Source organism: Prunus mume, linkage group LG7 (genome assembly GCF_029339155.1).
Source record: "Prunus mume cultivar Tortuosa linkage group LG7, ASM2933915v1, whole genome shotgun sequence".
Taxonomy (NCBI): Eukaryota; Viridiplantae; Streptophyta; class Magnoliopsida; order Rosales; family Rosaceae; genus Prunus; species Prunus mume.
Window position 1 is genome coordinate 572,593 of NC_142704.1, and position 102,269 is coordinate 674,861.

Here is a 102,269-nt window from a genome sequence, read left to right on the forward strand (position 1 = left end):
TTGGATTCCACACAAAACACACCAAATGAATCCTCCCACCATATTATGATGTTCCCCTAGTTTTGTACTCAATCCCATATCGATTGGTCCATGAAACTGACAATCTGTGTTCAGACGGTGTCGCTCCGAGATGGAGTGGTTGGTGTATTGCCTAGTTATTGAGATTCGATTTCACTCAAAACCCTCCAAATGACTCCTCCCACCGTATTATGATGTTCCCCAAGTTTTGGACTCAATCCCATATCGATTGGTCCATGAAACGGATAATCTGTGTCGCATAAGTTCGCCTTCCAAATGGAGAGGTTGGTGTATTGCATAGTTTTAGCCATTGGATTTCACACAAACCTACCAAATGACTTCTCACCATATTATGCTATACCAAGTTTTGACTCAATCCTATATCGATTGTCCTCAAATCTGACGATGCAGGTTTTTTACTTAAGTTCTTTAAATGGAGAAGTTGGTATTGCATAGTTTTAGCTATTGATTTCTACGTAACCCACCAAACTACTCTCCCACCATTTTATGATGTTCCTCAAGTTTTGACTCAATCTCATCGATTGGTCCATGAAATCGATAATTCAAGTTCGCAAAGTTCGTCTAAATGGAGTGGTTGGTATACTACCTAGTTCTGAGATCGATTTCACCAAAACCCACCAAATGACTCCTCCCGCCATATTATGATGTTCCCCAAGTTTTGATTCATTCCATACCGATTGGTCCATGAAATGATAATCTTGTTGTGATTATGGAGTTTTAGCTCATTGATTTCACATAAACCCACCAAATGACTCCTCCCCATATAATGTTGTTCCCAAGTTTTGACTCAATCCTATATCGATTGGTCCATGAAATCTGATAATTCAAATTGACGAAGTTTGTCTTGAAATGTTGTGGTTGGTGTATTGCCTAGTTCTTGAGATTCGATTTCACTCAAAACCCACCAAATGACTCCTCCCACCATATTATTATGTTCCCCTAGTTTTGGACTCAATCACATATCGATTGGTCCATGAAATCGGATAATTTTGTTCAGAGACGAACTTCTCTTCAATGAAGAGTTTGTATTGCATAGTTTTAGCCGTTGGATTTCACACAAAACCCATCAAATGACTCCTCCCACTATATTACGATGTTCCCCAAGTTTTGGACACAATCCCATATCGATTGGTCCATTCTGAAATAGAGAGGTTGGTGCGTTGCATAGTTTTGGCTATTTGATTTCACAAAAAACCAACCAAATGACTCCTCCCACTATATTATCATGTTCCCAATGTTTTGGACTCGATCCCATATCGATTGGTCCATGAACCTGACACCAAGGTTCGATTAATTTCATTTCGAGATGGAGTGGTTGGTGTATTGCTAGTCTTAAGTGACATTCAATTTTCACAAACCACCAATGACTCCTCCCACCATATTATGATTCCCAAGTTTGGACCTAATCCATATCGATTGGTCGATGGAATTTGATAATCAAAGTCTGCAATGGTTCATTTAAATGGAGAGGTGGTGTATGTAGTTTTGACCATTGAATTACACAAAACCCACCAAAACGACTCTCTCACCATATTATGAGGTTACCAAGTTTTGATTCAATCCCATCTGGACTGGTCCATGAAACTGGCAATTTGGTTCGCATTTGTTCTTCTAAATGGAGGTGGTGGTGTATTACCCAGTTCCTTAGATTGATTTCGCTAAAACCTACCAAATGACTCTCCCACCGACATGTTGTTTCAAGTTTTGACTCAATCCCATATCCATTGGTCCATGAATCTGACAATCTAAAGTTCATAAGAAGTCGCTCAAAATGGAGAGGATGGTGTATTGCATAGTTTTGACCATTCGATTTCACACAAAACCCACCAAATGATTCCTCCCACCATATTACGCTGTTACCTAAGTTTTGACTCAATCCCATCGATTGGTCCATGAAATCACAATTCAGTTCAGAAGTTGGTCTGAATGGAGTGGTAGGTCTATTGCCTAGTCTTGATATTCACTCACCTAAAACCCACCAAATGACTCTCCCACCATATTATGATGTTCTCAGTTTTGGACTCAATCATTTCATTGGTCCATGAAATCGATAATCTCAGTTCAGACGCATTTAACTTTTTTCTAAATGGAGAGGTTGGTGTGCATAGTTTTAGCCATTGATTTCACACGAAACCCACCAAATGACTCCTCCCACCATATTATGATGTTCCCCAAGTTTTGCACACAATCCCATATTGATTGGTCCATGAAATCGACAATTCAGTTCAGATGAAGTCTGTTCGCTCAGATGGAGAGGTGGTTGTATTGCCTAGTTATTGAGATTCGATTTCACCAAAACCTCCAAATGACTCCTCCCACCATATTATGATGTTCCCAAGTTTTGACTCAACCTACATCGATTGGTCCATGAAATCGGATAATTCAGTTCGCAGTTCGTCTGTCAAATGTAGAGGTTGGTGTATTGCATAGTTTTAGCCATTGATTTCACACAAACCCCCAAATGACTCCTCCCACCATATTATGATGTTCCCAAGTTTTGACTCAATCCCATGTCGATTGGTCCATGAAATCGAACAATGGCAACAGCTTCGCACGAAGTTCGCTTCAAATGGAGTGGTTTGCATTGCCCAGCTCAAAAGTAAACACTGGCAGAATCAACAAGTTGTGAAACAAAGTTTGAGAGGTGTTAGAGCCTGGAATCTACCACTAGTCTTCCTATCCAAGTTATGAATGCATAGAAATTGACCTCAAGCCTCATCAACAATAGATTATCGCACAAGTTTATGGTATATAGGTAAGATGCATGATTCTCCTAAGGCATGTAATTGTGCATGGTATCTACGTTAACACGTGATCTCTAATATGCAACCTAAGCATGATATCTACTTAGACTAAAGCATACAAGAGTCATTAAGCTCCTTGAGAATATGATAATCACACAAGTCCTAGAACACCAATAATTCAGGTTCAACGAAGTTCTGTCTCCGAAATGGAGAGGTTGGTGTTTTGCAAGGGCCAGCTTATTTAGCCATTGGATTTCACAAAGCCCACCAAATGACTCCTCCCACCATATTATGCTGTTACCCAAGTTTTGGACTCAATCCCATATCGATTGGTCCACGAAATCTAACGCATTCAAGTTCGATGAAGTTCGCTCAAATGGAGTGGTGGTGTATTGCCTAGTTCGTGAGATTCGATTTCACTCAAAACCCACCAAATGACTCCTCCCACCATATTATGATGTTCTCCTAGTTTTGGGCTCAATCCTATATCGATTGGTCCATGAAATCGGACAATTCAGGTTCGTATGAAGTTCTGTTCTAACATGGAGTGGTTAGTGTATTGCATAGTTCTTGAGATTAGATTTCACTCAAAACCCACCAAAAGACTCCTCCCACCATATTATGATGTTCCCCAAGTTTTGGACTCAATCCCATATCGATTGGTCCGCGAAATCGAACAATTCAAGTTCAGTACGAAGTTCGTTTTGAAATGGAGTGGTTAATGTGTTGTCTAGTTCTTGAGATTCGATTTCACTCAAAACCCACCAAATGACTCCTCTCGCCATATTATGACGTTCCCCAAGTTTTGGACTCAATCCCATATCGATTGGTCCATGAAATCTTGATAATCTCTGTTCGCAACGAAGTTCATTCTGAAATGGAGAGGTTGGTGTTTTGCATAGTTTTTGCCATTAGATTTCAGACAAAAACCCACCAAATGACTCCTCCCACCATATTATGATGTTCCCAAGTTTTGACTCAATCCCATATCGATTGGTCCATGAAATCGGATAATTCTGGTAGGTGTTCACGGTCTGTTCCTCAAATAGAGTGGTTGGTGTGTTGCCCACTTGAGATTGATTTCACTCAAACCCCCAAATGACTCCTCCCACAATATTATGGTTTCACTCAGCTTTGGACTCAATCCATATTGATTGGTCCATGAAATCTGATAATCGTTCAGATGAAGTTCTGCTCAAATGGAGGGTAGGTGTATGGCCTAGTTCTTGAGATTGATTTCACCCAAAACCCACCAAATGACTCTCCTACCATATTATGATGTTCCCTAAGTTTTGGACTCAATCCCATATCGATTGGTCCATGATATCTGACAATTCAGATGTACGGTTAGTTCTCAAATGGAATGGCGTGTATTACCTACTTTATATTCGATTTCACTCAAAAGCCACCAAATGACTCCCCCACCATATTATGATGTTCCCAAGTTTTGGACTCAATCCCATATCGATTGGTGCATCAATCTGATAATCCTGTTCAGATTTAAGTTCTCAAATGGAGGTTGGTGTATTGCCTAGTTCTGATATTCGATTTCAATCAAAACCCACCAAATGACTCCTCCCACCATATTACGATGTTCCCCAAGTTTTGGACTCAATCCCTATCGATTGGTCCATGATATCAAACAATCAGTTCGCATTTGGTCTTTCGTTTAAATGGAGAGTGGTTGTTTGATAGTTCTTGAGGTTTGATTTCCTCAAAACCCACCAAATGACTCCTCCCACCATATTATGATGTTCCCAAGTTTTGACTCAATACCACATCGATTGGTCCATGAAATGCATAATCAGTTCAGACGAAGTTCGCCTGAAATGGAGTAGTTGGTATTGCTCTAGTTCTTGAGATTCGATTTCACTCAAACCCACCAAATGACTCCTCCGCCATATTATGATGTTCTAGCCAAGTTTGGGCTCAATCTGTGACGATTGGTCCATAACAACGATAATCTGGGGCTCGTACAAAGTTCGCTCCAAAGTGGAGTGGTTGGTGTGTTGCCCATTTCTTGAGATTGATTTCACCAAACCCCCAAATGACTCCTCCCACAATATACAGGTATTCTCGCTTTGACTCAATCCTATATCGATTGGTCCATGAAATCTGACAACCCAGTTCAGAAGTTCTGCTCAAATGGAGTGGTTGGTGTATTGCCTAGTTCTTGAGATTGATTTCACTCAAACCTATCAAATGACTCCTCCCACCATATTATGATGTTCCCAAGTTTTGGACCCAATCCTATTTCAATTGGTACATGAAACTGACAATTCAGTTCAGCATTTAAGCCTCTTCCGAATGAGATGTTAGTGTATTATATAGTTTTAGAAATTGGATTTCACACAAAACCCACCAAATGACTCCTCCCACCATATTATGATGTTCCTAAGTTTTGGACTCAATCCCATATCGATTGGTCCATGAAATCGAACAATTCAGGTTCTTACGAAGTTCGCTCAAATGGAGGTTGGCATTGTATCATGATAGTTCTTGATGGTTTGATTTCACTCAAAACCCACCAGATGACTCATCCCACTATATTATGATGTTCCCCAAGTTTTGACTCAATCTCATCGATTGGTCCATGAATCGACCATCTTGGTTAGACGGTCTGCCCAAATGGAGTGGTTGGTGTATTACCTTGTTCTTGAGATTCGATTTCACCAAAACCCACCAAATGACTCCTCCGCCATATTATGATGTTCCCAAGTTTTGGGCTCAATCCGTATCGATTGGTCCATAACAACGGATAATCAGTTTCGTACAAAGTTCGTTCCAAAGTGGAGTGGTTGGTGTGTTGCCCATTTCTTGAGATTGGATTTCACTCAAACCCCCCCAAATGACTCCTCCCACAATATTAAGGTATTCTCAGCTTTGGACTCAATCCCATATCGATTGGTCCATGAAATCGGACAATTCAGGTTCGTATGAAGTTCGTTCTGAAATGGAGTGGTTGGTGTATTGCCTAGTTCTTGAGATTGGATTTCACTCAAAACCTATCAAATGACTCCTCCCACCATATTATGATGTTCCCAAGTTTTGGACCCAATCCCATTTCAATTGGTACATGAAATCGGACAATTCAGGTTCAGACGAAGCTCGCTCAAATGGAGATGTTGGTGTATTATAGTTTTAGAAATTGGATTTCACACAAAACCCACCAAATGACTCCTCCCACCATATTATGATGTTCCTCTAAGTTTTGGACTCAATCCCATATCGATTGGTCCATGAAATCGAACAATTCAATTTCATAAGTTCGCTCGAAATGGAGGGTTGTTGCATTGCATAGTTCTTGATGTTTGATTTCACTCAAACCCACCGATGACTCCATCCCACTATATTATGATGTTCCCAAGTTTTGACTCAATCCCATATCGATTGGTCCATGAAATCGGACAATTGGTTTCAGACGGGTTCGTTCTGAAATGGAGTGGTTGGTGTATTGCCTTGTTCTTGAGATTCGATTTCACTCAAAACCCACCAAATGACTCCTCCCACCATATTATGATGTTCCCCAAATTTTGGACTCAATCCCATATCTATTGGTCCTTGAAATCAAACAATCAGTTCAGTACAAGTTCGCTTTACATGCAAGGTTGTTGTATTGCATAATTTTGAGGTTTGATTTCCCCAAAACCCACCAAATGACTCCTCCCACCATATTATGTTGTTCCCCAAGTTTTGGACTCAATCCCATATCGATTGGTCCATGAAAATCGGACAATTCAGTTCGCATTTAAGTTCTGCTCAAATGGAGGGTTGGTGTATTGCCTAGTTCTTCAGATTGAATTTCACTTAAAACCCAACAAATGACTCCCACCATATTATGACATTCCCCAAGTTTTGGACTCAATCGATTTCGATTGGCCCATGAAATAGGACAATTCTGGTTCATAAGAAGTTCTGTCTGAAATGGAGAGGTTGGTGTATTGCATAGTTTTAGCCATCGGATTTCACTCAAAACCCACCAAATGACTCCTCCCACCATGTTATGATGTTCCCTAAGTTTTGGACCTGATTCATTGGTCCATGAAATCGGACAATACAGTGTTCAGTTAAGTTCGCTCAAATGGAGAGATTGGTGTATTGTATAGTTCTGCCGTTGATTTCACTCAACCCACCAAATGACTCCCACCATATTACGATGTTCCTCAAGTTTTGGACTCAATCAAATATCAATTGGTCCACTAAATTGACAATTCACATTCGCATTTGACGAAGTTCGCTCAAATGGATTGGTTGGTGTATCGCCTAGTTCTTGAGATTTGATTTCAATCAAAACCCACCAAACGACTCCTCCCACCATATTATGATGTTCCCCAAGTTTTGACTCAATCCCATATCGATTGGTCCATGAAATCTGACATCTGTGTTCGCACGTAAGTTCGCTCGAAATGGAATGGTCAGTGTATTACCTAGTTCTTGATATTCGATTTCGCTCAAAACTCACCAAATGACTCCTCCCACACCATAATATGATGTTCCCCAAGTTTTGGACCAATCACCCATCGATTGGTCCATAAAATCGGATAATACAGGTTCGTATGAAGTTCGTTCTGAAATGGATTGGTTGGCAAATTGCATAGTTTTTGCCATTGGATTTCACACAAAACCCACTAAATGACTCCTCCCACCATATTATGATGTTCTCCAAGTTTTGACTCAATCCCATAATCGATTGGTCCATGAAATCTGATAATTCAACAGTTCTGGGATAAGTTCGCTCAAATAGAGTGGTTGGTGTGTTGCCCAGCCTCGAGATTGATTTCACCAAACCCCTAAATGACTCCTCCCACAATATTATGGTGTTCTCGCTTTGACTCAATCCTCATACGATTGGTCCTGAAATCTGACAACTGTGTTCAAAGCCATATGAAGTCTGCTCAAATGGAGGGGTGTATGGCCTAGTTCTTGAGATTGGATTTCACTCAAAACCCAACAAATGACTCCTCCCACCAGATTATGTTGTTCCCCAAGTTTTTGGACTCAATCCCTTATCGATTGGTCCGTGAAATGGAGACGTTGGTGTGTTGTATAGTTTTAGCCATTGGATTTCACTCAAAACCCACCACATGACTCCTCCCACCATATTATGATGTTCCCCAAGTTTTGGACCCAATCCCATATAGATTGGTCCATCAATCGATAATCTGCTTCATACGAAGTTCGCTCAAACGGAGAGGATATGTGTATTGCATAGTTTTAGCTTCATGATTTCACTCAAAACCCACCAAATGACTCTCCCACCATATTATGATGTTCCCAAGTTTTGCACTCAATCCCATATCGATTGGTCCATGAAATCTGACAATTCATGTTCATACGGTTCGCTCTAAATGGAGTGGTTGTGTATAGCCTAGTTCTTGAGATTCGATTTACTCACCAAACCCACCAATGACTACTCCCACTATATTATGATGTTCCCAAGTTTTGACTCAATCCCATATCGATTGGTCCACTAAAACTACAATCCAGTTCGCATTTAAGTCTGCTCAAATGGAGTGGTTGGTGTATTGTCTTGCCTTGAGATTCGATTTCACTCTATACCCACCAAATGACTCCTCCCACCATATTATGATGTTCCCTAAGTTTTGGACTCAATCCCACATCGATTGGTCCACTAAATCAGACAATTTGGTTCATACGTAGTTCTGCTCCGATTTACTCAAAACCCGCCAAATGACTCTCCCATGATATTATGATGCTCCCCAAGTTTTGACTCATCCCATATCGACGGGTCCATGAAATTGAATACAGTTCATATAAGGGCTCGCTCTAAATGGAGAGGTTGGTGCATTGCATTGTTTTAGCCACTGGATTTCACTCAAAACCCACCAAATGACTCCTCCCACCATATTACGATGTTCCCCAAATTTTTGACTCTATCCCATATCGATCGGCCTATGAAATCGGACAATTTATGTTCGTATTTAAGTTCGCTCAAATGTTGTGGTTTGTATTGTTCGAAGTTCTTGAGATTGGATTTCACTCAAAACCCACCAAATGACTCCTCCCACCATATTATGATGTTCCTCAAGGTTTGGACTCAATCCCATATGGATCGTCCATGAAATCTGACAATTCAGTTCGTAAGAAGTTCGTTCTAAAATGGAGAGGTTGGTGTGTTGCACAGTTTTAGACCTTGTATTTCACCGAAAACCAACCAAATGACTCCTCCCACCATATTATGTTGTGCCCCAAGTTTTGCACTCAATCCCATATCGACTGGTCCATGAAATTGGACAATTCATGTTTGCATGAAGTTCGTTATGAAATGGAGTAGTTGGTGTGTTGCCTAGTTCTTGAGATTGGATTTCACTCAAAACCCACCAAATGACTCCTCCCACCATATTATGATGTTCCCCAAGGTTTGGACTCAATGTCATATCGATCGGTCCATGAAATCGAACAATTCAGGTCCTTAAGAAGTTCGTTCTGACATGGAGTTGTTGGTGTATTGGCTAGTTATTGAGATTCGATTTCACTCAAGAACCACTAAGTGACTCCTCCCATCATATTATGTTGTTCCCCATGTTTTGGACTCAATCCCATATCGATTGGTCCATGAAATCGGACAATTCAGTTCTACGGTTCGCTTCAAATGGAGGTATTGTGGTGTGTTTTAGTTCTTGAGATTCGATTTCCCACAAAACCTACCAAGTGACTCCTCCCACTATATTTTGATGTTCCCAAGTTTTGGACTCAATCCCATATCGATTGGTCCATGAATCGACAATCTGTGTTCGTGCAAAGTTCGCTCCAAATAGAGTGGTTGGTGTATTGTCTAGTTATTGAGATTCGATTTCACTCAAGACCCACGAAATGACTCCTCCCACCATATTATGATGTTTCCCAAGTTTTGGACCCAATCCCATATCGATTGGTCCATGAAATCAGACAATCCAATCGGGTATTTAAGTTCATTCCAAAATGGAGTGGAGGTTGGTATTGCCTAGTTCTCGATTAGTACCGAAATGAAGTGGTTGGTGTGTTGCCTAGTTCTTGAGATTGGATTTCACTCAAGACCCACCAAATGACTCCTCCCACCATACTATGATGTCCCCCAAGTTTTAGACTCAATCCCATTTCGATTGGTCCATGAAATCTGGATAATCTAGTTCATTAAGTTCGCCTTCAAATGGAGGCTGGTGGTATAGTTATTGAGATTTCACCAAAACCCACCAAATGACTCCTCCCACTATATTATGATGTTCCCAAGTTTTGGACTCAATCCCATACCGATTGGTCCATGAAATCGACAATCTTAGTTCGCACGGGTTCGCTCAAATGGCGTGGGTTCAGGTATGCTGCCTAGTTCTGAGATTGGATTTCACTCAAACCCACCAAATGACTCCTCTCACCATATTGTGATGTTCCCCAAGTTTTGGACTCAATCCCATATCAATTGGTCCATGAAATCGAACAATCTAGTTCGCAGAATGGGTTCGTCTCAAATGGAGTGGTTGTATTGCCTAGTTCTTGAGATTGATTTCACCCAAAACCCGCCAAATGACTCCTCCCACCATATTATGATGTTCCCCAAGTTTTGGACTCAATCCCATATCGATTGGTCAACGAATCAATAATTCAGTTCAGACGTAACTCGCTCGAATGAAGTGGTTGGTGTATTGTATAGTTTTGGGCTTTGGATTTCACTCAAAACACCCCAAATGACTCCTCCCACCATATTATGATGTTCCCCAAGTTTTGACTCAATCCCATCGATTGGTCCATGAAATCAACAATACAGCCACATTTAAGTCTGCTCTAAATGGAGTGGTTGGTGTATTGCCTGTTCTTGAGATTCAATTTCACCAAAACCCAACAAATGACTCATCCCACCATATTATGAGGTTGCCCAAGTTTTGGACTCAATCTGACATCGATTGGTCCAAGAAATCGACATTCAGTTCATCCGAAGTTCATTCCGAAATGGAGTGGTTGGTGTATTGCTAGTTATTGGGATTCGATCTCACTCAAGACCTAAGAAATGACTCCTCCCACCAAGTTATGATGTTCCCAAGTTTGGACCCAATCCCATATCGATTGGTCCATGAAATCGGACAATTCAGTTCAGATTTAACGGGTTCGCTCGAAATAGAGTGGTTGGTGTATTGCCGAGTTCTGAGATTCATACCAAATGAAGTGGTTGGTGTATTGCCTAGTTATTCAGATTCGATATCACCAAACCACCCAAATGACTCTGCCCACCATATTATCATATTCTCCAAGTTTTTGACTCAATCCCATATCGATTGGTCCATTAAATCGACAATCTGTGTTCAGACGTAGTCTGCTCCTGAAATGGAGGTTGTTGTATTGCTTAGTTTTAGCCATTGGATTTCACTCAAAACTAGCCAAATGACTCCTCCCGCGATATTATGATATTCCCCAAGGTTTGCACTCAATCCCATGTCAATGGTCCATGAAATCTGATAATTCAGTTCGCACGAAGTTCGCTCAAATTGATTGGTTGGTGTGTTGCCTAGTTCTTGGGATTGTATTTCACTCAAAACCTACCAAATGACTCCTCCCACTATATTATGATGTTCCAAGTTTTGACTCAATCCTATATCGATTGGTCCATGAAATCGACAATCGAGTTCTGACATTTGTCTGCGTTTCAAATGGAGTGGTTGGTGTATTGCCTAGTTATTGAGATTCAATTTCACTCAAGAACCACGAAATGACTCCTCCCACCATATTATGATGTTCCTGTTTGGACCCAATCCTATATCGATTGGTCCATGAAATCGACAATCTGTTCAGGTTCGTAAGTTCGCTCAAATGGAGTGATTGGTGTATTGCCGAAGTTCTTGAGATTCGCATCAAATGAAGTGGTTGGTGTATTGCCCAGTTATTCAGATTCGATATCACCTAAAACCCACCAAATGACTCTCGCCACCATATTATCATATTCCCAAGTTTTTGACTCAATCCTATATCGATTGGTCCACTAAATCACAATTCAAGTTCGTGCACGTAGTTCATTCGAAATGGAGAGGTTGTTGTATTGCTTAGTTTTAGCTATTGATTTTACTCGAAACCCGCCGAATGACTCATCCCGCGATATTATGATATTCCCCAAGGTTTGGACTCAATCCCATGTCAGATTCGGTCCATGAAATCGGATAATTCAGTTCGCATTTAAGTTCGCTCTGAAATGGAGTGGTTGGTGTATGGCATAGTTCTCGGGATTGAATTTCACTCAAAACCCTTGATCAGTTCACAATTGCATATCATTTTGTACCCTTCTAACTTATGATTTGGTTATGTTATTGAGTCAAACGTGTGCTTTTAATCCCTTTTCTGTTTATCATTCAGTTCATTGAGCCTTTGGTAGCAATGGTGCCTTTGGATAAGTAAAGATGCAAAATGGTGCAAAAACGAGCAGACTGGGTTGGCAACTCATTTCGCCTTAACGTCTTTCTCCCAACTTTGATTGGCCCATATAATATGTGCTGAAAGATGAGAGTCTAAACTTCAAGATGGACTACTCAAATATATCAATTGATTAAGTGAACCCCAATCCGTGAGCCTATCAAAATGCACACCATGCTCAGGAATGCAACTGCTAGCCGTTGAGCCATATGCTAACAAGACAGCATGGAAATTCGAGGGCATGGGCAGCCGACATTCCTAGAGGCATGGGCTACACATCAAATCAGCAGTGGGAACCTAATAGGCAGCTGGATGGGAACAATAGGAATGGGTGTGCTTCACCAACCAAATGGGGAGCACGAATTTGCACTCTATAAATTGAGTGATGCACGCTCATTCAAGGGGAGTCACTCCATTCAGCCTAAAATTCACTTCAACCATCCTCTAACACTCCCATCCTTCCCCAAACACTCCATTCAGTCCCAAATCACCAAAACAACTCCAACAAGCCTTCCTTCCATTTCCTACGAATTTCCTCTTTCTCTGCCATCACCACTCACCCAAACTCATCCCAAATCACCTCTTTAGTTGCCATACTCTAGATGTGAGGAAGCTCTGGAGCAAGATTAGGTGTGGAGAAGCACTTGGAGAAGCCTTTGGACACCACAAGTAACTCGAAATGGTTTCTCCACTCTTATTACATTCATTATGTTTTCTTATTTTGTTTAAGTTTCATTTCCATTATGAGTAGCTAAATTCATAACTAGGACTTCATGTAACCTAACATGAATATTCTGGGTTTATAAGTTGAAGTTTTGAGTTTCAAGTCTGATTCATGATTCATGTTCTTATTCATTATGCTTATCATTAATATGCTTGTTTGGATGATTGATCACCATTAGAACTTGTATATTAGCTATCTTGGTTTGAATCAAGAGTAGACACCATGCTTTGATTCGAATTGAACTTTGAATAACAAAAGTATGTATGGACATTCGACAACAGGATTAGATACATGCTTGGTTGTTTAAATTGTTCTTCTATGCTTAATGAGTTCCTAATGCTTAATTTAGGTTAGACAACAAATGATCAAGTTAGGGAATTAGGAACACAAGGTTAGGACCAGACACCATGGCCTAATCATACTTTAGCTAGAATCAATCTTTGAATCCAATTAGACTTGTCACTTGACTCCTTATAACCTAGAATTGAACTATTATGGTGAATCAATGCCCTAGTCTCCCAACTGCTTTCCAGCCCCCAAAACACTCTTTGTTGCATTTGCTCACTTTGCTTTTGTTTGAAATTTCGTTTTACTCATTTGTTCAACAATTACAATCACTTTGCTTTAAATTCTATTTTAGACTTAACCTCCTACTTTCTTGGATTTGGTAATCTAAGTACATAACTAATTTTAACTTCTCACCTTGTGGGTACGAACCTCATACTTGTCTTTATATTACTAATTGGCCCATATAATTATGTAGTTAACATTTTAACAACAAATTTTGGCGCGTTTGGGATTGAATGAAAGTTCTTCCTGTTATGTGCCCAAGGTTACCCTATTCTCTTTAGTAGTACTAATTAACAGTTATTTTCTGTGTCGTTTATGTCAAGAAATCCTTACTTGAACAAGTTAGGTCTTCATTCCAACGCTCGAGATCTTTGAACACAGGACCATCTTTGCAACAAAACCGTGATCTCTGAAATTCAGAATCGTCTAGAAAGAGAGTTGGCAACCGCAAAAGAGCAAGCCATTGCCACATTTGAAGGTCTTGCATCCACACTGACTCCCTGTGTTCTTCACCTTCAAATTCGAATCAAGTTCAGACCAAGAAGAAGAAGAGATGGCTGCCAATGAGTACATGGGAGACCTTGATATCCCAACAATTCCAGCATCCCCTTCAGCATCTTGCTGCCCACTGCAGCTCGAAACTATGAGCTTAAATCTTCTCATCTTAATATGTTGCCTTCCTTTTCTGGTTTACCTAATGAAGATCCATTAACCCATATAAAGGATATTTTTAATGTCTGTAAGCTCTTTTCCTTGACAGGTGTGACGGAAGATCAACTTCGAATGAGAGTGTTTCTTACACTTTGAAAGATAAGGCAAAATATTGGTTGAATTCTTTAGCCTGGTTCACTCACGACTTGGCGAGCCATTCAAAAGAAGTTCTTGGAGAAATACTTCTCCACGCAAAAAACCAGCATGCTTAGGGACAAGATCTTACTATTTGCACAACAAGATGATGAGTCATTTTGTGAAGCATGGAGAGATTCAATGGGCTGCTCAATCAATGTCCTCATCATGGGATTCCATTGAAGCTTCAGATGCGATGTTTTATAAAGGACTAACCCTCTAGCCATAATATTGTCACTAATTTTGCAGGTGGTTCTTATAAGACTAAGACTAAAGAAACATATGAACTCTTAAGGAGATAGCAATGGAGACCCAACACACCGATACAAGAGGTAAACGATTGCAGTGGTCCTAATGATTCTTCCAGCAGCAGATTTCCAAATTGGAACAAAAGCTAGATGTCCTCCTTGCATTGAACTCAAGAAACCCTTCAAAGGAAGTGTGTAGCATCTGTGAAACTCATGATCATCCGACCATTTTTGTCCCTGGGGCTGTATATCCAGAATTTGTGCAAGAGCAAGCTAAGTTGGTGAATTCCTACAACCGCTGGTCCAATAAATGATCCATATTCTCAAAGTTATAATCCAGTTGAGGAATCATCCAAACTTTCATGGAGGAATATGTAATCGCTTAATCCCCTTCACCCAAAGGCCACAAGAATCATCATCTGGAGGATATAGAAGCAAATGGCAATCAACCAATCCAACTTCCAGCAAACTACACAAGCTGCCATCTCCAAGTTGGAAGTCTAATTAGGCCGATAGCCACCAAATAGCTCAAAGAGAACTCGGGAAATGGCCAAGCCAAACCGTGATCAATCCAAAACCAAGAAGCCAAGGCCTGTTCATGTGCTCAGATCAGGTAAGATTGTTGATAACAAAGTTGGTTCTGATCTATCAAATGATGTTGTGGTGTAGAGGATAAAGATGAAGAGGAAACCATAGCTATGGATGGAGAACAACCCAAAACATCCTAACTGCTTCCTACTGGCCAAATCTGATTCTCAAGAACCCAATCCATTTCAATTGCATAAAAGAGATGACAAATTTGTGCCATCGCATTCTTCATCAAGATAGATACGTCCCACCTCCTCCATATATTCCATCGATTCCATTTCCAGCCGCTTGAAGAAGGCAAATCAAGATAAGGCTTTTAAAGAGATTTATGATATTTTGAGTAAAGTTAATATCAATTTGCCCTGCTTGATGTTGTTAAACAGATTCTCCACATGGAAAGTTCATCAAGCACTTGATGACTCACAAGCTCAATTTTGCTCCAAGTGAAGAAGTAAAGCTCAACAAGAATGTGAGTCTTGTGTGGTTGCAAAGGAAGCTTCCACCAAAACTAGAAGATCCTCGCAGCTTTGACATTCCCATTAACATCTGGAGATAAGACTGGAAGAGCCATGTTGGACTTGGGAGCAAGCATCAATGTAATGCCATATCTGGGCTTTATCAGAGCTTGGCTTAGAAGGGTTAAAGAAAACCTCAATTGCCTTGAACTAGCTGATCATTCTATCAAATATCCAAAAGGTATTGTAGAAGATATTTTAGTTCATGTTAATACACTCATTCTTCCGGCTGATTTTGTAGTGATGGATATGGAGGATAACCCATATGGAGACCGCTTTGATCCCATTCTCTCGAGCACCATTCATGGCCACTGCATACAATCAATCAAAGTGAAAGATGGCACCTCTCCATGACTGCTTTGGGTGAAACTGTTGAATTTAAAGTGTTTGATGCTTCTCTCAACCTTCTATCACTCTTGATACTTGTTTTTCAATTGATGTTGTGGATCATGAGGTTGCTTCTAAAATAGTGCAGAAAAGTCTAATGATGCTCTAGAAGCAATTCTAACACAAGAAGAGGAAGATCTCTATGAATCACAGTTCCAAGAAGTGATGGCTGCCTTAGAAGTGTTTCAGCCATACCCACCATCCTTTAGGCCACCACTGAGCCTCTTGGACCATCCTCCACAAAATTGGAGCCATCCATTATTACCTCACCAAAGCTAGAACTTAAACCTCTACCCAATCATCTTAAACATACTTATTTGGGTGCTAATGAAACTCTCCTCGTTATAATTGTTGGTCTCACCTCACATGAAGAGGACAAAACTTAATTGAAGTTCTCAAAGAGCATAAACAGCCCTTGGATGGACCATAGCAGACATCAAAGGAATTAGTCCAAGCATGTGCATGCACCAATTTTAATGGAAGAAGACAAAGCAAACCATCTCGTGATGCACAAAGAAGGCTAAATCCCAACATGAAAGAGGTGGTTAGGGCTGAAGTTTTAAAGCTACTTGATGTGGGAATCATCTACCCAATTTCGATTCTAAGTGGGTGAGTCCTGTAAGTTGTTCCAAAGAAGTCCGGAATCACCGCTAAAGAATGAGAAGAATGAGCTAGTTCCAACACTAACTATCACCGCTGAGAGTTTGCATTGATTACGTGAAGTTGAATACATCCACAAGAAAATATCATTTTCCTTGCCTTTCATTGATCAAATGCTTGACCGCTTATCCGCCATGCTTACCACTGTTTCTCTTGATAGATTTTCAGGTTATAATCAAATTCTCATTGTCCTAAGACTAGGAGAAAACCACGCTCACATGCCCATTCGTACATTTGCTTATAGAAGGATGCCATTTGGTTTGTGCAATGCTCACAACTTTCCAAAGATGCATGATGGCAATCTTTTCTGATATGGTGGAACGATTCATGGAGGTATTTATGGATGATTTTTCAGTTTTGGTTCATCTTTTGATGATTGTCTTCACCACTTGTCTCTAGTGCTTAAAAGATGTCGAAACAAATCTGATTTTGAATTGGGAGAAGTGTCACTTCATGGTAAGACAAGGAATTGTGCTAGGCCATGTTGTTTCAAGTAAGGAATTGAAGTGGACAAAGCCAAGATAAATATCATCTCAAATCTACCACCCTGCCTCCTCAAAAGAGTTAGAAGCTTTCGGCCATGCCGATTCTATAGAAGGTTCATCAAAAATTTCGAGCATTTCAAGACCATTGTGTAATCTCCTTGCTAAGGATGTTTTTGAGTTTGACGAAACTTGCATGGAAGCTTTACGACCTTGAAGAAAGAGCTAACTTCACCCTATTATCATAGCTCCAGATTGGTCTTTACCATTTGAAATAATATGTGATGCCTCGACTTTGCTATTGGCAGCTTCTAGGTCAAAAGAAGAACAAGCTTCCCATGTGATTCATTATGCAGCCTGACCTTGAATGATGCCCAACTCCACCATCGCACAAATGAGAAGGAGTTGCTTGTCAGTGGTTTTTGCTTTAGAAAAATTTCTGCTCTTACCTTGTTGGTTCTAAAGTAATTGTTTATTCTGACCATGCTGCTTTTAGATACTTGCTCACTAAGAAGGACGCCAAACCACGCTTGATCGATGGATTCTCTTGTTGCAAGAGTTCGATTTGAGATTCGAGACAAGAAGGATGTGAAAATGTGGTGGTGACCATTTGAGCAGAATTGTGGTTGAAGAGCAAAGAGAAGCTGTACTACCCTTTGAATGAGATTTTCCTGCATGAACAACTATTTGTTGCCCAAGTCAAAGAGCCATGGTATGCTGATTTTGTTAATTATCTTGCTTGTGGTGTTCTTAGAAATGATCTAACTTATCAGACAAAAGAAGTTCTTTCCATGGTGAAACATTATGTCCGATGAACCTTTCCTATTCAAGCATTGCCCCGATCAACTCATTAGAAGATGTGTTCCAAGAAGAACAAGAAATCATCCTTAGTATAGCCACGAATTGGCTTGTGGAGGCCACTTTGAGCTAAGAAAACAAGACTTAAAATTTTGCAATCGTGTTTCTTTTTGGCCTACTCTATTCAAAGATGCATTTAATTTTTGTGTTATGTGATAGGTGTCAAAGGATGGGAAACATAAGCCGCAGAACGTAAATGCCATTGAAGAAAATACTTTGTGGAACTCTTCATGTATGGGTATTGATTTCATGGGACCATTCCCATCTTCCTTGGATATACCTACATACTTGTTGTTGATTATGTGTCTAAATGGGTAGCTATAGCCACCAAAACCAATGATCATAAGGTGGTGCCAAGTTCCCGAGGGACAATATTTTCACAAGGTTTGGTACTCCAAGGGCTGTCATTAGTGATGGAGGCAGCCACTACTGCAACAAGCCATTTGAAGCACTCATGAAGAAGTACAACATCACCCACCGAGTCACTACACCATATCATCCTCAAACTTCTGGTCCAAGTCGAAATACAACAGAGAAATTAAGCACATCCTAGAGAAGGTGGTGAATAGTACAAGGAAAGATAAATGGGCTGCCAAGCTCAATGATGCGCTATGGGCTTATAGGACGCATATAAGACTCCAATCGAATGAGCCCTTATCGCCTTGTGTTTGGGAAAGCTCTGTCACTTGCCAATGGAGCTTGAACACAATGCTTTTTGGGCCATCAAGAAGTTGAATTTGATCCGACAAGGCCGCCATGTTAGAAAGTTTCAGCTCAATGAATTAGAAGAAATTAGACATGAGTCCTATGAGAATGCAAGGCTTTACAAAGAACGAAACCAAGAGTTACTATGACAGAACATTCAACGGAAAGAGTCCACCAAAGGTATGTCGCTTCTTTTGTTTAACTCACGCTTATGCCTCTTTCCAGAAAATTGAAGTCTAGGTGGCTTGGCCCATTCACCGTGGTCAATGTTTCTCCCTATGGAGTGTGGAGATTCAAAACCCTAAAGATGGCTCGACTTTCAAAGTAAATGGACAACGCGAAGCCATTCTATGAGGGAGGTCATTGGAATTCAAACTGGTCATGTGGTGGATCATCTTCCATTCGTATAATCAAGTTTAATCGCATAATGTCTTGCCAAGACATTAACTAAGGCGCTTCTTGGGAGGCAACCCATGTGTTGAAGAATAAGGTGCTTGTAGCGGTCGACCTAATCGCATCAAGAGGAGTTTTCTAATCCTTGGTCTTAAACTTTTCCCTTATTATTTACATGTTCTCACTCATCTTTGTTATGCTTTAACATTGAGGACAATGTTCAATTCAGGTCTGGGGGAGGTTTTCAATTTTGTTCATTTGTGTTTACAATTTTCACCTGCTTGTCACTATTTTTATTTTTATTTATTTTTATTATTTTGAATTTCATACAATCAATGCTATGGAGCTGCCATTGAGATTTTCTATATCAGAAATTTTACACTTCACAAAGCTTTGCTCTTAGAATTCGTGGCTAAGGTACCATGCTGATTATTGAAGGAGAATAGTGGAGACTACCCTAGTGAGCTATTTCGAGCCTAATTGCATTCTTGAGAGGGTTTAAAGTGTTTTTATTCTCATCTCTACTTATTTTCTTCAATTCACTCTAAATGATCTCATTGTTCCATTTTGATTGAATACTAAGGATGATTCTCTTTGCATATATCAAAGTGTTCTCATTCATGAATGAACTCATTGAAGTGATGCTAGGCTATGTGTGTATAACCATTCTCTGCTTTCTTTTCACCCTACCCATTCGTGTGTTCCATCACCTCTCTTGCAGCCAAACACTTCGCCTTTTTCTTCTATCACCTCATAATTCCCTAACCTTGTATCTCAATCTGAGATATTTAACCTATTATAGCCATACCCTATAGCTTAGAAATATACCAAGGTGTGCCAAGATAAAGTTTGAAGCAAGGAAGTTGCTGCCACATGCCTAAATGTAAGTTGGTGTGAATCTGTGCAATGAAGTTAAAGAAGAAGTAGATCAAGTCAGCAAATAAGAAAGATAAAGAGAAAGTGTTTCGGAGAAAGTGTTTCGATTTGATCTAAATGTGAAATATAAGGTCTATGCCAGATGATGCTATGAAGTTGCAGCCATATCATTCTGAAATGGAGTGGTTGGTGTGTTGCCTAGTTCTTGAGATTGGATTTCACTCAAAACCCACCAAATGACTCCTCCAACCATATTATGATGTTCCCCAAGTTCTGGACTCAATCCCATATCGATTTGTCAATGAAATCGGATAATTCAGGTTCGTACAAGTTCATTCTGAAATGGAGTGGTTGGTGTATTGCATCATTCTTGAGATTGAATTTCACTCAAAACCCAACAAATGACTCCTCCCACCATGTTATCATGTTCCCCAAGTTGTGCATTCAATCCCATATCGATTGGTCCATGAAATCGGATAATTCACGGTTCGCTCGAATCGAGTGGTCGTGTATTGTCTAGTTCTTGAGATTGATTTCACTCAAAACCCACCAAACGACTCCTCCCACCATATTATGATGTTGCCCAAGTTTTGGACTCAATCCCATATCGATTGGTCCACGAAATCGACAATTCAGTTCGTACGTAGTTCGCTTCTTAAATGGAGAGGTACGATTGCAAAGTTTTAGCCATTGATTTCACTCAAAACCCGACAAATGACTCCTCCAAATGATATTATGATGTTCCCAAGGTTTGGACTCAATCCCACATCGATTGGTCCATGTAACTCGGACAATTGAGGTTCGCACGGTTCGCTCAAATGCAGTGATTGGTGTGTTGCCTAGTTCTTGAGATTCGATTTCACTCAAAACCCACCAAATGACTCCTCCCACTATATTATGATGTTCCCAAGTTTTGGACTCAATCCCTTATCGATTGGTCCATGAAATGACAATTCAGTTCGCATTAAGTTCGCTCAAATGACAGGTTGGTGTATAGCATAGTTTTAGCCGTTGGATTTCACTCAAACACCAAATGACTACTCCAACCATATTATGAGGTTCCCCATGTTTTGGACTCAATCCCATATCGATTGGTCCATGAAATCGGACTATCTGGGCTTCGACGTTCGCTCAAATGGGTTGGTTGGTGTATTGTCTGTTTCTTGAGATTCGATTTCACTCAAAACCCACCAAATGACTCCTCCCACCATATTATGATGTTCCCCAAGTTTTGGACCCAATCCCATATCGATTGGCCCATGAAATCGGACAATTCTAAGTTCGAACGAAGTTCGTTCAAAAATGGAGTGGTTGGTGTATTGCCTAGTTCTTGAGATTCTATTTCACTCAAGACCCACCAAATGACTCCTCCCACTATATTATGATGTTCCCCAAGGTTTGCACTCAATCCCACATCGATTGATCCATGAAATCTGACAGCCTGTGTCTGCACGGGTTAGTTTCCAAATGGAGAGGTTGGTGTATTATGTAGTTTTAGCCATCGGATTTCACTCAAGAACCACGAAATGACCCCTCCCACAATATTATGATGTTCCCCAAGTTTTGACTGAATCCCACATCGATTGGTCCACTAAACTGACAATCGGCTGCTAAGTTCGCTCAAATGGAGTGGTTGGTGTGTTGCCTAGTTCTTGGGATTGATTTCACTCAAAACACACCAAATGGCTCCTCCCACCATATTATGGTATTCCCCAAGTTCTGGACTCAATCCTATATCGATTGGTCAATGAAATCGGATAATTCAATTTCGTACGAAGTTCGTTCTGCTCAAATGGAGTGGTTGGTGTATTGCATAGTTTTTGAGATTGGATTTCATTCAAAACCCACCAAATGACTCATCCCACCATATTAATGTTCCCCCAGTTTTGGACTCAATCCCATATCGATTGGTCCATGAAATCCAATTCAGTTCAGACGTAGTTCTTTGAAATGGAGAGGTACAGTATTGCATACTTTTAGCCATTAGATTTCACTCAAAACCCGCCAAATGACTCCTCCCGCGATATTATGATGTTCCCCAAGGTTTGGATTCAATCCCACATTGATTAATCTAAAATCGGATAATTGAGTTCAGAGAAGTTCTGCTCAAATGGAGAGGTTGGTGTATTGACAGTTTTAGCCATCGGATTTCACTCAAAACCCGCCAAATGACTCTTTCCACCATATGATGATGTTCCCCAAGTTTTGGACTCAATCTCATATTGATTGGTCCATGAAATCTGACAATTCAGTTTAGTACGAAATTGTTCAAATGAAGTGGTTGTTGTGTTGCCTAGTTCTTGGGATTGGATTTCACTCAAAACCCACCAAATGGCTCCTCCCACCATATTATGACGTTCCCAAAGTTTTGGACTCAATCTCATATCGATTGGTCCACTAAATCGGACAATTGTGTTCGACGATGTTCGTTCTGAAATGGAGAGGTTGGTGTATTGCATAGCTTTAGCGATTTGATTTCCCTCAAAACCCACCAAATGACTCCTCCCACCATATTATGATGTTCCACAAGTTGTGGACTCAATCCCATATCGATTGGTCCATGAAATCGGACATTTTGCACAGTTTTTCTCAAATGGAATGCCCGTGCATTGCCTAGTTCTTGAGATTCGATTACACTCAAAACCCACAAAATAACTCCTCCCACCGGATTATGATGTTCCCAAGTTTTGGACTCAATCCAATATCAATTGGTCCACAATCGGACAATTCAGTTCGTATACATAGTTTTGGGGTATTGCATTGTTTTGGCAACTGGATTTCACTCAGAACCCACCAAATGACTCCTCCCACTATATTATTATGTCCCCCAAGATTTGGACTCAATCCCATATCGATTGGCCCATTAAATCAGACGATTCAGGTTCTTACGAAGTTCGGTTTGAAATGGAGAGGTTGGTGTATTGCATAGTTTTAGCCATTGGATTTCACACAAAACCCACCAAACGACTCTTCCCACCATTTTATGATGTTCCCTAAGTTTTGGACACAATCCCATATCGATTGGTCCATGAAATCGGACAATTCAGGTTCGTATGAAGTTCGTTCTGAAATGGACAGGCTGGTGCATTGCATAGTTTTAGCCATTGGATTTCACACAAAACCCACCAAACGACTCCTCCCACCATATTATGATGTTCCCCAAGTTTTGGACCCAATCCCATATCGATTGGCCCATGAAATCGGACAATTCAAGTTCGAACGAAGTTCGTTCCAAAATGGAGTGGTTGGTGTGTTGCCTAGTTCTTGAGATTCTATTTCACTCAAGACCCACCAAATGACTCCTCCCACGACATTTTGATGTTCCTCAAGTTTTGGACTCCATCCCATTTCGATTGGTCAATGAAATTGATAATTCAGTTTAAGTTCGCTCTAAAATGTGGTGGTTGTATTATGTAGTTCTTGAGATTCGATTTCACTCAAAACCCACCAAATGACTCCTCCCGCCATATTATGATGTTCCCCAAGTTTTGGACTCAATCCCATATCAATTGGTCCATGAAATCGGACAATTCGTTCAGACGTAGTTCGCTCAAATGGACAAAGTTGGTGTATTGCGTAGTTTTAGCCATCGATTTCACTCAGACCCCGCCAAATGACTCCTCCCACCATATTATGATGTTCCCCAAGTTGTGCACTCAATCCCATATCGATTGGTCCATGAAATCGGACAATTCTGTTTCGACGAGTTCGTTCTAAAGTGGAGAGGTTGGTGTATAGCATAGTTTTAGCTATTGGATTTTACTCAAAACCCACCAAATGACTACTACCACCATATTATGATGTTCCCCAAGTTTTGAACCTAATCCCATTTCGATTTGTCCACGAAATCGGACGATTCAGGTTCGTATGAAGTTCGTTCAGAAATGGAATGGTTAGTGTATTGCCTGGTTCTTGGGATTCGATTTCACTCAAAACCCAACAAATGACTCATCCAACCATATATGATGCTCCCCAAGTTTTGGACTCAATCCCACATCGATTGGTCCAGAAAATCGGACAATTCAGGTTCATGCGAAGTTCGTTTTGAAACGGAGTGGTTGGTGTATTGCCTAGTTCTTGAGATTCGACCAAATGAAGTGGTTGTGTGTTTCTAGTTCTTGAGATTGATTTCACTCAAGACCCACCAAATAACTCCTCCCACCATATTATGATGTTCCCCAAGTTTTGGACTCAATCTCATATCGATTGGTGCATGAAATCAGACAATTCAAGTTCAGACGGTTCGTTCCGCCCAAATGGAGTGGTTGGTGTATTGCCTAGTTCTTGAGATTCGTACCGAAATGAAGTGGTTGGTGTGTTGCCTAGTTCTTGAGATTGGATTTCACCCATGACCTCCCAAATGACTCCTCCCACCATATTATGATGTTCCCTAAGTTTTGGACTCAATCCCATATAGATTGATCCATTAAATCGGACAATTCGGGTTAGTACGAAATTGCGTTCTGAAATGGAGTGGTTGGTGTATCGCCTAGTTCTTGAGATTGGATTTCTCTCAAAACTCGCCAAATGACTCCTCCCACCACATTATGATGTTCCCCAAGTTTTGGAATCAATCCCATATCGATTGGTCAATGAAATCGGATAATTCATGTTCGTACGAAGTTCGTTATGAGATGGAGTGGTTGGTGTATTGCGTAGTTTTAGCAACTGGATTTCACTCAAAACCCCCCAAATGACTCCTCCCACCATATTATGATGTTCCCCAAGGTTTGGGCTCAATCCCATATCGATTGGTGCATAAAATCGGACAATTTAGGTTCGTATGAAGTTCGTTCTGCTCAAATTGAGTGGTTGGTGTATTGTCTGGTTCTTGAGATTAGATTTCACTCAAAACCCAACAAATGACTCCTCCCACCATATTATGTTGTTCCCGAAGTTTTGGAGTCAATCCCATATCGATTGTTCCATGAAATCGGACAATTCAGAATCGTATGAAGTTCGTTCTTAAATGGAGAGGTTCGTGTATTGCATAGTTTTAGCCATTGGATTTCACTCAAAACCCACCAAATGACTCATCCTGCGATATTATGATGTTCCCGAAGGTTTGGACTCAATCCCATATCGATTGGTCCATGAAATCGGACAATACATGTTCGTACGAAGTTCGCTGAAATGTATTGGTTGGTGCATTACCTAGTTCTCAAGTTTGGATTTCAGTCAAAACCCACCAAATGACTCCTCCCACCATATTATGATGTTCCCCATGTTTTGGACTCAATCCCATATCGATTGGTGCATGAAATCGGACAATTCAAGTTCAGACGGTTCGCTCTGAAATGGAGTGCTTGGTATATTACCTAGTTCTCGAGATTGGATTTCACTCAAAACCCACCAAATGACTCCTCCCACCATATTATGATGTTCCCCATGTTTTGGACTCAAACCCATATCGATTGGTCCATGAAATCGGATAATCTGTGTTCAGACAAGTTCGCTCAAATGAAGTGGTTGGTGTATTGCCTAGTTCTTGGGATTAGATTCCACTCAAAACCCACCAAATGACTCCTCGCGCCATATTATGATATTCCCCAAGTTTTAGACTCAATCTCATATCTATTGGTCTAGGAAATCGAACAATTCATGTTCGTTCGAAGTTCGTTTTGAAATGGAGAGGTTGGTGTATTGTATAGTCTTAGCTATTGTATTTCACTCAAAACCCGCCAAATGGCTCCTCCCGCGATATTATGATGTTCCCCAAGGTTTGGACTCAATCCCATATCGATTGGCCCATGAAATCGGAAAATTCATGTTCGAAGTTCGCTCAAATGTATTGGTTGGTGCATTACCTAGTTCTCAAGTTTGGATTTCAGTCAAAACCCACCAAATGACTCCTCCCACCATATTATGATGTTCCCCATGTTTTGGACTCAATCCCATATCGATTGGTACATGAAATCGGATAATTCAAGTTCGCACGAAGTTCGCTCAAATGGAGTGCTTGGTGTATTACCTAGTTCTCTAGATTGATTTCACTCAAAACCCACCAAATGACTCCTCCCACCATATTATGATGTTCCCCATGTTTTGGACTCAAACCCATATCGATTGGTCCATGAAATCGGACAATTCAGGTTCGTATGAAGTTCTGTTCCAAGTGGAGTGGTTGGTGTATTGCCTAGTTCTTGAGATTCGATTTCACTCAAAACCCACCAAATGACTCCTCCCACCATATTATGATGTTCCCCAAGTTTTGGACTCAATCCCATATCGATTGGCCCACTAAATCGAACAATTCAGGTTCATACGGTTCGCTCAAAAGCAGAGGTTGGTGTATTGCATAGTTTTAGCCATTGGATTTCACTCAAAACCCGCCAAATGACTCCTCTCGCGATATTATGATGTTCCCCATGGTTTGGACTCAATCCCATATCGATTGATCCATGAAATCGGACAATTCATGTTCGAAGAAGTTCGCTCTGAAACGGAGAGGTTGGTGCGTTGCATAGTTTTAGCCATTGGATTTCACACAAAACCCACCAAATGACTCCTCCCACCATATTATGATGTTCCCCAAGGTTTGGACTCAATCCCATATAGATTGGTGCATGAAGTCGAACAATTCAGTTCATACGGTTCGCTGAAACCGAGTGGTTGGTGTATTGCCTAGTTCTTGAGATTCGATTTCACTCAAAACCCACCAAATGACTCCTCCCACCATATTATGATGTTCCCCAAGTTTTGGACTCAATCCCATATCGATTGGTCCATGAAATCGGACAATTGGTTCAGCATTTAAGTTCGAAATGAAGTGGTATGTGTATTGCCTAGTTCTTGAGATTGGATTTCACTCAAAACTCACCAAATGACTCCAACCACCATATTATGATGTTTCCCAAGTTTTGAACTTAATCTCATATCGATTGGTCCTTGAAATCGGACAATTCAAGTTCTTACGAAATTCGCTCTGAAATGGAGTAGTTGGTGTATTACCTTGTTCTAAAGATTGGATTTCACTCAAAACCCACCAAATGATTCCTCCCACCATATTATGATGTTCCCCATGTTTTGGACTCAATCCCATATCGATTGGTCCATGAAATCGGACAATTCTGGTTCGTATGAAGTTCGTTTTGAAATGGAGTGGTTGGTGCATTGCAGAGTTTTAGACATTGGATTTCACTCAAAACCACCAAATGACTCCTCCCACCATATTATGATGTTCCCCATGGTTTGGCCTCAATCCCTCATCGATTGCATGAAATCGGACAATTCAAGTTCAGACGAGTTCGTTCTGAAATGGAGTGGTTGGTCTATCACTTAGTTCTCGAGATTGGATTTCACTCAAAACCCACCAAATGACTCCCCCTACCATATTTTGATGTTCCCCAACTTTTGGACTCAATCCCATATCAATTGGTCCATGAAATCGGACAATTCAGTTCGTACAAGTTCTGCTCAAATGTAGTGGTTGGTGTATTACCCAGTTCTTGATTCGATTTCACTCAAAACCCGCCAAATGACTCTTCCCACTATATTATGATGTTCCCCAAGTTTTGGACTCAATCTCATATCGATTGGTGCATGAAATCGGACAATTCAAGTTGGTACAAAGTTCGTTCTAAATGGAGTGGTTGGTGTATCACCTAATTTCTAGATTGATTTCACTCAAAACCCACCAAATGACTCCCCCCACCATATTTTGATGTTCCCCAAGTTTTGGACTCAATCCCATATCGATTGGTCCATGAAATCGGACAATTCAAGTACGTACGAAGTTCGTTCTGAAATGGAGTGGTTGATGTATTGCCTAGTTCTTGAGATTGGATTTTGAATCATGTTTCTCCTATCACAAACATACATATAATTAGGTAACTTGTGCCCATCCATATATATAATTTCTTAAATATTTGTCATTTGTGCGCTTTAAATCGGACGTTTAACGTTTGCAGATGAGGAAAGCTTTTGTGTTTTTTGGTTGTCCATTTAGGCAGGAATATCAATTGTGATATTTGTATTCCATAAATAGGCATCAAATTACTGAAAATGAGCTCTGATGTGCTGTTATTATGGTGAGCCAGTAAGTTCATCTTAATAACTTTTCATATATCATACGTATACTCTTTTTCGCCACATATTCCTTACATATAAACAATGAAATAATCACGAAGCTAATCAAATGGCCAAACGTTGTTCGATTTGGCTGATTTTTTGTGAGGGAGGTATTTGAATAATGACCTAACAAATTCCCAGTTTAGATCATGAGATGACATAGTAAAGTGGGCCCAAATAGGTGGTGTGTGCCACATGAACTTACTAACCAGTTAGCGATTATAAAGGATATAACTATTAGTGCTACTTGTGACACGTTGTCATTTCCAGGTAATACATATCCAGGTAATACATAGTATATATATTCAATGCGAATATTAATTTGATGTCATATGTTCTCGTGAATCCATTAGTACCAGGAATCAAATTAAATACCAAGTGATTAAATTTGTTGTTGGCGAGTCCTCATTTAGTTAGAATTTTGGTTACCTACAACTTTTGCTCCAGATGTGTGATTTAATATGTACATTATACTGTGTTCGTAAGTAACACAAAGCTAAACATAAACAGAAACTCACAATACGTATTCTTGAAAATACATTTGTCCTTTCTCTAGGCATTTCTTTAGACAAAGACCCCGTTCCCTTTTTCCTCTTTACGGATGCTAATTATTTCTCATGTAGTTCAAATCAAACTCGTGTTTGAATTGAAATTGAAATATTACTGATGCAAGTTCTTCCCTTCGTCTGAACCAGACAGGTTCATAAGCCATGCATATATACTGAAGTTTCGTTATTCAATACCAAAAGTTACTCTCCAGATAATAGGAAAGCTGAAACTAATTAATAATCAACATTCGTAATCTTCCAACTATTAATATATATCCAACTCCATATTATATTATATATTCAAGGTCGTTCGTGCATGCATGGAGTCAGATAAGCGAAAATACTTCCTAGTGATTATTTCATGGTTGTCATATGAGAAACACCAAGTTCTATGTTATACACACACACACACATATATATATATATATAATATTCCAACAAAGCAATATCCAATATATGTAATTGAATTTTGAAATAATCTCTCATCACTAATTTTGCATTATTTGCAGCAAAATAAGAGTTCTGCTAGCTATCTAGCTCACCTAGCCCTACTTCACCAAGATAGCACTTGTCCCCGTTCCTGATCCTATATATATAATTTTGGTGTTCTATAGCTAGCTATAGCATCCAAAAAAAAAAAAAAACACATGAAACGACACTTGTGAACAACTTCAATCGTATAATGCCCCCATTTTTAATGGGGTAGTTTTAAGGGTTTTTTAATCATATAAAACAGTTCAGATCTCTTTCTTTGAGTATTCCACAATGGAGAACGGAAAGTTTGCATTATTTCTTAAAAGATTATGACATTATTTTCACCGATTACTAATTAATTTTGTCTTGAATGTTTATATTCTAACATGATATATGAAAGTATTATATCCACGAGTCATGCTCATTTTCGATGTTTACTTTGTTGTTCTCATTCGACTTTATTCTTAGTGGTTTCCCACAGTGAGTTTATTGTTACACACTTTTTTTTTTTTTTGCCAACAAAAATAAAAATATACAAACGAAGATAGTCTTTTTTTTTTTCTCTCTTTTTTCTTTGTGATCAAAGATAGGAAGGGAGGGGGATTTACACATACACACTAGTATCTAGGATTAGGAGTTTCGAACCCGAAAATATTGATTTTAGGCAAAAAAACACTTTTCCATTATGATAGATATGGACCCATCGACCAAAAGAAGATAGTCCTAACTAAGAAGATATGGATCACCCTAAGGCAACATTTATAGCTGGTACCTATTTTCTTATCTTAATTATGTTGATATTTCTGAGACATAGCCACGTAAGGCGAACCAATTATGTTTTCAAACAATGTCTCTGGCCCACACCCCTTTATCAACCACAATCTTTATTTACCAAATATTTTATTTGACTAATAGGTAGTAGCTAACTAATTGAAAGGACCAATCCCTAACAAATCTTCAAATCGTGAATAGTACGTTGTGTTTAATTCTGTTTCTTCATATTTGAGCTAACCCCACTTGTCATCCTCTTTTATGTTTAACAAATAAGATCGCATCCGTGCGGAATAGATGATTATATTGCCAAATTGGATCACCAATCAGGCATAAACCAACATGATCAATAATTAAAGTTCAAACTTTCGCAATATAAACATCTTATATTATCAAATAATTTTTAAAGAGTGCTGTTATTTCTACCCATCTGTCTTATTTTTCCACCCACTTTATTTTCAAAATTTTAAAAACAAATTTATCCCTTTACAAAATGACTTTTAAGAACAAATTTAGAACTCTATCTATTTATTAATATAAGCTTGACACATCATTAAAATTAAATCTAAGGGATTGCCACTTTTACTTGGGGAAAATAAAACAAAGGGAACCTAATGTCCCGCTTCTTTCTTCATAAAGGATGAACAGAACCCACCCAAACTCTGAAACTCAAATATCCATTTTTATTGTCTAGTTTCATGCCATATTGAAATCTAATCTCTTATCTTTTCATTCCGGACTAGAATTTAGAATCTTTAGTTTTTTCTACTTGGCTAATTTGTTTTCAAATCAGACCTAATATACTTCCTTTTTCCAAAAATAATAGAACCTTCAACCATATCTAGGCGTCAGAACTCAAAAGACAAGAAGAAATTCCTTAGTGAGAGAAATAATTGAAAATAAGATAAAATTAATAGTTTATTTGAATATCAGAGAGAGAGAAGCAAAGGAACCATTCATGATCATGGGAATCAAAATACAATGGGTACAATGAGTTCTATTTGTTTGAGGGTTTATATTTTTTTTAAGGAAGCGAGGTTTGGGTCGCGAGGAGGAGGGAGAGACTTAAGCAGGGGTGGGCTAATTGAAGAATTTTTTAATTGTAATGGAAAATATGAAAATACAATTAATGGTTTTTAAAAAATACTAATAATTAGCAAAGAGAATTTACTAAAATTAATAATTAAATGATATTTTAGGAATAATGGTGGGTGGAAAGATAAGTTCGTGTTCTTTCAAATTTACATGGTGGGTGGGAAGATAAGGCGGGTGGAAAAATAGAACAAGAGGGTGGAAATAGCAGCACTCTGATCAGTTCACAATTGCATATCATTTTGTACCATTCTAACTTATGATTTGGTTATGTTATTGAGTCAAACGTGTGCTTTTAATCCATTTTCTGTTTATCATTCAGTTCTTTGAGCCTTAGGTAGCAATGATGCCTTTGGATGAGAAAAGATGCAAAATGGTGCAAAACCGAGTAGACTGGGTTGGCAACTCATTTCGGCCTTAACGTCTTTCTCCCAACTTTGATTGGCCCATATAATATGTGCTTGGAAAGATGAGAGTCTGAACTTCAAGATGGACTACTCAAATGTATCAATTGATTAAGTCAACCCCAATCCGTGAGCCCATCAAAATGCACACCATGCTCGAGAATGCAATCAAGTATTGTTGAGCCATGTCGACAAGACAACATGGAAACTCGAGGCATGGGCAGTGACATTCCAAGAGGCATGGGCAGCTGACATTAGGATGAGGCATGGGCTACACATCAAATCAGCAGCATGGGAACCTAATGGGCAGCTCGGACAAATGGGAACAAGTTAGGAATGGGTGTGCTTCACCACCAAAGGGGGAGCACGAATTTGCACTCTGAATAGAGTGATGCACACTCATTCAAGTGGAGTCACTCCATTCAGTCTAAAATTCACTTCAGCCATCCTCTAACACTCTCATCCTTCCCCAAACACTCCATTCAGTCCCAAATCACCAAAACAGCTCCAACAAGCCTTCCTTCCATTTATGAAACGACCTAATCCAATTCTACTTTGGAATTCGAATGAAACTTTAAAATCAAACTCAGGATGTGGGTCATAAATGACCAAAATGACAAACGCTAACACAAACTACGGGGCCTAACTCGTGGCTGCGCTCGTAACTATAGGCTGCCTACGACCCTTCATCGAGGATCAAGCCACACGTAGTTCTCTCCTCTGTTCTTGACTCGCAATGGTTCGTTATTTTGTAACTCGTTTACTTAACCGTAAAACCTACTCTAGGGCTGACATTTACGGAGCATCCGGGACTCGTTTTACGATACGTCAAATACTATACGATCCTAGAAATTCCTAGATTAACATACTTGGAATTAACTACGATCCAATGGTTCAAACGTGTTGAACCCGGAAATCGCATACTAGGCGAGATCCGTTCGGGTTCAAGCGATATCCGAATTAAGTTCTGCGAATCCGGCCCGCTCGTGAGGACTAGAAGATCATTCTAGGACTAATGCTGTGGTCCCCACCCTATTGCCCACACGCTGCCACACACGCGGCGGCGCGTGGTGCTCAGCGATAACGCCTCGCGAAAAACTCAACAACTCGGCTCAAGACTCCTATCCTAGGTAAAACACCCTATTTGGAACCACTTTTGTTCTTGGACCTACCCCAAAAAGTGGCAGGAAGTGGCTGAAACCGTGATCTCAAAATCGGCGAACCCTAGGTTGAAACTAACCAACCCACGCTAGAAATTCCTCAAATCCTACTCAACCATCAGCTAGATCATGAAAAATAGCTAGAAATTCATACCTCACACGACCAATTGGTGGCCGGAGGAGGAGAATCGCTGGCAATTCTGTCAAAACCGGTGAAACCATGGTTTTTCCGGACGGTTCGAGGTGGCAAAGGCGGAAGATGATCGGCTAGGTCGGCGAGTGACGCCGGTGGTTCTGGTCCAGTCCGATGGGTCGGGGTGGCTGTGGCGGTGGCTGGGAGGAAGGGACCGATCGGATGAAGCAGGGGGAGATCGCGACGTGAGAGAGAGAAGCGAGGTTTTTCAAAAAATCATGATTTCCCAAAATTACCATTTTGCCCTTGAGCGTATTTTGTGCGTATTTTCTTCGTTAAAATTCCTATTCGAGCCTAATACGTGTCTACGGACTCGTTTCGTCGAGCTCTACGCAACGGTGTAAGTGAAACGGTCAAATTCTTTCTCGGTCAAAAAGTCAACATTTTTCTCAATAAAATATTCTAAGGGCATTTTAGTCTTTTTCTCCAATAAATTAATAATTAAATATTAATTTTAGGTTTGGGTTGTTACAATTTACCTATGAATTTCCTCTTTCTCTGCCATCACCACTCACCCAAACTCATCCCAAATCACCTCTTCAGTTGTCATACTCTAGATGTGAGGAAGCTCTTGGAGCAGCATTAGGTGTGGAGAAGCACTTGGAGAAGCCTTAGACACCACAAGTAACTTCATAAATGGGTTTTTCCACTCTTATTACATTCATTATGTTTTCTCATTTCTGTTTAAGTTTCATTTCCATTATGAGTAGCTAAATTCATAACTAGGACTTCGATATAACCTAACATGAATATTCTGGGTTTATAAGTTGAAGTTTTGAGTTTCAAGTTTGATTCATGATTCATGTTCTTATTCATTATGCTTATTAGTTAATATGCTTGTTTGGATGATTGATCACCATTAGAACTTGTATATTAGCTATCTTGTTTTGAATCGAGAGTAGACATCATGCTTTGATTCGAATTGAACTATGAATAAGAAAAGTATGTATGGACATTCGACAACAGGGATTAGATACATGCTTGGTTGTTTAAATTGTTCTTTTATGCTTAATGAGTTCCTAACGCTTAATTTAGGTTAGACAACAAATGATCAAGTTAGGGAATTAGGAACACAAGGTTAGGACCAGACACCATGGCCTAATCATACTTTAGCTAGAATCAATCTTTGAATCCGAATTAGACTTGTCACTTGACTCCTTATAACCTAAAATTGAACTATTATGGTGAATCGAATGCCCTAGTCTCCCAATCTGTTTTTCAGCCCACAAAAACACTCTTTGTTACATTTTCTCACTTTGCTTTTGTTTGAAATTTCATTTTGCCTCATTTATTCAACAATTACAATCACTCTTGCTTTAAATTCTATTTTAGACTTAACCTCCTACTTTCTTGAATTTGGTAATCTAAGTACATAACTAATTTTAACTTCTCAGTCCTCGTGGGTACGACCTCGTACTTGTCTTGCTATATTACTAATTGGCCCGTACATAATTGCGAGTTAACATTTTACAACAAATTTTGGCGCTGTTGGGATTGAATGAAAGTTCTTCCCTGGTTATGTGCCCAAGGTTACCCTATTCTTTTAGTAGTACTAATTAACTCAAGTTATTTTCTGTTTGGTAGTTTATGTCTAGAAATCCCTTACTTGAGCAAGTGAGGTCTTCATTCCAACGTTCGAGATCTTTGAATACAGGACCATCTTTGCAACCAAACCGGGTGATCCACACTGACGTCCCAGGTTCTTCACCTTCAAATACGGAATCAAGTTCAGACCAAGAAGAAGAAGAGATGGCTGCCAATGAGTTCATGGGAGACCTTGATATCCCAACAATTCCAGCATCCCTTTCAAGCATCTTGCTGCCTACTGCAGCTTTCGAAACTATGAGCTTAAATCTTCTCATCTTAATATGTTGCCTTCCTTTTGTGGTTTACCTAATGAAGATCCATTAACCCATATAAAGGATATTTTTAATGCTGTAAGCTCTTTTCCCTTGACAGGTATGACGGAAGATCAACTTCGAATGAGAGTGTTTCCTTACACTTTGAAAGATAAGGCAAAATATTGGTTGAATTCTTTGAAGCCTGGTTCACTCACGACTTGGGGAGCCATTCAAAAGAAGTTCTTGGAGAAATACTTCTCCACGCAAAAAACCGACATGCTTAGGGACAAGATCTTACTATTTGCACAACAAGATGATGAGTCGTTTTGTGAAGCATGGGAGAGATTCAATGGGCTGCTCAATCAATGTCCTCATCATGGGATTCCATTGAAGCTTCAGATGCGTATGTTTTATAAAGGACTAACCCCCTCTAGCCATAATATTGTCACTAATTTTGCAGGTGGTTCTTATAAGACTAAGACTCTGAAGAAACATATGAACTCTTTGAGGAGATAGCAATGGAGACCCAACACACCGATACAAGAGGTAAACGTATTGTTGGTGGTTCTAATGATTCTTCCAGTGTGCAGATTTCCAAATTGGAACAAAAGCTAGATGCCCTCCTTGCATTGAACTCAAGAAACCCTTCAAAGGAAATGTGTAGCATCTGTGAAACTCATGATCATCCTACCATTTCTTGTCCCCTTGGGGCTGCATATCCAGAATTTGTGCAAGAGCAAGCTAAGTTGGTGAATTCCTATAACCGCGGTCCAATAAATTATCCATATTCTCAAAGTTATAATCCAGGTTGGAGGAATCATCCAAACTTTTCATGGAGGAATACACAGAATCAAGTGAATCCTTCACTCCAAAGGCCACAACAATCATCATCATTGGAGGATGTAGTGAAGCAAATGGCAATCAACCAATCCAATTTCCAGTCAACTACACAAGCTGCCATCTCCAAGTTGGAAGTCCAATTAGGCCAGATAGCTCAAATAGCTCAAAGAGAACCTAGAAATGGCCAAGCCAAGCAGTTGATCAATCCAAAACCAAGAAGCCAAGGCCGTTCATGTGCTCGGATCAGGTAAGATTGTTGATAACAAAGTTGGTTCTGATCTATCAAATGATGTTGTGGTTGTAGAAGATGAAGATGAAGAGGAAACCACACTATGGATGGAGAACAACCCAAAGTCCCAATCTGCTCCTAAGGCCAAATCGATTCTCAGAACCCAATCCATTTCAATTGCATAAAAGAGATGACAAATTTGTGCCATCGCATCTTCATCAAGATAGATACATCCCACCTCCTCCATATATTCCACCAATTCCATTTCCAGGCCGTTTGAAGAAGGCAAATCAAGATAAGGCTTTTAAAGAGATTTATGATATTTTGAGTAAAGTTAATATCAATTTGCCCTTGCTTGATGTTGTTAAACAGATTCCTGCATATGGAAAGTTCATCAAGCACTTGATGACTCACAAGCTCAATTTTGCTCCAAGTGAAGAAGTAAAGCTCAACAAGAATGTGAGTATTGTGTTGCAAAGGAAGCTTCCACCAAAACTAGAAGATCCTGGCAGCTTTGACATTCCCATTAACATCGGAGATAAGACGGTTGGAAGAGCCATGTTGGACTTGGGAGCAAGCATCAATGTAATGCCATATTGGTTTATCGGGAGCTTGGCTTAGAAGGGATAAAGAAAACCTCAATTCGTCTTGAACTAGCTGATCATTCTATCAAATATCCAAAAGGTATTGTAGAAGATATTTTAGTTCAAGTTAATACACTCATTCTTCCAGCTGATTTTGTAGTGATGGATATGGAGGATAACCCATATGGAGACCGAGTTGATCCCATTCTCCTCGGGCGACCATTCATAACCACTGCACACAATCATCAAAGTGAAAGATGGCACCCTCTTCATGACTATTTTGGGTGAAACTGTTGAATTTAAAGTGTTTGATGCTCTCTCTCAACCTTCTATCACTCTTGATACTTGTTTTTCAATTGATGTTGTGGGTCATGAGGTTGCTTCTAAAATTGTGCAGAAAAAGTCTAATGATGCTCTAGAAGCGGTCCTAACACAAGAAGAGGAAGATCTCTATGAATCAGAGTTCCAAGAAGTGATGGCTGCCTTAGAAGTGTTTCAGCCATACCCACCATCCTTTAGGCCACCACTCGAGCCTCTTGGACCATCCTCCACAAAATTGGAGCCATCCATTATTACCCTACCAAAGCTAGAACTTAAACCTCTACCCAATCATCTTAAACATACTTATTTGGGTGCTAATGAAACTCTCCCTGTTACAATTGCTGCAGGTCTCACCTCACATGAAGAGGACAGCTTAATTGAAGTTTTGAAAGAGCATAAAACAGCCCTTGGATGGACCATAGCAGACATCAAAGGAATTAGTCTAAGCATGTGCATGCACCGAATTTTAATGGAAGAAGACAGCAAACCATCTCGTGATGCACAAAGAAGGCTAAATCCCAACATGAAAGAGGTGGTTAGGGCTGAAGTTTTAAAGCTACTTGATGTGGGAATCATCTACCCAATTTCAGATTCTAAGTGGGTGAGTCCTGTGCAAATTGTTCCAAAGAAGTCCGGAATCACCATTGTAAAGAATGAGAAGAATAAGCTAGTTCCAACACGAACTATCACCGGTTAGAGAGTTTGCATTGATTACAGGAAGTTGAACACATCCATAAGAAAAGATCATTTTCCCTTGCCTTTCATTGATCAAATGCTTGACCGTTTATCGCCATGCTTACTACTGTTTTCTTGATGGATTTTCAGTTATAATCAAATTCTCATTGCTCAGGAAGACCAGGAGAAAACCACGTTCACATGCCCATTCTGTACATTTGCTTATAGAAGGATGCCATTTGGTTTGTGCAATGCTCTAGCAACATTCCAAAGATGCATAATGGCAATCTTTTCTGATATGGTGGAACGATTCATGGAGGTATTTATGGATGATTTTTCAGTTTTTGGTTCATCTTTTGATGATTGTCTTCACCATTTGTCTCTAGTGCTTAAAAGATGTCAGGAAACAAATCTGATTTTGAATTGGGAGAAGTGTCACTTCATGGTAAGACAAGGAATTGTGCTAGGCCATGTTGTTTCAAGCAAGGGAATTGAAGTGGACAAAGCCAAGATAAATATCATCTCAAATCTACCACCCCTTCCTCTGTTAAAAGAGTTAGAAGCTTTCTGGGCCATGCCGGATTCTATAGAAGATTCATCAAAAAATTTCAAGCATTTCAAGACCATTGTGTAATCTCCTTGCTAAGGATGCTGTTTTTGAGTTTGACGAAACTTGCATGGAAGCTTTTACGACCTTGAAGAAAGAGCTAACTTCAGCCCCTATTATCATAGCTCCAGATTGGTCTTTACCATTTGAAATAATGTGTGATGCCTCTGACTTTGCTATTGGTGCAGTTCTAGGTCAAAAGAAGAACAAGCTTCCCCATGTGATTCATTATGCGAGCCGGACCTTGAATGATGCCTAACTCAATTACTCCACAACAGAGAAGGAATTGCTTGCTGTGGTTTTTGCTTTAGAAAAATTTCGTTCTTACCTTGTTGGTTCTAAAGTAATTGTTTATTCTGACCATGCTGCTCTTAGGTGCTCACTAAGAAGGACGCCAAACCACGCTTGATCGATGGATTCTCTTGCTGCAAGAGTTCGATTTGGAGATTCGAGACAATAAGGGATGTGAAAATGTGGTGGCTGACCATTTGAGCAGAATTGTGGTTGAAAATCAAGGAGAAGCTGTACTACCCTTGAATGAGACTTTCCCAGATGAACAACTATTTGTTGCCCAAGTCAAAGAGCCATGGTATGCTGATTTTGTTAATTATTTTGTTAATTACCTGCAATCAGGTTTCTTTTGGCCTACTCTATTCAATGATGCATTTAATTTTTGTGTTAAGTGTGATAGGTGTCAAAGGATGGGAAACATAAGCCGCAAGAACGAAATGCCATTGAAGAACATACTCTTTGTGGAACTCTTCGATGTATGGGGTATTGATTTCATGGGACCATTCCCATCTTCCTTTAGATATACCTACATACTTGTTGCTGTTGATTATGTGTCTAAATGGGTGGAAGCCATAGCCACCAAAACCAATGATCATAAGGTGGTGCCTGAAGTTCCTGAGGACAATATTTTCACAAGGTTTGGTACTCCAAGGGCTGTCATTAGTGATGGAGGCAGCCACTTCTGCAACAAGCCATTTAAAGCACTCATGAAGAAGTACAACATCACCCACCGAGTCACTACACCATATCATCCTCAAACTTCTGGTCAAGTAGAAATAAGCAACAGAGAAATTAAGCACATCCTAGAGAAGGTGGTGAATAGTACAAGGAAAGATTGGGCTGCCAAGCTCAATGATGCATTATGGGCTTATAGGATCTGCATATAAGACTCCCATCGGAATGAGCCCTTATCGTCTTGTGTTTGCGAAAGCCTATCACTTGCCAATGGAGCTTGAACACAATGCTTTTTAGGCCATCAAGAAGTTGAATTTTGATCTCGACAAGGCCGGCCATGTCAGAAAGTTTCAGCTCAATGAATTGGAAGAAATTAGACATGAGTCCTATGAGAATGCAAGGCTTTACAAAGAACGAACCAAGAGTTACCATGACAGGAACATTCAACAGAAAGAGTTCACCAAAGGTATGTCAGTTCTTTTGTTTAACTCACGTTTGCGTCTCTTTCCAGGAAAATTGAAGTCTAGGTGGCTTGGCCCATGCACCGTGGTCAATGTTTCTCCCTATGGAGCTATGGAGATTCAAAACCCTAAAGATGGCTCGACTTTCAAAGTAAATGGACAACGTTTAAAGCCATTCTATGAGGAAGTGTCAGTTGGAATTCAAACTGGTCATGTGGTGGATCATCTTCTATTCGTACAATCAAGTTCGCTAATCGCATAATGTCTTACCAAGACATTAACTAAGGCGCTTCTTGGGAGGCAACCCATGTGTTGAAGAATAAGGTGCTTGGTAGCGGTCGACCTAATCGCATCAAGAGGGAGTTTCTCTAATCCTTAGTCTTAAACTTTCCCCTTATTATTTACATGTTCTCACTCATCTTTGTTATGCTTTAACATTGAGGACAATGTTCAATTCAGTCCTGGGGGGGAGGTTTTCAATTTTTGTTCATTTGTGTTTACAATTTTCGTCCGCTTGTCACTATTTTTTTTTATTTTTTTGAATTTCATACAATCAATGCTATGGAGCTGCCATTGAGATTTTCATATCAGAAATTTTACACTTCACAAAGCTTTTGCTCTTAGAATTCTGGTGGCTAAGGTACCATGCTCAGATTCTTGAAGGAAAATAGTGGAGACTACACTAGTGAGCTATTTCGAGCCTAATTGCATTCTTGAGAGGGTTTAAAGTGTTTCTATTCCTCATCTCTACTTATTTTCTTCAATTCACTCTAAATGATCTCATTGTTCCATTTTGATTGAATACTAAGGATGATTCTCTTTGCAGATATCAAAGGTGCGTGCTCTCATTCATGAATGAACTCATTGAAGTGATGCTAGGCTATGTGTGTATAACCATTCTCTCAGGCTTTCTTTTCACCCTACCTATTCGTGTGTTCCATCACTCTCTTGCAGCCAAACACTTTAGCCTTTTTCTTCTATCACCCTCATAATTCCCCTAACCTTGTATCTCAATATGAGATATTTAACCTATTATAGCCATACCCTATAGCTTAGAAATATACCAAGGTGTGCCAAGATAAAGTTTGAAGCAAGGAAGTTGCTGCCACATGCCTAAATGTAAATTGATGTCAATCGTGCAATGAAGTTAAAGAAGAAGTAGATCAAGTCAGTAAATAAGAAAGATAAAGAGAAAGTGTTTGGAGAAAGTGTTTGATTTGATCTAAATGTGAAATATAAGGTCTATGCCAGATGATGCTATGAAGTTGCAGCCATATCATTCTAAATCAATGATACCTTGCAGATCAATGAAGAATGCAACCTTGGTATGTTCTTAAGTTAATTGTGTTCTTTCCAACTCTTCCATTTCCCCTAACCTTAGCCATTCATTACAACCTTGTGAAAGACCTAGCTGATCTTTGAGGATGTATTCATAGGTGCTGTATGTATGTGTGTATCTCTATTCTTAGTATTTGATTCCCTTCATGAGATCTAACCAAATATCCTACTTCTATTTCATATACTCACTTATGCTTGTTTGAGAAAATAAAACCATAAGTTCTGAGTGATTGAGTGCTATATGTGAGAATTAGAGTTGAAGCATGTTCTTCCTTCAAGATTTGAGTATGTTTACTTTGAAGCCGTGTGCCTTTGAGCTATAGCTTCCACTTTACACACTTATCGATCATCTATCTTGGCAACTCTCTGGTGTTGGAGGTATGATTAAAGTTTTCTTTCATTTTCATTAGTCGTTTTCAAAGTTAGTTTTCTAACCTTTTGTTTTGTAGAGTCAGTAAAGCGTTTGTGGGTATCGTTTCTATTAAACCCTCAAGAGACACAACTCCTCCTACTAGGGATGCCTAGAGGTTTAAAGGCTTGTTGCATATGCTCAATGCAATCGAGTTGCCCGCAGAAGTGGTTTAGTTAAACTTCTTGTTTTGTTTTTAACTTTGTTTTCTTTTGTTTTGCTCGAGGACTAGCAAAATCTAGGTCTGGGGGTATTTGATCAGTTCACAATTGCATATCATTTTGTACCCTTCTAACTTATGATTTGGTTATGTTATTGAGTCAAACGTGTGCTTTTAATCCATTTTCTGTTTATCATTCAGTTCTTTGAGCCTTAGGTAGCAATGGTGCCTTTGGATGAGAAAAGATGCAAAATGGTGCAAAAACGAGCAGACTGGGTTGGCAACTCATTTCGGCCTCAACGTTTTTCTCCCAACTTTGATTGGCCCATATAATATGTGCTTGGAAAGATGAGAGTCTGAACTTCAAGATGGACTACTCAAATGTATCAATTGATTAAATCAACCCCAATCCGTGAGCCCATCAAAATGCACACCATGCTCAGGAATGCAACCGCTAGTCTGTTGAGCCATGTGTCTTGACAAGACAGATGGAAACTCGAAGGCATGGGCAGCTGACATTCCAAGAGGCATGGGCAGCTGACATTCCTAGAGGCATGGGCTACACATCAAATCAGCAGCATAGGAACCTAATGGGCAGCTCAAACAAATGGGAACAGCTAGGAATGGGTGTGCTTCACCAGCCAAAGCGGGAGCACGAATTTGCACTCTATAAATAGAGTGATGCACACTCATTCAATTGGAGTCACTCCATTCAGCCTAAAATTCACTTCAGCCATCCTCTAACACTCTCATCCTTCCCCAAACACTCCATTCAATCCCAAATCACCAAAACAGCTCCAACAAGCCTTCCTTCCATTTTCCTACGAATTTCCTCTTTCTCTGCCATCACCACTCACCCAAACTCATCACAAATCACCTCTTTAGTTGTCATACTCTAGATGTGAGGAAGCTCTTAGAGCAGCATTAGGTGTGGAGAAGCACTTGGAAAAGCCTTGGACACCACAAGTAACTTCAGAAATGGGTTTTTCCACTCTTATTACATTCATTATGTTTTCTCATTTCTGTTTAAGTTTCATTTCCATTATGAGTAACTAAATTCATAACTAGGACTTCGATGTAACCTAACATGAATATTCTGGGTTTATAAGTTGAAGTTTTGAGTTTCAAGTTTGATTCATGATTCATGTTCTTATTCATTATGCTTATCAGTTAATATGCTTGTTTGGATGATTGATCACCATTAGAACTTGTATATTAGCTATCTTGGTTTGAATCAAGAGTAGACACCATGCTTTGATTCGAATTGAACTATGAATAAGAAAAGTATGTATGGACATTCGACAACAGGGATTAGATACATGCTTGGTTGTTTAAATTGTTCTTCTATGCTTAATGAGTTCCTAATGCTTAATTTAGGTTAGACAACAAATGATCAAGTTAGGGAATTAGGAACACAAGGTTAGGACCAGACACCATGGCCTAATCATACTTTAGCTAGAATCAATCTTTGAATCCGAATTAGACTTGTCACTTGACTCCTTATAACCTAGAATTGAACTGTTATGGTGAATCGAATGCCCTAGTCTCCCAATCTGTTTTCCAGCCCACAAAAACACTCTTTGTTACATTTTCTCACTTTGCTTTTGTTTGAAATTTCGTTTTGCCTCATTTGTTCAACAATTACAATCACTCTTGCTTTAAATTCTATTTTAGACTTAACCTCCTACTTTCTTGAATTTGGTAATCTAAGTACATAACTAATTTTAACTTCTCAGTCCTCGTGGGTACGACCTCGTACTTGTCTTGCTATATTACTAATTGGCCCGTACAATTGCGAGTTAACATTTTTACAACACACTCTTTTCGGAGGCAACATTCAACATATTACAATTCCCATAAGGGTACACTCTACGCACTAAATTCAGTATGTTATAGTCAAACTATAACCCTCTGTTTGGATGAGGGAAAATAACTCGGAATTTAGCTAAAAGTCAGAAATTTAATAGGAGAAATTGACAATTCCCTTGTTTGGCAACTTAACCGCGGAATCTATTAAATGACGCTAGGAAAAAATCATGGAAATTGAGACATCAAATTCCCGAGTTTAATTTCCACCAAAATAGGTGTAATTTCACAATTTCCATAGTGCGGGTTATACCAAATTCATATACGTATTTTATTTGGGTTTAGGCGTGCGGTTATACCAAATTAATATCTATAAAGTATAAACTAATGCAACTAGAAGGGTCTTTTTTCATATTTTTTATAGTAAATAGTGTAGCCGTGCACTCCTCATTCTTTACAAGATGAGCTCATTCATTCCTTGCGCTTAGTTACCTTCATTCATTCCTCCACGGAGAGAGGCTCTATGAAATAAGAGAATACGGAGCAACCTTCGCCTGAGACGGGGCTTCCTTAGAGTGGACAAAGATTGTGATCCTAGCTTTCTGACTGGGCAAGCAACTCCTACCAAATTTGCTCCTAGACTTCTTTCAAGGTTCACGTTCACTAAGGACAGCAGGGACGGAAATTCCTACTAGCGTTCCTCGTTACTTGACTGACCCACAATCCATTAAATAAGTTCAGTTCAACCTGAGATTCCATTTCTATAGAATGGAGAAAGGGGAGAGCGAGGAAGTTGTTGAGTAAGTCAGTTCAATGTTCAAGCGGATTGGCAGTCAAGTAAGGATAAGATCTATCTCAAGTAGGAAAGGAGTGAAAGTCAAGGCCCTGGAATTCAATTCCGTAGGGAAATCAAGATAGGTGGTTTGCTCACCCGTAAAAACGAGGCGCTAAGAAAGAAGAAGTTAAGTCTATGCTAGGAACGAGTTTCGGGCTAAGGGCAATCAAATTCTTGGTGGTAATCATCAACTTTATAATGTTTTAATAACGGCTCACGCTTTTTTAATGATCTTTTTTATGGTTATGCCAGCGATGATAGGTGGATCTGGTAATTGGTCTGTTTCGATTCTAATAGGGCTTTTCAGGGTATGGAGCCATCTTCGTGTCGGTATAGCTTATCGAGTGGAAAAGGCTGATAGGGTCACCACTCCCGTCCTATTTCCAATGCGATGTTCCTAGTGGAGATAAGAAAACAGATAGGTCGACCTACCCCAAAATTTGAAGGTCAGTCTTCAAGCCTTTCTCTCATTCAATTTATATTTTTCTATTTTAGGGTTACTATGGTTTCTGAATGGCTATCAAAATTGGGTATTTCTGAGTAAATTTATGAATGGTTTTTGTGATCTTTGAGGCACTATGACTAGATTTTGGGAAGTTTTAACAAAATACTCTATGCCCATGGAAATTGGTGTGTGATTTGTGTCTATGGTACAACTCTGTAGTTGTTTGCTAGCTTTATCTCTTTGTGTTATTGCCTTATTCAAGTTTTACCCTTCGTTTCCTTACTCTGAAGAAAAAGCCTATGCCGCTGAAATGTTTTTTATATACTCTGTAAGGAAACAAAAAGCTTTATTGATTGTTATATGCTGCTGAAAATCGATTTTGGTCTTCTTTCTTTCTTATTTGACTTTGATTATTTGTTTGGTAGTCTCATGATGATGCTAGAGGTTTTCGATTAAAAGTTATAGAAAATTGGGATAATATAGTAGATTTGTGTGGCAAAGATAGAGCCACTGGAGAGGGTGTTGAAACAGTTGCAGATGCAACTGAGGTTATGACTCCTACTAATGAAGTTCATCGTGTTGATTTGGATGGTGATCCACAAGATTTAGAAGATATTCATGTTATTGATGATATTTCACCAACCTCAACAAATGGTCAAAAGAGAAGAAATCGTGCATCAAATTCTTCTGATATTCTTCCTACAAAGAAAAGAGGTGTTGTCAAAGATGTTATTACTTATTCGATTGCTAGAATGACTTTATCATTTGAAGAGTTTATCCATTCTAATACTAAGAATCATGATCCAGCAGAGGTATATGCTTAAGTACAAGCAGTACCAGGTCTTAGTGAAAATAAACAACTCAAAGCATGTGCTTGGCTGATAGAAAATGACAAACAATTTTAGATGCTGAAGGCACTCCCAATTGAGAAAAACGAAAGTATGTTGTTGATGTTTATTGCATGTGGGGAGTGATTTGGTTTGCTAATATGCTTTGTTTGTTTAAGTTGAGTTATTTAGTTAATAAAACAATATGTTATTTTATATTTCGAGGAATACTTCTATGTCGGTTATCATTTTTTTGTTCTTTCGAAATATTTAATTTCTGTCATTTACAATTTACATGAGCTATCCAAACATTGAAATTTTCAATTTCTGTCATTTACAAAATTCGACATACATAAATCCAAACACTGAAATCTTCAATTGCCAGAAATTGAAATGACGGAAATCTAAATTCCGTCATTTTAGAATTCTATGTAATTTGCAATTCCTTCATCCAAACAGAATAGCACTAAACTTTTTTTTTTCTCCCATAAAACATTTTATAATTTGAAATTAGCAAATGCTTATAACAATGACAATTGTTTGATAATTTGGAGTTCAAACTTAGAACATCTTTCACCGTATATAAGGGAAATATAATTATACAAATTTATAAATAAACCCAATCCTAGACATGTATTTATAAAAAAACCCAAGCACTATTTAAACATAGAAACACACCCAAAATCAACCCCAAAGTCAACTTTTTGGGTGTGTTTATAAATGGATTTTGAGTGTGTATAATGATGGGTTTTGGGTGTGTTTATAAAGTGTTTTGGGTGTTGGATTTTTTTATAATTTCAACCTCCATTTTGGGTGTTTTAGTGAAACTCCCATATAATTATTCAAAAGTTAGTTATTATTAAGAGAAATCATTTTGTCCACCGTTGCCTTTAAATTTGAAATATACCCTTATCAGTTTTAACAATTTAATACTAAGCTCAAAAATAGAAGATAACATCAATTACAATATTATTTATTTGATTATGGGCCAAATAAATATATATTTTGCTCTGTTTACGAATATGGGCCGAACCATATCGATCCAGAAGCTCAAACTCTCAGAAAAGCTTTTGTTTTTTTTTTTTTGGATGAAGAAATCTCAAGAAAGCTTTAGAATCCCCAGATACTCCCAAATTAGACCTGGCGTCAGTGTTCAGCAAATTTGACTCCCCAAAAACCCAGAAGGCTCGGAGACTTTTCGAGCACCAAACAATGGCAATAGCAGACGCTTTAGGCCAAGGTACATAATTTGTAATTGTCTTAATGGTGCATATGTACAAATTTGAGTGTCTGCATTTATTTTTTGCTTGCGTATGTACGCGTTGTGGGTTTTGTGGGGGTTTAGCTGTATCTGGCTCTTTGGTTCATGAGAAAGCAAAACAAGGGGTTTAGGATGAACATTCCCTTATGGGGGTTTTTATATAAAATAAGAAAATTAAGTTACAGGAGGAAAATTTCTGCTTGAGGTGGTGTTATGTGTGAATGAAAGAATATGCTTAATGTTTGTTTATGTGTTCATATTCTAGGAAGTTAGAACTTAAATGAATAAATAAAAAGTTACATGGAAATATATTATTAGAAATGCAAAAGTAAAAGTTTCCCAATCAAATATTCAACTTGCCAGTAGAGTGCAATTGCAGGTGATAAATGACCAAAATTAGTGATGAATCAAAAAGCAGGGTTTGAAAAATCAATGAACAGAAAGAATACTCCAGACCCAAAGAACTTTTTTGGGTTCAAAGTCCAGTCATAACTTTAATCTTATAATTAAATGTTACGAAAATGTGGAATGGCAAGTTAGGGTTGTAGTCTAAAGTCATAGAGTACTATTCTAATCACACCTTATTATTGATGTAGTTACTTTGAACTCAAATCGTATGTCCCACCAGAATTCTTTGAGCCATTGATGGGTTTCTGTTTTGGCTTCCATTTTCTGTGATGGGCTTAGTGTTTCCATTATGATTGAATTATCTGTTTTGGTATCTGTGATTGAATGATCGGTTTTTGCTTCCATTATGCAGTTTATGATTATTTCATACTGAATTTGGTGGTGATTGCTTGATAAGCTTGAAGGACTTGCTTCTCATATACAGTTTATTATCTGTTTTATATACATGGAAGAAGGATAACTTTTCAATGTCAAATTGCTTGCTACTATTTCATAGGACTTTTTATTGTAGATATTTGAGTTTACAAACAAACTGTGCATTCAATTTCTTGAAGGATTGTTCTATATTATTTGCAAATTGCAGTCATCTCATTTTTGTCCTCTCTACAGCTTTTCCTTGTACTGAGTAGTGAATATTAGAGTAGGAGGACAGTGTTGGTTTTGAAAGATAACTGAATGAATGCATGGATTGGAGGGACGCAACCTTTTTGTATATCTAATTTCCGTATGTATAATTTTGTTGTGCAGGGATTTGAAGATTGGGTTCAAATGTAAAGCTCATGATTGCGGAGAAGAACAAGTTTCAAGGAAAGGCATTGTCCTTGTCATACACAAAGACCGCCATTACTGCAATTAAGGAGAAGTTCAGTTCAGAGCAGTTGGAAAGGTTTAAGGGGAGTTGTTTTGGTCCTCTACTACTCCTTCGAAAAAATGACACCACAAAACCTCCTGGTCCTTCCTCTTTCAACCCCTAAATTAAGCATCGGATGCCCAATACTAGATGGCTGCTTGGGTGGCGGCATACCCTGCAACTCCATAACAGAATTGGTGGGGGAGAGCGGTTCTGGAAAGACCCAAGTTTGTCTCCAACTAACAGTAAGAGCTCAGCTCCCACCCTCACATGGCGGACTAGGAGGGTCCTCCCTCTACATACACACAGAATTCAGCTTCCCACTTCGTCGACTGCAGCAACTAGCCAACCATTATCAGGCATCACATGCCAACTTGATAGGGTTGAACCCATTGGAAGACATATATGTTCATGCCGTTCATGATGCACAACAAATGGTCCATGTGCTTCGAGACATAGAAACATTTATGGGCATTGGTCACACCCGGTTACCTGTAAAGCTCATTGTCATTGATTCCATTGCTGCACTGTTCGGGTCACAATATGACAGAACACCCGCTGATTTGAAACGCCGGTCTGAAATGTTTTTCAAGATTTCCGGGAAATTGAAGGCTTTGGCAAATAAGTTTGGGGTGGCAGTGGTTCTGACCAACCAGGTGGTGGATGTCATTGGGCCAGCTGATGGAATAGATGGGGTGAGATTGGGAAACTTGGAGTGCTTGCATACATCAGCCAGACGGGTTAGTCCAGCATTGGGATTGGCTTGGGCACATTGCGTCAATTCAAGGGTGTTCTTGTCAAGGCATGAGGAATCTGTTGGGGTTAACAGTCCTTATGCACGTTCAACAAGTATATCCAGTCAAACACAAAGGAGACTTAATGTTGTTTTTTCCCCACATTTGGCCCCTGCATCAGCTCAATTTGTAATCACAAAAGAAGGCGTAGTTGGAGTATCGACGGTAATTGGCTAATAATTGCATTGCGAGGACTTGTGTTGGGGATAAAATATATGGAAAATAATGAGCTGTTCCAAATCTCCTGCCTTCCCTACACAGAGCACACAACTCAAGAAAATGAATTCCTTCCACCGACTCCATCTAAAGATGGTCGTGATCCCACTTGCAGGCCAAAATCTGGGCAGAAGCGCAAGGCATCAATATCTTCATCCAATATCACTTTTGGTGAATTTGATGATGAAAACCCGAAGGGCAATAAGAAGATCGTGCATAGAGACGTTGAACGACAAAGAAGACAAGAAATGGCCACCCTTTATGCATCTCTTCGATCACAACTCCCCCTCGAATATCTCAAGGTACGGTAGCTAGCTAGTTAATTTTCTCAAATAATATGTGTTAAATTTCGAGATATATATACAACTGTTAATCAGCATTTTGTACTGAATTCGGACATAATCCGACTAATCAATGGTCTTGATACACAATATAGTAACATAACATGTCACCATGACGGTTAGAATCATTGGCAACAGTCTTCGACTTTAGTTAGGGACTTAATTTGCCACTTTTCTTTTCTTGGCTACTTAAATATCCTTACTGCAAGGGGGTTTGTAGCTCAAGTGGTTCACGCACTTTAGATCTTCTGTTTTTGAGTCCCCCTCCTTTATAATATCGCTTGTGTAAAAAGTATCTTGTCTATCAACCATGGCTAAAGTTCTCTTAGAAGAGTACTTATGCTACCAGACAAATACTTATATTGTCAGATTGCAAATTTCGACTACCATTTCAAAGCAAAGCAGTCTGACATGAGAACATTTCTCCATCAATACCTCATATTTGGTGTGTAAATACACAGGTGAGTGATAGGAGAAGCATTGATACGTCTGAGCTCCAACAGAGATTGACAAAAACTTATGATCAGCCAGCTGACTTCAAATAAGGTGCTGGGAGAATTGATATCCTTTGTAAAATTTTGGTGTGATGTGTTTATATCCCTGTAGATATTCGACCTTCCAGGCACTTAATGTGGCTGAGAGTTTTGGTGTGATGTGTTTATATCCCTGTATATATGCAAAATTTGTGTTTTATTAAGATATTTGGGATGCTCTGCTGTTGCCAATTAATTTTGAGATTGGAAACCGTAACTTTCTTGATGGTATCACGTTCTTTCTTTCAGTTCCATGATCAATCATACCATCATGTTCTCTCGTTATATCACAAGTATATTTAAGGTAACTTGCCCCATCCGTATATATAATTTCTTAATTGTTTGCTCATCATTTGTGCGCTTTAAATCGGTTGCTTAACGTTGTGAGATGAGGAAAGCTTTGTGTTTTTTGGTTGTCCAGTTATAATTTGTGAAATTAGATTCGTCATTCAGCTCTTTCTTCCTTATTGTTACATATGCTAAGCATATATGGTATTACAATACAAATAACACTTATAAAAACGAAAAAAGAGCTCAAAGGAATATACTAATCGATCGTTGAGGAAAGAATGAAAACAGTTTTCTGAGTTAAGAAACAGATCTCTAAAAGGAAACCATCAGTTGGGTTAATTTTGTTTAGCAATATTAATTACTGCATATGATGTTCTGATGGAATATATTATTACTCATCACATACTTTTGAGTAATTGTCCATGCATTATGAAAAGACGTGGAAAACTCCGTTGTTGCTTATGCTTACAGATTCAACTTGGTTGCTGGTGGTAAATGACAAAAATTAGTAAGGTTAAACGTCAGTCAAAAATCAGGGTTTGGCAAATGAATAAAGAGAGAGAACACTCCATTGACGCAAAGAACTTTTTTGGAAAGTCCAGTCAAAACTTTAAGTGTTATGATAATTTGGAATGGTAAGAGCATTTCCAAGGAACTGTCAAATAAAAAACATCACATTTGAATTTGACGGCTAGGTGTTAATTTAACATCATGAATAACTTCTTATTCCACCCGAACTGTTAAATAAAATTATTTAACTTAACATCATGAACAACTTCTTATTCCATCTGAACTGTTAAATAAAATTATTATTTTATTAAAGAATAAATAAAAAACAAAGAAAATATGGTAAGAGAAAAGCATATGTAAGCTTGAAAAAGTCACTTTTATACACAGCATGTGGGGTCCATTCATTAAAAAACTCTCGATAATTGAAATAACGTCTTTGTTACTTGTTGTCAAAATTGTCGTTGGTTTAGAAAACGTTATTTACATGTCGGATATAACACTTCGGGTGAATATGAGTTAACCACCTTTTCTAGACTTTTAGCACTCCACCTGGCTTTTGACAGCTTGGGTGGAGATGCTCTAAGTACAAGTTGTAATCTAAAGTTTAATCATAACTTTATGATTATATAAATACTTTGACCTCAAATCGTCTGTCCCGCCAGAATTTGGTTGAGACCATGCCATAGACTGGTGGTTTAATTCAAAAACCACCCTCGTATATAACTAGGAGATTAGGACTTTATAGTTGATATTGGCCTTGAGTTTGACTACGTAATTTGTGAATGGATTTCTGTCCCGTCGTGGATCAACGTCCATAAAGTCACCGTCCATAAAGTCACCAATATGCGCGTGAACGACTGTCCTCAACTTTGCTCTTTAATTTTTATCGTACCTCAGTTCTCATAATATTATTCTTTTGGCCACATCAAGAACTAGTTAGAAACATAGTATGTTGTATCATTATAATATGCCAGGGGACGTCCATAAATTTCTGAACTCTGAACAAATTTGTGTCCATTTATTTATTGATTTATTAGGGAAATTGTGTCAATTTTATTAACTCACTTAATATCCAGTAAATTCGTTTAGGGTCCATTATGATAGATTTTATAATAAAGCTAAATTAGATTAAAAACTATAAATACACTTGGGTAAAATGTATTCGAAATAGAATTGAAATAATGTATCTAATATAAATCATTGGATCATGTGTGCTTCTGACGGGGTATGGGTAAGTGGTACATCTTCTTAAAAAAAATGAAGGAAGAAATTGTTCTCATTAGTTAAGAAAGAAAGAAAAAAGACATTTTTATCTTTCCAAAATATTAAAATGGATTGCATTATGGTTGCCTTGGTGCAATCTCACTTGTAAATTTTCCAGCTTAATAAACAATATGAAGCACTCATATTCATATATACCAAACTTGAAGATGCCAAGTTACATAAAATAAGATAAATGAGACCACCCATATAATGAGATCTGGACTAGAAATAGCCATTAATCACAGGTACAAGGGAAATAAAATAAATATTATTCAACAAAGCAGGTAGACGGTAGCTAGAAGAGCAGATACATGGCAACCAAGATATATCATCCAAACTAAGCCATAAATGGCTTCATAAGTACGATAATTTCACAATAATATGATAACTAATATAAGTAGCTTCACTTGTTGAGCAGAGCCTCTTGACTCTTCCTGAACAACTTGTGCTGAATGTGCTCAGCAAAAGTTCTTGGTGGGAAGATTGGCGGCTCAGTCTCCGACACAGTTTCCGGGAGCGGCTTAAGGATGATCTTCTCCTTTGGTGGCTCACAGAAAACTGCCCATGAAATCCTCACCTTCTCCTTGTTCACCATTCCTCTGTGAAGAATGCTTTTGTACTTACCGTTGCTCAAAATCTCAATGGTGTCCCCAATATGCATGACAATGGAATTTGGAACACACTTGGCAGTGACCCACTTGCCTTCATAGAAAAGCTGCAGGCCAGGAACCATGTTGTGGAGTATGAAGGAGAGTGCACTGACATCAGTGTGAGCTTCAACACCAAGTGCAAGCTCTGGCTGAGGGCAAACTGGGTAGTAGTTGATTTTCATTTGCAAGAGAAGCTCCTCAAGCCCCCCAACTTCCTTCTCCAGCCTCCCTTCTTCCAATCCCAGCCCAAGTGACAGCACGCGCAGTACCTTGGTTGCTAGCGCCCTCAGTTCCTTAGCATACTCGGCAGTAGCCTCACTGCAAAGGTATTAACTATCTATGTTAACAGAAATATTGAGGGTCTGAAAAAACAAAATTGTTGATAAGACAGAATATTGATATCTATGAAAAGAAAGTTATGTAAACAATTGATAATTCGTTAAAGAATGTTGTGTTATTTTCTAGGATATGTTCAAAATTTTCATTCAATTAAGCATGATAAGATTTTTTTTTTTTCCCTCGAGTACTTACATGTAATCAGCAGGTGTTTGAGGCCAAATGGACAAGTCACGCTTGTCCTCAGGGTATACAAGGTGGAAGAAGTAGTCCTCCCACTCAAGCTGCCCAGAGGCATTGTTTGCAAGCTTGCTTCCATAGCCTTGAATTTTGCCAGAGGCCTGGTCATTGGCATACTTCTCCTTTTGCTCAATGGGAAGATCGAAGAAGGCCTTCCCAGCCTTCCTGACACGGTCCATGAGCTCATCGGAGATGCCATGGTTCACAAGATGCATGACACCCCAGTCCACTGCTGCCTTCTTCAACTCCTCCCTGCATCTCTCTCTCACCTTTTCGTTCTCAGAGTCTATCTCCTTCAAATCAATGGTGGGAACTTGAGGCCCATCAGTGCTCTTCTCCTGTTCGAAGATGTCACCGATGTTTACGAGCTCTTCCTTTGGTCTGATGTACTCCTTTGGGATTGTTGCAATTCCACTGCTGGCCAAGGTCTCAACTCTTGAGTTCACTGAATCAGAGCTTGAGTCCACTGAATCAGAGCTCACCATTTTGGCAGCCGGCTCTTCGTAAGTTCTGAACTCTTGGCTAGCTTTCTTTAATAGCTTTTTTTTACACTAAAAGTGCAGGCCTATAATATTTTATTATGGTGGATTGATGAAGCAATGGTTTAATGGTGTATTAGTAATGTTGCTTTTATAGTAGTGTATAGCCAAATTAGTAGTTGGAGGTGCTTACAGAGATATTTCAAGGGGAACTTCTTACCAACAAGAGAGAGTGTCTGTGTGTGTTAGAGAGAGTGGGGAATGTGTTTGTGTTGATTTTGTGTGATTTTGGGTCTGTTGTCCATGTGACCTTCTCACCCACCAGACTTCTCATACAAGGGAGGTTTGACTGGAGGGTAAGCTACAATTCTAACAGTCCTTTCAGAGTTTCAAACAGTGCCAGCTACAAGACTTCTGTTCTTCACTTCTCAATTTCATATGTGCCTAACTATAGCATTTAAATGCATTGTTCTTGAAACTAATTTGTTTTATGTTTTTGGTCTAAAAACTAATAACTAATCACACATTTGGCTACCTTAAACAAAGAGGGCCCCCAAGCATGGTATATAGATTAAGGGCACATGTTTATTACTAACTCAGTTTCTAGAAGTTGTGTTGGAACCACTTCCAATTGTACCTTATTTCACTGGACTAAAAATCCAAACTTTGTGCTGTAGAGATGATATTGGGAGGGGAGAATCGAGTACACGATCAATCTCAGGTGTAATTACTTTTATCCATTTGAGAGACTAGCCTTTTGCTAATATTTTAAACTTTTGAGCCTAACTTACCCTAATAATTTATTTGGTTTCGTGAATCCACATTCTTTGTATTCAATAGAAAAGGGCAAAAGTTAAACTCTTGTCGTAAGTGTCTATGTTTTTTGCCACTAGAGCTATAAGTCCGTACAAGTACCATTGTGATCTCGAATTTTATTGCTTCTTTGACTTTTACACGTTTAATATATTTAATTTTAAGCAGTTATAATTAGGTTCTGGTTTTTGAGAGAACCAATAGCTAGAAAGATCCTTTCTCATCCACTATGGGCCTGAATTGGTGCCACAGATCAGCGGGAGTTGAGGTTCCATTCCCATCAAAACCACCACATATCGCTTGTGTCGTTGAGCACGTTTTACCTACCAGTAAGCAAACAGGGCTCAACAAGACCAAACAGAGGAAACATCGCACCTCTCTTTCGTACTAAATGCATGGCTGCTATTTTATCGAACCTTTCGTTGCTGACATTTGGATGCATGACCTCCTTTGACAACTGTAATAAAGCGGAGACACTCTCGCTATACCGAACGATAATTAACGTATTTGATGTAATGTAAGCTTGTTAGGTTGGTCAAATTCACCCAAAGAATTCCCGTTTAGATGGTTTCGGGTTAGATGGAAAAGTCTCTTGGAAAGTTTATGATTTCTATTTTCTTTGATTCTTTCTTGGATTTGGGGCCTGGAGGGAAGACTCAGAAGAAGTCTCCTGAAGACAAGTTGGTTGATTTGGTACCTCGTGTGTGTCAACTACGCAACTTTCAGTCAGTCTACCTGCCTATTATCTTTGTTACTTTCTTCCAAATCTTTTCCGCTTCACTTTTTGCCTTTTGTCTTTCTTGCAAGTTATAATTCTCTCGTTGTCTGCAAAGTATTATTGTTTATAAGAACTTGTTAATTAGAATTTTATATGTTATGTTATTAAACTATACTCTTCGAAGTACACTCAAACAAAAATTCATCTAATTAATAATTTGGGTCGATGATGTAGCAACATATCATGATAGACAATTTGATAAGAAAACATATAATAAGGGATAAATAATTAAAAGAGTTAAAAACAGTCACCGTTTATGATGGATGATGGGAGTAGAGCGACTATGAATTTTCAACACATCTATGAATTATTTACTCATATAATAGAAGTAAACACAGTTGGGGTAGTTGCAAGCTAATTTGTGTGGTGTACATCAAACAAACCTAGGAACCATGGATAGGTTACTTGGACGAAATCTAGGGCAACTCCATTGTTTATATTATTATAATGTGTTTTGATTCGATCGCTTACTGCAAAGACGGTTGATGTATTAAATATGACTATATCTGATGCTTTTTTGAAAATTTTAAATTATTTAAATAGGCTCACGTCCTAATATGATACATAAAACATGCTTCTCAGTTGTGCCCTTGATTATTATTATTTTTTAAGTGGCACCGTTATGGACAGTACGAACAACACTAATTTCCTCGTCTGTCATATTTGACTTGTTTTTTCTTTTTTTTATCCATAGGTCAAGGAACTCATTCTCCAATGAAGGCAGAGATTGATTGAAATATTATAGGTGCGAAGGTGGGGATTGTGGTAAAATGCCTAACGGGGATGGAGACGGGAATGACATACTCAGGGGTGGATCCACGTAGGGGCAATAGGAGTTAATTGACCACTGTAAGCCCCAAATTCACCATTGGAGGTGAAGATGTTGACCCCTGCAAATTGTTCACAAACTGCTTGATGAAATGCTCCAGAGGGCACAGCACAGCACATCATACCCTTTTATTGCCTTATTTTCATTCTAAACATATAAGTAAATGTCTTTGTCCTTTTACTTTCATTTATTTTTATATTACTCAATTTACTTAAGTTTACAATGTAAATAAGAAAGTACCTCTCATTTGGATTCAAAGAAAAATATTAGAAAATTAAATTCCTACCAAATCAAAATATGAAAAATCGATTTTAGTGTAAAATACGATTTAGGCTAAAAATGATGGCTCATTAAGTCAATATACTTCATACTAAAATCCCATAAAATCAAGTTTTCTTATTTGATGTGTGAGGAATAAAAGCCGCCAAAAATTATTTTGAGAAAACGATTATTCTAAAAAATCATTTTTCATACTTAGCCAATATTTTTACATAAAAAAAATTTTCCATGTATGATATGAATAAATAAAGTGACCTAAGGTCAATTTAGTTAAAAAGCCTTAGATGTTCAATTCACAAAGAGTTTTACAAGAATAACCTAACTCTTATGTATTGAAGAAATATTTACTTGAATAAGCTTCCCTTAAGGCAGTACTCATAAGGGTCCAAAGTTTGAGAGTTAGAGCCCAAAAGGAATGCAGATAAAGCCCAAAATCAAAACGACGACGGATCTCAAAAATGACGTAAATGCCCTAAAACGAGCAAGATTGCGCTAATATATGTCATCTTTTAAGTCAAATAGGACGAGACGCTTTGGGAGGTAAAGAGGATTGCGCTAATTTTTTGGTTTATTATCATATTCTTAGAGATATTTTTGGTTTGACTTCTTCTTTTTTAAAGTTGATGTAGTTCTCTTTAATGATGAACATAAGTATTTTGTATGGTTTTTATCTATTAACTATGAATTAGAATATTATCGTTTCATTTCAATGGGTCTATTTTGTATGAAATTTTTTTTTTACCTTTTACATGTTGACCCCCAGAATGTAAATTCCTGGATCCGCCACTACTCACCCCTTATTCGACCCATTGTCATCCCTACAAATATGTGATATTATTGAACGATTAAAAAACACTAGCACAAGATTTGTATCAATTTAATTGTATTTAATTAAAAATCTAGATTATTTAGAAAAAAAATTATATTAATAATGTCAAAACTATATGTCCAAGATATGATCATCATTATATAGAGGTACTAGCACCACCATCACACATCTTAATATGAATATATATATATATATATATATAATCTAAACGAGGAGGGTTCAGGTTGGTGATTAGAATACTATCCCTGCCCCTCCCCGAATATCAAACCTGAAAAATTCCCCGAACTCATCCCTATACCTATTTTTTATCGGGGCACGTCGTGCTGGCTTATTTAATAAAATCATTTATTCCAGCACAACCTAAAACCTAAATCCACATTGAAATGGATCGTGCCCGTGCTTGGGTAGTGTCCATACTCAGGCCCAAGTACAAACCCATTTAATTTGAATTGTTTTTACTTTATTTTTTTTTCCCAACTTATGCTGTGACACAAAATCTGTATTTTGTTCTTTGATATATACTTCTAACAACATTTGTCAAACTCTATTGATTCTTACACTACTTACTGGGAAAAAAAAAATTAACATGGGGTTTAGTAAAAAAAAAATGCAAAAGTCAAAAGCTTTTATTATTTTTAATTTTTAAAATATTTCATCATTAGCTTTTCTTCCAATATATATACAGTCCCTTTCTATTGAGGGATCCCTCAAATAATTTTATTTGAGGGACGCCCTTTAAGGTACCATACAATTTTTTTCCCAATGATCCAAACAATCTATTTTTAGGCCTTCATTCATGGATCATCCTTACAAAAAATTAGACAAATCGGAAACTGTTTTGACATCCAATTGTGTCTTACAAAATCAATGAACATGGTGCTCTAAGAAAGTACTAAAATTTCAATAACTCAATTGAGTGGTCAAATGATATCGGATTCAAGTAATTTTTGGTAGAGATGATCTTTGAATGAGTATCTACAAAATAGATGGTTTGGATTAGTAAAATACAATCTGGAGTAGATCCTATAAGAGGTGTCCCTCAAATAAGCTTATTTAAGGAATCCCTCAATGAAAGCTCTCTGTATATATATATATATATATATATAGCCACGTATATCAATCATTTAACAGTTTTCACAGGTTAGTCATTTTCCAAGTCAAATCTGATACTTATGTTTTTTTTTTTGAATTAAGCAATTACAACCATAATAACCAAATAAAACAATTTAATATTAACAGTCATTTTCAGCATAACTTGGAAAATTATCCAGTCCAACTAATCATCCTCCCAACCCCCACACGTGCAGTTAATGAGGCAAGAAGAATTGAATTCTCGGCCTGACGTGCAAGGAAGGAAAACCAAATCATTAAATCGGTTCGTATATGTTGTTCTTTTCTCTCGAAGACTAGTATTTGTCAATGAATAATACTAGTCTTACCACATTTTTATACCACAATTTCATATCACATGCCACATGTACATACCACATCATGTAAAATACTAGTTTTTGTTTTTCTAATTTTATTTATTAAAATACACTTCATTCATTTAATTGATGTGGCATATGATATAGACATGCCACATCATGTGGTATAAAAATATGATAAGTATAACATTACTCTTTGTCAATTTAGTAGTAATATATAATTTAATTCAACACAGACATGAAAAAGAAAAAAAAAGAAAAAACCCTATTCATGATTAAGAATGTTTACAGGTTCAATGGAGTTTCCGTCTTGAATTTGGTGTTTTGCTAGTTTTAACTTTTTTGTGGTACCAAACGTATTGAAATTCATAAAAGATTAGTGGGTTAATGACAAATTTGACAGTAGAAGACAAATTGAACACTTTCAAAGATTAGTGGGCTCATAACTAAATTAAAATTCATGGCACAAATAGTTAGAATCACACAAATTCAGAAGGCATTGGCATTGCATACATGCAAATAGCATGGCAACAAACGCGTCACACACTGAAACCACACTTACCCATGTGGGCATCTTGTGTAGTACGTGCATGAGGCCAATCTGGAGAAAGCATCAGAAATCTTTTTTTTTTTTTTTTTTGTTTGAAAAGATGCCTTAATAATAGGCGGAGAAACCGCAAACAGAACAACATCAACAAAGGGCCCAAATCCACAAAGGAAATAAGAGGGTGCCCCAACAAACACCAGCAGACAAAGAGATTCCAGTACAACCATATGAATAAGCTAAAAGAGAAAAGAAACAACAAACAAGGACGAGATCCATTGTCAACTCTAACTAGCTTGGGAAGAACAGATTTCATGGAGCCAATGCCAGAGTGAGGTGATTTCCAGGTGGTTGATTATATAGTTAGAATCACACAAATTCCGAAGGCATTGGCATTGCAAACATCCAAATAGCATGGCAACAAACGCGTCACACACTAAAACCCCACCTACCCACGTGGGCACCTTCTGTTGTGCGTGCATGAGGCCAATCTGGAGAAAGCATCACAAATCTTTTTTTTTTTTGGTTGAAAAGATGCCTTCATAATTGGTGTGGATATTCTTGGTGTTGGCCGTGTTAAGCTAATGGCCCATAAGAGTAGAGAAGGATTTGATCGTTGGGCCGTGTTAAGCTAGTTCCTAATACTCACTTCCCACGCTGGGCCCAGGCCTAGCCACATTTTCCATCGTTGTTCGTCCCCTTGATAATTGAACCTTCATATGTTCCATCCAAACCCTTGGAACCCAAGGTTCAATTCCAACTGCATATCAACTGGAGTTAGAGATGACATTTAATTCTTGCAGTGAAAATGGAGATTTCTGCCCATTATCCTTAGTCAAGAGAAGGATTTGATCTGTGTTGCTATTGGGGGTGCGCAAATAAGGAGATGTGGTGTTCGCAATAAGCCACGTGAGGAGATGTGACCCATGTGAAGGGAGATCTGTTGATCAGTGTCAGAGTCACTCGGCCTACTATCCCGGTTTTGCCCATTATTCCTCGTATCAAGGTGGAGAATGTGTTCCTCCCTCATGTCTTCTCTACGCGGCTCATTGTTATGAGTTGTCATCCCTTGTGCCTTCTTTGGGTTTCCTGCTCCCGCATTTCTTTTCTCCGGTTTGAACAAGCTTTCCGGTTTGGGTCATGGTATTTGTTTGTGCAAATAATCTCACGGGAGAATATTCGCTTATAGATCCTTCAACCTTCGATCTTCCTTCTCTCTCTTCCTCAATTCCTGTAAAAAAGATTGGAGTAAATAGACCACACTCGGGGTGTTGGCCAAAGGCCCTCTGATGTCTAAGTTAGTTCGAGTGTTTGTAGGAAAACAATACATAAGCAAAGGGTATGGAGTTTATGTATGGTGTGAACTGGCGGCCGAGCCGTGTGTGGTGGCCGGAGCCAGTGTGTGATGGCTGAGCCGTGTGGAGAAAATATAGAGAGGGGAGAGTGGAGAGGGAGAGAGAGCTCGGGTATTTTTCTCGGGTATTAGGAGTAGGTTTAGTGTGGGTTTTTCAAAGTACCTTGAATGATGAATGAAGTCGTCTATTTATAGGAGCCTCGGGGCTAGGGTTTCGTAGAGAATATACTGAGTTTATTCTCTACCCAAATTCGTAGGGATCGAGTCGGACTTAGATAATATCTGATTTAATGATATTATCTTCTCTTTATTGAAGATAATATCTAAATTAAACGATATTATCTCTTTTTATGAAGATAATATCTGAATTAATGATATTATCTTCTCTTTATTAGGATAATATCTAAATTAATGGTATTATCTCATTAAATAAAGATAATATCCCATTAATTAAGATATTTATCTCAATTAATTAATTGACCAGATAAACTAGTTCAATTAATTAATTTAATAGATAATCTTCTTTTCCACGTGCGTGCCTTGATTGGAGACGGAAATATTTGCTCTCACAAATGCCCCACTGACTTATGGCGATTGTGTGGTATGTAGGAGATGAAATTATTTTTTCGTGTTTCCAACCGTGTTCGGGCTTTTGTAGATCGGATTACTAATTGGCGAGGCTTCGAATCGCTTCTTGAGTTGGATTCCCTGTAGGGAATGAGCTTGCGATTCCTTCTGACGTTGTCCAACTTGTACAAATACAGGCTTCTCTTCACTCTTTCTTACATTGCAAACTTAACTTTCTACTTTCCACTTGAGAAAGATCTTGGAGAATTTGTACCGCTTGTCAAGAAAGGAGTTGCCGGCATCCTAAGGTAAGTCGAGCACGATATTTTTCTTCGCCTTCTTTTTGAGGCAAGGACCAGCGGTGGGTGACATCGGATCGGCAACAAGAAGGTTAGAGCTGGCGGTGGTCGCTAATTGTTGCCGAGCGAGTCTCGAGAGAAAGACAATGGTCCGCCTTCCGAGAATGTCGAGGGATGAAAGCGAATGGTCCGGATCTGATGATCGCGCTAAATAGGAGAAGTGTTCGCTGGGTTGTGGCATGTTTAGCCTACGTCCGGAGATGTGTCAATGATAGTGGCCGTGCTTGGCCATGTCCGAGACGTGTCGGCGAGAGTGACCCATTTGGCCTACGCCCGCAGACGTGTCGATGATAGTAGCCTGCTTGGCCTACGCCTCGAGATGTGTCGGCGATAGTGACCCGCTTAGCCTACATCCAAAGACGGTCGGCGTGTATGACCTCGTTTGGCCTACGCCCGAGACGTGTTGATGATAGTGGCCCGCTTGGCCTACGTTCGGGACGTGGTCGATGGTAGTGGCCCGCGGCCTACGCTCGGAGATGCGTCAATGTGTGACTCGCTTGGCCTACGCCCGTAGACGTGTCGATGATAGTGGCCCGTGCTTGGCCTACGTCCGGGGACGTGTCGATGTGTGTGACCCGTTTGGCCTACGTCTGGAGACGTGTCGATGATAGTAGCCCGTTTGGCCTACGTCCGAGTGACATGTCGATGTGCGTGACCCGCTTGGCCTATGTCCGAGACGTGTCGATGTGTGACCCGTTTGGCCTACGTCCCAGACGTGGTCGGCGATAGTGGCCCGTTTGGCCTACGTCCGGAGACATGTCGATGTGTGTGACCTGCGTTTGACCTACGTCCAGAGACGTGTCGATGTGTGTGACCCTTTTGGCCTACGTCCGGAGACGTGTCGATTGCTTTTGTGAACACTTCATTGGAAAGAAAAGCTTTGAACTTGTATTGATGTCTCTGTGACTACATTGTCGCTTAGAGCCTTCTAGGCTAGTGGTCTCGCCCCATAGTGGTTGTCACACTGGCCGTGAATTTTACGCAGGACCCCAAGTGTTTGAGGGTACTTTATGCGGTGAGATGAGGGCTGAAGTATGATCTGCGAATGAGCTTGTTGCCTTGCATGTAATATCTCGCAGATTTCTGTTGGACATTCCTAGCTTCGGATTTATCCGTTGGCAGATTTCCATTCACTAAGTAGTCGATGATGAGGTCTTGCTAGCTGTGGTCCTCATCAATCTGCACCTGAGTCGATTGGCTCTATTTCTTCGATGCTTGGCTGGTTAAGGTGTTCAACTAGGATTGAGCGTCTGAATTGGGTGTCCAGCTTGATCCTAAGCTCGCCAACACATCTGCATGGGTGTTCTCTACCCGTGAAACTTGTTGGATGGTGAAAGTAGGGAATTCTTTCAAAGTCCTTGGACTTTGTTGAGGCATCTGGACCATTCTTGGATGCTTTGCCATGTACTCGCCTGAGGCTTGATTCGTGATCAGCCGGGAGTTTGAGTAGATGGCCAATCTCTTGATCGACATTACGCTAGGCGCACCGCAAGCAATGCCTCATATTCTCGTCTCGCTGTTTGGAAGCAGAAAAGCCTAGTGTGATAGCTTGTTCCAACAAGGTTCCATCTGGGGTGATTATGACGACTCCTGCTCCCGCTCCTTTGTGATTTGATGTCTGTCTACATGTAATCGCCACATGTCGTTAGGTAGGTTCGAATCAGTGGGGAGGTGTCGATGCTTTTTCCTTGCTTTCGTGACCATCTTCTCTTCTTTGGTTGTTTCGGAGTAAACTCTACAACAAAATCTGCTAAAGCTTGGGCTTTTATAGCACTTCGGCCGGTAGAGAAGGTCAGTATTGGGAGTTCGATAGCCCATTTCTCATGAGTCGAGAAGTGTTAGCTGTGAAGGATCGATCTCAACGGAAATTTGTTATGATAATAACCGTGTGCTTGATAGTAGGGCCTTAGTTTTCTCGCATAAACCACAAGCAAAAAAATGAGCTTCTCCATTTTCTGGATAGCGAGTCTTTGCATCAAGGAGAGCTTTTAAAGTGTAGAATATCGGATGCTATGCCCCCAGCTCTTCCTGATGAGAGCCGAGTCAGCGAGCCTGACATCGCTAGGTAGGTGTACAAGTCTTCGCCTGGTATTGGTTTTGAGAGTAATGGAGGTGAAGTGAGGTAAGTTTTCAAGTTTTGAAAAGCTACTTCACACTCGCCATCCCACTTGTCTTTGTGTCCCTTCTTCAAAGCTTTCAAAAATGGCTTGCACTTGTCGGTAGATCTTGAAAGGAATCGGTTGAGAGCTGTCGCCCTACCCGTTAGACTTTGTATCTCCTTTGTTGTGGCAAGTGACTTCATATTGAGTATAGCCTTGATTTGATTTGGATGTGCCTCAATTCCTCTTTGGGTGACTAAGTATCCAAGGAATCTGCCGGACGAGACTCCAAATGTGCATTTGCTCGAGTTCAACTTCATGTTGTATTTTCGGAGTAGGCTAAATGTCTCGGCAAGATTCTCAATGTGCTCTGCTCGTTCGGGAGCTTTGACTAGCATGTCGCCCTACGAGACATCCATAGTCTTGCCGATTTACTCCTTGAATATTTTGTTCACCACCTTTTGTAGGTTGCCCTGCTGCTTCACCCAAAGGGCATGACCTTATAGCAGAAGAGGTACCTCTTTTCGATGATGAAAGAGGTCTTTGCCTTGTCGCCTTCATGCATCATGATCCGCTGTAGCCTCGGAGTAGCCCATGAAACTTAGCAGTTAAGCATTGCTGGAAGTTGAATCGATGAGTCGATCAATTCTCGGTAGTGGAAAGTTATATTTAGGACATGCCTTGTTGAGGTCGATAGTTGACGCACATCCTCCACTGTGCCTTTATCTTTCTTTGTTACTAGAACAATGTTTGCCACCATTCCGCAGATAAGACTTCTTCAATGAAACCGCAGTTAGAAGCTTGTCGATCTCGGCTTCAATGATTGCGACCCGCTCAGGGGCGGTTAGGCCTCTTCCGCGCTACATGCTTGATGTCCGTTGACGTGTAGGCGACAGATGATCCGGGATCGATGCAAGGCATGGCGTCATATGGTGACCATGCAAATACGCCTTTGTTGTTCGAGGAAGGCTACAAGCCCGCCTTTTCCTCCTCGCTTAGGCGCGAGCCGATCCTCGCTATTCTATCGGCTTGTCGTGATCAAGGGTATTAGCTCAAAGTCCTTCTCGCTTCCATCCTTCTTCAGGATAGACTCCTGACGGATTCTCTCGACTTGGTCCTGATTCTTTATTGCTATTGAGAGTAGTTATTCCTTTCCTTTTGGCCTGCTCGCCGCCAGAACTAGATTTGCTTTCTCCTCCGCTTGTTCTACTCCTTTATATATGCCTCGATTCACAGGAGGAACTGTTTGCTTAGAATGTCATTGTAGGGTGAGACTTCATCAATGACCTTGAACGCTTATGGCTAGCCGATTACAGTGTAGGCGAGACGCTAGCTCTATCATGCCTACGGTAACCGCTGTTGCTCCATTGAAGCCGGCCAATGACTTGGCGATTTATTGATCTTTGCCTCTAAGCCCATCCGCTGATAATCACAATTGTAGGATGTTGATTGCACCGCCTCTCGCCTCGCATGGATTCCGTCGACCATGACCTGAGCGATTCAAGCAGCTTGTTCGTAGTGTGTCCATGCGTCCCATGAAAGGCTGATTTGCTAATGTCCCTTATGTCCGGATCTCCTTTCAAGGGTGGCGTCTTCTTACCCAAGGTTTGTTTTTCACTTGGGCTAGGATTTGATGTATAAGGATGGTGAACTTGGTGTAGTTCTCTCCGCCTTAGCGTCCCTTATAGGTGTGACTCACGCTTGTCCTTATTCTTGTTGCTAAATTCATCGCTTCTTTGGCCTACCTCTTGGTCGGCCGATCTCCTCGAGTGGACTTCTTCGCGGCAATTCGATCGTCATCCCAGAGCGCTGTAGCGCTTTTGCGATCGCGAAGACCTCTGCTAAAGTCCGGCTGGGAGTGATAGTCATCGCGGTATAACTCGTGTTCTGTGGAAGACCTTTCTTGAAGGCGGATGATGCGATTTGATCGTCGCACCCTACGATGTTGGCCTTTTCGCTTTAGCTCTTGATGTAATCTCGAATGGATTCTTCGGGCTTCTTGCACATATTGAACAGATGATCGGGTTCTTCTTGATCGTCCGATAAGAAGTGTATTCTTTAGTGAAGACATAGGCAAGCTCCTTGAAAGCTGATCCACCGGCGGATAGCGGGTGTGGAACCATCTGAGCTGCTCTTTGCAAGGTCATTGCAAACGCCTTGCACATCGATCGTAAGGCGTCGTCGGCCTTGTAGATGATCATGACACTTTGAAGTGTTTTAGGTGGCTCTCGGGATCGAAATCTCCTTGAAATGCGTAACGGGCGTTGAGAATCGCCGGGGAAGCGATGCGCTCGATTTCAAGGGTGAAAGAAGTAGAGATCGCTGGTCCATCTCCTTACGTAGTGCATCCTCGAGTTCCTCTAGTCTTCAAGTTTCGAAGTCGGTCATTCACAAGCTTCTCAACGTCTTCGCGCACATTCTTTGGTCGATCACGTTGGCGACTTTTTGCGATTGACGATCTTGATTGACCTCCTCTTTGGTCCGCGAGGGTCGGTCCTCTCGTCCGGGCTGCCTAGGAGTGTGTTGGTGGACTGCGTTTGCAAGGGATTTTCTGCAGCTTGACGGCGAATTAGTTCTCCGAGAGCGGCGGGAGTGCCTCTCTTCACGATCCTCATTGTGAGGGTTATGGTTGACCTCCCGGGGCCTAGCCTCGTGAATATTTTTCTGCGAGTGGGCAGCAGAGCGCCTCTCTTCACGATCCTCATTGTAGCGATTGCCTTGACCTCCCTAGGAGCCTAGCCTTTGAAGTACATTTCTCTGCGGGCCCAGGCGAGCACGGACGTCAAGTCGTGGGCCTAGCCTTTCTCGTACGTTGCTTTGTGTGTGGCTCGCAGATGTTCGCGACATGTCGGCAAGCTGATCACGTGGTTGTGCATCCCTTTGTCCTGCTCACTCCTGCTCGACCTGCTTGGTGCCCGTTGAGCTGCCCACCGGTGCGTTCGTCTATTCTTCTCTTTGCGCCTGATTGTCCAAGGCCAAGATTTTGAGCCACGCTTATTTGATTGAGGAGCTGCCTCATCAGAGCGCTTTGGTCGTCCGTTCTTTGAGCTAGCTGGTCAACTCTCATATTAAGATCTGCTTGACTTTGTGGATCGAGAGGAGAGAAGCGTGTGGAGCCCAATTGCACACGGGCTAGGGTTTCATTGGAGGTGTACCCAGGAGCGTGTGTCGGCGTGGAGGCAATGGAGGAACGCTGAAGTTGCTCCAAGACCGGGCCTAAGTCAGTAGTGGTAACAAGCCAACCTTGATGGGAGGTTCCACCATGCTCGGTGGCGGTGTCACGGAGGTTGCTGGATCCGGCCGCGGTCTAGTAGGTAGCATGGTGGTAGGAGGTGGTGGTGCCACCATGTCGATCGCGGGATCGTGGGTGGAGTGGCTTTGGGCCGTCGTGGATTTAGCCATCGCTACGCTTTGCTCCTCGTCGCTTGCTTCCAACCATGGTTGTTTGGAAGGCTTCGGTGGATTGGAAAATAGGAGGAACGGATTCCTTAAGCACGCGTTGAGTATAACTCGTGCTCTCAATGAAAGCACCAAATGTTTGTGCAAATAATCTCACGGGAGAATATTCGCTTATAGATCCTTCAACCTTCGATCTTCCTTCTCTCTCTTCCTCGATTCATGTTAAAAAGATTGGAGTAAATAGACCACACCCTAGGGGTGTTGGCCAAAGGCCCTCCGATGCCTAAGTTAGATCAAGTGTTTGTAGGAAAACAATAGCTAAGCAAAGTACGGAGTTTATGTATGGTGTGAGCAGTGGCTGGGCCGTGTGTGATGGCCTGAGCCGTGTGGAGAAAATATAGAGAGGGAGAGTGGAGAGGGAAAGAGAGCTTGGGTATTTTTCTCGGGTATTAAGAGTAGGTTTAGATGTGGGTTTTTCGAAGTACCTTGAATGATGAATGAAGTCGTCTATTTATAGGAGCCTCAGAGCTAGGGTTTCGTAGAGAATATGCTTGAGTTTATTCTCTACCCAAATTCGTAGGGATCGAGTCGGACTTAGATAATATCTGATTTAATAATATTATCTTCTCTTTATTGAAGATAATATCTAAATTAAACGATATTATCTCTTTTTATGAAGATAATATCTGAATTAATGATATTATCTTCTCTTTATTATGATAATATCTAAATTAATAGTATTATCTCATTAAATAAAGATAATATCTCATTAATTAAGATATTTATCCCAATTAATTAATTGACCAGATAAACTGGTTCAATTAATTAATTTAAGAGATAATCTTCTTTTCCACGTGACGTGCCCTGATTGGAGACGGAAATATTTGCTCCCACAATATTCAGGGATGATCGTCGCCCTGATCCATTTTCCATACCCAGCGTTGCCCTCCTGTCGGGGGATAAAAGTGCAGCTTTTCAGGGCATGACCCAACCTTCCATATTGGAAGCAGAAATCAGAAAGTCGCTCGAACTGGAATTCGACCCAAAACTCAATGCCATCTCTTCTTGTCAACTAGAAGCCAGTGGGGAGTTGGGGTAGTGAATTGATGAGAGCTCGAATTCTCAAGAATCCTCTGGGCTTGAGCATGATCTTCAAAATCAATGACTTCACCTAGACACTAGCCTATTTTCGCCACGTTTTCCATGTGGCATAAGTTCAGGGCACTCCTCGTACCTGGACCCAGAATGGTACCATAGTGAATTGGACATCTTCCACAGCCGAGTTTTCAGGCCAGCAGTGGATACTGCAGCAGAATTTCATTACTGACCATGGACCATTGTCCAAAATCTTCCTTGCCATCTCTTCGTCCTAAGCTGTTATCGCGGAAACATTATCTTTGACCCATGTGATTTTGGCCTCACCACGCTATTGCCAAGCAATCTTAGGGATGGACTTGACCGCTTCCCTGTTCAGCGTATTGTCAGCTATCACCACTCCCAGGAGCTTAGGGCCTTGTTCCAGGTTCAAAACAGTCAGCACATCTTCCAGTTGTAGCGCAAGATCTTCCGTGTTTGTTTGGGCCATTGGTGACAGGTTAGGGGCAGGTATGGTGTTAGGTTGGAGTGGTACGTTTCTACGCTAGTTTGTGTATGATTGGTACTGATTATGTTTGTTGAAGGCCTTTTGGTTGAGGATGATGGTTAACAATGAGAAGGCCTTATGGTGAGCTGGTGTTTTAAAGACGTGAAGTAATTTAACTCTGTGTTGTGGCAATTTCTATTTTCTTGGGGGTTGGGTATTTGGTTTCTTGGTACTGGTGAATCGTTGGTGTGATAATGGTGGAGTTAATCGGCTGAGCTGAGGTGTGGAGTAAAGCAAGATTCTTAGGTAGTTTGGAGTTCATTCATTGTTGAATTGGTGGAGTAAATGGCAGCAACGAAGGATTTAATGAGCAGTTAAGAGCAAGATCTAATGGGGGATTGAGGGTTATAAGAAGAGAAATAAATTTGATGGGGCCATATCAAACCACCTACTCGGGATCTGGGGAGAGGGATTAAGATTGAAACTTAGAATGAATCGCCATTACGGTGAGAAGTTCTCACGGATGAGAAAAGAGCTTTTTCAGCTAATGGCATTTTTTGATCATAAGCATCAGAAATCCTAAAGCATCAAAAATCTTGCTCACTCAATCTTGACAAGAAAAGTGTCTAGAGTTGACATGATCGATAGTTAATTAATTAATTATATATATATAATTTTGTAACAATGAATAAATTTTACATAAATATGCAATAATAATACAATAATACTACGTCACAAACTTAGTTATCAACTTTTTGATACCAACACATGTGCCATACCACATGACATGACAACCATGTTTTCTTATCGTCTTGTATATTTTCTTTTGGTCTGATTCATTCTTTCTCTCATGGGCGGAACCAAGACACGGGCTGCCCTTGCCTGTAGCCCAGGAAGGTTTGGGGAAAAAAAAAATTAAATACACATATAGCCTAATATTTTAACAATAAATAAATAAATAAATATACAATTTCAACACCAATAGGCATAGTCAGGGGTCTTCCACATTTGTATTTGGTGTACAAAGTTTGTCTCAACATCAATTATAAAAATTTTCTATTAATTTGTCTCCAAAAGAGAAGTATTTTTCTAAATAAAATTCACCCTTTAATGAATAATATGGCTCTAATTTCATTTTTTTCTTGTGTTTACAATTAGCATGATTTATATGATTTAATGTATACTTTTATTTCTAGAAAAATGATAGAAAATATAAGTACAAAAAAAAAAAAAAAACATCATCATTAAATTTTAAGCTAATAACTTTAGCTAGCCCACTTATTGAAAAATTTATGGTTTTCTCTTATTTTTTTGGGGTTACTCATCTAGTTAAGGTTATCTTCACATTTATGTATTAAAAAAAAATAGAAGAGAGATGAGAGGAGTACAGTCAACAGATCGAGGGGAAGAGAGGGGATTTAAATTCTTTTGGTTACTCTGCAATATTATGTATCACATATATTATGTTGGTATCAAAATATTGATGCCCATGACGTTAGTGATAATAATAAGCATAAGTTTCTAAAAATAAGGACGTGGTGTTGAAAACATTTGTGAAACTGGAACTGTTTCGTTTGATAGTCTTTGAAAGCAGAGGACAAAAATGCCGTTGGATTCCCTCCACACATTCCCCAGTCACCTTATCTCCTCATATGATTTTTCTCTCTGCTTTCCCTCCAAACAACCAAAAAAGAAAAAGAAAAAAAAAATATGAACCCAAATTCAGATTACCAAAAATCAGATAACCCAAAATCTTGGTCTCCATTTACTGCGCTGCTCATTCTGTAGACAGAGGATTAGTGGCATTTTTCTCACTTCCAATGGCCACCAAATTAGCCTTCACCTTAACATCTCCAACCCCTTTTAATCCCTCTAGTCAGAGACCCTTTGTTTCGGTTTCTTCTCCCTCCACAAGGGTTGAGTCTTTTCAGTTCAGAGGGAGGCAGCTATGTCTCCGGCGCCGGCTTCTGGTTCTTCCCTCTAAGGCTACTGCTGACCAACGACAAGGTTAGGATCATCTGTCCATTTGAGGCTTTTATTATTATTATTTTTTAATTTTATACTAGCGATATTGGGGGATGGGAATCAAACTTAGGACTTCGAGTGCATAGGTAAATGATTTTAACCACTTGACCTACGACCCCGTTGCATCCATTTGAGGCTTTGAAATTGGTGTTTGGTGCTTGCTGGTTTAAGTTTTGTGTAATTATTGAATGAAATTATTATTATTTTTTTATGCGAATGAAATTGATTGAGCGTTGTGTATGATGATTGAAATTAACTAATTAAGTAATCAATTTCAAGTCCACTGCTGTATTCATTGTGATATGAATTGAACACTTTGCTTACTATATAGGGTGTGCATAGTTAATAGATAATATTGTAAATGGGTTCGTTCTTATATCTCCGAAGTCATGAAAGAATATGGTAACAAAACAAAATGATCAACTTAGATTTTTTCTAAATGTAGTGCAAAAGAAAATTAGGGACTTGTTCATAATTCAGTCTTAAATTTTTTTTACTTGCACGGACAAGTGTCGCCATGTGAAATTTACTCTATAATGTGGAATATGTTTTTTTTTTTTCCTCTCTGCGATATATACCACATTTATTGATCACATTTCTTATCGATATGGGGATCATCTACATAATTTGTTTTCTACCTCCATGTCACCTTTGTAGAAAGCAATGTAGTCAATGTTCACAAATAAGTTTATTGCTTAAATTTAAACTTCTTGCTTGGTTTTCCTTAGAAATTTCTTGAGTCAATTCTAATGTCTTTGTTTCAGACAAGGTTGAAGATGAGGAAGTTTTTGATGGCAAGATCCTGCAATATTGTAGCATAGACAAGAAAGGGAAGAAGTCTTTGGGTGAACTTGAACAAGACTTTCTTCAAGCTCTACAGGTAATTCTACACTGCATTTCAATGCTTTATATTGCTATAGTGTTTTTCTGTTAGACACATTATGATTCTATGGACAGAGAGATACAAGAAAAATACTAAATCTGGATCTCAGTCGCCTTGCACAACTAATGTAGGGAAAAAGCGCAATGGCTCCTTCAGTTACCTTGTTCTAGAAGTTAGCTATCTGTGCTTAAGATACTGACTATTTTTCTTCTTCTTCTTCTTTTCATTCTAAAGTCATTCTATTATGATGGTAAAGCTATTATGTCAAACGAGGAATTTGATAATCTCAAGGAAGAACTAATGTGGGAGGGCAGCAGCGTTGTTATGCTAAGTATGGACCCCTTCATTTGTTTTTTAAAGGGACTTGGCAACTCAACATCTTGAATTTCATAATGGTCATATTTTTTAAGATTTAATTTCAGTTTCTCTTGTTTAATTTTACCATGCAGGCTCTGATGAACAGAAGTTTTTGGAAGCTTCAATGGCCTATGTGTCTGGGAACCCAATTCTGACAGACGAAGAGTTTGATAAACTGAAGATGAGGCTAAAGGTTTGTTTTTGTTGGTTGGTTTCATGTCTTCTTTCCTTCTTTCCTCTCCATATGTATGCTTTAGCTGCGATCTTAACTTTATTTTGCAGACGGAAGGGAGTGATATTGTAGTTGAGGGTCCCAGATGCAGTCTTCGTACCAGAAAGGTGTGAAATGCTCAGTTTTCTTGCTCTTTCTCTATGTATCCATTGTATGCATTTACCGCTGTATACCATTGGCCTCATGTGGTGGCTCGGCTTGGACTAAATCGGAGTTTAGTCAAAGCCAGTCCTTATAAGTCCCACCTCTCTAGACGGGACTTGTACTGATTAACTTGCTTGCACAAATGAAGGCATAAATGGCCAACAGGGTTGTGCTTGTACTAATGAACTTGCTTCCAACAGGTTTACAGTGACCTGACTGTTGACTATTTGAAGATGCTCCTGCTGAATGTCCCAGCAACTGTTGTTGCCCTAGCGGCGTAAGTCAATGATCATATCATCAAATGTAGGCTTAAAACTCACAATCCCATAGCTGCAGCTTTAATGCATGTGAACCAAAAAGAGTTCGTTTTGAGAATGCTATGTTATTCTGCTTCACAGCTCTTCTTTGAGTGAAGGGATATCTTCTTATTCTATATAATACGGCATCATTTTTCTTGTTTTCATTTTAATCAACTTCCTCATGAAAATGATTAGAAAGTAGAAACTGATTTTATTTTTTGACTCTGTTCAAACATAAAAATTATGCCTTTCCTATATTTATTTATTTATTGAAACTCTGGTGTTAACTTTCCTTGTGTCCTGATCTGCTAGGTTCTTCTTCCTGGATGATGTAACTGGGTTCGAAATCACGTATCTTTTGGAGGTAAGCAGTCACCATATCCAGAGTTCCTTGTTCTAAGTTCTCACATATTTTGGGATGGCTAAAAGTCATTGGTTTTTGGATGTGCTCTCTTTTAACACAACCTTTCATAAATTCTTGGGCTGCAGCTGCCAGAGCCATACAGCTTCATTTTCACATGGTTTGCTGCTGTTCCAGTCATAGTTTATTTAGCTCAGGCACTCACCAAACTGATTGTGAAGGATGTTCTGATCTTAAAGGTACAGAGAATTTGTCTTGTCAAATGTACTTCTTATAAGTTATATGAAAATATTATGTATCTGATGTTGTTGATGCTATATTGCTATTAACATGTAACATTTATTTTATAGGGCCCTTGTCCAAACTGTGGTACAGAGAATGTGTCCTTCTTTGGGACCATACTATCCATTTCAAACGGCGGTGCTACCAACACCATTAAATGCTCAAAGTGAGTAAACAGCTAACCATTGATTCTATGAGCAATGCCCAGGTCAGTCGCCCACTATCGAATGGATGACTCTCAGCCGTTGATGCACGTGGAACCTACATTGCATCAGTGACTGAGAGCCGGCCACTTGCACGTGGACAACTGATCTTAAGAAAATCTTTGATTCCAGTATCCACGTTCGCATGTTTTGGTTCCCTTTAGTTTTAACTGTTATGAGTAATATTTGACTGCAGCTGTGGAACTCCGTTGGTTTATGATTCAAATACGCGTTTGATTACATTGCCAGAAGGAAGCAATGCTTGATTAGAATTTGGAACTTGGGAGTACGTATATTATCTACCCAACTCAATTATGTAGCACAAAAAGTAATGCATAAATCAGCACTTGTATTGTGTAAGTGGTTTCTTGTGCTGAATAATATACTCGAACAGTAGTTTTTTCTTCTTTGGATCTTCGAAAATCCCAGCAGTTGATTGTGAATATTAATACAAGGAGAGAAGATATCATGATCAGATAGTTCAGCGTTTTTTCTTCTTTGGATCTTCGAAAATCTCAGGAGTTGATTGTGAATATGAATACAAGGAGAGAAGATATCATGATCAGATAGTTCAGCTTTCAAGCTTATCGTGCGATCTTAAATTCCAAATTTTGATAATAACTCAGTTGGGAAGCATTTTCTTTTCTATATATTTGGGTTGTCTACAAATAACCCTCTCTGGACTGAAATGCGTATACTAAGCCTCCACAAAGTTGATCGCAATTAATTACTCAGTAACTTTCGTACATAGAACTATTTATGGTCCACAGGACCACAACTCTATGTCCATTGTGGCCGTATGCAGTCTGCGTAACTAAAGCTTCATCGACAAGGGGCTTATAGCTCAACTGGTTAACTACAACTACTCATGCACCTTCGATTCCCCCTCCTTCCTAATATCACTTGCATTAAAAATCAAATAAAATCTTAATCATGCCTGCCTATTGCCAGTAATAAATACTTAAAAAATTATTCAGCTAATATATGATAAGGTGTTTTCTCATGTAGCAAGAACTGAAAAACCAACAGTACTAAGATTACCAGAATACTTCCTGACGCGTTTCAACATCCATACAACATACAGAACGGCCTCCACAAGATGGTTGAGTAAAGGCAGATAAAGCATATTAATACATCCACAAAAATGGGCATAAAATCAACTCTAAAGGTGGAAAAACATGATACAGGCTCGCTCCTTCCTACTCAATCCATCTGAGATGCTGCCATTATAAAAGCTTCACAGCTGATGCAGCAACCACCATCATCTCTATAGGACCGCCACATCTAAATAATCCCCAATCTACATCATAGAATGGAAAGAAGTGAGAACACCCATCGTTTCCTTTTTTGGTCGAACACAAAAAATTCTGATATAAAATTTCACTTTACCTGGAAGTTAAAATCATTCAATGCCTTGTTCTCATCCGGATTTCTACCATTTCCATAAGAATGCGTCATCCCAACCTTCAGAAATAAAAGAAACACACAATTTTTTTTTTTTAAAAAAAACAAATTAAATTAATCTGCATTAGTACACGAGTGGTGTATCTATGATGATGTACAGATCATAATATACATGGCTCAACTGCATCTGTACCTAAGCTATATTGTTTCCAACCTACTCTACTCTGTATCAATATCATACTGTACACATGCCCACAGAATATGCCAAACGTTATGGAAAACAAATTTAAAAGAGGTGAAAAGAGGTGAAAAGATACATATGAAATTCACATTTTTCTTTTGATAGGACATAAGCTTTCACATTAATGAGCAAAGTTTCAGTTGCAGCAGAAAAGAGGATTCATTTATCTGTAAAGTGGAGCATAAAGAAAGTCTTGATAGCTTGATTTGAAAACCTAAAATGTATCATAATACATGCATATATCACTAAGTTAGAAGGTAATAAGTACCGTTTTCACCACAAAATGACCGCGCCTGTCAGGGTATACAAAAGCAAAAGAAAGTTTTGCATTTCTTCTCCTAGCCTCTGGAGCAATCTCTTTGACCTGACAAAGAACTAGAATCATCTTCGAAGCAAGTAATATAAATTTATTCAACCAAATATGGCAAAGAGTATAGGATGGCATGACAATATAAAGAATGGACCACATACGAGATCAGTTAGCTCGCGAAGTGTCGCGTCTTTCCATGTATAAATTTGAACCTCATCTTTGGGCTCCTTGCCTCTGACTGCAAAATCCTCATTATTATGATGGCTTCCAATCTGCAGAAAGATAAGTTAAATGACATTGTAAAATGCTAAATCGGAATATCATCAGCCAAACCATATGTCTCTTTCATTTCCTTTATATTAACATTGACTTCCCTCACTAACACTGCTGCTAAATTCTCCTACAACGTGAGTTTCCTCAGACTTCAAAACCAAATTATTACTGCTTATGATGGTACAGGAAAACAAATGTAATTCTCCTTCCCCCTTTCGAATCTTATCTCAGAATCACCACCATAACTTTCTACCGAACTGATTTCAGAGCCTAGTTAGAGCAACCATGTTAAAGGCCAAGAGAGAGTGAGGCACTAATATATGTACTTAAGAGTAGGGACTTCATAAGCACATTTGTAAGATCAAGTTTTCAATCGTTTCCCTTTCACTCTCTAATGGTGCAAAAAGCATTCCCAAACAACCGAAATGCTTTTCTAACACTACTCTGCAACAAAATCAACAATATCTACTTCCACAAAAAGACCTTTAAGTCAAGTAAAGATTGAAGTTTTAAAATGGTCATCTGATTTTGAATATAGAAAAAGAATTAGCACAAGAAGAAGCTGAAAACTACTACACAGTCATGAACAATTTCCGAAACCCAATTTGACAACAATAAAATACTTAAAAACTATAAATAAATCAATAAAACACTAACTGGACTTGCACATACCTTAGTGAAAACCCGAAGCAACAAAGGGCAAGTCTGCACATACCAGCAAGAAAGTAAGTTGAAAACAAAATTTGAAAAACACAGAAACCCTAAAGAAGCAAACAGCAAAGCTTGAAGGGGAGTACCTTTTCACGGTCGACGGGCTCGAGGCGGGGAGGGGGCGGGGGCGGTGGACCTCTAGAGTGAGGAGGAGGAGGAGGGAGGGGTCTGCCGGGTGGACCTCGGGTCTGGGCTTGGTTCTGGGGACCCGGTCCGCCCATCTTGTCGTCTCTGTTTCTCCTCTCCATTGTTGAAGTCCTTCCCTGAGCTTTTTGGTTCGAGAATGATTTCGTGCTTTCGGGTTTGAGTTTTGTGACTTTGGGTTGATGTAGTTGAATTTGTACTGTACTGATACGGGTCATGGGTCCTTAGCCCACTGAACCTAAAGGCCGGAAAAAGCCCATGGAGTTGCCAATCACTCTATAAATGTTAAATTAACCCAAAACTGTTATTTGAGTTTTATGGTGAAATAACCCAAAAATTTAAAACCTTTGTAGAAAATGACTCGTTTCGCTACTACATTTTACACGTTGTGCGACGAAGAAGATTTTGTTGTGCAAAAATACACTTAGGGCTCGTTTGGGAGTGCTTCTTTCGAAGCACTTATGCGAGTAGCGCTTATGCCAGTAGCGCTTATGACATAAGCGCTTCTACAAAGAAGCATTTTGTTGTTTGGATGTCACATTTAAAAGTGCTTTTACACTACATAAAAGCGCTTTTGATATTTTGTTGAGTGTTTGGTTGACACAGTAAAAGTGCTTTTAAAAGCACTTTACAAAAATTTAAAGAATCCCAAAATATTATAATAAATATAGGAAATAAAAATTCACAGGATCTCAAAATAAAAACACGACTTAAAAAAGTATGAATTTCACCAAGTATAATTTTTAATCATTTTTTGAAAATGAAAAAAGAATTAACCAGACATAAGAAGATTTGCAATTCTCTCACGTTCGTCAGCCATCTCATGCCCATGGGTTAGATTTTGTTCTTCAACCATCTCTTCCCCTATAGTAACTCCCGCCCCGCCAGAGGGAAGTAGCTCATCATCATCATCATACGGTTGGAATTCTTGATCTGTCATAGAATGACATCTTATAAAGTTGTGAAGAGCCATTGAAGCAACAACTATTTGTATTTGTTTTTCCATAGGAAAGTTATGCATTTGTCTTATCATTCTCCAACGATTTTTCCAAACACCAAAAGTTCTTTCGATTGTGCATCTTAGGGAAGAATGCCTGTGGTTAAATATTTCTTTCTTCCCTCTTGGTTGACTTCCACGTCGAAAATCAGGAAGATGATATCGCTCACCCCTATATGGCCCTAAATATCCTTTGATTTGTGGATAGCCTGCATCCACTAGATAATATTTACCTATAACAACAAAGAACAACATGAGCATTATTTACTATATCACAAATTAAAACAAATTTGAATTGGAGAAAAAATATATGTATTTAGTTACCTGTAGGTGGATGAGGAAACTTTAAAATTGGTCTTCGTAAGGCTTCCATGAATATTCGTGCATCGTGAGCAGCACCTTCCCATCCAGCCCACACAAAAGTAAAGCACATATTAAAATCACATACAGCCATAACATTTTGGGTAGTGATACCTTTTCTTCCAATATATGGTACTTGTCTTTCTCTAGGCACGATTACTGGTATATGTGTACCATCAATTGCCCCTATGCAATCTTTGAAATATGGCCAATATCGATCATCATCTTTAATTTTATCCGGAACTCTCCTAAATTGTGCGTCTTGTGGACTTATGATATCACTAGCCATGCGACAAACAACATCTAACATTATCCCAAACCACCTTGACACCGTCTCACCAGAATGTTGGAACCTTTCTTGGACCATTCTATTAGTGAACCCATGACCTAAAACGATGAGGAACATTGATAATGCCTCAACTAATGGTATATCTCCAACTTCTTTCAAACCATATGAACTTGTAAATGTCTCTACCAATTTTATAAAGACATGTTTTTCCATCCTAAATTGTTCATGGCACCTTACCTTATGACCATTTAAAACATCCATTACCCATTTATATCCGGTATGCGAAGAAGTCCTGCATGGTTCTTTGTCAACATATTTAAGCCATTCAGAAATAGCTACAACACATCCTACAGAAATCAACTGATAAAATTCATCGTCACTATCATCTGTACAAGAGTGTGTACTATTTCCATCACCATCACTAGAACTCATCTGTAAAAATAAAACAAAAAAACTTATATATACCTATTTATATGTATGTATGTATGTATGTATGTATGAAAGAATGGTATATTAAAATAACACTTCCACCTCATTAAAAAAAAAGGAAAAATAGCACTCAAAATAATAACTGAATATGACAATAAAAAAGATAAAGTACAGTTAATAATATCAGTTCAAAACCACTCAAAATTTTAAGACAAATAAGAAAGTAACCAAGACTAAATTTAAACTTTCTTGCTCCTAAGCCACATAATTTGTCGGTTGGCTTGCCTTAATGCAACAAACATCTCTCTATTCTTTCTTTCAGTCAAGACATCTGCAGCTTTCACGAAAAGCTCATCATCCTCAACAATTTCAGGTATGCCTTCTACAACTTGCATAACTTCTTCAATGCTACAACCAGGCTTGTCGTTGTTTCTAGAACTTCGATTTGCTACTGACTCTAAAATAGAATCTAATCGCTTTATCACCTTCTCCCCAACTGCAGGTTTTTTACCATCCCTTTTTCTTTTTGCTTTATCTTGTGTGGAAGTTTCAATATTAGGAGAAGTATCAATAGCATCTATATTATCAAGGCCATCATTAAACTCCAGACCATTCTCCAAGTCATACACACCATCTTCATGACTATTTTCAGTTGGACGAGTTAGTTCATTCTCAACATCATAGACAAAACCTTGTGATGGTGCCCAAGCTCCATCACCCGTCACAGCAATATCCTTAAATAAAATGTCTAATTGATCAGCATGTTTCAATCCACATGTTCGAAATTTTGCTGCTTCAGGAGTCTCCTACAATAATATCAACTTAAATGAAAAAGTCCTAACAAAACTATGTATATTAGTTTTAGGTCTAAGAAAATGTAACTCAATTGTATGACAAGAAATTCACCTTCACTTTCTTGTCCCACCATTCGTTGCTAGCATTGATGGTTTTCTTCACAGGATCCCATCCTAGACCAGTCTCTTTTCCAACCAAAGATGTCCACAATTGCCAATCTTTCTTAAGTCCAGTCCATTTGTTCTTGAGTTGCTTTTGAGTGTAGGTCCTTTGAGTCAACTCACTAAATTTCCTTATAACATTTTTCCATCCTTGCTTACTAAAATGGCACCTGGTCGATTTCCAGCTATTGTCTCAACAACACAAATTTTTATAAATGCATCAAGAGCCTCATCATCCCAATGAGCCTTTCCTTGTTTCTTGCTTTCTTCTCCACATTCATCTTGTGATGGTTTATCCATATTATTAGACATTACTCTATTAAGAAGATTGTACAATGAACACAAATTAAATATTTTCTATGCAACTATTATTTTTTTGTCAAAGAAAAAAACTGTAGAACTTAATTGACGAAAAAACTGAAAAAATAAAAAATAAAAACTATTATTTACAGACCCTGCTACTGACTTTCAAAACATAAAAAGTTCAGTCAAACCCAACCTGCTTTCAAGTACTAAGCATTCTATCAATTTAAAACTTTCAAAACATAAACATTTCATCAACAATCCTAATTTCCAGCACATCAAACCTTCAATGACTCACCTACGTTCACTAATTTCCAACACATTAAACATTCACCAAGCATATCCAGCATATTCACAATTCAGCAAGCAGGAAACAGAAAATTAATGAGAGTGTGAGAGAGTATTAAAGCATGAAACAGCATAAATAAAGACAAAATTTATAAGAGAGATCATGAAACAGCAGTACTAATTAAAATGCTAAACGATATTGAACCACCTTAAATTATTGGTAACCAAAGCAGTTTGGATACACATGTATGAAAGGAAATACAATAATACAAATAATTAGATAATCCAAGGAAACATAATCAGATTCTAGCACTTATCACCATCTTAAGGCATGAAATAACTTCCTTTTGCATGCATCCATCCAAGAGGACAAAACGGTGACCAAATCAAAGAAATATCAAAGGAAAAATAAAACATGAGAAGGGTATATATAATCTATTTTTCATTATTACAGAGGTGCTGTTCGTTGATAGTGATGACCCATGGAATCCACGGCCTGCAACCGTAACCAAGGTCAGAAAATTTTACTATTTTTTCAATACATTGTTGGTCAACGAAAAATTCAGGAACTTTTCAAGTTCAATTGCTGGGATTTATGAGAACACACAAAAAAGCCAAGAAATTTGGAAACAACAAGAACCAACTAACAGAACAAAAACATGCGATTTAAGCAAGATATGTTAACAATAATTAATGATTTACCTCTCTTTCAGAAGAAGCAGAAATATAACAGATGAAAAGTCCACCAGGATATGGAATTCCCCTGAAGTATGAAGTCCAAAAAATCTAAAGAGTTGGTGTGTGCTGTGACTTTGTGGATGTGAAGGCAGAAGAAGAAGAAGGGTGTTCTTTGAAGGGTGAGGAAGCTTTGTTGCCTGCCAGAGCAGATTGTGTGAGAGAGATGGTGTCTGATATTTTGGCGTTTGATATTTCGCGGGTAGAAGCTTAGGGTTGGGTGTTTTGGCGTCTGATATTTCGCGGGTAGTTTTGGTTTTAATAGGAGATAGAGATAAAAAATAGAACAAGGGTATTTTGGCATTAAAAAAAATTAAATATGGGTATTTTTGGCATTTTAAAAGTTTCATTAAAGGGAGTCAAGTGCTTCCCGTGTTTTTGTCCTGCAGCGCTTTTAAGAAGAAGCATCTCTCAAGTGCTTCTTATAAAACCACTCCAAGTGCTTTTGGATCTCACCCAAAGCGCTTTTGCAATTTTTGCCAAACACCATTTTTAAAAGACATAAGCGCTTTCACCCATTTAGAAGCCCTTTTCGCTGCTCCAAAAGCACTCCCAAACAAGCCCTTAGTCGCACAAAATTCAGCGCAATAGAAAAGTCGTCGCGCATGATTCGTCGCGTAAAGAGCGTGAAGAAGGACTTTGCGCGACCAAAATCAATTTATTTCATTGGTCACGCAAAACAGTGCGACGGTTAACCTCCGCTGCACAAAAGGTTTAGGGACGAGACAACTCTTCGTCGCATAAACCTTTGCGCGATGACAACATGATCGTCGCGAGTACACTGCGAGACAGATAATATTCTTTATGCGATTCGTGTCCCAACTATTTGCGCTACGATATTTTCTTCGTCATGCAATGCGTGTCGCCAACATTTACGCGATGAAGATTCCGTTACGAATGATTTTGTCGCGCAAGAATAAAATATATGTATTTAAAATGTAGTTTTCCGTTTTTTTTTATTTCGAAAAACAAAAAAGTAATATATATTATTTTAATTTAATACCTTTTTTTTTGTAATAAAATGAAATTGCAATAAAAAAAGAATTGAAAAGAACAAAAAATTATATAAAATAAAATAAATGTATATACAAGAGAAATGTTTAAAATATAATTATGAAAATAAAAAACTAATCAAATAATGTTGCAAAATCTACTTGGTCGTCTATATGCGACTCGGAGGTTTGAGCGTCCTGAGGCAGTGGTCCGTGGGCATGCTCGGGCGAGCTCGAGGTTTGGCGTCCCACGAGGCGTAGGTCGATGCATCAAATTGAGGGACGGGAATCTCGAACCGCGAGAGACTGCAGAATCACGACATCTAACCTCTAGCTCGGCCACCTTTGTCACAAAGCGATCACCGATGCTTGATTGCGCTGATGAAGGAGGTCTAGGTTCCCTCCGTCTGGCATTCCCCATCCTCGACAATATGTCATCGCCTTCTCCCGAGAGTCCGATCCAACATCTCCGTCAAGATTTGAAACCCAGCATCCTGTGGAGGATCCACAGACTCAATCGGAGTATCGAGAGGAAGTTGGGAGACGGACTCCTGAAGAACCAACTGGCTCTTCTCCACCATCGTCGTCTGTTTAACATAACATCAAATATAAATTAAAACATTCATATAATAACCCTGAAACTTGAATGCGTAACATGAGAATTAAAATTAAATAATACTTACATGAAGGGACTCGGCCAACTCATTCCCAGATCGAACATAAACGTCGCCAAAGACGTCGATCTCTTGGAATTTGGACCCCCCCTAAATTGAACAAGAAAAGAAAAATATTAGTACGAAAAAAATAAATTAATAATAAAGACATATTAAAAATTAAATATAAACTATTTTATTATTACCCGCCGCCATGCATCCATTCTATATGAGAAGGGCCTGGAACCTCAATGGTGGAGAAGAGTCTTCTTCTTCCTATTGCCCTTATTGATTTTGGCTTTATTCTATTATACAAAAAATAAAACGTATTAGTTAAAATTGAAATGAAATAAAAAAAAGTTAAATAAACATTAGTAATAAATATGTAATAATTTAGAAATTAATATTAAAAAATACCACAAAATCGGGCGCTTGAAAATGAGCGCAGAGCCACGCCCAATTATCCTCCTGCCCTTCCAGCTCCTTCGGGCAACCCTCCTGAATAGCGACTTGTGGATTATCAAATGCCTCAAAATGGTGGTACAAGTCACTCTTCCACTGCTTGTACCTCTCAACGAAGAATCTGTTGACGTATGCCAATGACTCGTCGTCGAGGTCTTCTAAGTTGTAGTTCATCTACAATAAATTAATTACATACATTAAGTAATAGAAATATATAAAGTTTGAAAGAAAAAGAATGTCAAAGATAGGATACATACCGACAACTGGCCGCGAACCTCCGTCTTGATCTCTTCAGGCATGACCTTACAAGACTTCCATTGCATCGGGCAATGGGTCCGAACGACGTGACTAACGTTGTGGGCCAAAGAGCTATGCAACTCGGCCGTCGGTGCAACCAGATGTTGCTCGTCGTATCCGATGTTGATATGACTGTTGGTCACCCGGGTGACCTTTGCGATCTTCAACTGTCGACCACGACCCCGAGTGTTCTTCTTGGCTGCAAAGAAAGATGAAATTAACGTTAAATAAATAACAAATAAAACTATAAAATAAAAATAATAATAATACCACAGCGTTGAAGAAAATTTGTACTTTGTGACTCACGCACCGATGGCGTCTGTCGATGTGGTGTCGGTGGTCTTGGCAGCCGATGATGGCGCGACACTAAGAGGTTGCGCCACCGATGATGCCGATGATGCCGCACGGGACCCCAGAGCAACCGGCAAGTGGTCTCATCGATGCTAGCGCGATGGCGGCAGATGACGGCCGAGCCGAGGAGGCGAACTCATGCGATCGTCACCGCCTACGACTTCTAATCAGTGTCTGCCTTCTGCACAATTTCATTATTACCCATAAAAATAAATCCAATTTAGTAAGATATAATTCTAAGCATAGCTTGACCTAGGGTTTACGATTTCGGAGTATCCGGGACTCCGATCCACGATCCGTCGAATCCGACACGATCCTAGAAATACAAGGTACAACATACATGAGATTGAGTTCGATCCAACGGTCCGAACATATCAAACCGGGAAATCATACAATAGGCGAAATCCGTTCGAGACTTAAAACGGCAATCAAATTCAAATTCAGGCACACCTACGCGCTCGAGACATGCTACAGGATTGCACTGGGACTCAATGCCCATGAGCTATAGTAACACACGCGACATTTACTCAAAACATGAATTAGAGTCACTTTTGTTCTCAAACCTACCTCGGAAAATGGCCGGAATTGGCCGGAATCTAAATTCAAAAACCGGCCAAACTTAGGGTTTAAATTCTAGATACCAAAACTAACAATTACTCAAATCCTACCCAACCATCAGCTAAAGCAGAAAAAAAAAAATAGTCCATAAATTATACCTCGGTGTCAAATTTGGTGGCGGAGGAGAGAGAACAAGGCCGCGCAGATTTGGTGAAAAAGCAAATTCTGGCGGTAGGCTCGACGGTGATGGCGGGAAGCTCCGAGATTCGAAGGTTGTGGCCGGTCCAAATTCGAGGCGGAGTAGTGGGTGAGGTGAGAGAGAGAGGAGGTTTAGGGCAAAAATCAAAGCGAGGAAGAAGGAGGCAAGGTCGTCGTTTCTAAAACTTTATTCGATCTTGCGCGACGAACAACAAGAAGCGTCGCGCAAGATATTTTAAATATACCTTGTGCGAAAACAAACTCATTCCGCCGCAGATGTTGAGTCCGCCAAAATTTGGAGTTAGGGTTTAGGGTGCATGCAATTTTGCGCGACGAAGAGAGAATAGCGACGCGCAAGATTGTCATTCCACCAAAATTTGGGATTTAGGGTTAAGCGGGAGAGAGAGAAAGTGAAGGGTCTGTGTGATTTTGAGCGACGAATAAAGAATAGCGTCGCACAAGCTGTCTATTAGTTACTTTGCGCGATGAACTTCCTGGTATTTCGTCGCATAAGGTTGTCATTCCGCCAAAATTTGGGATTTAGAGTTTAACGGGAGAAAGAGAAAATGAAGGGTATGTGCAATTTTGCGTGATGAATAAAAAACAGCGTCGCGCAAGGCTGTCTATTAGTTACTTTGCTCGAATGAACTTCCTGGTATTTCATCGCGCAAGGTTGTCATTCCGCCAAAATTTGGGATTTAGGGTTTAGCGAGAGAGAGAGAAAGTGAAAGGTCTGTGCGATTTTGCGCAACGAATAATCTATATTTTTGTCGCGCAACCCTCAACCCTAAACCCTCGACAATTTTAACACTGTGCGACGGAGGGCGCGTATTTGTTGCGTAAAGATATGTTGAGCAAAGTCGTGTAGTTTTGCGCAACGTAGTTCTCAGTCTCGTAAAGTTTTACACGATGAATATTCTTCTCGTCGTGCAAAGTTTACTTATTTACATGAACCTTTTATACTGTATCTGTATAAATGTATCTAATTGGTATCTAGTTTTAATGATCCAACCGTCAAACTTGTTTATTTATACTTCGAGATCATATACGCCAAAAATCGGGAAGAACAAACATTCAGAGATCAAGTAACGGGACAAAACTGTTCGACGGTTATAAATTAAATAAAATGATTTAATGATTATTTTAACTCTGATTCTGATGATTTTTTACAGCTACACTCCTTGACCCTATATGAATACAATGAACTAATTCGATTGTCAATTTAAGATATTTACTCTAGTGGATACCACATAATCTTATGTTATATTTAGCGAAAGTATAAATAAACTCTTAATTCTTGGTGAATATATTGTTTTGATGTCATACGCATTCTACGAAACTAGTTTCAATAATCCAACTGTCAAACTTGTTTGTTTATACTTCGAGATCATATACTCCAAAAATTGGAAAAAACAAACTTTCAGAGATCAAGTAACGAGACAAAACTTTTTGACGATTATAAATGAAAAGTCACGATTTAACGGTTATTTTAACTCCGATTATGATGATTTTTTACAGCTATACTCATTGACCCTATTCAATTGTAATTATATATATGTGTATATATCATATGAAATTAAAATCAATATATTTTGCGCGACAAGAATATAAATCGTCGCACAAAATAACTTCACGCGACGAAATGAATGTTGTGGTGTGAAATTGTAACTTTACGCGACGACAGCTTTTTTTGGTCGCACAAAATGAAGATCTAGCGCGACGAGTAGGTTCTTTGTCGCGCAAGTATTTGGCGCCATTTACATATTTAGGTATGTTGAACCCAAAAAAAAAATGTGGGTTTAGATAAGCCCCACAACGTTGGAGGGGTGATTCCCACAACCAAAAGCTTTCAATTACAAATTGGAAACAACATGTATATCAGATTTGTCTCTATTCTTATCCCTAGAGAAAAGGAAGGGATAAATAAAGGAAGAGGGTAATCAGAAAAAGGGGAGGAGTCCAATTTGAATGAGAATTCTTCCATCTCAAAACTCTCTCACAAGCACCCTATAAAAATGGAGGCTGAAAAAGAGCCTAGGAAGCCACAAAGGCAGGGGAAGGTAGCCGTGAGGCTGGAGGAAAAGAAGAACCGCCGTTGGAAGACTTCAAAGGATGCATTCAACATCCAGTACGATTAACCCATGTGGATTCTTGGCTATATATGATGATTGAAATCATCTCATATTAAGTCAAGAAACTACCCTAAGGCGTACCTCTTCTCAAATACCTCCAGGACATCCAGCTATGGATTGATAGCCAAGATGATTATAATCATCATGAGATCAAGTCCTATGCTCCGAAGTGCAGCTCCGCTCAGACACTTCTAGGATGTGCTCAACATCCAACTCACAAGCACTCCGTAAGGATGGCTTATCATGATGGGCTAACCATCACAAAACCAAAATTGGTTTGCGGCGCCAATAAAAGACGTAGAGAAACTCCCGGAATTCTCCAGGCTTCTCTTACTGCATTGGCATAATGACGAAGCCCTGTTCAATGTTGTTCATGTCTACCGAGAAAAAAATCACACAAGATAGAGTTGATGAAGATGTGGAGGTGAACCCACCACGGAGTCAAAAGCTGAGGAGTGTGTGTAATTACCTTCTCAAATGGAAGTTGCAATCCTCTGTGTGAAGCCCAACAAATCAAAAAGACTCCCACGGCAATTGAATTGCCTTCCACATGAAACACTTGTTGCCAACAAGTCAACAAAAAGGAGCTCATCTCTATAAAATCCATACAAGCATGGAACTGAAAGAAAAGCATGAAGATAGGCATGTGGGTTACCACGTGAAATCCCAGAGGGGAAACAAATTGTTTCTTCTTTAGATGATGCAACAGGTGACTTATGCAAGTGTATGGAAAAGCAAGCAAAGAAAGAATATCAAAAGCATTCGTTTTGTTTGCTGGTGATCTTAACTTGTGGTGCACATGTCTTTCTTTATATAAAACAAATACATATAGCCCAATCCTATATTGACAAGGGGCTTACTTTCCTGGAAGATTCAGGGGTTCCAAATCAACAAGATGGTTGATTCAAATTTTACTTGGACATGACTTTTATCCTTGGGTGTCTTAATCAAATTAAAAAACACTTGTTAATGGCACCAAGCTATGAGGGACCAGTTGGAGCAAAGCAGGGCCACAATCACTCTTCCTTCACCGTTTCATCATTCCAAACAGCAAGCAAGATTGTTGGGTCTCTCTACTATGCTTTCAAGCATCTCAAACACAAGCTCAATCCATGGGGATTGTCACGATGGTTTCAATCATCACAAAACAAAATTAAATCATGAGCAGGGGTTTGCCTTTGACTTTGGATTTTCCGAGATGAAGATGGGTGTCGTGGTGAGCCACTGTTGAATTTTATCCCTGTTGGTCTTACGCCACATGCAAAGCACCAATTTAAAAGCAACCAATTCACAAACAAAGACAAATTGCCTTGTCTTGCTCCCTACAGCAAACAAAAAATAATAATAATAATAATAACAAGGCAACTGGGCATGCAATCCCAAGTTTTCCTTACCTCTATGGCCCACACAACAAGAATTGTAGCTGAAAGATTTGTTTGTTGTAGTGAACATACTGCATGAAAGCATGAAAAGCAATGTTGTTGCAGATAAAAAGGGAGAAAGCTCCTTTGGTGTAAGACTACCACGTGAAGCTCCAGAAGGGAAGAAACAATATGGTTCCTTCTTTGATGCAAAAGTGAAGTTTCAGAAATTCACAGGCCCACATACTCAAGGCAAGTTCGAGAAAACCAAAACACAAGGCTTCACTTCTGGAAGGACCGCCATCTTAAGTCTGTCTACCAAGTCAGTTGAAGTGGGCTTCATGGGTTTGTGTTGAGCATATTCTTAACAACTAAAATGAGTTATTAAAAAAAGCAACTTTAATTCTCTTAAGTGCATAAACCGTTTATAGTGTAGCTTATGTAAATATGAGGTCGATCCCACGGAGAATGGTAACTTGGTTCCAAGTTAAATTACTTAGAATGCTAGAAAAACATAGAACAAAGAAACTGACTAACTAGCTAAAGGCGAGGTCGAATTCAACAATACCTCTTGCTAATTACTCAAGGTTTAGGACAGAATCCTAGCACCACACACGCACTCAAAATGGGGTTTTTTTTTGTTGAAATGAAAAGAAGAAAGTGAAATGAAAGTGCTCGAAAGCAAACACTAGCAGCAATCAACAAGTTGTGAAATAATGATTGAGATGTGTTAGAGCCTTGGAATCCACCACTAGTTTTCCTATCCAAGTTATGAATGCATAGAAATTGACTCAAGCTTCATCAACAATAGATTATCGCATACAAGCCTATGGTATCTAGGTGAAGGATGCATGATTCTCCTAAGGCATGTAATCGTGCATGGTATCTACACAACACGTGATCTCTAATATGCAACCTAAGCATGGTATCTACTTAGAATAAAGCATACAAGAGTCATTAAACTCTATGAGAATATGATAATGACACAAGTCCTAGAACATGGTATCTGTCCTAGTCAATATGGTTATTAACCCCTTGAATGATTCTTAGGCCACTCATGTGTTGCTTGCGGAAGGAGAGTAGAATTGGTGAATCTAAACTCATTCCCAACATGTGCTAGATGCATAAAATCCTAGTTAGCTACTCCAAGAAAACATACATCAAGCACATAATAAACTGAAGATTTACAACTTGATAATGAAAGCAAGGAAATCAATTAACTATAAAATCATCCATAACATTGAATATTCATGACTAGGGCTTCATCCTAAGCCCTAACTAAGTGGATTAGTTAAACATAACTATGAATAAAGAAAATAAGAAATACATAGATGGGATAAAGAGAAGAGAAGAACTAGCTGGCAGCAATGTAGTTCCCAGGACAACTCCAAGCTCTCTTCTCTCTTTGTGGTGAATCTGAATGTGTGTATGAGAGTAATAGATGAAGTGAATGTGTGTGTTTGCTTCTTTGAATGAGTGTGCAGCTCTCTATTTATAGAGTGCAATTTCGTCCTCCCATTTGGCTGGTGAAGCACACCTTTCTTAATTGCTCCCAACTACTCCAGTTGCCCATACATGCCAACTGCTTTAGCTGCCCATACTTGCAATTGCTCCAGCTGCCAAATACATGCTTCGGTATGGTTTCTTTATGGAAAGCTTGATTTTTGTTCATCCTTCTGAGTTCCTAAGCTGATTTGACTCCCATGTGTGGCTGCCCATGTCTAGGGATGTAGCCACATTAAATGTGATGGCAGCCAACATGACATTTCTGTGAACTTGGTTCAGTCATTGACGTGCTGAGGGCTCCAGATTTATCCAATTCAGCTAAAATTGGGATATGTTATAATAGACACCCATTGGAACAACATTCATCAAGGATGTCTCCTTATCCGACCTGTGTAAGTTGCTAAAATGAGGCCTATAAGATGACCTACGAAACTGAACTGACAAGGAGTGTGGCCCAAATTGGGTTTGTCTTTAAGCTCATATTCCTCTTATCTCAATCAGCCCTTAACAAGCATGGATTGCATCAAATGTCATCCCCTTGCTGTCTTAACCTACCAAACACAAACATAGGTAAGAGACTTTGTTGAGGCCCAAAATATTCACGGTTCGGCCCAAATAAATTCTCGGCCCAATGCGATGCTTTACCAAGAAGAAACCCAATTTGGGCATGCGAAAGTTCATCATATGCGCTTGCACACATGCCACGCCAAACGACACGCCACACTAAGCAAGGAATTATCATTCCGCACCTAATCACGCCACAAGCTTAAGTGGGCCCCAAGCCACTCAAATACCCGGGGCTTGCTTGAGTGGGTTGTGGCATGGATGGTAATAAATCAACATGAGGCCCATTGATGGGCCGGGAAATAAAAAGTCTCGGGTTACTTGGGAGCCTCGAGGCTCAAGCCGATTTCTTAGGCCCAAACATATGGGTAAGTATAAGAGAGAAAACTAGCCCAAAAGCCCAAGCAAAATAACCTAACCAAGAGATAACCCAACCAAAATAAAGCCCAAACTAAGAAGCCCAATGTTTAATAAAAACCCTTTGCTTAGGCAGCCATCTTGGCCTTTAGAAAAACCCAAAATAGCCCACAAAAGCTTCAGCTATTTTGAAAATCAGAGAACACGTGAAGAAGGAGGATGGCAGACTCATCAAGCAAAGCTGCTGGGAGCAAGTTCCAAGCCGGATCGCCCAAAGAACCAAGAAATCTGGCTGCACATCAAAAACACCCTTGGACCAGCATATATTTTCACTTCCTTTCATTCATCGATTCAGCCAAGGCAGGGGGAGGAAAGAAGAAAAAGCGATAACCAGAAGGAAGCTCTCAACTGCGTAGCAGCGGAAAGGGGGACATTGAGCTCCCAAATTTCCTGAATTCGAGCAAATAAACAGAGGCAATTTTGCCAAGAAAAGGAAGTCAGAGAAGAGGAAGAGAAAGGAGGAAAAAGCTTGGCCAAAATAAGTAGAAGCCATTAGGGTTTCTTGAAAAATGGTGATTTCCAGCAGCTATAAATTGAGCCTTCCCTTACCCAACAAAAACAACCCACAACCTTCAGAGAGCAAGCTTTCTCTCTAACTTGCAAAAACTCAACAAGCTCGTGCACTGTTCATCTTCTTCTCCAATTTGTTTTTCTGGCAGCTGCCAGAAGAACTCTGCCTTTCTTTTTCCTCTTTCCCTAGTCAAATTCCTCACAAAACACCTCATTCCTTACTTAAACACTTTCTTTTCTCATAAACCATGCCTAATCTCTCTCTTAATGCTAAACTCATGTTGGTTTTGCTCCCATGCCACATGTCACTCATGCTGAGCTAAAAAGACCATCTGCCAAAACTATCTGCAAGTCACCATTATTCTCGTTGGTGAAGATTATCCAAAATATCTCCTAAGGTTTTGCTGCCCTTTCGAGGTATTTTGGGGCTTAATTTTCGAACCTACACAAAAGGGGGCAATCTCCTCATCGCCTTTTGCAGCAGCCCAGCTCATTAGCTGCAGGAAGAAAAAGTCCCCTACATAAATTGGCGACTCTACTGGGGATTAAGCCACTATCTGCACCAATACCTCCAAAGAAGAAGACCAGAAGCAATAAACCGGAGGAAATAAAGAGATAAGAGCATTCCCTCTTTCTTTTTCTTTTTCCTTTCGTTGGCTATCTACTTTGTAGAACAAACATAATATAGATTACTCACATGCTCCCTTTGCTTGTGTCTTAGATATCCATTCTCAAGCAAAACAATATCTGTAAGAGGAGGGGGCTTCACCAACGTGCAAGCCGCGACCACCGTCGTCAATGGTTGAGGCTAGCTCTGCGTTCACCTCTTCGCCATGATACATCATCAGCAAGTCTGGCCATCGCCGTAAATCACCTTCATAGCAGCCCTCACCTCTCTAGAGTTGTGAAAATACGGTGAGAGAGGGAGAAGGAACACTTGCTCAATGCTCTCACCTCATCTCTGCGAATGGCTTCACCAAGATAAGATTTTTATTATCATGCCTTGTTGATCTCAATATAGTATATATATTTGTTTGTTGTTTTAAGATATCCATAAAATTTATGTTTCATTGAACAATCTCAAGCATAGACAAAAGCATGTGCATTCAAGTCCAAAAAAAAAGATTGATTGATTAGTTGATATTCATATGGTGCACCAGCTTGCATCATTTTCTTGTTATGTATTAAACCACCTTTCAATTTTGCATCTCCAGCAAAATTTCTCAGGGCCTTATTCCACGCACTATTCACTTATCTTACTTCTTGTCATTTCGTATCGATCCACCTTTGTGTTAATCAATCCAAGTTACACATTGCAATGTATGCCAACTATGCATGCTCAGTACTAAAATCATACCTGCCCAGCATGCTTATGTCAATTATGTTAGTCATTTGCAAGCTACAATGCTTATATTATTTTTATGCTTTGGTCATGCAGCATTATATCGGTCATGTGCAAGGGACCCAAGCCTCCAAACAACAAACAAGAAAACAAATGCTCTCATGTTTCCTACCCAACATCTCAACACACTGCCATTATCATTTATTCCTTAGACAAATCTCTCTCTATACTTCCAGTCATAGAGGTTCAAGCACCACTGAAAGAGCCGCTGGAAGGGTGGAAGAAGAACAAAGCCAGTCAAAATCCAAACACCACTGCTGGAAGAGTCGCTGCCGAAGCATATGCTACCACCGAATCATGTCAAACTGTCACCGTTGCAACAAAGGGATATCCCAAGTTCATCATGCCATGCAATAACCCAAACAAATACTAAGAAGGCCATGTTGCAAGAGTTTTTGTGGCCTGTGCCCATCAAATCCTTTTCTAATGATTATGGTGCACTTGGGGGCTGAGGAAGGAATTCATTGCAATCACCACGGCAGTGATTTCAAAACTCCAAATGAGCTTAAAAATCCATTATTACCAAAACCACTATTCCCAGACCAAAAATCTCCTTGAAATCCCAATTATGTTACTATGATCTCCAAGTTCGCCATCACTTGTTGTTGTAACCCAACACATTTGCTGTAGTGACCGCATACAAAGCTCAAGCTTCAATAGCCAAGTCCAAGCTTTTGGTTCCTAAAACATGTTCACAACAGCTGCAACAAACAATACCTAAGTTGCCATAATCTGATATGCTCCAAAGTGCCTCAAGCACTTTCTAAGCCTTGACCATTCCAATGACCAAGTTTAGGAGTCAAAACCAAAAGGCTATCGGGATGTCTCAATTGCCACAATTCCATAATCAAGCATCATCAAGCCCCGAGCCTTAGTCAAGAAATCCAAGCACTATGCTTTACTCAAGAAGGAAAACATCTCAATTCATGGCAAATGAAAGGAAAATATTGTGAAGATAGTGCTATGATAGTGCTGGAAGAACCTAAATGCTGTCAAGATGAAGTTTATTTTACCAAGCAATTAGAATTTTTGAAGCGATGTCAAGCTTTCAAGAAAAGGGGTGCTGGAAGCGTATTTTCCTATATTCATCCATTCTTCACCTGCAACATCCACCACTGCTTGCCATACTCTAAGGAAGATCTTACACGCCGAGATACATGACAAAACTCTAAGAGGCAAGCTATTGACAAGGACCCCTTGCCAAAACGAAGGGGAAAGTAGATGGCTACTGTCATTACGTGCTTTGATGACTTGCTCGACGACGACGTATTGTGCCACCTGTGGAAGAATGACCCAAAGCCACCGGAGGCTATGTGGGAACCTTGTGGAAATATGAGGAAGGCCAACTTGAGCAAATATTCAAAATCTGCAAGCTATAACACCCCATGGCTACTTGCTAATTGATGGGAGAATGGTTCCAGCAGCGAAGTATTCACATTGGACATGCTGGAAGAAAGCCACTCGGAGGCTTCATTTGGTCATCAAGATTATCAAGAAGCAGCTGTTGTAACCTCTCATAACTTCACAGAGGTTGAAGAAAGTACAATGGGTTAAGAGATGCAAATCACTCTTTGATTAGTTGGGTTATGAGCTGCAGGCAAGCAAAGCAGCAACTGTGGCTCTGTTAAATATCTCTACAGAGCATGGCATCCTAGTACAACACATGCCAAATACATACCAACCTAAGCCACAAGCTTTCATGCTATTGCAAGTCATGCATAACCTTGGACCCTTTCATATTTGGGGGGCTTGATTCGATTGGAGTATTCATCAATGCAAAGTGGCTTAAGGTCTTATTATTGCTGAATTGCTTTTGCACATATCATTTTGTTTTTGGCTTTTCAAATTTATTTCAAAAATGAACTCCTTATGTATTTTCACCCTATGCTTTCACAACTTTTTTAAAATGCACCACCATTATAGCATGCCGAGGTGTAAGACGATATTTGCAATAAGAATGAAGTATTTTGGAAGAGGAAAGAGCCTCTAGAATTCTTCCTTGCTTTTACCTTATTCTGTTTTACAAAACATGTTCTTTGATAAAAAACAAAAAAATAGACAAACAAACTTTTCATTAAAAGGCTAAGCCTCTCAGCAGTGACTATACCAAGCAAAGCCACTTAGATGGGGTCCTGAACTGAAATAAGCATCAAGCCTAAGCAAAACGATGTGGGGTATGCAAAGTCAAGCTATTACAAAGAAACGAGCAGTAAAAGTGTATTTTGAGGCGCTGGAATAACGAAACCGTTGACTCCCAATCGGAATCCTCAAAAAACTTCACAACATCCGGCAATTCTTACAGGAGCCTTCATGGAAATCATGCATACAGTGGCCTGACCCTTTTTAAGGCACGGAAAGAGGGTGCATTTTAGGCCAAATGAGTAGACAAGCCTTGCAAAAGTTTTAAAGAGCAATGCATCGAAGATTTAGCTTAAAGGTCCTATCAAAATTTTGGGTAGCATATACCTTGTTTTTAAGGCTTGCCAACTCGTCAGAAAATTTCAAGAAGTTCACAAGAGCAAGTTCTCCCAACCAAGCAATATATATATAAGATGTACGAATTACAACATGCCTCAAGCATTCAGAAATTAATGCAAGTTCCAGTGGTTCAGTAGTACATTACAAAGTCATAATGACATAGTCGTTAGATTATCTGAAAAGTACACAGCCATCGCAAAAACAAGGTTACACATGCTGGAGATTAGTACATCCTATGGTATCAAGAAAGATGGAAGCTGTGCACCGAGCCAACTGACCCCAAGCCAAAGAAAACAACCTGCGAAATAAAAGGAGGCAGCACGCTAGAAGATGCAAGGCGCCGGCAGCTATGTCGCATGTTCCGAGAAGAGGATGAGTAGGAGGCGAAGCGCGGAAGGTGCAGGCGTCGGCAGCTATGTTGGATGTTTCGAGAAGAGGAGAAGTAGAAGGCAACATTTGGAAGATACAAGGCAGCGCCGGCAGCTATGTCGCATGTTCGAGAAGAGAATGAGTAGGAGGCGCGGAAGGTGCAGGCGTGCGGCAACTATGTTGGATGTTACGAGAAGAGGAGAAGTAGAAGGCAGCACGTTGGAAGATGCAAGGCATCGCCGGCAGCTATGTCGCATGTTCGAGAAGAGGATGAGTAGGAGGCAGACCTTCTGGAAGGTGCAGGGCGTGCAGCTATGTTGGATGTTCCGAGAAAAGGATGAGTATGAGGCAGCACTGCTAGAAGGAGCAGGGCATTGTCTACCCCTGCATCGGATGTCCCAAGAACATAGGGGCTATGGGAATCATGCCGCCATGCGCTATTGCTAAAGCCAAGGGGAACACCTGCGCATGCAGACAATCTTGGGAAAAGTCACAGAGGAGGAATTTCCCGAACCATAATGATACAAACCGCAAGACGACACTGGCTCTTCGCCTACTGCAACATCTTCACAAGCATTCTTGAGCAATGGAGGGGTCTTCCCCTCTTCAATTTATCATCCGTTGAATAAAGGTGGCCACTAATAATTGACGACGGGTTAGTGGATGCCATGGCAGGTCTTGACAAGCGATGAATCCCTGCAAGAATTGCCAACAAAGAATACGCTGAAAAAACGGCAAAGCATAAAGCTAGTTCTCTGTGTTAAAGCCAAGCAATCTCCACACTAGCATGCAAGCCATATGAACTTTACAAGCCAAGCAAAGCAAGCTATCTCATGCCAAGCGAAATGCATAAACAAAAAAAATATTTTTGAAGCATCATGCAATCTATTACTCGAGCTCATGATAAGCAAATTTCCCATTCCATGCTTAATCAATCATTCCAGCAGACCATTTTTCACAAAGCAAGTGCTACAAACTGTTAGCACTATTTACCTCATAGTAACCTTTTTCACAAAAACGAAATACCTACGAGTTACACAGCATCCTTGCAGACCCATCATACACATGTTTATGTCTATCCCTATAAAGCCAAAAAAATAAACAGTTACCCATGACCAAATTCTAAGCTCATAAAAAATAAAAATAAAAAGAAACCAATGGTGCTTTTCTCAAAGCTTTCAATAGCCTTTAATCCTATGCATTAATCATACGATTACAAGCATGCGCTCGTGATGCATATAGTTCAACAACAAAAAAGCGGGTCAAGAACGCAGCACACGCAAAATATACGCCAAGCAGGGCAAGTCAAACTCAGGCCAAAGGAAACACTTAAGCAAATACCCAAGCAGCATACAATTTATCCATGGCAAGCGAAATTTTCAAGCAATTCCCATGACAAGCAAATTCTTCCTCAAAATGCAAAAGGATTCAAGCATTGCAGAGCATGCACTCTATCAATTTCTATTTCCACAACATGGGAGAAAAGTCCAAATTTATTCAAGCATGCGAAAAACAAGCCTAGGCCAAGATATCAGTCTATATCTATTCCTACAGAGTTAAAAAGAAGGACTTGAGATTCCAGTGAACGAGCAAAGCCCATGGGCATGAAGAGCCCAACAAGCCCCTCGATAGATTCAAGAAATTGCAAAAAGGAAAGGGCATACCTTGTCAATCACCTTCAAAGGACGACCTCAAATGCACCAAGAAAGAAGGGAGGTTGGTGCTGGAAGAAGGGCAGTAGGTGCCGGGAGAAGGGTAGTTGGTGCTAAAAGAATATCGTATCTTCTATTTCACGTTACCATCTCCTTCATCACCATTGTTGATCTCATTATTTATGCAACCAGCTGACCCATCATTGCAATTATCCCCATGTTTTTCTGCGCAGACTTTGGCACCATCATTATTTTCAGGCATACTTAAGAATTGGTCTTTCTGAAGATGGATACTTCGGCAACTAATACTTGCAAGAACTTCTTCTCATGGCCATACGACAACTCCTGAAAAATCACAAGCTTTATTCATGCAATTGCACTACAGCAAAATTTAAAGCTTTTCAGACAAAACATCATGCGAAAGGCTTATGAGGCTTAAGAGAATCCATCATAGCAAACAGCACATGCAAACTCCAAATGACTTGGGGGCTTCATGTCAAGCAAAAGAGAGAGACAAGAATCAAGCATTGTAAATTTCAATTTTCCTCTTGGAGGAAAGCAAACTGCATTTGTTACTTATCCGGAGGAAAACAAGTCTGTATGAATCTCTTCCAGCAACTCGCTTAGCCTTTTCCTTCTCATCTTCAGTCTACTTCTTCCAAAAATCTTCTTTGAAGCAAGTTGCAAAAAAAAAAAATAAAAAAATAAAAAAATAATAATAATAATTTACAAGCAGGCCTCTACTTTGTTTCTCGACCCTGAGTAAGCCAAAGAGAATATAACCCAACTCGTCAACCAATTGCTGACCGCAACAAGCTGACTTGAGGGCTTCATGCCAAGCAAATTCAAGGAAGGACACCGTGTCATCCAAACAAGCAAACCCATCTACCTTTTTTGCCACACAGTATAAATCATCTCTTTGATTACAACAAGCCTAGATAATCTTGCATTATGGTGAGAAACAGTTTTCTATTTCCCCTTTTTGAAACAAGCCAAGTTACATTCTTCCAACTCCTACTCTACAAGCAAAGAATTTTTGGCGCTTGCCTTATTTCAAATCTTCTTAGCCCCTGTCCTATTTCAAACATCATGCTAGTAAAATTTATCCCACAGCAACAGTTCAACAAACTCATCACATCTTTGGAAGAAAACTCAAAACGGCCTCAAGAACTAGCTTGTTCTCTTTCTCACCCAAAGTCCCTCTGATCAAGCAATTCGAATCTTTCATAAACCTTCATATTGCAAGTCAAGATGAAAAACTCACCTTTATTCTATCAAGATCCCAGCAAATCAGTAAGAAGATGGCATTCCTCATGCTTTGGAACCTCTCAATCAAGCCTGAAAAAGAAACAAGGGAGTACGTTGGCAGATCAGGTGCCGGAAGGGAACTAGTAAACAGAAAGGGGGTGCCGGAAGTAGAATCGCTATTAAAGCATAATGTTTTCCAAAGACAAGTTGCAAGAGACCAAGACTCACTTTCATGCTATCAAATTAGACTTCTCATGCTTTATCATGCTGTCGAGCTTTTAAAACAAGAGAATATGTTAGCCAAAATCAGACGCCGGAAAGGTACTCATACACAAACGGATGTGCCGGAAGCATAATTTTCTCAAAGTGCAAGCAAACTCATCTATCAAGCATTTGACAAAATTCACAAGGTGTGATACCAATTCACATACCAAGAAATTTCATTTCATTCAAGCATTCCAAGCAATTCGGGCATTTCAAGCAAATTAAAGAACTCATGCTCTTGCGACAATACCATTCCACTTCATGCTCTCACGACAATATTGCTCAAGAACATGCTCTAGCAATGCTCAGATCAGCACTCAATACCAACAGAAAGGACATGCTAAATTCCCAAGCAAAAGCAACATGCCAAGCAAAACTTATACACAAGCTTTCCAACCATCCTAGCTAGAATATCCCACTTTTAGAAAATCACTATAAATCAAGCTTACAACCAACAAATCCCAGACTTTCCAGATTAGAACTAGACATATCAAGCTTCATTTTCCCAAAATTTCGTTGCATTTCGAGCTAGGGAAGCATGTCAAACAGATTTCTAAGACAGCCCACACAGCAGAAACTGTACAGCTCCAGCACCTTAACCCTTACTTTGAAATTCCACCGAAAATTTATTTTTTCTTCAAGTGATGCAAGACCAATTCCAACATAACCATTGAGAAGTCCATTTTTATGTCTCAAAAGCTCCAACTCAGATTCGAAAAGAAACATTTCAAAAGTTCAAAAAGCAGCCAGCAAGCTACTTTGAGATATTTTGACAAACACTTGGCATGCATACCCAAGTGAGCTTGTATAACTCTTGTTTATCACCAAGCTAGAATCCTAAATCAAAAGCTCAACCTTAGAATTCGATTTCTAGTTCACAAATTCTGGGAAATACAGAGGAACTCAAGCATTCAAGCATAGAAGACAAGCATGCAACAAAGGCATCAACATCAACTCATGAACATGCTTTAGAAAAATGGTGGTAGAGAGCACTAGAATGGGTGTATGATCCTCAATTTTGGATATGTTATAGACAACATAATTTCAAGCAAATTTTGTGAAGCAAGCGCAATCATATGAGTATCATAAGTTAAAGACACATGCAGAAGAAAAATCTGCAAAAACTCACCAGCCATGGATGAATGCAGAAGTTGCAAACCAGCTTTGAGGTATCAGAAAATTTCAAAAAATTCTGCAAATTTTACTGGCTATAGTACTCGAGCAGATGAACAACTTTGATTGAGGAAGTTTTCTGATCCGAGCTTCCGAAATATGACTTATGTACTGATGCACAATACCCACGGGTTTGGGTCTTGAAGAAGAAGAAGAAAGAAGAGAATGAGAGAAAATCAGAAAATAAAGCACATCATGCCAAGTTCAGCCTTTTTATATACAAAAAAGAGGTCAGAGCAAGATTAAAGTAAGAAGAGGAAAAGGTAGAAACCCATACCAACAGTTTTGTTCACACGGAAATTGGCACCCTTCCAGCAACTCGAGCAAATCAAAGAAAAGGGAATCCTAGAAGATTAGTGCGAGCCCTTCCTTGCTAGCACCCACGTTGTAAGCACTCACGTTGCTGCAATAACAAAATAGGTCAAAAGAGGGTTTGATGCTTGACAACCAAAACAAAGGGCAATATTCATGGATGAAGGGAACCCAGCAAATTCCTCAATAAATCCAAGAGAAAGCTAGAGAAGGGACATACCTTGCTAAAATCCCAACGGGTGACTTTGAATATACCAAGAAGGGAGCGAAATTGAGAATCATAGAGGAAAACCCGCACAAAAAGGTCCCTTCTAGCAACGGCAGAAGGGCTTCTTCAAAGGAGAAGGGCTGAAGGGGTTAAAATCGACTTGGGCTCTTTTCCCAGCGGCTGGAGGCAGATGTTTTCCACTTGATCTTACTCTCTCACTCAGTTTTGAGCTGGGGAGAACAAGGGAAAACGAAGAGAAGAAAAGTAGGAAGAAGTTGGATCTGGTGCAAGAAAAGGGAAGAGAAAGAAAGAAAATAATAAAAGAGAAAGGAAGAAGGCGTTTGGCATTGGGAAAGCTGCAAATAAGCCAATTATGACACGTCGTCATTTTGCACGCGGGAAGAAGAGAAGTTCTCTACAAATACAAATCTGATTTTTTGGGTCGGGTTTAATTATTCGGCCCATTCCAGCACATGCCCTATTTCAAGCATTCTTCCAATATCTAGCCATAATGTCGCACGATATCACCTTCATTGAAGTTTTGTCCTCTAAATTCAAAGTGTTCGGAGGCTGGTGCTGTAAAATCAAACACAATGGTGAATCCAAGCTTATTGCATCCGCAACTGTAAGATTGGATCCCCACTATCCACTAGCACGTCCGGCTACTGTCAAATGACATCCACCATGCTAAATGTCCCAAAAGCCATATTAAACCATGCTACCTTAGCCAAAACCAAGCATCCAAGCATGCAAGCCAAAATCAAGCATACACGCCAATACCAAGTATCAAGCCAAAATCAAGCATACATAACTAATATTAGATACACAAGTCAATGCAACTCTTGCAAACCACAATCATGCAAAATCAAGCCTCTCTAGTCACTCAAGCAAATAAATCATGCGAGCTAAGTAGTTATCTTGAGCTAATCCACCAAGCATTTTCTTCTATATCATGCCACAAAATAAGGTCAACTCTTGGTAACTCTAGTAAGTGACCTCCAAAATTACAGTGTCTAGGAAAGTTCTTCAAGGCAACACCCTCGGTGTTTAAGAAGGCATTGGGTTTTAAGCGGGACCATTGTGACCCCTCCAACCTTCCCGGAAAAGACCTGGCTGTAATTTCAGAGACTCTTAACCTGTTATCCTTGAGTTGCTCCTAAACCCATGCCATGCCATGCCACGGTAATTTATTTTGGGCTGAAAATTGATTATTCGGACCATTTCAATACACATTCATGGCCCCAATAATCAAGGGGGCTAATGTTGAGGCCCAAAATATTCACGGTTCGGCCCAAATAAATTCTCGGCCCAATGCGATGCTTTACCAAGAAGAAACCCAATTTGGGCATGCGAAAGTTCATCATATGCGCTTGCACACATGCCACGCCAAACGACACGCCACGCTAAGCAAGGAATTATCATTCCGCACCTAATCACGCCACAAGCTTAAGTGGGCCCCAAGCCACTCAAATACCCGGGGCTTGCTTGAGTGGGTTGTGGCATGGATGGTAATAAATCAACATGAGGCCCATTGATGGGCCGGGAAATAAAAAGTCTCGGGTTACTTGGGAGCCTCGAGGCTCAAGCCCATTTCTTAGGCCCAAACATATGGGTAAGTATAAGAGAGAAAAGTAAGCCCAAAAGCCCAAGCAAAATAACCTAACCAAGAGATAACCCAACCAAAATAAAGCCCAAACTAAGAAGGCCAAGGTTTAATAAAAACCCTTTGCTTAGGCAGCCATCTTGGCCTTTAGAAAAACCCAAAATAGCCCACAAAAGCTTCAGCTATTTTGAAAATCAGAGAACACGTGAAGAAGGAGGATGGCAGACTCATCAAGCAAAGCTGCTGGGAGCAAGTTCCAAGCCAGATACGCCCAAAGAACCAAGAAATGCTGGCCTGCACCTGTCAAAAGCACCCTTGGACCAGCATATGTTTTCACTTCCTTTCATTCATCAGATTCAGCCAAGGCAGGGGGGAGGAAAGAATAAAAACAGTAACCAAGAAGGGAAGCTCTCACTGCGTAGCCGTGGGAAAGGGGGGACATTGAGCTCCCAAATTTCCTGAATTCGAGCAAATAAACAGAGGCAATTTTTGCCAAGAAAAGGAAGTCAGAGAAGAGGAAGAGAAAGGAGGAAAAAGCTTGGCCAAAATAAGTACAAGCCATTAGGGTTTCTTGAAAAATGGTGATTTCCAGCAGCTATAAATTGAGCCTTCCCTTACCCAACAAAAACAACCCACAACCTTCAGAGAGCAAGCTTTCTCTCTAACTTGCAAAAACTCAACAAGCTCGTGCACTATTCATCTTCTTCTCCAATTTGTTTTTCTGGCAGCTGCCAGAAGAACTCTGCCTTTCTTTTTCCTCTTTCCCTAGTCAAATTCCTCACAAAACACCTCATTCCTTACTTAAACACTTTCTTTTCTCATAAACCATGCCTAATCTCTCTCTTAATGCTAAACTCATGTTGGTTTTGCTCGCATGCCACATGCCACTCATGCTGAGCTAAAAAGACCATCTGCCAAAACTATCTGCAAGTCACCATTATTCTCGTTGGTGAAGATTATCCAAAATATCTCCTAAGGTTTTGCTGCCCTTTCGAGGTATTTTGAGGCTTAATTTTCGAACCTACACAAAAGGGGGCAATCTCCTCATCGCCTTTTGCAGCAGCCCATTAGCTGCAGGAAGAAAAAGTCCCCCTACAGACTCAAAATAAAGAGAAACTAAGTATAGTCACTAAGTAAAGAAGGTATGCGAATGTATGAAATTATGAACTTATCAATTTATTGTACAAAGTCACAAAGACCACGCAACAAGTCCGGAAG

The 102,269-nt window shown here is 39.5% G+C and overlaps 6 protein-coding genes, 1 long non-coding RNA gene, 2 other non-coding genes and 3 pseudogenes across 12 annotated transcripts; 4 read left to right on the forward strand and 8 right to left on the reverse strand.

Annotated features, from left to right (window-relative positions):
- Positions 1-14,385: 14,385 nt before the first annotated feature.
- Positions 14,386-14,491, reverse strand: LOC148915157 (small nucleolar RNA R71). Its single transcript, XR_016122395.1, has one exon. It is a non-coding gene; the product is annotated as a small nucleolar RNA R71 (small nucleolar RNA).
- Positions 14,492-15,002: 511 nt separating this feature from the next.
- On the forward strand, positions 15,003-16,333 carry LOC148915158 (uncharacterized; annotated as a pseudogene).
- An 18,524-nt stretch (positions 16,334-34,857) lies between these two features.
- On the reverse strand, positions 34,858-34,964 carry LOC148915159 (small nucleolar RNA R71). The gene has a single exon (XR_016122393.1). It is a non-coding gene; the product is annotated as a small nucleolar RNA R71 (small nucleolar RNA).
- A 531-nt stretch (positions 34,965-35,495) lies between these two features.
- On the forward strand, positions 35,496-37,929 carry LOC148915160 (uncharacterized; annotated as a pseudogene).
- An 8,236-nt stretch (positions 37,930-46,165) lies between these two features.
- LOC148915161 (DNA repair protein XRCC3 homolog) lies at positions 46,166-48,719 on the forward strand. The gene is made up of 2 exons (XM_089042090.1): positions 46,166-46,324; positions 47,501-48,719. Exon 2 carries the CDS (start codon positions 47,684-47,686, stop codon positions 48,572-48,574), a length of 891 nt encoding a protein of 296 aa, XP_088898216.1. The 5' UTR covers positions 46,166-46,324; positions 47,501-47,683; the 3' UTR covers positions 48,575-48,719.
- A 3,078-nt stretch (positions 48,720-51,797) lies between these two features.
- LDOX (leucoanthocyanidin dioxygenase) lies at positions 51,798-53,558 on the reverse strand. Its single transcript, XM_089055652.1, has 2 exons — positions 52,733-53,558; positions 51,798-52,519 (listed from the first exon to the last, which is right to left on the reverse strand). The coding sequence occupies exons 1-2, from the start codon at positions 53,260-53,262 to the stop codon at positions 51,955-51,957; spliced, it is 1,095 nt and encodes a 364-aa protein (XP_088911778.1). The 5' UTR covers positions 53,263-53,558; the 3' UTR covers positions 51,798-51,954.
- Positions 53,559-69,741: 16,183 nt separating this feature from the next.
- LOC103337373 (PGR5-like protein 1A, chloroplastic) lies at positions 69,742-73,376 on the forward strand. Its single transcript, XM_016795852.2, has 10 exons — positions 69,742-70,122; positions 70,905-71,020; positions 71,258-71,354; positions 71,473-71,573; positions 71,663-71,719; positions 71,957-72,033; positions 72,368-72,419; positions 72,545-72,655; positions 72,767-72,864; positions 73,098-73,376. The coding sequence occupies exons 1-10, from the start codon at positions 69,936-69,938 to the stop codon at positions 73,165-73,167; spliced, it is 966 nt and encodes a 321-aa protein (XP_016651338.2). The 5' UTR covers positions 69,742-69,935; the 3' UTR covers positions 73,168-73,376.
- A 483-nt stretch (positions 73,377-73,859) lies between these two features.
- On the reverse strand, positions 73,860-76,151 carry LOC148915163 (histone deacetylase complex subunit SAP18-like). The gene is made up of 6 exons (XM_089041511.1): positions 75,927-76,151; positions 75,802-75,834; positions 75,018-75,128; positions 74,815-74,910; positions 74,291-74,365; positions 73,860-74,201 (listed from the first exon to the last, which is right to left on the reverse strand). Exons 1-6 carry the CDS (start codon positions 76,086-76,088, stop codon positions 74,169-74,171), a joined length of 510 nt encoding a protein of 169 aa, XP_088897637.1. The 5' UTR covers positions 76,089-76,151; the 3' UTR covers positions 73,860-74,168.
- Positions 76,152-76,756: 605 nt separating this feature from the next.
- LOC103342683 (uncharacterized) lies at positions 76,757-78,078 on the reverse strand. Its single transcript, XM_008246323.2, has 3 exons — positions 77,306-78,078; positions 77,152-77,214; positions 76,757-76,917 (listed from the first exon to the last, which is right to left on the reverse strand). The coding sequence occupies exons 1-3, from the start codon at positions 78,060-78,062 to the stop codon at positions 76,757-76,759; spliced, it is 981 nt and encodes a 326-aa protein (XP_008244545.2). The 5' UTR covers positions 78,063-78,078.
- On the reverse strand, positions 78,077-79,296 carry LOC148915164 (L10-interacting MYB domain-containing protein-like). The gene is made up of 3 exons (XM_089041201.1): positions 79,244-79,296; positions 78,966-79,200; positions 78,077-78,865 (listed from the first exon to the last, which is right to left on the reverse strand). Exons 1-3 carry the CDS (start codon positions 79,294-79,296, stop codon positions 78,299-78,301), a joined length of 855 nt encoding a protein of 284 aa, XP_088897327.1. The 3' UTR covers positions 78,077-78,298.
- A 2,385-nt stretch (positions 79,297-81,681) lies between these two features.
- LOC148915165 (uncharacterized) lies at positions 81,682-83,595 on the reverse strand (annotated as a pseudogene).
- An 11,301-nt stretch (positions 83,596-94,896) lies between these two features.
- Positions 94,897-99,749, reverse strand: LOC148915166 (uncharacterized). 4 transcript variants are annotated; one of them, XR_016122312.1, is made up of 7 exons: positions 99,461-99,749; positions 99,206-99,331; positions 98,885-99,067; positions 97,923-98,592; positions 97,508-97,581; positions 96,256-96,588; positions 94,897-95,287 (listed from the first exon to the last, which is right to left on the reverse strand). It is a non-coding gene; the product is annotated as an uncharacterized LOC148915166 (long non-coding RNA). The 4 variants fall into 4 exon arrangements; XR_016122311.1 differs by lacking the exon at positions 97,923-98,592 and adding an exon at positions 97,720-97,766 and having other exon boundaries at positions 99,461-99,748; XR_016122310.1 differs by lacking the exon at positions 97,923-98,592 and having other exon boundaries at positions 99,461-99,747.
- Positions 99,750-102,269: the final 2,520 nt, after the last annotated feature.

Coding starts and splice junctions, on each gene's coding strand:
- LOC148915161 (XM_089042090.1), top strand. CDS start 47,684: ATGACACCACAAAACCTCCTGGTCCTTCCTCTTTCAACCCCTAAATTA.
- LOC103342683 (XM_008246323.2), bottom strand. CDS start 78,062: ATGAGTTCTAGTGATGGTGATGGAAATAGTACACACTCTTGTACAGAT. Junction 77,215..77,305: donor GTTTCCTCATCCACCTACAG/GTAACTAAATAC, acceptor TTGTTGTTATAG/GTAAATATTATCTAGTGGAT. Junction 76,918..77,151: donor ATATTTAGGGCCATATAGGG/GTGAGCGATATC, acceptor ATTCTATGACAG/ATCAAGAATTCCAACCGTAT.
- LOC148915163 (XM_089041511.1), bottom strand. CDS start 76,088: ATGGAGAGGAGAAACAGAGACGACAAGATGGGCGGACCGGGTCCCCAG. Junction 75,835..75,926: donor AGCCCGTCGACCGTGAAAAG/GTACTCCCCTTC, acceptor TGGTATGTGCAG/ACTTGCCCTTTGTTGCTTCG. Junction 74,911..75,017: donor TTCGCGAGCTAACTGATCTC/GTATGTGGTCCA, acceptor GTTCTTTGTCAG/GTCAAAGAGATTGCTCCAGA.
- LDOX (XM_089055652.1), bottom strand. CDS start 53,262: ATGGTGAGCTCTGATTCAGTGGACTCAAGCTCTGATTCAGTGAACTCA. Junction 52,520..52,732: donor CAAACACCTGCTGATTACAT/GTAAGTACTCGA, acceptor ATACCTTTGCAG/TGAGGCTACTGCCGAGTATG.
- LOC148915164 (XM_089041201.1), bottom strand. CDS start 79,296: ATGAATGTGGAGAAGAAAGCAAGAAACAAGGAAAGGCTCATTGGGATG. Junction 79,201..79,243: donor AGGCTCATTGGGATGATGAG/GCTCTTGATGCA, acceptor TTGAGACAATAG/CTGGAAATCGACCAGGTGCC. Junction 78,866..78,965: donor GGTGGGACAAGAAAGTGAAG/GTGAATTTCTTG, acceptor ATATTATTGTAG/GAGACTCCTGAAGCAGCAAA.
- LOC103337373 (XM_016795852.2), top strand. CDS start 69,936: ATGGCCACCAAATTAGCCTTCACCTTAACATCTCCAACCCCTTTTAAT. Junction 72,034..72,367: donor ACTGTTGTTGCCCTAGCGGC/GTAAGTCAATGA, acceptor CTGATCTGCTAG/GTTCTTCTTCCTGGATGATG. Junction 72,865..73,097: donor AACACCATTAAATGCTCAAA/GTGAGTAAACAG, acceptor ATTTGACTGCAG/CTGTGGAACTCCGTTGGTTT.